The sequence below is a fragment of the Taudactylus pleione genome, unplaced genomic scaffold, assembly GCF_031769625.1.
Source record: "Taudactylus pleione unplaced genomic scaffold, aTauple2 ptg000333l, whole genome shotgun sequence".
NCBI classification, from domain to species: Eukaryota; Metazoa; Chordata; class Amphibia; order Anura; family Myobatrachidae; genus Taudactylus; species Taudactylus pleione.
The window spans coordinates 7,549,231-7,693,409 of record NW_028284734.1 but is presented as its reverse complement, the minus strand read 5'-3'; the positions used below and the strand labels follow the sequence as shown (position 1 = coordinate 7,693,409).

Here is a 144,179-nt window from a genome sequence, read left to right as displayed (position 1 = left end):
TATATTAAGATGCTTTGGCAACATTCGCATATGCACCTGGTTTACGACAGACACATCTCACAAACACTGATTTTCCACTTGTGTCCATGTTTTTAAACATTTGTTTTATTTTGGTACTGTCCTAACCTCACTGTATGAAAAAAGTTATGCTTAAACTCTCACACAAATTCATAAGGGATATGACCTACCAATGACGAGTCATCAATCAGTGGCAGCTGAGCATTGGGAAGCAGCCAATAATCACAAGTGGTTGGATAGCGCTGGAAACTGCCATCATCATTTTTATTTATTTATACAGTACACACATTTTACGCAGCACTTTACAGAGAATATTTGGCCATTCACATCAGTCCCTGCCCCAGTGGAGCTTACAATCTATGTTCTACCACATGCACACACTAGGGTTCATTTTTGTTGGGAGTCAATTAACAGTATTAGTTTGGTGTGGGAGGAAATGGTCTTGGGAGTACCCGGAGGAAACCCACGCAAGCACAGGGAGAATATACAAACTGTACACATTTAGGGTCATAGTGGGAACCAAACCCACAACCTCAGTGCTGTGAGGCAGTAATGCTAACCATTACACCATCTGTGCTGCCCATCATCATTATTCACTATTTGCACCTGATTCTCTGGGTGGCAAATAATATGACTCTCTCAGACGTACTATATACTGTATATACATATTCCTTATGCATCTTTTTCACAGTCTGCAGGTGTAACAATTTCTTGAACCAGCACTTACTGTACTGTACTCAACATTACGTCATCTACGCCCTGTCCCTACTCACTTATCCAGGTGTGCACCCACTTTTCTGGGCCCGTGCAGAGCAATGCCATGCAATTTACGCTACACAATCTAGAGTCATTTTGTGGTACCTGCTCTGCATCCTGTATTTACAACTCTCAAATATGTATAGTCCATAGACAGAACTGGTAATAGTCTGTTCACGCTGCCATGTGGTGTGGCTGAGGCAGGACTCGGAGCAGCACAAATACATCATGAGGTGAATATTCTCATGGACAGTTTTGTACATTTGCTCATCTGTATTATTGTGTGAGAATTCAGTCTCCCCTTCCTTTAATCAATTGTTTTCCATTTGCTGCAGGGTAGTAGGAATCCCTATAGGTTAACGTGAAAAATAATGATATAATATACGCCTTTATATGAAGAAAATAGTGGTTTAAGGGCATATATATCAATGCTTGATGTGAGATAAAATTGTGAAATATATATAGCCAATCAATCAGCTCCAAACTAACATTTTGCAGGCTGTGTTTAAGAAATTAAAGTTAGAAGCTTATTGATTGGTGATATATATCTCACAATTTTATCTCACATCAAGCTTTGATACCCTAAGGGGCCTATTCATCAACACTAAAATAACGTTTTTAAGGACATTTTCCTTAAATAACGTTATTTTGGTATTCATGAACAGACTTAACACAGGAGATATCACAGATATCTCCTTGCTAAGTCCCCCTGCGTTAATTTCCACACTCCCCATACATTAGTATGGGGATGTGGAAATTATGGTATTCATCAAATTCCGAAAATTATAAATTTTCGGAATTTGATGCAGTTACTATTCGCCACTGTGAGGTGGCGAATAGCAGAATCCACTAACCAGTATCAGCGTGTGCAGGTCCCCCGACGAGTCCCTCCGGCGCTCTGCTCCGTCCTCAGGCTCCGGAGGCTGGTCTGTCATGTGTGCTCCCCAGCAGAGCACAAGAAAGTTTAGAAAAAGAAAAAAAAAAAATTATTTTTTTTTCTAATCTGTCATGTGGTCTGCTGGGAAACCACATGACAGACCAGCAGGACGGAGCCGGAGGCTGCTGCGCGGACAAGTAAGTCGGGGGGGGGGGAAGGTGAGCGGAGGGGGGAGGGGGGTGGGGGGTCGGGGGGGGGTACGAAACTTACCGCATCTGTAGGCAGTGCTGCGCATGCGCTGGTTTTACAGATGTAACAGCGCATGCGCAGCACTGTTTCCAGATGCGATAAGGTAGAGTAGAGAGGGAAAAGTATCTATTTCCCGAAAAGCTGTCATCGCAAACATGACAGCTTTTCGGAATAGATACTTATGGAGAGGTGGAATGATGAATTCCACCTATAATTAGCTAGAACTCCATGAGAGTTCTAAAGCTAATTATCTCCATTGAATTTTTACATTTAATGAATAGGCCCCTAAGTCAATGAACAGTCAATGCACTTTACATTAATCATTTTCATTTGTATGTGTTACTGTTGGTAACTATACTGTACTTAAGCACTCAGCAAAATTGTATGCAAGTAATATATTTGGTTTAAACATGTTTCATCAGCGAGGGTCTCCGGCTGGCAGCTGGCATCCTTATCTCATGCTTGCGATTGCCCTTACCTCTCTACAATGGCTCCGGCTTCCTCTGTTTGCCTGGCAGCCTTTGTCTTTATTTGGGTGGCTAGAAAAGGAATTTCAATGTGGACTGCTGGGTGATAATTAGATCATTGTACAATGTCAGTTTTAAATTGCAAAGAGCTTATGTGGTAAATAAACAATCTGCAGCCATGTTAATGAACTATTTCCCATCTATAATATGTGTACGTCTGTGTCAGTCGCTCATACTGCTAATGCATGCATTTTATATATAGGTACTAGTGGGAATATACATCATATCCATGCATAAATTCACAGCACTACAATAGTGATAACATCATCATGACACAATATGTTCTGGAAATATAAAGATGCAGGGATACTATATAAACAATGGTATAGTTTTATTTACACTTTCTCTGATCCTTCATTTGCATCCAGCTTGACAGTATTGTGCAATTCACAGGATTGCCATCTGGACTCTAATCACCCAGATATGCCAAGTTTCAAAGCCTGATTAGTTCTCATGGTTATCCGTCAGGTGGCAATTATGCCAGCCCCATAGTTCTGCAGCCTCCTTGGGTCTATTATGATAACAGTGCTTACAAACATACTGCAGGTAAGATGTGTCTGTTTCTCATCATCTACATCTCTCAACAAATCAAAAATGTACTATGGAAATGTATTTATTCAATGACATATGAAGGGGGCGCCATGTATCAAGGAGGACTGCTCCCAGTCATCTCTAGCAATCAATCTTTTGTCTTAGGGCCTGATTCTGATCCGGATGCAAATGCCATTGCAGCTGCGATCTCTCATGGATCGTAACTGCCAAAATATGCACATGCGCAGAAGAGATGTCCCCTGGAAAGTAGGCACGGGCGCCATTTTCCCGGAGACCCGCGCATGCGCTGTAGATTCTAGTATGAAGTCAGAATCTACAGCGCTCAGTGCCACGCTGAGCCGTCGAGAGAGAGGAGGGTGCCCAAACGGAGGCTGCACACGGGCCCCCTCCTCTCTTAAAACGCCCCTGTGCAGAGGGCTCTCTTTGCTGAATGCTGTGGCTAATTTATTGGCACCCAGGAAACGGTGTTTAAACAATCAGACACGCCCGCATTTTTTCTAACCACACCCTGTTACCTCCCCCTGTTACCTCCCCCAAATGCTGACTACCTATCTGCGTAAATATTGGCATTTGTATCCGGTTCCCACTTGGGGGCTTATGTAAGCTTGTGTCTTTGCAGGAATTCATGCGAGTGCTCCCATAATTTTAAAGCGGCAATAATTTTTAAAGGCAAAACCAAGCTGATTTTGCCGTTAAAAATGATTGCTGCTTTAAAAATACGGGAACTCTTGCATGAATTCCCACAGCAGCACAAGCTCGCATCCTATTACTGTACATAAGACCCCTGGTCTGATTAGTTACAAAAGTCCAGGTTGACAAACTGGAAACCGTTTACAAATGTTTTTATTATTATAAATATTTTTTTAATCAAGAATATTTATTGAAAACATTTTCAAATTACACATTTACAATAAACAAGAAAACATACAAATACTAAAAAGCAGAAGATGAGCACACAAGAAGGAGGCAGAACTATACATATTACACAAAGTCATATGAAGAACTATATGACATCAAAATGACACCACACAAGTAAATATGACATAATTCCAAGGAGGATTGGTTATAAAAGACAATCCTTCCTTATGACCATGTAGAAGAGTATAGAGCAGCGAGGTGGCAGGAGAACAAAGTAAGTTTAGGAACCAGAGACTCCAGGTCTAGGGCATATCTCGGAGAACACCAAAGATACTAGACTGTCAAATTTTAAGGGGTACTTACACATCGTCTACAGGAACCTCTCGTGGGATACAGTAGAATTAACCATTTATATCAAGAAGGAAAGAGTGGGGGCCTGTGGGGCTATCTGGTATCTAGCAATACACACCTTAGCCAGGGTAAGAAAAATTGTAACATAATCTTGTAGGTAATAGTTGTGCGTCTACAAGACCCAATCCAAAAATACAAGGCCTTGGTGACGACAATGAACCCAATACACAGGTCCAAAAGGAGGAAACCACAGGGCAAGACCAAAGTAAATGCTATAAGCCAGCGTCTTATTCACCACATTTAGGAATAGAGGTTGATACCAGCCTCCCAAGTTACCCCAAACTAACTGGTGTCCAATAAACTCTATGAAGGTCATAAACTTGAATTAGTTGGAATCGAGCATACGCCATGGCCATCCGAGGAGATCCCAAAGCAAGCTCCAGTCCTCGTCAGACAAAAAAAAAAGAAAAAAAGGTTTCCCCCCCCAGCACACTGCAAAAAAACAGCATTGGGAGGGTAGGCTGGTACCTGTATTGCTATTTGGAGGTTTCTGGGGTACCACCTAGGTGAGTTGGCTCTCAGCTTATATATATTTCTGTATGTGCTGTTATCCTGTAGCACAACAGTATGCAATTATATGACCCAGAGTGGGTGCTATTGTCATTTAGTGTTAGGGATGGATCCCGGGTGCCCCGTGACTGCGCAGTACGGGACACCCCAACACCAGGTCTAGTTGCAGCCCTTCAGGATATGCCTTTACACAGTGCTATACTTTTGGTTATTGAGCCGCACAGGAAACTGTGCTCGATGCGGTAGTCAGGATTTATCCTTTCACTGCCACTGTGTCTTTTTCTCCTACTATCTTTCAGATCATACTGACGTAAAGCTGGATGAATAGGATTTTTTTCAGGGTTCCTTATACATGCCTTGTGTCACACTATGATGTATTTATACCTTTTGTAGGGTTTTAGCCTTTCATTACTATAGTGTTTATATAGATATGGCATTAACCACACGACTGCTAGCACACTATATAGCCTGCCAGTTATTTATACATATACCAATGGGTTTTTTTTTATACATGCCTATTACATCATGAAAATGTATCAGATTGTGTATGTTATTTAAACCTTTTATGGCTATAATGTCTGTTATTTTCTTGGATACATCTGTTATGACATTAACCCTATGACCGATAACATATTGTATTGATTGTCATGTGTTAACCCCTTCCTTTCTGGCATCTCATGCCACAGGCATAACACTATCCTTTATGCTTGGTTGTATATGTTACCATAAATTTCTCATTTTTCCGTTTGAAGAAGAACGTATGTAGGACACTCTACTTATATAACTATTATTAGGTATCAATATGACCAATTATCTGAACTGCAGGAGATGGTGTCGATATTACTATGTTCTCTCTATGTCACAATATTTTCAAATATGTGGTCCCACATGATGAATATAGATATTGCATAGATCAATGATAGTAACTATTAAGTAATATTTATCTCTATATCTCTAGCAGCTTTATATCAACCTGATTCTCTCATTGGTTGTCCAAGGCCCTGTGGTATGAAAACCAACAGCAGAAATTGGGGTTGAATATTCAAACTGCTCTCAACTATATTTTCATGGGACTATCTTACTAGCAGATCTCTCACTCTTTCTCCTCTACATAAGTGTATGAGATTGAGCAGCAGAGCCTAGTAGTGGAATCTTTAGTACCTGCTTATCTCATTCATGCTCTGGTATTAACTATTGTGGCGTTATATTTCATATAAAACATCTGAGTAATTTATTGTCTATTTGATACTGACATTACGCCTTATACTTTTTCTGTCTTTTCCCAGTGGCTCCCATACCAACCTAATAATTCACTCATTTGTTGCCCTATGCCATTTGGTAAGACAACCAATAGCAGTAATTAGGGCTGATGACGTGAGCCACTGCTGACTAGGTAATTTTTCCTTAGAGGTTACCATACTAGCAGATCTCTCACTCCACTTCCTCCACTTTTTAGTGTGAAAGGAGCAGCAGAGCCTAGTTTGGATCTTATACCCATTTTTTCTACTATAATAGGATAGAAGCTTACTATATGGCATTTTTCCATTAGATGAAATTTCCTAACATCTCCTGACCTGGTGTTTTTTAGTATTGTCATACATGTTATATGTTGTATTTTCTAATTTGTTTCTTTTATATTTCGCCTACTCTATTATGGTTTATATAACCGAGTTAATAGAATCATTTTCGTTAGATTCTATGGTATCTATGTTAGTCTTTTTTATACGTGGGTCATTATCACCCCAGCAGCCTTACCACCAGAGAAAGATTTAATGGCATCCACATACAATAAAGAACATTTGCAATCATAATTATAAAACAAAAGTAAGAAAATTAACAAAATGAAAAACAATAACATGAAAAACAAAAACAACAATATTCCAAAGCCCCCAACCCAGCATACAACCCCAATGAAGTATGCATAGCCCCTAAACACCAACTATAAACTTTAAGGGGTACATTTACTAAGAATCGAGTTTTGGTGAGTTTGTGTGAGTTTGCAAACTCGTGAGTTTAGGCATGTTTTTCAACTCGCAAATTTACTAGACAAACTCGAGTGAGTTTGGAAGTGAGTTTTGTCTTTTCATTGTTGAAACTCATGTGAGATTGCAAACTCGAAAAAACTCACCATCGGCCAAAATAGGAAGTACTTTACATGAAAAAGAAGCAACTCGCAAATTTACTAAGAATCGAGTTTCCACTCTCGTGTGAGATTGTAGCAAACTCACTGTGAAATAGAAGTTTCAAATAGACCACCTCCTGAGCTGCGAGTTTGGCAGAAACATACATAGATCAGTGTGATACGGGGGACCTCACGCCATTTTTTTTCACAGTATATTTAAAACCAGTTCTGGCCCTGCTGCCTGGTGCTGGTTCTTAAATTACGGTGGAACCCTATTCATTTTGTTCCTCATAATTTTAGGAACCAGGACTGGCTGGCAAGTCTGGGGCTGGTTATGCTTTTAGGGGGGGACCCTATGTAATTTTTGAACTAACATTTAACAAATATTTTACAGATTCAATACACAAGCAGCCTTCACATTGTCACAGCCGTCCAGAGAGACCTCATGATCAGACCCCGTCACTTACCTCTGCAGGCGCTGACCCGCGGCGCCTTCTGTCTCCCAAGCTGTGCTGTGGCGGCTCCGACAGGTCCCGCCGGTCTTCTCTCCTCACGCCGGTGCCTGTGCTCTCCCTGCTGTAGCAGGGCCGGCGTTCCACTAAACTCCGGCAGCCACTCTCCGGGGAGGATGGGGACGGCCATCTTGGATTTGCCCATGTGATGATGCCTCCTCCAATGAGGCAGCTCCTACACGTTTTCAGCCAATCAGCTTCCTGCAGCCTCGGTAAAGGAATTCCTGCTGCAGTAACAGGTTGCCAGTGCAACAGGACTCTTAGCCTAGTCTAAGTGGACTTTCATACTGCTTCATTTGCATTCCAGCTGATTCTACTGTGCTACACCGCTGTGTGCGTCCAGCCGTCCTCCATTATACTTGGAGTCCAGTTACCCTCCGGTCCAGCCCGGAGTTCCAGCCGTCCCCCATTATACTTGGAGTCCAGCTACCTCCCGGTCCTAACTGGAATACAGCTGTTTCTCAGTAACCACTCACATTAGTTCCTTCATGCGCAGGAACTTCATCAAACCCAGTCTTCTCCAGAGAGCATTAGAGTCTAACAAGACAGATTCAAGACCCAGGGCCTGATTCCGACCCGCTCGCGAGCGCTGAGCGCTCGCAAGCAGGTCGATGGTGCCCTAATGCGCATGCGCACAACGGAGGGAGCTCCGTCATGCGCATGCGTGAGACCCGCATAGCGACAGCCAAGATGTCGCTATAGGTCTCGCACCAAAGGGGGCGTGCTGTCGATGGTGAGGACAGCACGCCCCCTTTGGTGGGCGTGCCGGGGGCGTTGCTGCCCAGACGGAAGCGTTCCCATGAGAACGCCTACCGTCTGGGTCTGGCCCCACTGACATCACTAGTGATGTCAGTGGGAGTGCTTTTGGCTCTGATAGAGCCAAAAGCACTCCTGGGCTTGCGGCAGCGAGACCCTACCGCAGGGTCTCGTCGCAAGCCCGATGGTCGCGATGGTCTTGACCATCGCGACCATCTTTTTGGGCGCTCGCATAAGCTGTAGGTGGTCACCCACAGCTATGTGAGCGGCCAGGAGGCCGCTCCATTTTTAGGTAGGAGGGCCCTGATTCAGAGCGAGCGCTCTGTCAGAGCGTCCGGCTCTGAATCAGGCCCCCAGCCCGGGAACACAGCCTCTGATTCCTTCTCCTGTGACACACATATTACACTGATATGTGCAGGCTGCTTGCCCAGGTGAGTTTTGCAGGGAGAAAACACTGCAATCTCGAGTAAGTAATCTCATCTAAACTCTCATCTAAACTCTCCTCTAAACTTTCCTCTAAACTCGCAATTTGGGGGGAAAAAAACTCGGTTTGCTTCACCATCAAAAAACTCACTTTCAGCTAAACTCACTACTTAGTAAGTTTGCGAGTTTTAAAAGGGAAAACTCTCCCGAGTTTTGGTGAAGTAAAGTGAGTTTAAAAACTAAAAACTCGACTAAACTCGATTCTTAGTAAATTTACCACTAAGACTCACTAACTAGCTAAAAATAATGAATAAAAATGGGAGACAGCCACTGTAGTGTGCCCTAAGCAGGTGAGCCAAGAGCCACGCCGGGCCCGGGTAATAATTAGTACCCGCTGTCCCCCTCTCTTGGCGCCAATGGCCTTAAGTGACGCCAGCCCAGGAGTAACAGAGCAACCCTTTTCTAAGAAGAAAAACAAACAAAAACAACACATACAACAAAACAAACAACCCAGCATAGTAGGTTAAAATTAATTTGCATACGTTCTCAGATCCGCAGCGACCGAAGAAGACTCGACCTAGACTGCATCCACCTCTAAACCAGGCCCTGTCTCCCATCAATTCGAACAGAAATCAAGACGCACATGATTTCACATCTTATATATAAAATTAATTAGTCTGTTTGTTTGTCCAGTTATAAATTCAGACACCCCTGCACAGATTGGGAGGAAGCCAACGTGAGGTGGTCCAGTTGGATCCTGGTCAGGTATTAGGGGGGTTAGGGTCCCAGTCGGACCTCTCATTAGTGTACGCAGGGCAGAATTTTGACCCGTGGAGCCTGTTCTGGGCCTTCCACTGGATGGATTTGGATGAGAACTTCACAAAGTGGTAACATTGGATCTTAGAAAACATACTAGGGGATTGAGGTCCCGTTCAGACCTCCCGCTGGTGTACGCTGGGCAGAACTTTGACCCGGGGACGCTGGGAAGAATTTTGATCCAGGGAACCTGCTCTGGGCCTTCCACAGCATATGTTTGGATGAAAACTTCACAGAGGGGTGGCAATTGGTCTGGGATGCCTAATGGAGTGGTTGGGGTTCCAGTTGGACCTCACGAAGGAGTGCGCCAAGCAGAACTTTGACTCAGGGAGCCTGTTCTTAGCCTTCCACTGGATGGATTTGGACGACATCACATAATTTGGACGAAAACTTCACAGAGTTGTAACATTGGATCCCAGAAGGCATACTATGGGGTTGAGGTCCCGGTCGGACCTCCATTTGGTGTACACTGGGTAGAACTTTGACAGGGACCCTGTTCTGGGCCTTCCACTGAATGGATTTGGACAAAAACTTCACAGAGTGATAACATTGGATTCCTAGAAGACATACCAGGGGGTTGAGGTCCTGGTCTCCCGTTGGTATACGCTGGGCAGAACTTTGACCCGGGGATGCTGGGCAGAACTTTGTCCTGGGCAGCCAGTTCTGGGCCTTGCACTAGATGAAAACTTCACAGAGGGGAGGCAATTGGTCTGGGATGCCTAATGTAGTGGTTGGGGTCCCGGCAGGACCTCACGGCGGAGTGCACTGAGCAGAACTTTGACCCAGGAAACCTGTTCTGGGCCTTCCACTGGATGGATTTGGATGACATCACATAATAAAACTTAATAACTTGAAGATTTAAACCCACTTATTTCAGCTAGTTGTCTATAAATAAAACCCACCCTATGATTATATTTGGGTGGCTGGAATTGTAAGGCATTTACAGAAAGAAAAGTGAACAGTCCTGAAAAATTTGAAACACTTGGGGTCCTAGAATACACAAAACATTCTTTGCATGTGAGCATTACACCTAGAAAATCTATTCTTATCTTGTGGACAAACAATTAAAATATTTTCTGAAGTGCTGCCAAAAAAATACATGTGCCAATGCAAATTATTCATGTTCCCAAAACTGATATTGCTTTTCCTGGTCCATGAATGATACTTTGTATTTATGTAGGAATGAGCTTACCATATCCATTATATATGCATTTCTTTTGTAACATTGTACCTGGGGAGGAGGCAGCTTTATGCTTATTGGAGAATATTTTCAAATACTTGATATGAATTTTGTTCTGAGCTACAGAGTTGGAACAGTTGGGGGCTGACTTTGTTCCAACATGAAATAATACCACAGTGATTGTTATTTATACCAGCAGATGGCCAGATCCAAGGGGGCCTGAAACACTCTGCTAGTTACTAAGGTAATCTCACCTAGATATCACATGGGAATATTTATTTATTCTATATTATGTACAGTAATATACAAGTAGTAGCTGCATTAGTGTATATATAAACTGCTGTTCGGCTCTATAGAGTCATTGGTCACATCTTATTATAATCCATGAGTTCTGAAATCATCACTTAAAAGTTTAATAAGAAAACTTGCATAAGAAATAATACAACCCTGACTGTAATTTATTATGAATATCACAAATTACCTTGGATTTTTTGGCCCTGTAGAAAACCATAAGGTTATAGACCTTCTGTTTTTACCTGGGTCAAAGGACACCTTGGTAATTTCTCATTCAAATATAATTTGCATTAGGGGGTGTATACATTATCCCATATATTAATCTTAGCGCAGAAGTAGAACACCTGATCATTCAGCTAAGTGCTCTCTTTCTTTGGTGCGTATGATTTATTCTATTTTAATCTTTTCCTATGTAATTTAGTCATTTCTAACACAGGTTGTTTTTCTCTTCAGAGCCCAGCATAATTTGTCAGTGTTCTATTTAATTACATAATTACCACATTTGTATCTAGCGACCTAGCAGTATTCAATATGCTGATGCTAGTACTACATGTGAGAGGTTATGGAATGTTTAAAAACATGTGCTGGGTGGTTCATTACTGAGAGGTAATACAGTATAATATCGCTACCTATTTTCTATCTTAGAAGGTAGATAATACAGGAGCTAATTATAATCTTCTAACTTGTGTTGCCCTCTTATACCCACTGTGCTTTACTGAATAATAAATATACCACCTTACAGTATATACAAAGTCAATACTGTATTGTAACAACATATACTGTCCTCTAATGTCCCAAATTGTAGTATTGTAGTAATGTCTAGTCTAAGGGGTAAATTTACTAAGAATCGAGAAGGGTCGAGTTTAGTTTTTTTTTTTTATCTCGATTTGCATCACCGACTTTCCCGTTTTTCATCTCGCAAATTTACTAAGAAGTGAGTTTAGCTGAAAGTGAGTTGGTCGATGGTGAAGCAGGTCGAAATATCGCAGCCCATTGCTAGCAGTGTGTGAAGGACAGTTCAGAACAAACACAGCAACACTGCTGGCCATGATGATGGCATCAGACATACAGCTGGGGTTACTTGGCCACGTGCACACCCTATCTCTAACTCTCGTTAGGGGTGCCTAACCCGATCCTCCTATCCTAGTGCCTAACCCTAAACTCCCCCCAGGGGTGCCTAAACCTAAGCCACCCCCCCCCCACCCTCGCACACTAAACCTAACCTTCCAGGGTGGGTGCCTAAGCCTAACTTCCCCCTGGGGTGCCTGACCCTAACCCCCCCCTACCCCTAGCCTAACCCTAAGCCCCCCCGTTAGACCCTAAACCTAACCATCCCTACCCCCGATGGCTATCCGCTCCCGACGACCACCTCATCTACAATCGGTATGCCGGGCGTCGGGATTTCGTTATGGAGCTAATGATAGGCGTCAGTATTTAGACACCTATCATTAGTCCCATGCCGGTATTTCACTGTCAGGAAGCCAGCGGACGGCATTTCAACCGCTGGCTTCCTGACTACATCCTGTACCCATCCAATGACCATTTCTATGGCAAATGAAAATAATTATAACAAATAGAAATTCACACTACTCCCTGCTTTTCTGAAACATGAAATATTATATTAGCGGGTTACCAGGTGTTGTCTATTTGTTTCATAGCAGGAACAATGTAGAAATACGTTTCATGCCATGCCAGTGAACTGTGTCACTACAGCCTGAAGGATGGTGTCCTCAGAGGACTACAAGGCCACTAGACTCACAGCTCTGACTTCAATCATATATTTTTTATTAATGCAGAAAGCAATTAGCAGGCGTGGTGTGCTTTCATCCCAGGGACATGTCATGGATGGGATTTTCTTATCCTTCTCAAATCAATAATGTAATCATTTAAGAAGATGGTAGAAAATATTAATTTTTAACTTATTCATTGTATAAGTGCCCTCCTTATTATGAGACCAACACCGGCGAGCAGCAAGTGCTTTGATGTGAATAAGCTATTAGTTATAATTGCCCAATAGTGCATAATTGCCAGCTCTCCCTGATTGTCAGGGAGACTCCCTGAAATAGTAGCAATCTCCCTGACTCCCTGAAGAGTCTACTAATCTCCCTGATTGCACCCTACCCCCATTATGTAGCTGTTATAGAAAAGAAAAAACAGAGAAATATACATTCAATGGGATAGTTCGAATCATTTCCCTGCATTGGTTGTAAGGCATAATGATCCCTATGGCTACATGCATTTTCTGAGAAGTATCAGTGTGTTTTCATCAACAAATAGATCTTACTAACTGCTTTGGGGCTCATTTACATTTGTATGCAATTCATTTTTTATGACACGCCTCTCAGATGTAGCAGTACACGCCCACTTTACCACCACGCTCATAGGTGTTGCTTCACAATCTCCATTAAATGATTTTTTAAAAGTAGGTAAGTATGCAATAGTGTAATAAAGAATCCGGTGATGTACTAATCCTTGGAGAGTGATAAAGCAGAGAGAGATAACAGTCTATACATTGACAGGAACTGATTGGTTGGTACTTTGGACCTCATTCAGAGTCGGTCGTTGCGGCCGCACGGTTGTAAGGGAAAAGGGGCCGGATATGCAAATGATGCACTCGCAAGTTGCATCCTTAAGATCGGATCGTTAGCTGGCCGACCAAGGGGAGGATGCGGCCGCAAGACAAAAAATACGCCCCCTTCTCGTACGCATTACACGTCATCTCCGGCCATATAAGGATTAATCGAGACCATCGGTAACCATCGGAACTGGTCGTAGAGCTTAAGGTTGACCATACCCTCTCTTAAGCACTACGATCAGGTCAGTGTACAAACCACCCATGTCACGTGTGCCATGACACTACTCTGCTAATTATGCACTCCCATAAAACGCCGTTCGCATAATTAGGCACGCCTGCGTTCGGATCTCCACTCACCCGTTTTCAAGCACCTTCCCCTGTTACCACCCACAAACGCCTCATTCTGTCACTCAAACTACCGACCTGGCTGTGTTCAAGGAGAGAGAAATTTCTGATCGTAGCAGCCAGTTTTCGCACGCGCATTGCGAACTTTACACATGCGCAGTTTAGCGAACATCGGTGGCGTACGACCGTGCGGCCGCAACGACCGACTCTGAATGAGGTCCCTTATCTCTCTCCATTTCATCACTCTGAAAGGCTTAGTACATCTACCCCACAAGGAGACTGCAGACACATACATCCTCTAAGTACAGACACATAAATCTGCTAAATTCAATTAGGGAAGTATTTTGTTTACTAAATCTGACCCTACCCAGCATTGTGCTACAGCCTAATTCCTGCCTTACCCAAGTACAACTGGCATAAGCTATAGATCTGAGTCCTGACAGAGATGAGTTTGACTCCGCTAATTGTAGTGATGTAGAAACCATCTCACAGGGTAATTTGTACTAGTGGAAACATACTTTGTGCCTGATTCAGAGTCCATGCAAGTCGTCTGCATCAGTGCTGGCATTGCGTGCTCAGAAATAATTATATCCACCTGTATTCAGATTTGGCCACACCACCCTTAAACAGTACCTCAGCCCTGTTTGGGGAAAGCGATCCTTGTGCTTACCTCTGACCAGCCTGCAATTATGTTTACACACCCACAGTATACTTACAAATACGGGCTAACTCGCCGGGGTCACACCTGTGCCTGCAACTTGCAGGCTAATAAAAAAGAGCATAAATGTTCGAAAATTCCATCACAAATACCATATTCTGTGCTTCCACCCAGATCAGACAAACACTTATGATGGAAGATTGTTCTTCAGGCAATAGGGGTTACTGGTGAGGAGCCCTGCCTGTCTCACCTGTTACCCCACATACTGTAATAATACAATTATTATCGGGGCAGAAGGCAATCCAAGGCATTTATTGAATATGCATATATACAAAATACTGTGTGATATTAAAACAAATATATTTAATGGCTGTAAACCCGTTATCATGAATGTAATGACCAGGGTATCATGGGCAGGGCTGCCATTAGAAATTGTGGGGTCCGGGCTGACAAATAGGCAGGGCCCCTGCCCCCCCCCCCCCTCCTCCTTCTGCCGCTAAGTCTCATGAGTCATGACTTATCTTACGTCGCACGCGCTGACTCCAAAGGAAAAAAATATTTTATTGAACAAGTGCAGGGGCAAATGCAGGATAAACACACATATATATATAATATGTACAGCTTATAGCAAACATGTATACATTATATATAACACACATATATACACATTAACACACATATACATATATACACACTAACACATACATATACACACACTAATACATATATACACACTAACGCATACACATACACACTAACACATACAGACACATGCTAAAACACATACATACTTATGACTTACATTTAGATGCAACAGGAGTTGCATGCAAGATCATTGTGCAGATGGAACTTGTGATTTTTATCGCTGCGCCTGCTCTGGAGCCAAGCGTATGAATCTACAGTAACTGCAAGTCACACACATCTCATTTGAGTGTTTGCAGGTAGGCAGTTTAGGTAAGGCATGTAATACCTGTAGTCAGAATAGCAAGTTATACTGAGCTGTGCATAAGTGATGAACAGTGGCATATCTATAATGGGTGTAGAGTATGCTGTGCACATGGGGCTGGGTACATAGGGGCTCCCACTGCACACCCTGCACCCATATTTTAAATACTTACCCCTCTGGATTCCATCAGCGGCGGCAGCAGCGCTGTACAAATCGCTTAGAAAAAGATTGCCACGGCCATTATCCCAGTGTTTTGCGCATGCACAGTAGGAAAATCGCTGCCGTGCCATTTCCCCGGTGACCTGTGCATGTTCAGGAAATCCAGGTCTGTGCCAGAGTCTATTGCTGCACTCAGTGTGCTGCTAGCTGCCGGGCAGAGAAGAGGGGACCCCTGACGGAAACTGCACACACTATACACCCCTGGTGAAGATGCATCCGCTTTCAGATGGATCGCTTGCGCTAGGTGTAGGGCTGGTGCAAGTCCGCACTGATAATGATGTTGGATACTTGAACAAACATATGGATTTGGGTGATGCGGCCATACAGATGCGTACAACTCAGCATATTGGCAAATATCCACTTTTAGATCCTTACACACAGTGTATATTCACCCATATGCTGATTTCTATTCATCACTGTGGCAGAACCATATGCTAGGTTTCACCGCTATTATCATTATCAGCCCCTACCTTCATGCATCAGGCCCTACCTTCATGCATCAGGCCCTACCTTCATGCATCAGGCCCTACCTTCATGCATCAGGCCCTACCTTCATGCACAAGATGTGTTGGAAAACAGGAATATATATGGGGAGAGTGAAATTGTATAGCCCACAACTCCGCCGACACGCCCTCACTGATCATAGGCTACAGGAGAACACCCCATTACAGCACAGGCAGAAGTGGGGATGTGACTGAAATGTGCACAACATTGCTTGTACGTGAGTACACTTGCAGTATGAAAAACCACAACCTAATAAACATGAAAATGTGTTAAGATGGGGCCTGATTCAGAGTGTACGTGAATGCTGCTGCTGCTGCATCTCTGTACACAGCTGCTATACGAAAATAGGCAAATGTCACAGACGCCGGTAGAAATATTAAGACGCCCACCTGCGGCTTTGCAAATCCAAGCATCTGCATATAGATAGGCATCATCTGCGTACAAAGTGGCAGCATCGGTCGCAGATCATTCGATTATCACAGTCCTGAGTAAGCCTATGATAAGTCCTCACATTATGTGTTACTATCTATAGTAACCACCCCATAAGATGTTTGGGGGATGGAATAAATAATATATGTGAATCATTTATTTATTATAATATGTATCACATGAATGGGGAACTAATAAATAATGGAACCAAATAATAATCGATAGACGCTCTGCCACCAATAGACAGGCGGACACACAATTGAAATTTTACTGATGATCTAGACTATTATGTGAATGCTTAACTAACCAATGAATTATTAAACTACTCGCACAAAAGACTAAGGGGCCTATTCATCAACACTAAAATAACGTTTTTAAGGACATTTTCCTTAAATAACGTTATTTTGGTATTCATGAACAGACTTAACACAGGAGATATCACAGATATCTCCTTGCTAAGTTCCCCTGCGTTAATTTCCACACTCCCTATACATTAGTATGGGGATGTGGAAATTGTGGTATTCATCAAATTCCGAAAATTATCAATTTTCGGAATTTGATGCAGTTACTATTCGCCACTGAGGTGGCGAATAGCAGACTCCACTTACCTGTTACAGCGTGTGCAGGTCCCCCGACGAGTCCCTCCGGTGCTCTGCTCCGTCCTCAGGCTCCGGAGGCTGGTCTGTCATGTGTGCTCCCCAGCAGAGCACAAGAAAGTTTAGAAAAAGAAATTTTTTTTTTTTATAATCTGTCATGTGGTCTGCTGGGAAACCACATGACAGACCAGCAGGACGGAGCCGGAGGCTGCTGCGCGGACAGGTAAGTCGGGGGGGGGGGAAGGTGAGCGGAGGGGGGAGGGGGTATGAAACTTAACGCATCTGTAGGCAGTGCTGCGCATGCGCTGGTTTTACAGATGTAACAGCGCATGCGCAGCACTGTTTCCAGATGCGATAAGGTAGTGTAGGCAGGGAAAAGTATCTATTTCCCGAAAAGCTGTCATCGCAAAAATGACAGCTTTTCGGAATAGATACTTATGGAGAGGTGGAATGATGAATTCCACCTATAATTAGCTAGAACTCCATGAGAGTTCTAAAGCTAATTATCTCCAGAGAATTTTAATGTTTAATGAATAGGCCCCTAGGTGTATTATATCAAGGGGAACAAGACCATTTATGGTCAATTTAATTAAATTACAATCTCTGAGAGACTGCGCAGTGGAACCCTGTTATTATGGGTGATATTATTGGATAGAAGGGTACCCCCGTCATCCAATAGGGCTCTCACATTGATATAGGAGCACATCCTCTGTTGTATGTGGATACAGTCTCCCTCACAATTTTCTTTCTCCCCCTTTTTCCTCTGGTTGTCACTCAAGAGTCTCAATCAATAATATTGTGATTATAAGAGTGGAATATCATTGTATATTGTGTATTACGTTAAAAGGTACAATACAATAATAAAAGGAGACATGGCGGGTTCATTTTTATTATTTTTTTTTTCAATATAAATATAAATATTTTCACAGACACTTTTCACAATTGTCACAATATATCACTTTCTTTTTATTGATATTTCGCTGATCTTGGTGCTATTTGCACCAATTTTTAATGTATACCTAATAAAGATTTATCTTTTATGTCAATTTAATGTTCTATGTGCGCCATATATTTAGACAAACACTTTTTTCTTTCTCCTTTAACTCAGTATCATATTTGTCTGATGGCAGCCCCCCCAACAGGAATATTAATCTATAAATATGGGGTTTTCTTATAGATAGATACATATGTGTGCAGATGTATTTTTCCTTTAGTTGTTTGCTCTAAGCCTATGGTCTCGCAGAATGATCATGGGACCTGAGACGCCGGAGTCATATTTGTTGCATGCAGGATCAGAAGACGCAGCATGTGACACTCCCCCAAAATGGTCACGACTTGTCTACGTTATTTGCCATCACTCCCCATTACCTCCCTCAAATGCTCTCTGACTGTCAATCACACTGTGAATAAAAAGTTGCTGCTAGAGACTATGGTAATGTACCTAGATGTGTAATACCCCGCTATGCAAGGTATAATGGTGCATATACACAGTCAGATCTGTCAGATGAACGATGACCGATTTTACCAACGATTTGAACTATTTTACCAATGATTTGAAAGATTTAACGATTTCAGACAGTATTAAAATGAATGGAATTGTCCAAATCTGACTGCAAACACATCAGATGTCAGATATCATTATCTGACATGCGGGAACGCACATCGTTCATCGTTGCAGGCTGACTTTCAGATATGTACGATTGAACGATTTTTTAAATCGTTATCGTTCAGATCTGACACAAAATCTGACTGTGTGTATGCACAATTATGCCTAATGCATACACACGGTCAGATGATCAATTGAACGATTTGACCAACGATTTGAATGATTGAACGATTTTAGACTGTAAAAAAAATGAATGGAATCGTCCAAATCTGACTGCAAACACAATCAGATATCATTATCTGACAAGCGGGAACAAGCATCGTTCATGGTTGCAGGCTCACATGTCAGATTTTCTTTCAGATACGAACGATTGAATGCTTTTTAAAATCGTTATCGTTCAGATCTGACAGAAAATCTGACCGTATGTATGCACCATAACACTGTGCAGACAATCCCAGCAGTCACTGCAGGTGCTCAGGAGGTTAGGAGCAGGTGACATGACCAGTGTTGGGCAGGTGTCAGTTGGAAGGGAGCAGCAGTTGGAAGTTGCAGTCCGGTGAGGTAGTGGGTTGAAGGGAAACCCCCACTGCCTTGTTCTCTCCTGAAGTACCTTGTTCTCTCCCGGGTAGTGACCGGAGTACCGGAAAGCAGGGTTGCAGTGACAGCGGAGGCAGGGTACTCTGATCAGACTGCCTGCTCGACCCAGCCAAGTGTTTCATTGGAGGAACAGCAGTCGGAGGGGCGGCCGAGGAGAAGCGATTCACAGACGTCACCTCCAGTGATCGGGGAAGAGGTCTCTCCACAGGGGGCTGTGCAGATGCCTGGAGGTGAGGCAGTAATAAAGCAGAGAGATGGTGATTTGAAAGAGACCACGTCAATCCCTCTAGTGAGCTCCCCATAGCAGGCTCCCTGTCTTCAGACAGACTCACATTTTAAAGCCAGTTCCCTTGCTCATAGGATATTGCACTCCCAAAAACTTATACTCTGCATCTGACAGCCAGGATAGGTTGATTACCAAGGAGCATCTCCCTGCTATCTAGACTGTATCACTCTTATCTCTCCCCATGCAGTTATAGACTACGCTTGGGAAGCACAAGGTTAAGGGTCCACTGTAAATGGATAAAGAGATCTGGGTAGTGAGAATAGCCCACCAGCTCCAGCTGCTCTTATCTATCCTACACCTTTTTACATTTCTCCTTTCCTTATTGGAGTGATGCCCTGGGGTGTCTCAGCTGGGCTGGTTTGGGGGTGTCCTGCGCTCTGGATTTCAACCCCAGTATGTTAGGGACCTACCCTCAGAGGTTACCTGGGTGCGGTGGGTAGGCCCATAACCATGACCATGATTATGCCAAAACCTCTTTTATTATTTGCAAAATTCTATTGCAAAATGTATTATTATATATAATGAGTAATGTTGGAGTTGTGCATCTGTAATTCTTTTTTGTATGTTATTACTGTTTTAGGGCAAGATTCAGTAAGGATTGCAACTGCAATAGCGATTATGCATGCAGTCTCACTGCGGTCATATGCTAATCCATTGCGATCACTATGCCACACAACATAAGGTGCCAGGTCCGCAAACAACAATAAATCTCCATCCACTTCTTGAAAAAACAAGATATAACCAGCACAACATTTAAATTGCAAAAAGATATTTAATGTCATAATCCAAATATGGGGTAAAAAGCCATCTCATAAAACACTGATAGGAAACAAATATCCAATACTTAGAGTTATAAAGTCCAATACATTCTCTGGGAAGTCGTGCTCTAAACCCAGGGCCTGATGCAGACCTGTTCACTAAGCTGCATACGCACGCTATGGGCGATTATCGCACATTTGCGCATGCGTATGTGGCAATATGCGCATGCGCGAGTCACTCATTGCGGTCGGGAATTGAGTGCTTGTAGGACACAGACTGGATGCTACTTTGAGTGACAGCGCCGTTTGTGGGTGGTAACATGGGAAGGTGCTTGTGAACGTGGGAGTGGATGTGCGAACGCAGGCGTGTCTGGGCATCTAAACGGCATTTTAGGGGTGTGCATAGTTAGGAAAGAAGTGTCATTGTACACGTCACTTAGTTGTTTTCAGCCTGCAGTGATCGCAGTGCTTGCGGTGGGGTAGGGTCTACCTCAAAAACTGCGTGCAGCTCCGATGGCTCTCGATGTTACCGATTATTCACACACTTCCTGGAGATGACGTGTGCTAAGAAAGAAAGGTGGGCGGCTTTATACTCCGACGTGCGTTCGCTCTGCAGTCGCTCTCTAAGACATAGAGGACGTCCTTATACCACACAGTGCGATCGCTGCATTTGCATACCCGGCCCCCCTTTTAGCTGCGTGAGAGGGTCCTGCCTGTTAGAGCCTTCATACTTAGAAAGAAGGTGGTAACAGTTGAAGAGTGGACTCTGCAGAGTACACAATAGAGGGGTAGTGGAGAAAAGTTTTAAGTCATGAGGAGGGCTGGTATGCTTTAATAAAAAGGAACAATTTAAGGATGTGCTTGCAGCTGGCAAGACTGTTAGAGAGTTCAACAGGACCAGGGAGTGAGTTCCAGAGGATGGGGGCACTTCAAGCAATATCTTGGAGATGAGCATATGAAGAGGTGGCCATGATGCAGGTGAGGCATTCATTGTCAGAGGAGAGGAAGGGCTATGATAGAGTGTGGACACTCAGAGAGGAGGTTAGAGATGTAGGGAGTGGTTTAAGGATTCGCAAGTAAGGGTGAGGAGCTTGAATTGGATTCTGAGGGGGATAGGGAGACAGTGAAGCAGGTTACGGGGGGGGGCAGATGCCATATGGCAGAAGAGGAAATATATATGAGAAGCAGCATTAAGAATAGATAGAGAGCACAGAGCGGAGGTGAAAATGACACTGAGGCAGTGGACTTGGGGGACAGAGGAGCAGGTTATGTTGTCAAGCAGGTTATGTTGAAAGAAAGTGAGGGAGATCTTTTGTCTTGGCCATATTAGATTTCAGGAAGCACTGGCACAGTACGAGATGACAGACAACAGTTGAAGATGCATGAGAGTACGGATGGAGAATGGTCAGTGGAGGAGAGCTTGATTTGTGTGTCATTTGCATATAGATGGTATTGAAGGCCAAAGGAGCTGATGACAGTTCCAAGAGAGGGAGTGTACAGAGAGGGGTCAAAATCACGTCTTTGGGGGACATCTACAGTTACTGGGATTGAGAATGAAGTGAAGTCAGTTGTAGAGACAGAAAATTAGTGGGATGTAAGGTAGGAGATTAGCCAAGATAGAACATACTGTAGTTGTGGAGACTGATGGAGTAGACATTGTGGAGGAGAAAAGAAGAGGAGGGAGCGGACTTCGTCTCCTGTGGTGAGGAAGAAGAAAGAATGTGTGAAAGACATGTATGAGAGGGTAGCAGTGGGAGAAGGAGGCTGGAGGAGATATGGCTTTGATTTTGCTAGTAAAGTGGGTTGTGGAGCATAGAGGGAGGAGAATAATAAAGGCATGGATTCAGAGAAGGGACTTGAAGGCAGCAAAGAGGCAGCAATGGTTGAAGGTTTGGAGGAGATTCTAAATATGACTGGTTATCATGAGACAACATAGAGCAAAGCGAATGGTGGTAGTCTAATCGTGTTATTTCCTCCAGTACCATTCAGCTGTGTGGCAGCATTTCCAAAGGTAACAAGTATAGAGTGCCAGGGTTGGGGATCAGACTGTCGAAGCCTGAAAGTGACATCTGGGGCAGCAGAGTCAAGAGTGTTGGTTGAGTTGGAAAGTCAGGCAGCTTGTTTGGTTCTGAAGAGGGTGGAGATGGTAGAGAGGAGAGTGTCCAGTGAGGAGAAGAGGGCAGGCTCAAGAGCAGCAAGGTTGCATTTGGGGGAAAATATGTGTGTGTCTTATTCCTCTGGGGGACAATATGTCTGTTTTTTTCCCTGTGATGGCCAACGTGTATGTTTTGTAACAATACAAATAATAATAATAAAAGTATTAAGTATGGAAGGGATGCAGTTAAGATGCCCGACATTACTTGAGATGCCGACACTGGAATCCCAACAGGCAGCATCCTAAACGTAAGTATAGCGGGGCAGGTTAGGTTTAGGCACCACAGGGGGGGGGTGGATGGTTAGCCTTAGGCTGCGGGCAGGGGGGGTTAGGTTTAGGCACCAACAGGGGGGGTTAGGGTTAGACTTGTACTGAGACGCTCACCTGAGCCATCGCAGCTGTTCTCAAATGCGTACACATACACAGCATCGGAAGCAGATTAGGCAAACATCGACTCCTTGAATTAGTCTATGGTTGCACAGCATTGCCGCCGAATCTGAGAAGCTGGAGTCATGTTCTCTGTGTACGGGATCACAGATATCGGATTTTACACGCGCCCTAAATGGTCGAGACACACCCGCGTAATTTTCCGCCACTCCACGTTACCTTCCTTAAACACTCCCTGTCAATTACACTGCAAATAAATATGCGTAGTGTGCGACTACAGTAATGTACCTGCGATGAATGTGCAGTAACTAAAAAGGTTCCATTTGCGAAAACAGAAATTGCGCACTACCCTAAATCATGCCCACAGATGGATGAAGGGGGGCGGAGGTGTGCTCTCAAATTTCTCACACAGAGCATTAGTAGACCTGGGTCCGGCCCTGTCTTATACATTTAGCTATTTGCAATGTCACTTCTTGCTCATCTGAAGTGCAGTGCACTTTGCCAAAAAGGAACTAGAGAAGCAATAATATACGCCAGTCACTGTAAAGCAAATATCACATTTCTCTTCTAGTTTTTTTTTTTAAGTAATATTGTGTCTGCTAATAAAGGGCGAATTGTACTTTCCTATGTTATAAAAACAAGTTTGAATACCCATTATTGAATCTTTACGTTTTTAAATTCCAATTCTAATATATGTCACCAACCTTAGCCTCTTATTTTTGGCTACAGGACTTCCTGCTGTTCTTAGTATTCCTCTGTTTCTAGGTGAAACTTTTGCCCATCTTTTATGCAGAAGCCCTGTCTTGCCCACAATCACATTATATAGCTATTTCATACTGCAAGCATGAAAAGCAGTTCATACTTGAATGAAAAATCGGTCTGGCAGAGTGATATGTAGAGATTTATAATATCTAGTTTCCTAAAGTGTCTGTTATAAAGAAAGAAAAAATAATAATTGATTAGGATTGAAGCGCAAGATGAATAATTAGATTCAAAGCAACATTTTGTACAAACAAGTAATAGCAACACAAGTATATAAATAGATCTAATAAAATAATATACAAAATATGCATTTCACAGACCAGCTGATGCTTTCATTAGAGATGAATGAAGTATTAAGGGACTGGTATAACTATAAGAAACATTACTGGAACAGTGACCGATTCATTTGTAAGTAATCAAGATATTGTGGCAAAGTAAGGGACTTACCAGAGGTGTTTGGGGAAAGATCCTGCTGGCAGACTAGTGGGTTGGACTGCAGTTAGATGGATCAAACAGAACACTTGTGCTAGTCAGTCTTATATAGGAAAGGGGGGGGATCACAGTCTGAAGACATGGGTTTAACATCAGCCATTTACAATAACGCTGGGGCGAAGCTTAGGGTTTATAAAGCAGTTGTTTTCCTGTGGGTTGTGCAATCCATGGTGGACAAGTTAGTCAATATAAATGACAGATGATCTGTATTAGCTTAGCCCTAGGAATTGACAAGGTAATTTAGATGTGTATGTAAAGATTATTTGACATCCTGACAGTATATCACCAGGCTGTTTTACCTATAATAGATTGTGAGCATTGTCTTGGAGGTGTCAGTGTCCCAATATGATATGTATGAATTATATTGTTTTTTGCACTGTTTAGCACAAAGATGGTTTACTTTTTATGTCTTTCTTAATCTTTGTTTACATATAATGCATAAAAAATTCTGCAGAGCTGGACAGCTGGTATAACAAATTATACAAATAAAACAGACAAAATAACAAATCATGCTTAAGGTGCGTACACACAGAACGATATTTATCGGAGATACCTGCTGCGGTCCCTCTTTCATACATCCGGGGTGATAATATTAAAATTGAACCTCTATACACACCTTTCTATACCTTCTAATATCCTGCCTATACCTTCTAATATCCTGCCTATACCTTCTAAGGATGACGCTAATTTGCGTACGCAGTCATACAGTAAATAAAGACTTAGACCTGGAATCTGTGGTTCCAAAGCACAAGTATTATTCAAGTAAAAGTACAGTCAGTTACACGCTATTGATCCAGACACAATTTAGGCGCAAAGGAATTATACAGACCCAAGTACAGTATACATACGCAGCGCTTCCGGTACCAGATGTTAGGCATCAGCAAGAAACCCCTAAGTCAGCATTCAGCAAGAAGACTAAAGACCCAGTGTTGGAGCACACATATTTATACCCCCCCAGGAATAGGCAAAACAATAGAGACGTTTGTTGCTGATGCTATTGGTTCCCAAGGGGAATCCATCTGTTACGGAGCATTTAACAGGCTGGTTCAAATAGACTCACCCAGCCTCCAACAACTGGGGGTCTCTCCCTTCCCGCCCCCTGTAACATCCTAACAGTTAATACTAGGGGTGTGCACCGGCCACTTTTCGTGTTTTGTGTTTTGGTTTTGGATCTGGATCTTTCTTCGTGTTTTGGATCTGGATTGGTTTTGCCAAAACCACCCTTCCGTGTTTTGGGTTCTGGGTTTTGTGTTTTGGATCTGTATTTTTTGGAAAAAAAGCATAAAAACAGCTAAAATCACAGAATTTGTAGGTTTTTCTGCTCCTATGCTATTATTAACCTCAATAACCTTAATTTCCACTCATTTCCAGTCTATTCTGAACACCTCACAATAGTGTTTTTATGTCCAAAAGGTTGCACCGAGGTAGCTGGATGACTATGCTAAGCGACACGAGTGGGCGGCACAAACACGTGACCCATCTAGGCGTGAAACTGCAGTGGCAGACAGGATGGCAGTTTGAAAAACTAGGCCCCAAACTGTACATAATGCAAAGAAAAAAAAGAGGTGCAAGATGGAATTGTCCTTGGGCGAACGTACGTTAGGCGTACGTACAAAAATATTTAAATTCAAGGGCTCGCTCGTATTTTCGAACGCATCTAAAAATCCTCCCCAAACTCTGACGACCCCTCCTCTAACTAACGAGCGTGCGAAATAGCGAGCGTACATCCCCGAAATGGCTTGAAGGGAACGCACGCACAAGTATAAACCGGAAGTGGCCTTGTCAGATGTTTATTACCTGCTCCTTTATTCTGCCTACCTCCATCAATCGTATCATGCCAATCAATGTATCAATTAGTTTTTTTTTTGTTTTGTTTTCAACACAATGCAAGAAACTTTACTCTTGTCCGTGTTTGTGTTTTCCCGCAGAATACGTACGGCTTAAACATTCGCTTTTATTGCTCAAAAAACATGTTACCCACAATTAAACAATTGTTCTATTGCTTTGGATCCCCGCATATTTCGCGGGGTTCATTTCTTTATTTAAATTTGCTTACGCATGTCACTGCATCAAGCCTATCATAACTCTCAAGAGATTTCTGGCCCTGTCGAACACATGACTCATACACTAACAAATAGAATTGCTCCTGTTAATTTCCCAAATACATTAGCCAATCAGAAATTTTTTGGCCACTTTATCAAAAATGTTTAGGAAAAACACCATTGCCATCATGAGAGCCTCCGCAATCACCAAGCGCGAGCTGCTGGTGCTAACGGAGGTGATAGATAGGCGTATCACCAGCCAGCCTCCACCCATCACCGACCGGCAGAAGCGTTCCGCATATGCGGAGGCACGGGCCCGCCTGCGCTCCTTCGGCTCACGCCGCAACATCGGCCAGCTGGAGCGCAGGTGGTCGGACCTGCAACGGCGAACGCCCCGCTTGCTGGCATGCTTTCGCATGCAGATTTCAGAAAGTAAGTTTTATGTATTTTGTTTTTCATGTTTGTCTTTGTGGCCCAAACTGCGTGTGCATGTTTTCATGTCTGTCCTATTTATTCATTCTCCTCATATTTGCATGGCCATGTTTTCCCTCTATTTCATAATTATTCATTCTCCTCATATTTGCATGTTTTTTGTTGGTGGGGGGTGATTTTAAATTATTTTTTGGCCAGGATTTGTGCTGAAACTAACCACAATTTGTTTGACATCTTTTAGGGGGACAGCCAAGACTACGCCGTCACCGTCCGGCCAGACGGCGGTCACGCCCACTCTCCCCAACCCCCAGCCAACACTCCACCCCCAATAATTCCCCTATTCCCCACTCCTCCCCAGCCTTCCAAAGACCCTCTCCCGGAAATGTCGGGCCTCCTTCCCCTCCGTCCCACTTCCCCCTCTCCTCCAACCACCCCTCTTCCAATTACCCCCTCCCCGGAGTCCGTAATAACCCCCCGATCTTTGGGGAATGGAGGGTCCTCCGAGGAGGACGATGGTGGGACTTCTGGAGCTGCCATTTTGTCAACCGGTATGTTTTTCTTTCGCCTTTTTTTTAAGCACAAACTGTTTGTATGTAATCATGCGTCGTTCCTTTATTCGGGGTTTTTGGGTCGACTTTTGGTGATTTAGCAGATTGCCTTTACCTGTTCCTGCTGATTTCAACATACACATATCACACCTGGGGGAATTTGTACATAGGCCTTGTATTTTTTTTTTTTTGTGGGTTTTTTTTTTTTTGGAGTGATTTCGTTGTTTTTTTTAATTTTTAATGTGGTTTCCCTATTGTTGTATTAATCCACACACTTTTCTCACCCACAGAGGAACAGAGGCGTCGTCAAGAAGTACAAGACTGTGTGGCCCAGATGCGCCAACATATAATTGGGGTGCTCGTGGCCCTTGACCGTCTGTCTGGCATCCTTCGCCAATAGTTTTATTTTTGGTTTTTCTTTTTCAAAATAAATTGTATTTTTCAAACATACGTTCCGGCTAATTGGTTTTTCAAACCCAAAGATTGTTTACCCTGACATTAGTAGACTGTTCCTGCAAGGATTTCCATTTTTTTAAAGTAAGATTGTGTTTTGTATTTGTATGTAAAACAGCCACAAGAAACACATAACAGTCACAATGTCATTTCCCTTTTTGGGTGTAGTGTCAATTAGATATTTCTACATTTTACAGGTTCCTAGTTGGTGTGCAAGCTGCTTAGGCCAATCTTACAAAGCCAAATGATTGTACAGGCTTCCTTTTGGTGTGGGTTTTGAACCTGAAAACATATTTCATTTTAGCTCAACTGGCGACAGTACTGGATTACCCCTTAGTCAAATGTACCATGTGTGAACCTGGTTACACTTGCTGGTAACGTCCAAAAAAAGGAAGAACATTTCACTCTACAAACATTTATTCACAACATAACTGATAAATCAAAGTGGTCACTCACAAAAAAAACACACAGTGATAATCTCAAATACAACACATACCAAACAAAAACAAACCAAAAACAACAAATCAAGAACTGGTTGATGAAGGACCATGCCAACATGATTCCACAAACATGACGTTGCGATATGGGTTCCATAATATATTCCCAAAATGTCCAGATCCAGGTTTGGTAAGGGTAACAGGAAGTAGTGAGCTTTGGAGTGCCAAAGATTATGTGAACAAACAGAAGATGGTGAAAAAAACAACAAAAAATTAGAGGTTCGCAAACAAACCCAAACACATTAGGTATAAACACTGTTGTTTTGTAAAAACTTACCTAAAAAATCTGGCCACCACATTATCGCGTATGGCCCCCCCACATACTGACCTCCGACCAACCTCGGGGGGGCCATCCTCAGGTAAGGCATCCTCTGGCTGCATTGGGACACCACTCCTTATGGCGATGTTGTGAAATATCCCACACAGGACCACAATTTTCGACACCATATCCGGCAAATACATGAGCTCGCCACCAGAGCGGTGGAGGCATCGGAATCGGCCTTTTAAAAGGCTGATACAGCGCTCCACCACTTGCCTGGTGGCTGGAAGTGCGGAATTATACGCACTTTGTGGGCCTGGTGTGGGAGCCAAATAAGGAGTGAGCAGCCAGGACATGCAAGGATATCCACTGTCTCCTGTGAAAAAGAATAGACAACATCAGGAACACTGTGTATCAAGCTTAACATTGTTATGTACTAAAGGTCTCCACTTACCCAGAAGCCACGCATCACCAGCTTGTAGGTTGTTTAATTTGTGCCATATCCCTGATTGCCGGATGACGAAGGAGTCATGTGCACTTCCGGGTAATTTAGCATTCAGGGACAGGATCTGGAGGGAGGCATCACATACCACCATTACATTCAGGGAGTGATAGTGTTTCTTGTTTCGAAATATGGCCTCCAGCCGTGCTGGAGGCTGAAGTGGTATGTGAGTACCATCCACAACCCCTATGATGTGTGGGAAGCCAGCTATTTGGTAAAAATTGGCCTTGGCCACACTAAGGGCACCCATATCCAAAGGCATTTGAATAAAATGATGGAGGTGCTTGAAAAGTGCCTCCATCACTGCCCTCAGGATCCGGGAAAAGGAGGATTGGGAGATGCCCGCCACTATTCCCACCGTTGTTTGAAACGATCCTGAGGCACAGAAATGTAACACCGCCATAAATTGCGTAAGTGGTGGTATTGCTGTTGGACTGTCAATTTGCCGCTCAAGATCACTTTCTATTAATGAGAGAGTGTCTATGATGATTTTGGGAGGTAGACGGTAGCGTCTTAAAACCTCATCATCGGGCATTCCAAAAAGGGTGACACGTGTTCGAAATATCTGGGGCCTTGCATGCCTACGATGCCTACGCCTGGGACGAGATTGAGGTTGGTCGGCTTCCGGGAGCATGGCCAGAACAATCCGCCCCAGATCTACCTGAAATTCAAAGATTTCAATGTAAGGCTTTTGACCCACCCCAAAAGTAAATTAAAACAACTTAGCTTGATGATACCATCCATTGCTGCTTACATGCCGGGGTATTGTCGTGATACGTCCAAACTGAAATTAAACACAAAAATTATTTGACACATTTCACTCTGTGCATTTTTGTTTCTAAATTTTGTGCTAGACCAAACTTAAAATATGCGAAACACACATTTGGCAAAACAGCAAAACGACATTTCACACAGTACATCAAAATGGGTTGAAATGTTTGCACAAAAAGCGAAAGGGAAACCTCAAAAAAGTTAAAATGATTATTAAGCATTTTAAAATGCGCTAATTAGTTCGCAAATACAAGTCTCAAGAGTAAGTATTAAAAATGCGCTAATTAGTTCGCAAATACAAGTCACAAGAGTAAGTAGTAAAAATGCGCTAATTAGTTCGCAAATACAAGTCACAAGAGTAAGTAGTAAAAATGCGCTAATTAGTTTGCAAATACAAGTCACAAGAGTAAGTATTAAAAATGCGCTAATTAGTTCGCAAATGCAAGTCACAAGAGTAAGTAGTAAAAATGCGCTAATTAGTTCGCAAATACAAGATAAAAAATGGACTTACCAAGAGCAAATATATAAGAGTCCAAATCAAAAGGTCTTTTGGTTCGAAAATAATCAAAAACTAAAATAGAAGAAATTATGGATCCAAAATTTAAAAAAAAGAAGAAACACAATGAAACAACAATTGATCAAAAGTTAGACTTCACAAAACTTACCAAATCAAGAAATGAGGTCCAAAAAATATAAACCAACAAAGAGAACGGAAAATAAAAACGCAAATCTAACCAACAAAAGAATCTCCAACCGCCAACTCCTTTATACGCAATCAATAAACTCCAGCCAAGGTAACCTCCAACAATCCAAAAACGCCACCTCGACTCGAGACACACCAAGCCATAAATAGTGTTTCGTTTCCCGCACAAATTAAGGAGGGATCATAGGGACGCACAATCAATGATGCGGCCGCAAAATAAGGACGCATGTATAAATACGTCACGAAAACACATTAAAATTCTGGTGTATTTCTTGTTTGGACCTCAGACATGGCGACAGACCAGGGAAACAATGCCCAAGAGTCAAGCGGTAAGTCTTTCATGCATTTTGTATCAATGATTAATTTGAAACATAAGATTGGGCAAGTTGTGATTTTGTGAATTCTGAAAATTTACACAAATAGGTGAGGAGGATGACATGGAAGAGGCTGCTGGGCCGAGTATTCCGGCCAAAGCAGCCAAAAAAAAAAGGCAGCCACATTTCACAAGAAAGGAGATGGAGGTTTTGATACAGAAGTGTGTGGACATCCTGCCACAGGCAGACAGGAATATGAGTCTAAGCCAGAAGTGGAGAATGTGGGAAGAGGTAGCCGTTGCTGTCAATAGGGTGGGTGATTATGTCCGTCTAGCCCGGGATGTCAAACGGCGGTAAGTAAACCCTTGCCCCCCCTAAAAACAAACACCATTTTAAACAAAAGGATAATGGCTTCCATTTTTTCCCACAGATGGGGCGACTTCAAATATCGCCTAAAGCAAAAACTCGCGGACAGGGCTAGGCATGCAAGGGGGACAGGTGGGGGTCCCACCCCTGTGTCATTGGAGTTGACGGATTTAGAAGAGCTGGCACAGGGGTGTGTGCAGCCTGTGGAGGTGTTTGGCGTGTCCAACATGGATACGGACATGCCAGACTTTGCGGCTCCTCATGTTGTCCCAGGTAAATCTTTTGATGTCATCAACTCAGAAATGTTATTGTGCCAATATGTAGATTCTAATGTGAGGCTTTTCTCTTTTTTCCTAACAGAGACACAGGCGGATGAGTCTGCTCCAGAGGGGAGCCTTGGCCACCGAATTTCTGCTGGCTCGGCAGGGGAGGAACCAGTACATCCGGCTGAGGACCCTGCAGAAGCCAGTCCAGGGCAATTCCCCTCGCAGGCAGTGGCCCTCCTCACAGAACTCAATTTCAAATCGGATTTCCATACGGAGATTCTGCAGAGGATGGACGCCAGTCTGCTACGGGTGGCTGAGGCCCTGGAGCAAAATGCTGCGGCCAACGTGACCATTGGTCAGGCCCTGGCGGAAAATACCAGGGCCAACATCCGCATCGCCAATGCCCTGGAGCAGCTCGTTCGCCAGCACATGGTGGAGCCGACCTCCCTTCCTGCCGGAACATCAGGATCCTCCACCTCTGGCACAACATCAGCCAATCCTCCAAATGTGCCTAGCCCTGTGCCTAGTCCAGAGGCCACAACATCTGCCTCTGGACAGGCCAGCCCGATGACATCCCGGACCCGGTCTGGCGCCCTCCCTCCACCATCCAAACGGGTGAAAAAACGGTGACAGCAATGGTGACTTTTCCCACAATCCTTCTGTGCTTGGCTCATATTCCTTTCTGGTCAAAACTTCCCTCTCCTTTCTTGTGAAATGTTTTTTTGTTTTTGTTGTATGTTTATGTCAACAGTTATGTTGGGCCAATTTGTTTGATTTGGGAACATATCTTTGGCCAAAAAATATGTCCCCAATATTTTATTTGTTTTTTTATTTGTTTGAGCAATAAATTGAAACAAAAATTCTGACATTGGATTGTGAAATTATTGTACAAATGGGTTACATTTAATCCTGGCCCAAAAGGCAAAAACTGGCCAAAAAAAAAAAAAAGGGCTCTTTTAGGAACGTTTAAAAATTCATATAACGAGGCAAATTCAAGAGGCACAAATAAAATGGTGAGAAAATTAAAACATGATGACATTATTGTTACAATAGGCCCTAACCACCAAATTGAGGCCAAAATAAACCCCCACAAATGTACGCAAATTGATTGTGTCATCCTGACATTAGCAGCTCTGAGTTCCACCTGCGTACGGTTTTGTGCTATCCCAAAAAACTGCTTTCCAAACACATACCAAGCCGGTTTTCAATACAACACTAATTGCTTTTCTGCCCTCCCGCGATTAATCACAACAACATCGAGGAGTCCCGGGACGGAGGAGAAGGCCATCACCAATGTGGTCGAGTAATCCAGACCCTAAGCTGTGCGAGCATTTTGAAGTGAAAGAGGATCATCCAGTGACGTATGAGTCGGTCCGAACACATTTTACGCTCGCATCTGCTAATGTATGTACGCCCCAAAAACGCCTCACCACGCCTGCGTTTTTCCATCTCCACCCCCGTCAACACCCTAAAACGCCCTGTTCTGTCAATCACATTTGACATGTCACTTCCTGTACGCTATTATAGGAACGAGTCAAAAAAAGCTCGCAATCTGCCGTACGCACATGCGCAGTGTAACACCGACGCATGCGCGGTTAGTCAACATCGGAACGCAACGAGCGTACTGCTGTTAACGAGCGGCTCTGAATGAGGGCCTTGGATGCTGTCACCGATGTAATCCTTTAACAGACAGACGCACGCTTGTCGCTGCTGCTTTGAGGATGCACGTGCGGCTACAGCCCACACAATTCACAAAGACAGAAAAAAAAAGAACAATATTTTTATTGCTTGTGTAGCACACTTTGAGGGTGTCACCACCCTTTAACAGACAGACGCACGCTTGTCGCTGCTGCTTTAAGGATGCAGGTGCGGCTACAGCCCACACATTTCACAAAGACCGAAAAAAAAAGAACAATATTTTTATTGTTTGTGTAGCACACTTTGAGGGTGTCACCACCCTTTAACAGACAGACGCACGCTTGTCGCTGCTGCTTTGAGGATGCAGGTGGAATCTAGACGGGATTTGGAACCGGGGACACACTACCTCCATCAATTGTCTAAATCCCACTGCACTAATGGCGGATACCGGACGCACGTCTAACACCAACATAGCAGTCAAGGCCTCAGTTATACGTTTTGCTTCAGGATGACTGCTGTCGTACTTCATCCTCATCACTAGGGACTGTTGGAGGGTCAATTGTTTAGTAAAAGTAGTGATGTTCCTACTTCCTCTCTGGGATGATGAATAACTCCCAGCAGCAGCAACAGCACTAGGAGAAGTGGTTCTTGATCTTTCCCTATTTTATTTTTATCGGAGAAAGTTTGGTCCTCCATTTATGTTATATTGATATATACGTGCGGCTAAAGCGCACACAAACACAGAAAATATTTTTTTATTTTTGCTGGAGAGTAGTACACTTTGTGGGTTACACCACCCTTTAAGAAATGAGCCAGCCGGCTCTTTACTTATGGGACACAGGCGCACGCTTCGCGCTGTTCCTTTGCTGATGCACGTGCAGCCACAGTGCACACAAGTCACAAACACAGAAAATATATATTTTTTTGGTTTGGACTGGAGTGTACTTTGGGGGTTACAGCACCCTTTAACGGTCAAGCCAGCCGGCCCTTTTCTTATGACACAGGCGCACGCTTGGCACTACTTTGTTGATGCACGTGCGGCTACTGCGCACACAATTCACAAACACAGAAAATAATTTTTTTTTTGGTTTGGACTGGAGTGTACTTTGGGGGTTACAGCACCCTTTAATGTTCAAGCCAGCCGGCCCTTTACTTATGACACAGGCGCACGCTTGGCACTACTTTGTTGATGCACGTGCGGCTACTGCGCACACAATTCACAAACACAGAAAATATATATTTTTTTGGTTTGGACTGGAGTCTACTTTGGGGGTTACAGCACCCTTTAACGGTCAAGCCAGCCAGCCCTTTACTTATGACACAGGCGCACGCTTGGCACTACTTTGTTGATGCACGTGCGGCTACTGCGCACACAATTCACAAACACAGAAAATATATATTTTTTTGGTTTGGACTGGAGTGTACTTTGGGGGTTATAGCACCCTTTAACGGTCAAGCCAGCCGGCCCTTTACTTATGACACAGGCGCACGCTTGGCACTACTTTGTTGATGCACGTGCGGCTACAACCCACACAATTCACAAAGACAGAAAAAAAAAGAACAATATTTTTATTGCTTGTGTAGCACACTTTGAGGGTGTCACCACCCTTTAACAGACAGACGCACGCTTGTCGCTGCTGCTTTAAGGATGCAGGTGCGGCTACAGCCCACACATTTCACAAAGACCGAAAAAAAAAGAACAATATTTTTATTGTTTGTGTAGCACACTTTGAGGGTGTCACCACCCTTTAACAGACAGACGCACGCTTGTCGCTGCTGCTTTGAGGATGCAGGTGGAATCTAGACGGGATTTGGAACCGGGGACACACTACCTCCATCAATTGTCTAAATCCCACTGCACTAATGGCGGATACCGGACGCACGTCTATCACCAACATAGCAGTCAAGGCCTCAGTTATACGTTTTGCTTCAGGATGACTGCTGTCGTACTTCATCCTCATCACTAGGGACTGTTGGAGGGTCAATTGTTTAGTAAAAGTAGTGATGTTCCTACTTCCTCTCTGGGATGATGAATAACTCCCAGCAGCAGCAACAGCACTAGGAGAAGTGGTTCTTGATCTTTCCCTATTTTATTTTTATCGGAGAAAGTTTGGTCCTCCATTTATGTTATATTGATATATACGTGCGGCTAAAGCGCACACAAACACAGAAAATATTTTTTTATTTTTGCTGGAGAGTAGTACACTTTGTGGGTTACACCACCCTTTAAGAAATGAGCCAGCCGGCTCTTTACTTATGGGACACAGGCGCACGCTTCGCGCTGTTCCTTTGCTGATGCACGTGCAGCCACAGTGCACACAAGTCACAAACACAGAAAATATATATTTTTTGGTTTGGACTGGAGTGTACTTTGGGGGTTACAGCACCCTTTAACGGTCAAGCCAGCCGGCCCTTTTCTTATGACACAGGCGCACGCTTGGCACTACTTTGTTGATGCACGTGCGGCTACTGCGCACACAATTCACAAACACAGAAAATAATTTTTTTTTTGGTTTGGACTGGAGTGTACTTTGGGGGTTACAGCACCCTTTAATGGTCAAGCCAGCCGGCCCTTTACTTATGACACAGGCGCACGCTTGGCACTACTTTGTTGATGCACGTGCGGCTACTGCGCACACAATTCACAAACACAGAAAATATATATTTTTTTGGTTTGGACTGGAGTCTACTTTGGGGGTTACAGCACCCTTTAACGGTCAAGCCAGCCAGCCCTTTACTTATGACACAGGCGCACGCTTGGCACTACTTTGTTGATGCACGTGCGGCTACTGCGCACACAATTCACAAACACAGAAAATATATATTTTTTTGGTTTGGACTGGAGTGTACTTTGGGGGTTATAGCACCCTTTAATGGTCAAGCCAGCCGGCCCTTTACTTATGACACAGGCGCACGCTTGGCACTACTTTGTTGATGCACATGCGGCTACTGCGCAGACAATTCACAAACACAGAAAATAATTTTTTTTTTGGTTTGGACTGGAGTGTACTTTGGGGGTTACAGCACCCTTTAACGGTCAAGCCAGCCGGCCCTTTACTTATGACACAGGCGCACGCTTGGCACTACTTTGTTGATGCACGTGTGGCTACTGCGCACACAATTCACAAACACAGAAAATTATTTTTTTTTTGGTTTGGACTGGAGTGTACTTTGGGGGTTACAGCACCCTTTAACGGTCAAGCCAGCCGGCCCTTTACTTATGACACAGGCGCACGCTTGGCACTACTTTGTTGATGCACGTGTGGCTACTGCGCACACAATTCACAAACACAGAAAATATATTATTTTTTTAGCACTTGGGGGGAGCACCCCTGATGGACAGAGCACCTCCTGGACAACACTACAGCACCCCTTTAGGACTGGGACACTGCACAGGACTTTGGAGTGGACACAGCCCCTATGGAGAACTGACTGCACAACACAGTCCAGCCAGCCCCTATGGACTTTGAAGTAGTGGACACAGCCCCTATTAACAACAGCAGCACAGCACAACACAGCCAGCCGCTATGGACTTTGAAGTAGTGGACAACAGCAGCACTACACTACACTACACAGCCCAGCCAGCCCTAACTCCCACCCTCCCTCTTCACGGAAAAGTCGAGCCTGACTCGGATCGGACTCGGATCGGCGGGGCTCGGGGGGGTTCGGATTTCAGAAATCCGAACCCGCTCACCTCTAGTTAATACATTTTGTTGCTTGAAGTCTCTTCGGTCCATAACTCGAGAATGCATGATGCGATCTCCCCATCGATTACACCGGAATACTGTGGAAAGAGTACGCATCAGTACAAAACCAAACACGGCTTTCTTAGCATGTATAAAACCTTAGTTACCAAATATCTTTATTTCACAGCGTTTATATTAACTGAACAAACTTAAATCTTATACCTTAACGCTAATGGAACCTTGTAAGTGAATATGTAATGTGTGAGAGTACAGGGTTTAATATGAAGACGCTAGTTAACTGGGGACAGATGCGTGCGCATTTAGCTACTAAACGGTGTTTTCATTCGGTGTCTTAAGCATAATGTGTGTATGTGAAATGGTGAAAGATGCAATCGCATGATGCTAATAATTGTGCATTCGCTACTGGCCGTCATGTTAGCAGCTCAATTGTGCATAATGTGCGGTGTTTATGCATGAGATTCCATCTATGATGGACTTAACATATTTTTATATATATATATATATATATGTATATATATATATATATATATACGTGGTACCCCCAAGTTTGTTCCCAAATAGGGGTCCCCCAATATTTTTTTATGTATGTACACATAGATATACTGCAGTCCCATTCCACATAATAGGCAGGGATAGTGAACTTTGACTGACCTTGCTCCCTGAACCCCACTGAGCATGTGCAGACAGGGAGGTAGAAAGTGCCCCTTGGTCAGCGACCCATTTTGGAGGGAAAATCCTGCCCCATGGATTGGTAGCCTGGGTGTCCAGGCAGAGATCACTGTAGGCGGCCTGTTGCTGGGTCCCCTCTGTCCACTCATAGATGCCGGACCAACAGGGAGGAGAGTGAGGGAAAGTTTATATAATACCTTTCTCAGGGCTGTCAGTGCTGAGTCTGGGAGGAATTTCTGTAGAAAGAGTCTGGGGAGAATTTCTGTAAAAGGAGTCAGGGAGGATTTGTCTGTGGAGTGCCCCTGGACTTATAAAATAGGGGTACAGAAACCCCTCTACTTTAAACTGGATTATAAATACTGCACCTTCAAAAAAAAAAAAAAATCGGCCACTGAAGCAAACCGAACACACCTGAACCTGGTGCTAGTGGTGCAGCACCGTACAAACCAGTCAGTGCATCACATAAATTTTTGGCGTCGACGAACAGGATACGGAGATTCCACGCAAGCCTACCCTTAAAAGATACAATGGAGACCAAACAGTCATCTCCAAGCAGCAGTTCCCAGGAGGGGACCAGCCTTACTCCTATCACTATGCCTTACTACTTTGGGGCCCCATGGCTGCCATGTCATTCCGGTGAAGTGGGAGATAAAGGAACAGGGAGTCTGAAAGACTTCAAAGCAAAACTAAGGTCCATGTTCAGATTATACTCGCTGACTGAAGCACAGAAAGTGGAAGTCCTGATAGGACAATTAAAAGGGTCAGCTTTAAGAGAAGTCACCTCCTGGCCAAATCGTGAAAAGAACACAGTCGAACAGATATTCGAGATGCTAACAACAACCTTTGAAAAGAAAACTATGTCAGAGCTGAAGATGCGGTTCTATGCCAGGACACAGCAACATGGGGAATCACTCCGTGATTATGCCCTTAGTCTTCAGGAGGCGTTGAAGGCCATTCAGCAAGTGGATGAAGACGAAGTGAGAGACGCTGATAAAACCCTAATTGAACAGTTCACTGAAGGCGTGAGGGGAGAACCCATGAAAATACATCTACGATTATTGCAGCGGCAAGATCCAGAAGCAACCTTCTTGGACTTTAAAGAGACAGCCATCCTGGTGGTAGGTGAAAATACCGGATCAAGAAATGGGGAACGGGACCCAGTAATGGCATCAGCGTCCCAAAGCAGTCAGAAATTGAAAGAGGACCTGTTGGAATCCTTAAGTAAACAAGTTGCCGAACTTGCCAAGGAAATACAATCCTTAAAAGCCGACCAGCAGCAAGATTCGATCGGATCGAGAGCCGAGAGGAGACCATACAGAGAAAACTGCAGAAACCCAGTACGACGGCCCACGGATCAGTTCGACCAACAGGGGCGCCCTATCTGTTGGCGATGTCATCAAAGCGGACACATGGAACGAGAATGCCACGCGGAGGCGTTAAACTCCAAAGTCCTGAGGCCGAGAACCAACCCTCAGGAAGAACAGAGACAATAGGTCCACTCTTAGCAGAAGAGCAACCCAGAACTATGAATCCACGCAATACTACATCCACAAACATAAGAAGAATACTGGTGTGGTTTAACGTACAACGCGAATATGGTTTTATAAACCCAAATAACCTCACGTTGGATGTGTTTGTGCACTTCACGGCCATTAAAAAGAACAACCCCAGGAACTACTTGCGCAGAGTGGGAGATGGAGAGATGGTGGAGTTCGAAATTGCAATTGGAGAGAAAGGTGCTAAAGCCATAAATGTGACTGGTCCTGGAGATGTTCCCGTACAAGGCAGCCGATATGCAGCTCGTCGCAACAGGCGTAATCCTAATAACAGAGTGCATCGCAAACGGAGGTCATACAGAAGAAACCACAATGTCCCAACTCAGTCACTGGAACATCCACCACAAGTCCCCAGTGTTCCCACTCCAAGTGAAAGGAAGGAAGTTAAGAAGATAGACAAAGGAGTAGGAACAGACATTGTGTGGTCAGGGATAGAAGACGGTGAACAACCAAGATACCGAACTGTCTGCACACAAAGAGATGGTGCTTAACCCAGGAAAAAGGCAGCACCATGAGACAGAACGACTGCTTCCCTGTCAAGAGCCAAGGCATGAGAGCCAACTGAGGGTGAATGACAGAGATGCTGGTATGGCCTCATGCAAATAACCAGAGTTGCTGACCACAAACCAAGAAAGAGGTCCAGTTCGGGTAGCTGGCCCACTTGTGACAGAGAGGTCAAGTTTCCCTGCAGGCCCGACCATTAGCAATCCAATGGATGTGCTACTGCTCACAGACTTTCCAGTAACTTGGAAGAGTGTCGACACTCAGGTCCCCAAGGAGACAACTCTTGAAGCCGTCACAGGAGAAGAGGGACTCAGACATTCCGAGAGAAGCACAAAAGGGGTCTTACCTCTTAGATATAGAGACTGAATCTAGTGTTACATGAATATAAATTGTTACGTGGAAACTGCATTGTTACTTTGCAAAACAAACATCATTACTAGATGTAATATTGTGTAAGACACAAATTGCTACTGAATATTGTTTGAAATTGTGAAGGTCAATACGTGAGGACACGTATTATTTTAGGGGGGAAGTATGTGGTACCCCCAAGTTTGTTCCCAAATAGGGGTCCCCCAATATTTTTTTATGTATGTACACATAGATATACTGCAGTCCCATTCCACATAATAGGCAGAGATAGTGAACTTTGACTGACCTTGCTCTCCCTGAACCCCACTGAGCATGTGCAGACAGGGAGGTAGAAAGTGCCCCTTGGTCAGCGACCCATTTTGGAGGGAAAATCCTGCCCCATTGATTGGTAGCCTGGGTGTCCAGGCAGAGATCCCTGTAGGCGTCCTGTTGCTGGGTCCCCCCTGTCCACTCATAGATGCCGGACCGACAGGGAGGAGAGTGAGGGAAAGTTTATATAATACCTTTCTCAGGGCTGTCAGTGCTGAGTCTGGGAGGAATTTCTGTAGAAAGAGTCTGGGGAGAATTTCTGTAAAAGGAGTCAGGGAGGATTTGTCTGTGGAGTGCCCCTGGACTTATAAAATAAGGGTACAGAACCCCCTCTCCTTTAAACTGGATTACAAATACTGCACCTGCTATGCTGTCTGTAATGAGTTGCTGTGGAGTGTCCCTGGATCTGTACAAATAGAGGTGCAGTAACCACTCTCATTTAACCTGGATTACAAATACTGCACCTGGTGCTGTCTGTAAAGAGTTGCTGTGGAGTGTCCCTGGATCTGTACAAATAGAGGTGCAGTAACCCCTCTCTGTAATGAGTTGCTGTGGAGTGCCCTTGGAGCTGTAAAAATAAGGATGCTATAACTTTAATGTTGCCCTGGATTACAATTACCAGACCTCATATTAGCCCGGAAAGGCTACCTATCCAACTGGCAGGTGCATAACCCTGCTTGCAGCTAATTATTTTGCATAGACTATTTGTTGGTACAGCTGGTGCACTACAAGAACCTATCCAACCGGCAGGTGCATAACCCTGCTTGCAGCTAATTATTTTGCATAGACTATTTGTTGTTACAGCTGGTGCACTACAAGAACCTATCCAACCTACATGTGCATAACCCTGCTTGGAGCTAATTTTTTTGCATAGACTATTTGTTGTTACAGCTGGCGCACTACAAGAACCTATCCAACCTGCATGTGTTTCCCCACGTTATTCTCAGCAAAAAGGGGGCGTTAACCCAGACTGTATTTCACAGCTATAGACTGCCGGAGCACCATTGATTCAAGCTAAACCAGCAGGTTTCATATTTAGGTCTCTCATTTGTTTTTTTTTGGTAAAGTTCTGCAGGAATTGTGGTTCTTGTTGGTTTCACATTGCTTGCCAGCTGGGGTCACCGGTAGATGACGGGGAGGTAATAAATAAACACCTTGTCATTGAATAGTGTAATTTATTTCATTCCATATGTATATGGTAAATATCTCCTGTCGTTTGTTGTTAAATATTAACAAATAATAAAATTGCGTTGCACCTTCCCTCCTGACTGGTCATTGTGTCTGCAAAAGGGGAATTCAGGCTTGCCTCTCTAAACACGGGGAAATCGGCCAACGAAGCAATCTGAACACACCTGAACCTGGTGCTAGTGGTGCAGCACTGTACAAACCAGTCAGTACATCACATATATATATATATATATATATATATATATATACACATATACATACATACACACATACATATCATTCCTCACTCACAGTTTCAGACTGCAATGCAAATGTGTTACCTCCAGCTAGGGCCATTCTGTCTGGGTGTGAAACTAAAACCTGTTTAGGATTCAGACACATTCAATTGTGTAGATCAATGCCTGGATTATATTACAATTGCCACAACTATACTTGTCTGCATTCAGGGATTCCCAATTTGTATGTAAAACACTCACAGTTTCTGGTGCATTGTCTATTCTATTTACTTTTTCGCATGAGGCTGTTCTTCTAGTTGCCCTTGGTAGATTATCAAAAACATTGCCATCTGTTCTTAGCTCATGAGTTGTAACTTAAAGTGACGCTGGTCGCAAAATGGCGTCTTGCAGATTCTTGTTTCTAAAATGGAGTCTAGCTGCCATTCGCAAGATGGCGTCGCGCACGCTTCAATTTTAAACTGATCTTGTCTCAGCCAATTATCCAGCTTTGACAGGGGGATACTTAGTAATTGAGGTAAACCCCCGAAAATGTGTGTTTTCGGGGATTTTACCTGAAATATTGAATGATAAATGGGCCCCTATGACACCTGGAACCACTTACTACTTACAGTGGCATTTATAAATAATTGCGGAAATGTCAAGAGACATTACCCCGATTGTTGCAGTAACACTCAGGGCTGCTCTGTGGCAGCTTGCCGCCAGTACTAGGACCAAAGGACGCTCCAGGTGGCAGCTTAAAAGGCTACAGGGTGCAGTTCCAGGCATCCTGCATGGCAAATACAAGTGCCACGGGTCAGTGATGTTGCTGCCCCCTAGGCCCTTGGTGGCGGCACTGCTTGCACAATGCTAGTTACAGCCCAGACATGAATTAAAGGCAGGTAATGAGGATTATCAGGACCAGAAGGAACCTTCATATATGCAGAGCTACATTTAATTTACTGCAACCCACATTTTTAAATTCAGCAGCCAAAAGTGGGACCTATTTAGTGCCTGATTTGGGAAGTGTGTAGTAAATAATGGTGGCAAACAAACAAATATTATATTACATATGTACAATATATTACATATCTCCTATGATTGTTGGTAGAAATGAGGTAAAAGAGGCAGAATGGAGAAGAAACTCAGGGTAGAGATCAGAGAAGATACCTTGCTGTTGGCAGTCCGATAACGCCAGCAAAATCTGCAGCTAAATAAAGAAAAAATAAACATTTTGGAGCTTGATACATACATTACCTCACTTTCCCATAGAGGACATAGGAGTAGCCATATAATAACTTTCATATTGAGCTTGTTACACAATTGCAATTCTATTTTTTTTTGTATGTACAGTATGTATGTACAGTATGTATAGTTGAGTTTGTTTATTTTGAAGAAGAATCAAAGGGTTTGAACACAGCGCTGAGTGGAATCTACCATGTTGTTTGTTTGGTCAAATTCAGGTGTGTAAAGTGTCACTAGGATCATTTCAGGTAGCAGCAATGTTAGGGTGCACTGTTTTTCCTTTTTACTATATTGCCTTGTCCAAAAAAACAAAAATAAGCCTTGATAAAGGTATGCAGTCAGGAAGTCGACATTCACTGTGTCGACATTCCTAGGGGTACATTTACTAAAGTGAGAGTTTTAAAAGTGATGTTGCCTATAGCAACCAATCGGATTCTAGCTATTATCTTCTAGAAGGTGCTAGATAAATGTTAAAAAGAATCTGATTGGTTGCTATGGGCAACATCACTTTTCAAACTCGCTTCTAAAAACTCTCACTTTAGTAAATTTACCCCCTAATGTCAACAGTCAGAATGTTGAATGTTATCATGGTGACATGGTTGAAATGTCGAGTTCTAACATGTCAACATCTGCAAAATGTGACAAAGGGGTCTATTCATGTAGAACATGAACTGGCTACTATATATACCATCACATCGATGCTATATATAGTGATGTTTTGTAGCTTTTCATGCACACTTACCCGTGCTGCGTCTTCCTATGATATCTGGTCCCTCAGCGATCCGGGGAAGCTGTGAGAAGACAGACATACCAGGAGCCCGATATGTCTGCTTCCCACTGCGCATGAGACGGCATCTGAGAGCAGCAGGTCACGTCAGACCTGCTGCAAAGGACACTGGGCTAAAGGCGGTGGGCCAGCATCGGTGCCAGGCAGAGAGCAGGGAAGTATTCAACTTCACAGTATTCAACTTCCCTGCTATTTTCGTTTTGCAGCACAGATTACGCCATCCTGAGATGGCGAATCTGTACCCAGCAGAGGAACGGAAAGCTGAGCTTTCTGTTCTTTTATGAATCACACTCAACATCAGGGGTGTTTCTAGAGGGGAGCGGGCCCGGGTGCAGTCTCTGTCACAGGCCCCGTCCTCTCAGACCGACAGCGCACTGAGCGGTGCGCGGCCAGCGCCGCACTTATAGACTCTGGGCACTAGAGTGTGCCCAGAGTCTAAAGCGCATGAGCAGGTCACCGGGTAAATGGCCACGGTGGCCATTTTCCCTGTACTGCGTATGCGCAAAATGACTGGTAAATGGCCGCGGTGGCCATTTTCCAGCCGTTTTTACATCGCTGACACCGCTGCCAACATTGGACTCCAGAAAGGTAAGTATAATATGAGTACAGGGTGTGCGGTGGACCTAGGGGCCCATGTGCACCGCACACCCTGCACCCATTATAAATACGCCCCTGATCACCATACTAAAGTATGGTGATACGATTCATGCACGGAACTGGGGTGCCGCTGGAGAAATAATGAACTTCTCCACGGTAACCTGTTCTATGAATAGCACCAGATAAAAGCCACAAAACAGGGCTTTTCTCTGCTCCATGAATAGACCCCAAAAACAGTTAACATTAGTGTTAGGGTTGGGCCTAGCTTTAGGGTTAACACTGGCATTAGATGCCCCCATACATGGGGCGATAAAGCAGGTGATCCGACTGATTGGTGTGATTTGCCTGCTATATCGCACCGTGCATGGCCCTGATATCCGGCCGTGCGCGCTACCGTGAGGTCGTACATTGCACCCCCTGATCTTTCTGCAGGACCAATTGATCAGGGGATGCAATGTGCGATCCCATGGATTGCTATGCGGGTAAGGGAGGGGGGAGCCGGCATATCGGGTGGTCAGCCACCCGATCGCACTGTGTGTGCGGACCGCCTGATATGTTTGATAACAGATCCCCTGTCGTCTCGTACGGTGCCATCACACCGTGTATGGGGGCCTTAGTGTTATTTGAAAAATGGCTTGTTGACATTTCATCAGAGTTGAGATGCTCAATGTCAACATGCTGAACATGTCGGCATATCAGTCAATATTTTCACCATGTCAACATAGTCTACTTAATATACTGAACTGAATTCTTCATAAATATACCCCCAGGCCACATTTAACTGATTCGGAGCAATAGATTCAGCTCATTTGTGTGGCCAACTTCATATAATAGAAAGTTATTCATATGTGGCGAATGCATTGCCCACATGTGATCATGAAGGGGTGTATCACCTCTGGACATAAGGGCGGGGGGTATGAGAATGATATCATGGCCTCCTACAGAGAAAAGTACATAATGTAAGCTAATGTCTAACATGTATAACATGGTTACCCCTGATCATCACCAGTGTATTGTCTCAGCAGCAGTAGCAGCATCACCCCTTCTCCTGGCTTCTGCTTCCGGAGGCTATAATGTGATTTGCTGCAGATGACATCAGACGTGGATGCTGGAAAATAGACTGATCACTAACGCGATTCTCCTCCCAGGGTCCCAGCCCAGACTCTCCGTATAAAAGGCAGCCTGCCTCCCCTCCCCGGCTCACTCCCTGTCTGCTCTCCGCCACAGCAGCCTAACGGAGCGGGGGGAGGAGTACAATCACCCGGGGAGAGGCACTGCCACCACAGGGGGGCAACTTTTTTCAAGGATGGCAACTCTGGTGGAGCCAACAGCGGACGTGGACCCGGCACACGCCATCCAGAACCCTGCATCCACCTCCCCCAGCCTGTCTCACAGATTCCTAGACAGTAAATTTTACCTGCTGGTGGTGATTGGAGAAATTGTGACAGAGGAGCATTTGAAGTGTGCCATCGCCAATATAGAGAGAGGTAAGCCCTGGCAGTGCCACTCACCCTCACCACAGGTTGCACAGTACTCTGATACTTGCTGACCTCTTGGATATATCTGTGGCTGCTAGCTATAATCCCTAACCTGGAATATTGTTACTTATTACATGGCCAGATATTATAAGCATTGTTGGTTGCAGCAAGAACATAGAAATATTCATCTTTAAAGGGAACAAAGACAATCTGATGCAGCCACTCCCTTTTTCTGTAGAGAGAATGTGGTGGGCTGCAGATCTAACAGTTGGCAAGTAGGCAGCAGCCCCTCCCTCCCTCTGCTGTCTCAGTGACAGTGCTGCCATCAGGACCTGGGCTCTGGGAGGAATCCCTCATACAATAAGTGCCAATAGTTCATGCATTTACACTACTTATACATTGTATCTGCGCTGTGTTACATTGTGGTCTGTTGTACTTATACATTGTATCTGCGCTGTGTTACATTGTGGTCTGTTGTGAAGCACTGATTTACTGTGTGGTTCTGCCATCAGTGTGAGCTTTATATAATGAGATGTAAGTGAGACTATTGGCTGATATCTTCTTGATTTACAAAATACATGAGGCAGAGAAGGGAAAGTTGCTGCCTGAATACAGATCACAGCTGGTGGGGCACAGCCTGCTGCTGGGTGTATGCATGTACTGTATGTGCCAATGATGAGCTGCTGGAGACACATGGGCAATGCTAAGCCAGCAAGGGCACACGCTGCACCCCACCCAATGCCAGAAGCAGCTCTACTGCTGCTATCCTTTGTCACTAATGGTTTATTGGAATAATCCAGCAGCTGCTAAACCTCTCATTGATTTATCAGAGGTCATGTTGTCTGCAGTGGCTTCCACGCTGAAAGGTGGTGGCTTATATGGCTTGTGTCAACGCATTATTACTTCATGCCTATACACCTTCTGGACTGACTGACAATATTTTGCGGTGTAACGTGTATCTGCAGCACACATGCTGAGATGATCATTGTTCTTGTAGCTGCACTCTACAACCTTGTGCATGTCATTCATGCATACAATGCCCTATGCATCCATACAATGCACTATGAAGCCACTTGCCCTTGCAGCAGATCTCCATGGCGGGTGTAGGAATGACACTTGCTGGCAGCAGGCAGCAGGGAGAGATGCCGGCTGGTGGGCGTGGTGCAGTCCGCACTGCGGTCCCTACGGCAGCGTATGGCAGCACACAGTGGACAAAGAGTGTTCGTGCAGGCAGCATAGAGCAGAGAGCCTCTGCCCTGTGTGTGTGCTGCCTAATGCTGCTGTGTCACTCCTCCACCTTCACCTGTGACTCCCTCTCTACTCACACTACTAGCAATCACTGACCACGGAGCAATCAGCATGAGTTTGCAGTATTATATACAGTAATGCAAATTCTAGAAAGACTGCTAGTGAAAATATAGCTCAATATATGAGCATTTTAATGCCTGATATTTTGATGGAATATAATAATTGTGCTAGATCACTTAGCTTATATACGTAAAAACCAAGGTCCTGAAATATTGTTATGGGCATAGTCTTCAGCAAGGCAACCAGGTGAACGCCCATCTGTGCCATCATTTGGGGAAAGGAAATAACATAAATGTGATACAAGTAAAATACATAAAACATATGTTCGACTACTTTAACCAAGGGTTAAAATCAATTGCTCATCTTTGTCCAGTTTTCTCTATTGGACCAATGGTCACAATGTATTGCTAGTGTGCTCCTAGTAACACCACACCAGGAATTTATACTAATATCATTGCAGGCCTGCTTGCTTTACTTGTGTATGGTAATATATTTGTAAATAACAATTGACTGTTGTCATTTTTTTTTATGTGTCAAACTAGAGAGTCAGCTGAGCGACGCTAGTCACAGGCCGCACCTTTGTTGTGCTGTCATTAGGGGAGATGGGCAGCAAGGCTCAAGTGTAGAGACGCAATGAAGTAGCATATTGCTTATGTCTGAACTAAGGTAGCATATATCCACACAATACTGTATATTCTATAACAGTTTACAAGTATCCCTCGCTAAGACCCAGTTGACATTCAAATGTTAATGTATTCAGCACATATTCTATATTATTAATGCTAAGGTTCCTGGTAGATTTATGTTTCTCTCTTGCATGGTTTTCTATAGTAACTGTCCATAGATTGATATTAGTGGACTGCTGTGTCAGACTGACAATGTATTATTGCAGAGTATGGTGACTGGTGGTACTGGGAAGCAGATTAGGAGCCAGAAGGTGACAAGAACCTTTCTATGATGCCTGTAGATTTGTGTTGCCTGAGACAACATTCTCACCTCCCACCTTAGGAGGAACGCCCCTCGCCCCTGGATGGATGGAGAGAATTGGCAGTATGGAGAGAAGCCGCAGCTCCTAGGGCAGAGACTACACTAGGGCCATCTTTTGTGTTGAATCTGTGTGGCTCTTGGCCATGCTTTTATTCCTCTGTGTATGTCTGTGGCTGGAGATGTCTGACCTGAAAACTCTGAGGAAGGTAGAGAGACTGAAAGAAGATTTAACAGCTAAAACTGAGCTGAACATTCATAACAATATAATGCATTCATTGTAGGATGGGGTTTTTTTTTACCAGAATTTAGAAACATAACAATTTACACTTCATATATTGTTCAAGTATCTTCACCTACTTGTGAGTAAATAGTATTCACTGACACACTGCACCATTCTATTTAGACACATTTATGTAAGTCAGTTCATTAAAATAGCCATATTTTGTGCGTTTTACAAATCTCTCACAATTGGAAGATGCATGCAGGTCTGCACCTGTAGTACGTGTGCCAGGTTCACATTAGGCCTAAGTCGCATACACCCATGGGTTTAACCATTTGTTTTGCATACAAAGCAAGCATTTGCTATTGGCCTACAATTAAACGTAGTAGCTCTCTAATACAGCGGATAAAACCCTCCATATTGTGCATGAAAATACAATTGGTAAACCATGGACACAATAGCATATGCCCTTTATAGGCTTATATACATCTGTGTGCTGGTCTGTATCTGATTGCAATGACAGGAACAGGCTCTTACTGTACTCTGGCTACATTAGAACCTCCTTACGCCATTACAAACAGCTGAAGCTCCCCCCACATCTTATGTATTAATGGGATCTAAAATGTCAAAGGGCATACTAATTCAGTCATTAGAGCTACTGTGATTTCATTGTTCTCCATCCTGTGTATGAGTCAGCCATTCCCAACTGTGCATTTCTACAAAACAAGATTGCCAAGATGTCAGCTACCATATGCCTGCTCTGTTGGAGAACACCTCCCCCTACATGGCGACCTACTGCAGAATTTGTGAGACAGCATTTTTATTTAGTGATGCGTAAACACTTCAGTTATATCATGTATATTATTCAGAAAGTAATACACAACCTTTGATACAGGCTTTATTTGCTGTAATATAATAAAGAAATAAACAAGTTAAATGAACCCTACATATGCCGGGTCACTTCAGCCCGCTTCCTCTCTGCCCCATTTCACCCAAGCTCATCCCTTCCCCACTAAACGTACAGCTCTTCCTGTCCTCTCCTGCAAGGTGGCTGTCCAATCTGCGGCAGTGAGAGCCATGGAGGTGGTGGGGGGTGGGGTTTGTAAACAGCGCCCCCTGTCATGTCTGAGGCATGACAGGCTTCCTGCATTATATAAATATTGTGTAACTGTCATCACAAGGCAGCTTACAATTTAAATCCTCAAATATGGATAAACCTTTTTCACTGCTACATAACTATTAAATGTGAGTCTCTGATGATTGATTCTAATGTATAATGGTGACATTACCCTATGAGACACCTGGGAGTATATTTACTGCAGTGCAGGTTTTTATAAGTGGAGATGTTGCCCATAGCAACCAATCATATTCTACTTAATAGTTACCTAGCATCTTCTAGAAGATAATAGCAAGAATCTGATTGGTTGCTAAGAGTAACATCTCCACATCTAAAATCACACACTTTAGTAAATATACCCCCCTTTTGTTTGTCTAGTTGGTGTATGTATTAAGTTGTCCAGAGCTTTGGTCTGTGCTAAAATAAGAAATGGTTAGCAAATCTAAGTTGATTTGAATGAACATTATTATCACTATACATGACTGAACCTGTACAGCACTGGCTATATGACCATCACCATATACAGAACAAAGTATAAATCATATATCCAGTTAAAAGTAAATAGCAAAGTCACGCCTTCCTCATAGCTAGTACTGCTATATTCTGTGGTGGTAGTGAGATGACCTGGTGCAGCGCTGGCAAGGTACAGTTCTACTAAAATACAGGGATCACTGGCATGTGATGCCCACAGTTCTACTACTAGAGGAAGTAGTTGTAGTGAATGTAGTGTAACTTTCCTTGGTTATATAGGGCCTGATTCAGAGTTGTGAACAAGTCTGTGTGCGTACGGATCTAGTGATTATTAGAAAACTGCCCATGTGTCAGGCCCTGCATACGCTACCTAGAGCCTCCATGGGTAACTTGGGGGTCTATTTAATAAGCTCTGAATAGCCTGCAATTGCGTCAGCATGTCCACAATATGCTCGCTGCAAACTTATCTGACATCGGAACGCCCCATTGCACCCAGTCAGTGGCAGGTGGAGATACCCCTGAGATCCGTATGACTCCAAGGGGGTCTATTTACTAAGCTGTGTTAGGAGATAAAGTGAACAGTGATAAGGTACCAGCCAATCAGCTCCTAACTGCCATTTTTCAAACACAGCTAACAGTTAGGCGCTGATTGGCTGGTACTTTATTACCGTTCACTTTATCTCCTAACACAGCTTGGAGTCATATGGATCTCAGGTGTATCTCCACCTGCCACTGAGTGGGTGCAATGGGGCATTCCGATGTCAGATAAGTTTGCAGCGAGCATATTGTGGACATGCTGACGCAATTGCAGGCTATTCAGAGGTGAGCATATGCAGAGAGCTGTCCGACGTCAGACAGATCTCTTTACCAAGAATAGGGCTGGTGAAAATGCGGGCTGATGATGACGGGGGTTTTCACTAGCGTATGGCTTGGGGTGATGCAGTCGCATAGAGTCGGCCACCTTTGCGGAGATAGACATTTATTTCTGAACACCCAAGCGCCCATAATTAAGTGTAACTCTGAATTACACCCATAATTACTAGTTGTGCAAGTATTGAGCCATTACTAGTTTAAGATAAGAATCTTGGCCAGTGCCGTAACAGGGCAGCAGTGCGCACTGTGCATGCCCCACCCCCTGAGGACAAGACAAGGCGCCAAGGGGGCAGGGCCGCCAGTCCTATAATGCTCCAGGTGATTGTACAGGCTGCAGGGTGTGGAGTTCTGTCTGCAGGGTGCCTCCCCCTAGGCTCTGTGACCTGGGCGATGGCACTGCTCGCTCACACCTAGTTACAGCCCTGATCTTGATTGACTTAAAATAGTAGAGGAACTCCCATGTAATGAGAAGTAAATGTGCACGGCCAGCGCCGGAGTTATAGACTGGGCACTAGAGTGCGCCCAGAGTCTATAGAGTATGCGCTGGTCACCGGGAAATGTACTGCGCATGCGCAAACGACGGAAAAATGGCCGCGGTGGCCATTTTCCAGTCGTTTTTACAGCGCCGAACCCCCGCGCATACGTGGGACTCCGGAGAGGTAAGTAATACTATGGGTACAGGGTGTGCGGTGCAGGGCCCCCCTGGACCCAGGGGTCCATGTTCCCCGCACACCCTGCACCCATTATAGATACGCCCCTGTACACACCACAATAAGGAACCGCAGTATGTACCCAAAGACAGGCATCACGGATGCGATGCTTAGTAAATTCCACCCTTAATATGCTACTGTTTAGAGGACTTGCATAGGGGCTTATACTGTTTAAGACAGAGGTATGTCCTTGTTTGGGCAGTTATGCAAGTCGTTCAATAAAGCAGTTTCACTATCCAGTCATAGATTATCTGCTAGATATATGGTGCAAAGCCAGGTACACATCAAAACGATGCCAAAACGACGCAATGGTTGTTCCAGTTTCCCTTCATCCCAGAACAAATGATATTGACAGTACACACTGTGCAATCCTTCAAGCGACGGAACGATTTAACGTGTCATTTGATCATATACGATTTATCATTGCTCCTGTACACACTAGACCAACCATCATTAAGATCACTGGCAAGAGGTGACAACTTCAGAGGCCAAATCAGAATGACATATCACCTGGTCATTCGATTGGCCGTACACACGATACAATGTACCACATCGTTCACAATATCTTCTGACTGACCGTGCAGCACGGCCAACCAGAAGATGTCGTATATGACGCACAGGAGCACGCAATTGAGCATACACTTGGGAATATGATTCAGACTTGGGAATAGAGTGAGATATCTCTCTCAACTGTGAACCTGAACAAACCATATTGCAATGCAAGGGGTGTAAATACATAATTTTTTTTTACATGTGGGGTAAATACTGGCTGCTTTTGCATGTAGCCCACAAATACTGCTCAGCTTTATTATTACTCTATAATTTAGACGTCAGTTTGGAAACACTCCTCCCAAATCTAAATCTCTCTGCACATTTTAAATCTGCCCCCCCTGCAGTGCAGCATGGTTTCACCAAGATGATCAGTTGAGAGAGATTTCTCTCTCTGGGGTCTATTTACTAAGCAGTGTTAGGAGACAGAGTGAACAGTGATAAGAAAGTGATAAGGTGCCAGCCAATCAGCTCCCAACTGTGATTTTTCAAACACAGCCTGTGAGATGACAGTTGGGAGCTGATTTGCTGGCACCTTATCACTTTCTTATCACTTTTCACTCTGTCTCCTAACACTGCTTAGTAAATATACCCCTCTATTCCCAAGTCTGAATCAGGCCCACTGCGCGATCCGCAAGATATGTCATTCCAATTTGCCTCAAAACGACATATTGTACCGATATCGCTCTAGTATGTACCCTGCCTAAGTGCCGTGATATCACTGGCACTGTATCAAGGTTCATTTAATTAAGAGAAAACTTTGGGAAATAGACTAAATAGTTATTTAACGTTCATTATATTATGAGAATATTGTCTTTTTCTATCTGACACCACACAGATTTCCTCTCTACTTCTAAGTGAAATGTAGAAGATTTCCCTGTACCTTTAGGTTTATTTGCCAGCCACTGTAAAAGCATATTGTTGCCCATGAATATTTTATTCCTGTGAACCAATATCCAGAAGCTGCAGGTGGGAGGTGACCTAGTTATGAATTCACACACTGGGTAGTGGGATGCAGTATTCTTGAAAAGTGCAAGGCTTTGCAACTGGGGAAATCAGACCGATCAAACAGCAAATGTTGCTATATATAACTCCCCTGTCCTGTGAAGGGCAATGACTTGCACTTTGCAGGCTGCTCTGCTTTCCAGTGGACACAGTTGAGAACAAGATTTCTGCTATTCATATATATTTTTTTAATTCTGCTATTTCAATTATACAAACTTTGTTTTACTTGGTCTTATGTTAATGAGATATGTAAATATATGTAAATCTAAGTAATGGACTGTGGCCTCAAGAAAAGGCTGTCATTCAATATCCCCGGACACTAATCTGATGAGTGATGGGAGACGCCTTAGGACTAATAGTAACAAGTTCCTGAAATGAAGCCTTTGGGAGTGCAGTCATTGTGGGGTGGCAGGTGCCCTGTCCTTTCCAATAAAGAGACTCGTCATGAGCTCATTTGGCAGGAGTTATGACTTGATGTGATAATTAGGTTACATCGTGTAAATAGCACTATCATATAGTTTATTTAGATCTGAAGTGTTCCAAAGAATTATTGCATGTCAAAATCTATATTTGATATGCTAATGTGATTAAATGTGTGTGTGTGTATATATCTTCTGCTCTAAAGGATAAATAAATTCCCCAAAATATTTTACTTTTACTTTTTATTTCCAAATTCTAAGGGAAAAAGGAAAAAACTAATTTCTAAAACAAAATTATTTTTAATTTGATTGCATAATGAGTTTTCCCAAATGCCTAGTTTCAGATAACTGACAAGAATAATGTTCCTGAAAGAGTGAGTATCTTATTGCAATGTTTCCCACTCTGCTGGTATAGTGCATTGATTGTCAAACCCTGCTGAGCCACGGTTATGTGGTACATGGGGTTCATTGGTTGGGCAGAACAGTATTACTCCTAAGCACTCCACACCACCTAAGACCTAGTAATGAAAACTCACCTAGGGGGGAATTCAATTAGGAGTGGGGTTTGCTACTTGGGGAATAGCGTTGGGTTTCACCCCTGGAGCTATTCAATTAATCAGCATATTTCCCATGCGATAAACCATGGAATAACGCACGCTAAGCCATAGATTCCACACAAAGTCCTGGAATCTAAGGGGCATATTCAATTGACTGCAAGATTTTTGCCGCAAAACTTTTGATTATCTTGGCTATGCGTGCTCCTTATTCCTGCGCTATGCAATTTGAAAAAAATGCCCGCAATAATTTTTTCTGCAAAACCATGTGTTTTGGGGGTTTTTTTAAATGGGGAAATCAGCTTGTACCCTAAAAAAATTAAAATAAGTATTAGATAAAAGTAGGGATACCTATTGCTATCCCCCAAAAAAAATATTTAGCACTTTTAAAATGTTTCAAATGGCTGATTTGTGCAATTTTACTAGCATTGGAAAAATGGCAGAAAGCTCAGTCATTTGAAGCTACTTTAAAAACTTCTTTAAAAAACTCCTGTAACTCCCAAGTTCTTAATCAAAGCCTTCCAGCTCTCATCCTAACTCACTGCCGAATGCTCCTTGCTCACTATTTCTCCACTCTGTTTCACACCTAACTGTCTGCCCCCTCCCTTAGACTGTAAGCTCTCACGAGCAGGGCCCTCTTCCTTAATATGCTTTTCCTCCCCTTGCTTCCTCCCCACTGCCAATCATTGAGTGTATGAAAAGAGCAGTGGTCAGATACAGACATAGATTGATGGTAGAGAGATGTAACTAAATGGACATATAGCTAGAAATGAGCCACTGGGAACATGAAGACCAAACCTTGCTGTTTAAACCATGCAAAATATCGCAGCTATACGCAGACTATTCAAATATTTAGCGGAACAACTTTGAATATAATGTTCATTGCTACTCTCAGCTGTAATTGCAGCTACATTTACTTGTACAATGTATTTATTAACCATACCAATGTGTTTTCATACTTGGATCTGTGTGTTACATTGTGACAAGGTTTTGTTTAGTGCTGTTTGCTCCATTTCAGTGCATTCAGTACATGTTACTGCACTTTAAAAAGTCCATTGATCTCTATGGGAGCACATTGTATATTTACAGTACTCACAAGGACTTAACACAAAAATGGTTTTATCAGAGTTTTGCTATATTTGTCTCATTGACTCTATGGTGGCCATACACCTACGCGATTTCTGTCCGATTGTACGATTTTCGACGCGCCGTACGATCAATCCTGTAGAAATCGTGCATTTTTTTTCCCGTATACGATCCGATGCGCGCTCCCGCAGCTCCTAATTTGGATCATATGATCAGATGTGCAGGACATCTTGTCCGTCGCATTCGTATGCTGTTCGTGCCGTGTTTTTGAGCATGTGATGCATCGTGCGTCTGACCGGCCGTGCCCCGTCACTTGAGTGACAAGTTCCTGTTTACGCCCACTGCAGACAGCGCCCGAGCGGAGAGGATCAGCAACGTGAGCAGCAGACACAATTGTGCAGGTATTGTATAGTATTTGCAGGCCACTTGTTTCCCATATACAAAGCCCACTGAACACCAATGTTTAGCATATGCATAGTGGGCATTGGTTTGAGCTCTGCACACACTGACCACCTCTGTTTACCCAGCAATGCCCACCCCTTTTTGCCCAGCAATGTCCATCTATTCCCCAGCAATGGCTACCGTCTAGCTATTGTTAACCCCCAATGCCCACCCATTTTTGCCAAGCAATGGCCATCTATTCCCCAGTGAAGCCCAGCCCTCTATTTAAATTTGGGATCTATCGCATGATCGCATGTTTTTGGTGAGGCACACGATCAACCGTTTACACGATCCGTTGTATAGTGACGCGTGTTCGTACGACTGCTCTAAATAAAATCGTGTGTAAAAAAACACAAATTCATGTGGTCAGGACGGCCGGGGAATCGTAGTGAAATCGTATGATGAATCGGATCTTATGCTGGTCGTGTAGGTGTATGGCCAGCATTAGGCTTATTTATTTTAATAGATTCTTGCACTATATATTGTGGCAAAGTAAGGGACTTACCATAGTCTTTAGAAGAGATATAACTTTCACTGTGTCCATGTCACAAATGTAGAAATGTATTTGAAATGTGGGCTATAGAAATGAAAGGGACATATACATCAATGGAGCTGCACAGCACTGGCAATAGTTTTTTCTTTTCCCTACCATCAGTTAAGGTTCAGATAATCTCTATTGATGATTGATCAAAGGCGGGTCTTGGCCTTAATGCCAGCCAATCACACCATGGCTAGCGGGAGAAAATAGCTTGTGATTAACTCAGCAGCTAAGCGGAGTATCAGTCACTTGAAGCTTTTCTCATTCTACAGCTGAAGTCCGAGTGCAGGAAGAGCAGTTTGCAGCAGACTGACTGTGGGTTTCAATCTATATGCATGGATTACCCCACGCCTCCCAACTTTGGACATATCTAAATCAGGACACAGCTCTAAAAGTGGCATGACTGTGGTCTGTTAGGTGCCGTGGTCACAAGTCTCCTCGACTAAAATCACTGTTTAATGGCCACATGCACCAGAGACACCTGCCTCTGGTACGAATGGCAGTAACGTACCTCACCAATCCCTGTGGGACTGTCCCATGAAAACCGAGAGATATATTACCCTGTGGATGAAAATTAGATTTGCCTTTGGATTATGGCTTTGATTTCAATAAGAATATTCCTCTTTGGGCTACAACTCATTTCCCGTGTCTTAAAAGAATTGATGTCTTGGATTTTACTTTGAATGAAAAAAAAATGCAAGAATTGTATTGTATTAAAATTAAAACCAAGAATTCCTCTTGGTTTATGACAGTGTACTGAATGGTGAGCAAGTGTTTTTGGGACTGTTTTGTTTACTTAACTATTTATTTATTTACGTATTTTACAAATATGTATCAGTGATGTTTTTACTTTCTTGCATTATATTTTTATAAAGGGCAGGGACCTTAGGGAACTTATTCCCAGCCTATATCCCAGTTTTTTTTTTTAATTACCCCAATTCCCACAGCCATGGATGCCCAGAAGATCCCTAACCTTTATAAGTGTAGGGCTGCTAGTCTCTGTGTGTGGGGCTCACTGTAAAGTTACAATTTATATTTTACTTGTTACAGTTAGTTTTTCTACTTCAGGGTCCATAGGGTATCCACAGGATACCTTGGGGTATAGGTGATGACGTCAGGCATCGGGCACCCAGGATGCACAGGATGCACTAGGGTCCCCCTCCTATACCCCGCCCCCAAGCCAAGGCATTTCAGTTTTGTTGGTGCCCGGCTCGGAGTTGGATGCACCTGTTTAGAGGGGGGCTAAGGATAGCCCCTGAAGTTTTTCTACAAGGCAGCTGTGGCTGCACATCTGAGGGTACAGCATGGACAGTCATTCTTGACGTCCATGCTGTCTTCCCTACACCCCCGCCGGTACCAGAACGCTGGTACTGATCCGGGGATGCTGGTAGGCATCTGGGGTCACCGCTAGCTGTGACCCCAGATGTTAGGGACCATGGCCGGATTTAAGGGGGACAGCAGGTAAGCAGTGGGGTCCCGTGGTGGGTCACCGCTGGAACATGGTCCGGAGTCCCCAGGCAGGGGGCTCCCTGGGGACTGGCTGCAGCTTGGAGCCAGGTTTCGGACCTGCACTTCCACTACCCCCCTGGGACAGCGGACCGCAGCTGAGCGGTAGCGCTGCAGCGTCCCAGGGGTTAATTGCATGCCAGGGGAGCGCGCCTTCCCTGTACACAGCCGGCGCCTCCCCCGCTGCACACAGCCCTCTCTGTACCTGCCGATTGGCCCTGTGGCAGCGCTCCTCCCCCAGGCCGGCCTCCTCTCTGCTCCTCGGTGGCCATCTTTATGGAAGCATGGTGAACGCTGCTGGAAGCTGCTGATCGGTGGCATCGTGGTCTGGGTCCCCCAGCATACCTCTCCTCCGTTGGAACAGGTCTGTGTATGCAGCGCTGAGTCCTACCAGGCCTTGTGTCTGCGTAGTTGAGGATCAGCGCTGATAGTGCAGGGATTGATTTCTTTGCATAGTATGTGACTGCTGCTAGCGTCTGCTGCCTGTACTTTCACTTTCTACTGTCAGCCTTTTCACTGTCCCTGATCTTCTTCTGCTAAAGCCCTTGCGGTGCGGTGATTGCAGGGCGGTTCTCTCACTATACTAACAAGTATCAGTGAGAGGGGTCACATAAGTGATTTTCCTCTCCAGCTTCTGTGTACTACATGTAAGGTACCTATAGCGTGTTTTTTATTGACGCGGCCAATTACTGTCACGGCTTCGGTACAGGAACCGCCCTGGGCTTGTTTCGCTAAAGCGCTTACAACCCTAATGTGCCAATTAGCTCCGCAACCTGCGTTCCCTCAAATGGGATTGTCCCAGCAGTCAGTGGTGTTGTCACCCATGCAGGTGTTCCCGAGACAACTGATGGTACCCCACAGTCTCCCTATTTCCCCTCCTCAGGTCTCTCAAGAGCCTGCGTGGGTTAATTCTCTGACAAGTTCTGTGCAGCATTTGTCAGACGTGTTACAAGGGGAGTCTGTGTTGCGGCCTCACAAGCGGCCGGTGGCGTCTCTGTCCACTCCTTATGAGGATGACGAGGGGACGACCGATGATGGGGAGATTCTGGATCTGTCGGACCAAGAACTTCTCCGTACTAAAGAGTCGGAAGCTAAGTCTAAGGTTTATATTCCTGGCCTTATTCGTGCAGTCCGCACAGCTTTAGTTATTGAGGATGATGAACCTCCGGTATCAAAATCCAAATATGCCTTTTTCAAAGATGTTAAGGGTAACGCCACAGTGTTTCCTCTTTCGGGTCAATTGGTGGACCACTTGGAGGAAGCATGGAAACATCCTGGCAGACGGTATCAGCCTCAAAAACGTTTAGCTGTGGCTTATCCGTTTGCGGACAATTATTTTGCTAAGTGGGAATCCCCACCACAGGTGGATTCTCATGTGACACGCCTGGTCCGAAGTGCCACGTTGCCCATGCCCTCCATGTCCTCCTTAAAGGATGCCACGGACCGTAAGGTGGAAATCTGCCTGAAGTCCGTTTATTCCCTCGCGGGGGGGCAGCTAGGCCGGCTATGGCCATTTGTTGGGTAGCCAGAGATATGGAGCGCTGGGCTGATAGTTTGGAGGCGTCTTTCCATTCCGACTGTTCGGCTGAACAGACCGAGTTGATCGTCAATCTCCGGGATTCGGCCACTTACATTAATGAAGCGGCTTTAGATATCAGTACCCTAACTTCTCGGGTTTCTTCGGCAGCTGTGGCGGCTCGTCGCACCTTATGGTTGCGATCTTGGAAGGCGGACGCTGATTCCAAAAAGGGTTTGGAAGCTTTGCCTTTTAATGGAGAAGTCCTATTTGGTCCGGATCTGGACAAAATTGTAGCCACGCTGGCGGCAGCCAAATCGGCATGTCTCCCGTCTGCTGCAGTTCCTTCCAGTTCAGGTACGTCGTCCTTTCGGCCTTACAGGGCCCAGGGTAGGCCTAAAGCACAGTCCTTTCTCCGTCAGGCTGGCCCCAAAAAATCGGCCAAGCCCCGGAAGCAGGCCTGGAGTACCAGACGTCCGGCCCCTAAGTCCGATGACAAACCTATGGCCTGACAGTCTGGGCCTCCCTTTGGGGGATCCCAGAGTGGGAGGTCGCCTGCTACGGTTCGCCCAGTGTTGGTCGGTAACCACGACAGACAGTTGGGTTCACGAGGTGGTTTCTCACGGGTATGCCCTCTCCTTTCGGCACAGGCCCCCATCCCGATTCTTCACCACGGGTCCTCCATCAGACCGGAACAAAGCCTCGGAACTGCGGAAGGTTTTTCACACTATGCTCCAGGCTGGAGTTATAGTGCCTGTTCCTTTCTCCCAGAGGGGCCGGGGTTTCTATTCCAATCTGTTTTTAGTGCAGAAACCCAATAGGTCATACTGTCCGATCCTCAACCTCAAAGCACTCAACAAGTCCTTGCGGGTGCCGAGGTTTCGGATGGAGACCCTACGGTCCATCATTCTGGCACTGGAACCTGGGGATTCCATGGTGTCGTTGGACATACAGGACGCTTACCTGCATGTCCCTATTCTTTCGCGCCATCAACAGTTCCTCAGGTTTGCAACCGCAATGATCACTTCCAGTTCCGGGCGTTACCTTTTGGCCTGGCGACAGCACCACGTGTGTTCACCAAGGTTATGGCAGTCATGGCGGCGTCTCTGCGGCTGCAGGGAGTCCGCATGTTGCCGTACCTAGACGACCTTCTGTTGGTAGCAGGATCTCCGGAGCTCCTTCTACACCATCTGGATTGCAGTACTGCAACGGCACGGCTGGTTGATAAACTGGCAAAAGTCCACCCTGATCCCGTCTCAGAGGATTCTGCACCTCGGAGCCTTGTTGGACTCCAGTCAGCAGAGGATCTTTGTGACGGGGTAAAGATCTATGCCTTGCACAGTTGTCTGCAGAGTCGCCGTGTGTCTCTTCACTCGGCGATGAGGTTACTGGGCTCCATGGTGTCCGTATTCGACATGGTTTCACTCCAGACCTCTGCAGCAATTGATCCTGTCCAAATGGAATGGACTGCCTCAGAGTCTCAAATCCCTTGCCTGGTGGTTGCAGACGACCCATCTCAACAAGGGTCATCCGTTTTGGGTGGCGAACTGGGTCCTATTGACGACGGACGCCAGTCTTCGGGGCTGGGGAGCGGTCTCGGGTCCACACTTGTTCCAGGGCAGATGGACTCAGGCGGAAAAGGAGCTTCCGATAAACATCTTGGAACTCCACACCGTTTTCAATTCTCTCCAGCAGGCCCATCGGGTTCTCCAGGGTCATCCCGTGCAGGTCCAGTCGGACAACGCTACCGCCGTGCCTACATAAATCGGCAAGGCGGAACCCAAAGTCGGGCGGCACTCGTAGAGGTGTCCCGCATCCTGATCTGGGTGGAACGCAATCTCCCAGCCATATCAGCGGTATTCATCCCGGGAGTCCTCAACTGGGAGGCCGACTTTCTCAGTCGCCAGGATGTTCATCCGGGGGAATGGTCTCTGCACCAGGACGTCTTTCAACTTCTGGTGGACAGGTGGGGTCTTCCAGAGATCGACCTCATGGCGTTTCGCACAAGAGACGAAAAGGCGTCTCTGGTGGATGCTCTGTCCGTCCAGTGGACGTTCCGGTTTGCTTATCTCTTTCCTCCGTTTTCCCTTCTTCCACGAGTAATCCGGAAATTCAAACAGGAAGGAGGGACGCTCCTGTTGATAGCTCCCGCGTGACCCAGACGGCACTGGTTCTCAGACCTTCAGGGTCTGTCCATGGACATTCCTCTGCGGTTGCCGCTATGACTGGACCTACTGTCACAGGGTCCTTGTCTTCACCCGGACATGACTCGGCTGTCTTTGACAGCGTGGCTGTTGAGACGGCCATGTTAAGGTCCAGGGGGTTTTCCAGCTCTGTAGTACGCACTATGCTGAGAGCTCGGAAACAGTCTTCTGCAAGAATATACCATCGTGTGTGGCATACGTTCTTCCAATGGTATCGACCGAGAGGTTATGCAACTTGGGAGTTCCGTCTGTCTAGAGTGCTAGCCTTCCTACAGGCGGGACTAGACCATGGGCTTCGCCTTGCTTCTTTGAAGGTGCAGATATCTGCCCTGTCTGCTTGGTTCCATCGTAGGATTGCTGCAATCCCTGATGTGCGCACATTTATGCAAGGTGTTCTTCGAATTCAGCCGCCATTTGTTCCACCGGTGGCACCTTGGGATTTAGCTGTGGTCCGGAGGGCTCTCCAGGGACCGCCGTTTGAACCACTGGGCTCAGTGGATCTTAAATGGCTGACAGCTAAAACAATTTTCCTTCTGGCCATCGCTTCGGCCAGACGTGTTTCTGATTTAGGGGCTCTCTCTTGTAGATCCCCTTTCTTGATTTTTCATGGGAACAGGGCAGTGCTGCGCACTCGTCCTGATTTTCTTCCCAAAGATGTTTCCCGTTTTCATATCAACGAGGAAATCGTTGTGCCGGCTTTTAACTCACCTGACCTGTCAGTGGGTGAGGCCACTTTGGACGTTGTGCGGGCCTTAAGGATTTATATTGACCGCACTTCTTCGTTTAGGAAGTCGGACGCCTTGTTTGTCCTCTATGGCTTCCGTAAAAAGGGTTGGCCTGCTTCAAAGCAAACTTTGAAGGCTTGGATCCGTATGGCAATTTCAGAAGCTTATCTTCATGAAGGCCTGCCGGTTCCATCCTCTGTGAGGGCTCATTCCACTAGGTCTGTGGGTCCTTCGTGGGCAGCTCGACGTGGTGCCTCTGCAGTCCAGATCTGCAAGGCTGCCACGTGGTCCTCTGGGCCTGATTCAGGGCCGCATGCTATTTGCGCTCGCTCGGTCAGAAAAAGGGGCCGGCTATTTAAATTGAGCGCTCGCTCTTTGCGGTCTGTTGACGCCTCTATGTCTGAGCGAACGAAACATGCGCTCGCTATTTTGTAAAGACGCCCCCTGGCCGCTCGCATCCTACGTCATCTCCGCTATTTATTTGATTAATCGAGTACATCGAAAGGCATCTGAACTGCTTGCAGTGCTTGTGGTAGGTTTATCCTACCGCAATCATGCGAACAGTTCAGGCTAAGAAACAACCAAGTGACGTGGTCGATGACGCTGCTTTGTTAATTATGCACACCCTTAAAACGCCCGTTTTGACCGTTTGGCACGCCTGTGTTCGGATCTCCACTCCCCGTTTTCAAGCACCTGTTACCACCCACAAACGCCTCATCCTGTCACTCAAATTAGCAGGCACTCGCTATTTGTCGAGCGCTCGATTTCCGACCGCACTGACTGGTTGGCGCATGCACATTACGACCGATACGCATGCGCAGTTGTGCGAACATCGCTCGGAGCGAACGAGCGGAAGCTTACGAGCGGCTCTGAATCAGGCCCTCTGTCCATACCTTTGTGAGGTATTACACGTTTGACACCTTTGCCTCTCAGGATGCTTCCTTCGGGCGGCGGATTCTCCTTTCAGCACAGGAGCGTCCCCATCCTTGAAGGATACTGCTTTGGGACATCCCCAAGGTATCCTGTGGATACCCTATGGACCCTGAAGTAGAAAATATGAGATATGGTAAGAACTTACCTTTGTTATCTCTATTTCTACGAAGTCCATAGGGTTCAACAGGACTCCCGCCCTGTCGCACCTGTGCTGCAGATGGGCTTTGCTCTGGTCACCGGTTTTTCCGTCTCCCTCTGGTGAGAATGTGATTCTTGTGTGTGTCCAGATCTTTTTTCTCTCTCTTCCTTATCCTCCTCCGGCCTTTGGCTTGGTACGTAACTGAGATGCCTTGGCTCGGGGGCAGGGTATAGGAGGGGGACCCTAGTGCATCCTGGGAGGCTGAAAACTTAACTCTATGGTGCCCGATGCCTGACGTCATCACCTATACCCCAAGGTATCCTGTGGAACCCTATGGACTTCGTAGAAATAGAGATAACAAAGGTAAGTTCTTACCATATCTCATATTATTTTTTTCCTCAATTAAATACATACTTTTCAGCCATTCCCTCATTTCTCCCATTCACTGTGCCTTTTTTTAATTGTCTTATGTCCCTGTTACTAACATGATCCCCAACACTTGTTTGGATATACTCCTTTGGAATGTGCAGGATAACAGGCTGAGTGATACACAGAGAGGATGGCAGTGACTGCAGCTAGCCCAGCCCTCACATTGCTTACACTGGAGGGAGCAGTGCTCTTGCTTTCCATGTTCAGATCTGGGACTGTCTCCAGTTCTGATATACTAGTCACCTATGGACCAGCTACAAGGCATCTTTGTACCATTCCTGCAATGAATCATGGCATTGAGATCATTTTATGACAGTGCGAGCAGGCAAACCATTCAAACAGTACATTTGGTCTGAAATAGTTGTGCAGGAAATGTGGATCATGTACTGTATATAGAGCAGTATTTCTTGTATGTAATATCCCCTAGTATTTGTGCCTGGTACACACCACTGTTTAATAATCCATTGTCACTAGGTCAATGTGTATTTGTGGCAAACAAACCAGAACAGTAAGTAAGGAAAATCTAAATAAAAATTGCTGAAGACTTTCCCAAGAGCCGAGTTGTCCAGGTGCTTGGTGGTTTGTGTTCTTGGAACAATTTGAGGTTGGGACTTTTTGTGCTGTCTTTTTAGAGAGACGATGGATCAATACCATAGACTGCTAATGTTAAATTGCAAAATGTTCCTGGTATTTTATTTAACATTCAGTAGGTTTTCTTTAATTCACCCAGAGATAACTTATTATTTCCTGTTATTTCTTGTTTTTTGTATAGTTATTGATTTCCAAGAAAATTTCAAACAGCGAAATAAAAGGGGAACAAAAAGGCAGAATGGGAGGGTAAAGATCACAATCACATCAGTAACTTGTGAACTTAAACATACAATACATACTTGTCTTCTCTCCCAGAATCAGGGGGTCTCTCCAATATTTGGGGGGTCCCACAGACTCCTGTAAGAGTAGGTCACCCACCCGCATTTAGTCCACTTCCTTGTAAAATGGGCGGAGCAAAGGCGCGATGATCTGGGGCAACTGGACCGCCGCCCCCCCCCCCCCCCACACACACACACACAGCCATCAGCTGCAACTCCCCTCTGAGATCTCTCCCAGAGGAGAAGATTTAAATGTTGGTGAGTATGATACAATGGGATGTAGTCGGCATCCCGGCGTGTGAGATGTCGACGGTCTAAATACCGACAGGCACCAGTATCCCGACTGTCGGCGTCCCGAATGGTATTTGGGTGCACGGGGAGGGTAGCTTTAGGTAGAGGGGTTAGGTTTAGACATTAGGGGGAGGGTTAGGCACCGGGAGGGAGGGTTAGGATTAGGGTGCGGGGAGTGGGAGGTTAGGTTTAGGCACTAGGGGGGAGGTTAAGTTTAGGCACCGGGGAGGGGGTCTTAGGTTTATGGTGCAAGGAGGGGGAGGTTAGCTTTAGGCACTAGGAAGGGGGGGTTCGGTTTAGGCACCAGGGTGGGAGGGTTAGTGTTAGGGTAGAGAAAATACTTACCTTGCGTTCCAATGGGTGTCGGTATTCTGGCTGTCGGGAAGCTGCTGTCGGTATTCTGAACAGGGGCTTTCCGACAGCTGGGATATCATACACAACCCGTTGGTGTGGCTCCCTTATTTGAATTTTTGGACTGCGCTGCTTACTTGGGTGGTGAACAGTTGATCTTCACTTTGCGCATGCGTAAACAGCCTTGATGTTAATGGCGAATGCTTTTTTACACTTGCTATGACTTCTCATAGACCAAGTTATGTCTGTGTGAAATTTCACTAAATTACATAAATTTCTTTAAAAGTTATAAAGAAACACTTTGAGGCCAGTACTTAGTGAAACATCCTGTATAAAGAGCAATAATCCTAATAGAAATAAAATATTCATAACTTCAGTGAGCAATGTTATGAAGAGCAACTGTAGCCTTAATAACGCAAGGAACAAAAGTGTAAATGACGATGTGGTAATCTGAATCTGATATGAGGTCCCCTTCTCATAAATCTCAAATTATGTATGGATCCCATTGCCGGGCATCTTATACTTTATTATACATAAGTGTTGATTGATGCAGCACAAGTACATTGCCAGCTGCATGACAGTAATAGCTCTTTAGGCTCGTTGAATATCCCTTTAATGCTTTGCAGCCATATTTGATTTGATATTTGATTTAGATTGTAACTCTGACCAACCATTTGGAGATACTACACACGAGAGATCACGGGCTTGTTAGTAGAGTGTAAGACAATCTGGCAAACCAGCAATGAAAGGAGTTCCAGAAATGTGATTAATTTTTATTAATGGGCGCAGTAGGAAATTACATGTCATTTCTTGTACTAAATGGGCTTTCTTTCTGTTCTTGGATCTTTTGTTAAAGGAATTAACAAATTAATGCGACTTCAGGCTTTTGAAAAAATATGAAGGCTTTGTATCTTTATATCTGTAATACATTCCATAAAACGACTTTGCTTATTATCATATTTCATTAATAACTGTATAAAAAATGAGTATAAGCCAAGCTTACTGAGACTTGAAGCATGCTGAAGTTTTCCTGTGATGGACGCAGAAAGTCCAGCCAATTAGCGTTTCCACCTATTCCATGTATTGGCCATAATGGCAGCAACTATATATATGTATATATAATATATAAATAAATAAATATATATATATATATAATGTGTGTGTGTGTGTATACAGTCAGGTGCATAAATATTGGGATATTGACAGAATTTTCATATTTTGGCCTCTATTCACCACCACAATGGCTTTGAAATGAAAAAAACAAGATGTGCTTTAACTGCAGACTTTCAGATTTAATTTGAGGGTAATTACATCCAAATCAGGTGAACGGTGTAGGAATTACTTTTTAAGGGGCCAAAAGTAATGGGACAAACTAAACAATCCTAAATCTAACTTTCACTTTTTAATACTTTTAATTATAGCCTGAAGTCTGGAATGCATAGACATCACCAGACACTGGGTTTCATCCCTGGTGATGCTCTGCCAGGCCTCTACTGCAAATGTCTTTAGTTCCTGCTTGTTCTTGGGGTATTTTCCCTTCAGTTTTGTCTTCATCAAGTGAAATACATGCTCAATCAAATTCACGTCAGGTGATTGACTTGGCCATTGCATAACCTTCCACTTTTTAGCCTTAAAAAACTCTTTGGTTGCTTTTGCAGTATGCTTCAGGTCCATCTGCACTGTGAAGCGCCGTCCAATGAGTTCTGAAGCATTTGACTGAATATGAGCATATAATATTGCCCAAAACACTTCAGAATTCATTCTGCTGCTTTTGTCAGCAGTCACCATCATCAATAAATATAAGGGAACCAGTTCCATTGGCAGCCATACATGCCCACGCCATGACACTACCACCACCATGCTTCACTGATGAGGTGGTATGTTTTGGATCATGAGCAGTTCCTTTCATTCTCCATACTCTTCTCTTCCCATCACTCTGGTACAAGTTGATCTTTGTCTCATCTGTCCATAGGATGTTGTTCCAGAACTGTAATGGCTTTTTTAGATGTTGTTTGGCAAACTCTAATCTGGTCTTCCTGTTTTTGTGGCTCACCAATGGTTTACAACTTGTGGTGAACCCTCTATATTCACTCTTGTGAAGTCTTCTCTTGATTGTTGACTTTGACACATATACACCTACCTTCTGGAGAGTGTTCTTGATTTGGCCAACTATTGTGAAGGGGTTTTTCTTCACCAGGGAAATAAGTCTTCTGTCATCCACCACAGTTGTTTTCCGTGGTCTTCCGGGTCTTTTGGTGTTGCTGAGCTCTCCGGTGCGTTCTTTCTTTTTAAGAATATTCCAAACAGTTGATTTGGCCACACCTAATGTTTTGCTATCTCTCTGATGGGTTTGTTTTGATTTTAATGATGGCTTGCTTCACTGATAGTGACAGCTCTTTGGATCTCATATTGAGAGTCGACAGCAACTGATTCCAAATGCAAATGTCACACCTAGAATCAACTCCAGACCTTTTACCTGCTTAATTGATAATGAAATAACGAGGGAATAGCTGACACCTGTCCATGAAATAGCTTTTGAGTTGATAGTCCCATTACTTTTGGCCCCTTAAAAAGTGGGAGGCACATATAGAAACCGTTGTAATTCCTACGCCGTTTACCTGATTTGGATGTAATTACCCTCAAATTAATTCTGAAAGTCTGCAGTCAAAGCACATCTTGTTTGTTTCATTTCAAAGCCATTGTGGTGGTGAATAGAGGCCAAAATATGAAAATTCTGTCAATGTCCCAATACTTATGCACCTGACTGTGTGTGTATGTATATATATATATAAGGAGAGTGCTCATGTGTACAGACTTGTGTCTTGTTGTATGTGTTGTGGAAAAACACGTGACAAGTTTATGTAGCACCCCTGAATGACGGAGGAGATTGCGGGAGTGCTCATTTTACTATATATATATATATATATATATATATAATATATATATACATATATATATATAATTTTTTTTTTTCTTCACTTTATTTTAGCAAAGAATAATACTGATAAATAGGCCCCATGATGTGATGGGGTTAAAGGGAACCAGCGGGTACAATGCTAGATCCGGCATTCCACTACTTCTTAGTATGCCAACACTTTCTATGCTTTGTGGCAGTCTGGATCTGACCATACCACTGGAACCCTGAAAAAACCTGCACCAGGCTGCAATGCATTAAGGGCCGGATTCAGACCCGTTCGCTAAGCTGCGGATGCACACAGCTAAAAGGGGCCAGGTATGCAAATGCCGCGAACACACTGTCTGGTGGAAGGACGCCCTGCATGCCAGTGTAAAGACGCCCACCTATCTTTCTTAGCACACGTCATCTCCAGGAAGTGTGTGATTAATCGGATAAATCGAGAGCCATCGGAGCTGCACGCAGCGCTTGAGGTAGACCCTACCCCGCCGCAAGCACTGCGATCACTGCAGGCTGAAATACAACCAAGTGATGTGTACAATGATGCTTCCATGCTAATTATGCACACCCATAAAACTCAGTATTGACGCCCAGACACACCTGCGTTTGCAGCACCACTCCCCCGTTCACAAGCAACTTCCCCTGTTACCACCCACAAATGGCGCAGTCACTCAAAATAGCGTCCAGTCTGTGTACTAAGAGTGCACGATTCCCCGACGCAGTGACTGGTTCGCGCATGCATACTTTGACACATGTGCAAACGTGCGATAATTGCCCATAGCGTCTGTCCGCAGCTTAGCGGACGGGTCTGGATCGGGTCCTAAGTTCAGTACTCTGTATACCTTTTCTGCAATTCATTTTTTTCACCACCCATGTTTGTACATTGCAGCCCCGATCATCCAGCTAATAAAATGAGTCTGTTTACCAGAACAGTTCTCACCCTCCTTTGAGAATGAAGAGTTTAGGGACATATTCAGGAACAATGGTGGTGTAGAATCTCCACCATTCATCCATTCAGGTGGAAGTATTGATGCTTTGGTGTCCATAATGAGGCAGACACAGGACTAAATACAAGACGACCGTATTTACCCCCGCATTGTACGCGCAGGGAAGAATACGGATATTCACCTATGTACACAGATATGTGACTACATCGCCCTGGCCACCTATCCATCCATTTGTTTGAATAGACATCATCATCATCATCATCATCATCGCACTAGTATCAGCCCTATCCCTGGTGCTAGACACCCATCTGATAACAGACTTATCTTCTTGTATGCACGTTAGCATAGTACGCAATTCCATCAACATGACCCTGGCGCCATTGCTACACTTCACCTAACCGCAAGTGGAGATGTAAATGATTTGTGAATTAATCTGAATCACCATTACATGAGAGTGCGCGGTACATGCACAGTGCGAAAACACTCAAGATCTTTCCGTAAAAAGTGACGTGTTCAACTTATCACACGCCCTGTTTGATTGGTACTATAAAAGTGCCTAGAAACTTTACATGGCTCAATTAAACTAGGGGGTCTATTTACTAAGCAGTGTTAGGAGACAGAGTGAAAAGTGATAAGGTGCCAGCCAATCAGCTCCCAACTGTCATTTTTCAAACACAGCCTGTGAGATGGCAGTTAGGAGCTGATTGGCTGGTACCTTATCACTTTTCACTCTGTCTCCTAACACTGCTTAGTAGATAGACCCCATAAGCGGTTTAGGGCCTGATTCAAGCAAGGAACGCAGTTGCTAATACACACACAATTGGGCGATTGTCGTGTTCTGCGTATGCTTCGCAGGGCTTGTGCGTGAACCAGCCACTGCGACCAGGACTGCGATTTGCAGTGACTACGCAGACCTATCGCAGAGTGATTGACAGGAAGTGCCATTTCTGGGCAGTAGCGGGGGGAGGGGGGGTGGTCGGCCGAACGCAGGTGTGCCAGTGCGTTTCCACGCCGTTGCAGGGTTGTGCATAAATTATCCACTACGATGGCCTACGCAGCCTAAGGCCTGATAGCGTGCGTGGACGTTAGCAATTTCTGAGTAAGGTCAGGGCTTGTGCAAGTGTGCGCGAGGCTGCGATGGCACTCGATTGTACCGATGGCTTCGCAGTCTTGCTAAACATTTCAGATGTGTGTAAGGTAAAGTAGGCATCCGTGTGTAGTGCAGCGGCGGCATTGCAATCGCAATGAATTGGCATACTATCGTAGTTGAACTGCGTGCGTAATCGCTATTACATTTGCAGTTCCTTTCTAGGGAGGAGGGGGGGTTAAGCCACAGCCAGGGAAACCCCATCTCCCCAGGCCTAGGCTGATAGCCTGGGGCTATCCTCCGCACCCGTTGTTGGTGGGTGCCGGGTTGATAGTGTAAAAGTGTAATAAAAAATAAATGTAAACTGCAGGTCCCAGCAAGCCTCCCCCGCCTGCTGCTACTTGGAGAACCACAAGTACCAGCATGCATGGCATTAAGGGCGCGCTGGTACCTGTAGTTCACCTGTAAAGAAATGTTAAAAGAAAGAAAGACAAGACACACACACCGTGACAGTATACGTTTAATACTCACATACACACCTACAATATCTGGACCGGTCCTCTTCTACCTGTAGGCAAAATCAAACCTTTGTAAATATACCCCCAGAACTTCGGGTGACAAGTAGGCAAGACTCCCGGTAGCCTGTCGATGAACCGGTCGGCTTGATGCAAAGTGCATTGAATGACAACATCGACTATTTAGTACTTTGGTGCAGTTTGGTATTCTGAAATAAAACTGTAATTTATATGTCATATGATTAAGACTTAAGTTAGATTTTTTCTTAGTATTATATTTTTTCTGCTGAAGGGGCCTATTTATTATCCTTAAAAGTAGGTGAAATATTAATCCAATGTTGAATTGCTCCTGTGTTAGTGTCTGAGATGGATACTAAATTAGCACTGCCTCACTGCGGATGGTACTTAATGAATAGACCCCATAGTCATTAATTAATTAATTTATAGTACTCGGGCACCTTGATGGCTCTTTTTGAGCTCCACTTTTTGTATTATATAATGTATTATTTTCAGAAATTACTCTTGATATATTTAGGTGGTGGACATGTTTTTGTATATGTAATGTGCTATGTGCCTTTTGTTTATTGCATTGTACTAATGGTATACTGCAGGTGTACTGCATGTACTCCTTTAATTTTTCTGATGATGTGGGGTCAATCCAATTAGCTGCGATAATCTCGCGGGTGCGAGTGATCGCAGCAACAGCTGCACTTTACGGCAGGCTGAACTTGCAAAATTGTGTGAATTTGGGCTCAGAGCAGGTTGCGAGGGATGCAAGATGCGGGGCCTTTGCCTGCGCTCTAATGCCATGGCAACAAGAACTTGCACCCTTCGTGGTCAATTTGATTGATATGAGTGAAGATCTGTCTCTCCAGCTCTAACATAATCACTGGTTAGTTAGCGCATTTATTTTTATTTTCTGTTGAGGTAAGGAGGATGTAACACCATAAAATGTTATAGAAATATCTATTGTCCTTATACATAACAGACATGTATTACATTTTGCTTTGTATTTGTTGTTCTCCTGTAATTAGCCATACCTGTTGTGTCTATAAATACAATACCTTCATTTCTTAACACATTTGTGTTTTGGCGGGATGTACTAAAGTTGAAAATGCGGTAAAACCCTGAAAATTAAGTTTTTGGAGGTTTTACCGCATTCCCCCAAATGTACTAAGCACCGGAATGCATCTCGATGGGTAATGCCACCTTAAGGCCTATGAGCTTCTTATCGGGACGCTCCGCCTTGGGAGGGTTTCCGATCGGAGCCCTCCCATCACCCCAGATGTGCAGAAGGACGCCAGAGGGACTTCTTGGTGTTAAACCCGGGAGTCCCTCTGCCTGGAACCATCGCAAAGAACAGCTCTTATCGGGAAAGCTGTCCTTTGCGATCTTGGTACATACCACAGTAATGAAACGCGGTATGTACCTGAAGACAGGTGGGATGTTCCTCATCGTGGATGCGATGCTTAGTCCTGCCCAAGTGTTTTATTATCTGTGTTGTCCTTTGGTCATATATATTCAGCTGCAATGGGTATGTAATGCCAGCTGTCAGAATGCCTCCTGTCAGAATACAGACAGCAGCATCCCGATGGTTGGTACCCTGACAGGTGTCAGGTAAGTATACTTACCCTCCCCCTTCCCCCTCTAACTCTAACACTCCCTTTTTGTAGCCTAACTCTCCCCATCCCGCACCCTAACCCTCCCTGTTACTGCCTAAACCTGACCCTTCTCCCTTCGTGCCTAAACCTAACCCTCCCCCCTTAGTGCCTTACCCTTTCCCCCCCCTCCAGTGGTGCCTAAACCTAACCCTCCCCCCTAGGGGTGCCTATTCCTAACCCCCCCTCCAAAACCTAACCCTGCTATGCTCCCTAAACCTAACCCTCCCCCCCCCACGGGTAACGCTAAGGGCGCCCCGGACTTACCTCGTTCTGGCTGGCGTTCCAGCATCGGGATTAAGATAGTCGTCGTCATTTCGACACCTATCTTAAGTCCATTTTTGCTATTGCTGCACCCTACATCCCATTAAGCTTTACATGTAAATAATGCTGAAATATTGAGTATGTCAGGAGGGGGTGGGGCTAAAATGAAGTAAAGAGTCAGGCCCCGCCCCCAAAGCGGACAACTGCGTCTCCTCTCCAAAAGTAGACAAGTATGCTGTACTAGGTAGAAGTCATATGTGAGAACATATTCTTTAAAGCTCATTTCTCCCTAACGCAGGTTTCAGTATTTGTATCATTACAATACGCTGTCTTCCATCTTTCATGTACTTAAACATAAACACATCTTGGATTCCAGAGAAATATGACTTGAGTCACAAAAGCCAGAGCACCTGTGTCAGTAGTTGGAGTATTACCCATGAGGACATAGGCAGGTTCCTTAGTAACGTACTGGTGTCTTGTACTGAAATACTGTATTTCCCAGGAGTATTGCTGCTTGAACAACACTTAACAATACATACTTTGAATTCTGTTGGTTGCAACAACATTTCTATGTACAATAAACTATAGGTATGGAAATTCAGTGTTAACCAGTTGTGGATTTTACCTAGGAGCTGCAGCACCCTCAGTAAGATCCACCACCTCCAGTGAGCCAGTTGCAGTCTCAGAGCACTATCTGCTGATCACACACAAGACAGGCAGTCCTAGGGGGGCCCCTAACCCTCCCTTAGTGGTGCCTAACTCTAACCTCCTCCCCTAGTGCCTAACCCTAACCTCCCCCCAGGGGTGCCTAAACCTAACCCCCCCTCCCAGCACCCTCAACCTGACCATCCCGGAGGGGTGCCTAACCTCCCCCCAGTGGTGCCTAACCCTAAACCCCCCTTCCCCTAGCCTAGTCTCCCCGGGAGTCCCTAAACCCCCCCACACCCCACGGCTAAGAGCTCCCGACGCCCGACTTACCTGTGTTCGGTTTGCCAGGCGTCGGGATTTCGACGTGGGGCTAATGATAGGCGTCAGTATTTAAACGCCTATCTTCATTCCCATGCCGGGTTTTTACTTTCAGGCTTCCTGACTACATCCCCACTGAGAAGTACAGTATATTTACTAAAGTGCTGGTTTGTAGAAATGGAGTTGTTGCTCATAGCAACCAAACAGATTCCTTCTAGAAGGATGCTAGATGAATTATAAATACAATCTGATTGGTTACTATGAGCAACATCGCCACTTCTAAAAACCTGCACCTTAGTAAATATATCCCTGACAGTCTGAAATGCTGACCATCCTGATTGCAGCACAGCAGGCAGCCCTCCTCGTCAAGAAGGATAGGGACAACCACTGGTGTTAATTATTAGTTATGTTCATTTTAATTATCTATTAGGGCATGCGCAGAAGGACGTCGGAGGGGCTTCTGGGTCATAGACAGAGCGGTCCTTTGTGATGACCATCATGCATCCCGCCCACTATGCGAATTTAGGTGAAATGATCACACTATGGGCCTATTCAGCAGTGCATGCTAGTGCACTGCTGAACGCAGATTTGAGATGTTTGGGATTCTGCGCAGGCGCAAGACCCATTGTGCGAGTGTACAGAATGGGTCCTGCTAACTCGCTCGCAGACTGTTAGTGATTGACAGTCTGCTGACGTTTGTCCCCGCCGTTGCAAGGGAGGGAAGAAGCCAGGATCTCTGCCGGCTGATGGAGATTTCCTGGCCTCTTCCTCTAAACTGCAGCGGCCGGCTGGGGGACCCCATGGGTCACTGCAGCCGGCCGATGTTACTCAGTTTATATGATGCTGCATTGGACAACGCAGCTCGGAAAAGTAATGCACAAGGGGCGTGATGCCTCCTGCTACATACCATATCTGCAAGGATCGCAATTGCAAAGCTGCCTGCGAGCATACATCATATATCTATAGCCTGCGTGCATGCATCATATATTTATAGCCTGCGTGCATATATCATATATCTATAGCCTGCGTGCATACATCATATATCTATAGCCTGCGTGCATACATGATATATCTATAGCCTGCGTGCATGCATCATATATTTATAGCCTGCGTGCATATATCCTATATCTATAGCCTGCGTGCATATATCCTATATCTATAGCCTGCGTGCATGCATCATATATCTATAGCCTGCGTGCATACATCATATATCTATAGCCTGCGTGCATGCATCATATATCTATAGCCTGCGTGCATACATCATATATCTATAGCCTGCGTGCATGCATCATATATCTATAGCCTGCGTGCAGCTTTTCAGTTACGATCCTTGCAGAATCAGGCCCTATGATTTGCATTTGAAATGTGGATTGTAGTAAATAGGGGCCTAAGTGTTTGCATATAAAGATAGCATAAAGCCATAATATATGGGGTAAAGTACCCTCTACAGCACATTATACACATATAAACATCTACCATGCAGTTCCATGATTATATCAAAGCTTTGATACATATCATGGACCTATTTTCTAATATCTTTTTTTATTTTACTGAGTAAATTATTCCATATAATAAACATACACTGTAAAGCTACACAACCGTATGCTTTCCTGTACAAGGCCCAGGGGTGTGGGAGCTTCTCATATGCCCCAGCGCCATTCCTCTGATAGCTCTTGTTGTGTATAAGAAACACTGTTGAGGCCACTGAGGAGTCCACAGAAATTGAAGAAATCATCACAGCAAGAGGAGCATCAAGTTGTCAGTAGCAACAGTTACAATGCAGATATAAAGGGATGTAAACTGAATAACTTGTCAAAAAGTCAATAAGCAAACATCATAAAACATCAGTAATAAAACATTGTATAGTTTAGTAAATACATTAACAATGGTGCAATTTGTTTTACAGGTATCCGATCATGGGACACGGACCTCATCCAATGCAACTTAGATCAAGAACTGAAACTATTTGTATCCCGACACTCGGCTAGATTTTCTCCAGAAGTTAGAGGTGAGTGCTGGACCCAGAAGGGATAACGGTTTACAAAATAAAATTCCCACTTTGTTTTGTGATCAACTGTATCTACCTTTGTGTTGTTTTAAAGAGCTTTTAGGAAAAACAGTACAGTTTCCTTATTACATGCAATGTTAATAATTACTGACCATGGAGTTTATGTTTAAAGCAGTGAAAAGAGTGGAGAAGTGGACCGGTGGAGAAGTTGCCCATAGCAACCAACTAGTCTTTGAGGTAGCATTTATCAAGTACTTTCTATAAATTGCTAGGTACAAGCTGATAGGTTGCTGTGGGCAACTTCTCCACTCTTTTCACTACTTGATACACTGGGTTATGGTTCCGAAGGTCAACAGTATAAAGGTCGACATTCAGAAGGTCGACTGGTTCTGAATGTCGACAGTAAAAAGGCTGACATGGTCATTAGGTCGGCCATCATTCTGTCAACATGCATTTAGGTTGATAGGGTTAAAATGTCGACACGGTCAAAAAGTTTGACATGTCGACACTAATATGTTGTTTTTATATTTTAGCTTAAACCTAACCGTAAACCCTAAACTCAACCCTAAAAATCATAACAAAACCGTGTTGACATGTTAAATGTCAACAGTTTGAACGTGTCGATCATTTAACCCAGTCAACCCAATGACCATGTAGGCATTCAGAATGTGTCAACCATATCTATAACCCGTTGTACACATGCGCAGAACGGATCCTGCACATGTGTCCCACCATCTGAGATTTTCGCAAACCATCGGGTTTGTGTACATCTCTGATTGCGAGTATACATGGAGAAGCGAAAAAGCAGAGAAATCAGTGATTTCTCCACTGTATTCAGGCCAAGAAGTACTAAAGGAAAAATGCAGTAAAAACCCTGTCTTCGGGGTTTTTACCACATTTCCATATGTACTAAGCCCTGGCTGACCTTTTATCGGTGCAGAGGGTAACGCCACAAAAACCTGGCGTTACCCTATAGAAGCCTATGGGCTTCTTACCGCACCCCGCACCCGACGCTTCGCCGCCGCCCACCAGCAATGGCCCCCACTCACTTGACTATCCATGGTCGCTGGCCGTGCTCCTCCTGGGTCCTCCGCCTCCTCCTAATCTTCTTCCGGGTGTTGGGAGGAGGAGGAGGAGCCCGGGACTTCCTGCACAGGTTACCAGCAGGAAGTTCCCAGGGCTCGGAGGGGGCGGGGTCCCACGGAGACCCCCTCACCCGGCGTCTGCTGCTTCGCAAAGGGCAGCTCTTATCGCGAGAACTGTCCTTTGTAATACTAATCGCATATGTTAGTACATATGCGGTTAGTAAGGTTGCGGTGACTGGCGGTAAGTACACCGCAACCTTAGTACATCCCGGCCTAGTGTGTAAAGTAGACAGAAAAAAGTAATGATTTCTCCGCTAAAAAGCTGAAGAAAATTGATTGGTTAGTTTAATAACTAGATCCCCCCATCCACTTTCCATTTCTTGGACTTTTTGGATTATTGATAAATTATCACTTTCTATTGCAGTATGATTTGGGGGTCCACTCATGATGCTAATGCTGCTCGGCCCCCGATATTTAAGTACCGAACTCACTGCGAGTACCAGCACCGGAGCAATTTAACATTCAACATCCGTAGATCAGCTGTCTCTGCGATTTCTAACACTGCTGCTTCCCGCAGCCATGTAAGCTGGCACTGCCCAGTCTGACGTCAGTTCTACATGAGCGACCCACACATGAGTGACATATGGTGGAAGGAGCCAGATGGAGGCAGAGAGTTCCGAAAGGATCCCTCTTCGCAACCCGGGACTTTTTCCCATAGGAAGGAGCTGCGGTCGGGGAACAAACGCCATCTGAAGATGGTGTCAAAGTCCAAAAATATATTATTTTCGTAATTTGATGAATTTAGGTCCCCATACTAGTGTATGGGGACGGCAGGCCACACCGGGGCTGAAAGGTAAGCAGGAGAGACCTGTGATATCTCCTTCGTTACCTTTATAATGAATGGCCCTGGCACTTAAATTACACAAAAGTAGGTGTAAATGTTAATTGTCACCTGCTTTTGTAGAAATGAAGTGATGATGAATGGACCCTTGGTCACAAAGTAGGGATTACACTCAGACTGCATACAGAAGAGGGACAGTAGAGAGAAGCAGGCATTAGTATCTAGTCTTCACCATGTATAGCTATGAGAAGTAATATAGCCACACAATATATACTATGATGTTTGTTGTTATGTACATGCTATGTTTTAGATGTTCCAAATATTATATTTCCTGTGCGGTTAGTTACATACAGGCATCTGCTAAATTGCTGAATCCACATCTGATCATGTTACAGCGCAGTTACTGCATCTTATCTGAATGACTTCATTGCGTTCAGAGAGACGATAAGAATAGTTTTGACTTCAGTCTGTTCTTGAGCACACACATTTGCTGCCAGAGAGTAAGGGGTTTCCCAGCCAAAGAAAGACAACCTCCAGCTATAGTTTATAGTGTCACCAGCACCAGTATAACCAGTATGAGTTTCAGAGCTCCAGTGCTGAATGTATAGCTGGGCCCACTCTGTTGCTTGCACATTAACCAAGTGAGCAATGGCATAGATCCAGGGCCGTAACTATGGCTGTGTGAGGGGGTCAGCCGCCCAGTGTGCAAATCTGCCGGAAACAAATTATTTTGATTAATTCGCTTACAATTGGGAGGAATCCATTTTTCTTCCTGCATCAGATGGGAACATTTCTAGTGATGGCACTGGTTAGGTCTCAGGATCACCTGCAGTTTCATCAGTTGTCAAATGTCACCCAAACTTAGAGCCTTCTATTTTCTGAGGCTAGTAATGCTCCATAAATAACCACTAGTTTAGAGCTAAGCATGATCTATATATTGGTTCGTTTTCAGAGGCAGTGTAACGTGGTAAGTGTGTCAGTATAACGTGGTAAGTGTGTCAGTATAACATGGTAAGTGTGTCAGTATAACGTGGTAAGTGTGTCAGTATAACATGGTAAGTATGTCAGTATAACGTGGTAAGTGTGTCAGTATAACATGGTAAGTGTGTCAGTATAACGTGGTAAGTGTGTCAGTATAACATGGTAAGTGTGTCAGTATAACATGGTAAGTGTGTCAGTATAACGTGGTAAGTGTGTCAGTATAACGTGGTAAGTGTGTCAGTATAACATGGTAAGTATGTCAGTATAACGTGGTAAGTGTGTCATGCTGATAACAGGATCCAGGGGCGCCATACATATCTGCTGCACCAAAAATGGTGAAAGGATTTGGGCTTTCACTGTACATGTGGCAAATCTGCTCATGATTGGGAGAGCAGAGAGGGGCTTCAGAAGGGAGGACTGGCATTGTGGGGTCCTCTCACAAATTTTGCATGGTGTTGTCAAAGAAATCGAGCACTGACCCTGGTTGTTTCTAGCTAGGATTCATAAGTGCAATAGCAATACTGGGAAGTCTGGGAATTACTGGGATAGGTGTTATCTGTATGGCTTCCATCTCTCCTTATTCATAAAACCTCATCATTTACCTGATACCCAATCATTGCATGGAATGATTTTCACAAATACCCCTCCTATCAGTTAAGTGCTGGGTTGCATAGGTCCTTGCAGCTTCGGAACAAAGTAAAGGGGAGTGTAGGAGGAGAGGAGACAAGGGCAGCGCAGTAAATGGACACCCCAATGAGTCTGGGAATCTCTGCCTGGCAGAACCATCAGTTCTGATGCCTACCACAAGGCTAGCCATCGTGCATATAGGAAACCACACAGTCACTGACAGTGATATAAATAGGTTCATATGAAAATTATAATTGTGTTGATGCAAAGAAGTCAAAGCGCAGACCCCAGTGTGGTCTTACTGCAAATCTTAGACGCACGTGACATCTTTCTTCCACTTCTAACTAATGACCCCTTATCTTCTGTATAGTGTTTAGTACAAAGCGTCATACAGATGACTTAGGTCTCTGGGATGCTCAATGTATGTAGTATATATGTATGTAGTATGTATGTATGTGTATGTAGAGTAACTAAAATATCTACCTGGGTCTCTAAATGTAAACATCAGTGCTGGTGGTGATGGGGGAAGTGCTATGAGTGTAATAACTGGGGTGGCCAGACCCTTTCTTCAGGCCCTAGTTAGTGTCCCTAAGGGGCTGATTGATTAACATCAAAATATTGTGAAAATGAATGCAATATTTTTACAGTGATAACTATCATCACTTTCATCACTATTGATTAAGTGTTTAACACAATTTATATCACAGATATCAACGGCAAATCAGATAAAATGAATGGTAATTGTATATTATCACAATTTATCATGTTAAAAATCATGATAATTTTCGAAGATCCTTTAATGTGAACTAACGCCATCTATGGCTTGCGGTAGCAGCTTGTTTTAGCTGTCTTGTGGTGAGGGGTAAGAGGAACTTTTCAGCCCCCCTACAGTAGCTGCTGTCCCTGTGTGTGTGAAGGAAAGGAACTTGTGGCAGTATATGTTGTATACCGATAACATTGAGGCATACAATCCAAATAAGTACTTATATAAAAAATATAAATTTCTAGATATGTTAGAGAAATTATTGTACACATACAGATATACATACATTTATCCTCCCTACGCTACAAGTCACGCTACACATAACGCTTGAGTGCCGTGTGACTCGGTAGCGCCGGGTGTCTTTTTGTGCAACTTTACCTTCAAATGCATCTTATTTGCACAGTAGTGCGAATAGAACCCACAAGCAGCTTCTGCTGATTGAAATTATATACGGCATGTCTATGTTCTGTGTGCGACTGCGGGTGTATGTGCATGCAAAACGCTACATTACAGTGTCAGCGGCTGTGCGAATAAGACGCGTTTGAAGGTAAAAAGTGGCATTAAAAGACGCCCAGCGCTACCGAGTCACGGCATGGCGCAACTAGAAGGCTGTTTAACGCGCAAGGAGGCTAGATGTATGCGGACACATCTGTATGTGTACATGCTAATCTAATATGTCTAAAAAAAAAGAAATATACAGGTTGAGTCTCCCATATCCTCAATGCTTGGGACTTGGGGTATTTTGGGGTATTTTGGATAACGGAATATTCCGTATTTTGGAATATTTGAATATTATAATGAAATATCTTGGGAATGGGACCCCAATATACATACAGAATGCATTTATGTGTTATATACTGTACACCTTATACACACAGCCTGCAGGTCATTTTATACAATATTTTCATAATTTTGTGGCTCAAGCAAAGTTTGTGTACAGAAATGAAATTCATTATGTTTCATATGCACCTTATACACACAGCCTATAGGTCATTTTATACAATAATTTTTAATAATTTGTGCCTTAGACAAAGTTTGTGTACATTGAACCATCAAAAATCAAAGGTTTCATTATCTCAGTCATGCCAAAACTATTCCATATTTCGGAATATTTGGATATGGGAGACTCAACCTGTATGTATGCATGCATGTATGTATATATATATATATATATATATATATATATATATATATAATTACCTCACAACACCTACACTCCTAAATAGTCACTGCGATGACCTTGCCACTGTGCCTACCTTAAATAAATGCTTAATCATCCTGATGAAGGTGACACTTGAGGACTTGGTAAGTTTAGTAAAGGTACAACACGGTTACGGTTTCTATATATATACACTTTGTATACAGATTCAGACTCATTCGAATACAGACGTAAAAATGTTGCACATCACATTGATCAGTACAACCTAGTAGCGTAGTTTTGTTGCTTCCTGTAATTTGTGCAAATAAGATGTACATTTTGAGTGAGAAAGACATCGGGCGCCACCGAGTCGCCAGGGACCTGGCGCGCTGAGAGTGACTGTTTGCCGTGGCTTAGCAACAGTGTACGAGGCCACGTTTGTATATACCCCTCTCAGGATGGGTACAGGGTGTCGGCGCTCGGGATCCCGGAGGGCAGAATCCCGACACTGGCATCCCGACACGGTTAGAATACCGACACTTTTCCGTCACCGTCAGTATTATAACCCTCCCCCTCTCCCTCCCCTAACCCTCCCCAGTGCCTGACCCTTATCTCCCCCCTCTAGTGCCTAAACCTGACCTCCCCCTCCCCGCACCCTAAACCTAACTCTCCCCGATTAATGCCTAACCCTCCCCCTAGTGCCTAACCCCTAACCCTAACCCTCCCCCTAGTGCCTAACCCCTAATGCTAACCCTCCCCCCAACACTGATTCTTACCTTCGGGATGCTAGCACCAGCATTCTGAGAGCCGGAATCCATCCCACCCCTCACCTGTACATTAGACATATATAATCTGTACTGTAGAGGTCCAGCAGTGCTCCCCCTAGTGTTGGCTCTTCTAAAAAAATCAGCTTTGTTCGCTTTTGCCAGAAGCACTAGTTTAATATCTTTATAGTTAAAATGAGGATGACAATACTTAAATTTACTCTTCAGTTTGTAATAATAAATGATTTTTTCAGTACAATCATACTAGGGCGCTAATTCAGAGTGGCTTCTGCTTTACGTGTTTGGTAATAGACTTAGACGCATCGATGTGACGGCATCACCCCAATCCCTCCGCTTATGAAAGCAGCCATTATCATCAGCACACATTTGCACCAGCTGTATACTTGGTGCAGGAGATCTTTCTGAAGTCGGATGGACCCAACACATGCAGGGGGAAATGTATCAAATCTTGGAGAGAGATAAAGTGGAGAAGTTGCTCATAGCAACCAATCAGCTTCTCTCATTTTGCTAGCACAGCCCTGTGAAAGGACAGAAGCTGATTGGTTAGTATAGGAAACCTCCGCTTTATCACTCTCTGATAAATCTCACCCACAGTCTGCTAAAAATTGAGAGATCTGTATGCAGAAGGAATTGTGTGCACCTCTGATCAGGCCCTAGGTGTCTTTTTCTCCATGTAAATTGTTTGTAGTATTAGGACTCTACTTGGCGTTGTTTTCACACCTATCCTCCCCCTGATAAGGTCATCAACACATTTTGACATATACACAAAACCCTTCCCTTTCTTATACTTACAAAACAGATTATATACCTCCAAATTCAGCACCCAGTCATGTCAGTGCCCAGTCATGTCAGTGCCCAGTCATATCAGTGCCCAGTCATGTCTCTCATCCATCTCTGTTATACCCACTATATCCCAGGTCTTCCTTAACATCACTTAAACAAGGTCACCTATTTAGCTTAGAAGACTTCTAACTTTCAGTTTGCCCATCTCCTTATTACCTCTATTTATAACCCTCCCATACCCCACCCCATATCCCCCGACAAAGCCCTGATCTCTGCTTACATTGTCTTGCACTTTGCTTCCATCCCCCTCCAAGTTGCTAATTTAAGATCTCCTCCAGCAGCCAAACATCTTCTCCTCCAGCACAGCAGAATCAATATGAATCAATGAGTGGGATTGTATCCATGATCCTTTGTAAAGCTGAAAACTGCTCGTAAGATATAAATTCTCCTAATGCCTTTTTCGTCAGGATGTCCTGAAAGCAGTGAGTGATATATGAGATAAGTGCGATATACAATAGCGACTTCCTGTATATGAGGCGTTTCTCTATTTCATATGGTATTAGGGAAATGCAGCAGCCATATTGATCTGATCATCCGATCAGCCCAACTTACACAAATTACGGTATCTCAAGGGGAAACAAAAATCTCCCATTTGCTATTTGTCCCCAGCTGCTCTCATAACGCCACACAGATAAGTGTGTATTACACTTACACACAGAAGAACTCAGTGGAGGAGTAGGAACAAAGAATGTAACTCACAGACAAAACCCTGTCCAAGGGCCTGATCCTTATTCACTGAGAATGCAGAGAGTGGATATTTGCCTGTACACATCCGCAGCTGGGAAACATCTCCCAGATTTATTAAAATTGCTGTTTACTTTGTTAGTTTGTGTTGAGAGTGCAAGTCATTGTTAGTTATTGTTATTCTTGTGCTTGCCTAGTAATCTGTAATAATATAAATCAGGGTCTCAATTAGCTCTATTTTTCTCGGTTGCTACATATTTATTACAATGTTCTGCTACATAACAGTTTTATTCTGTTGCTACAGCATTACCAAAACATGGATGTAGAAGAAACACAATATTACATTTAAGGGTGTGCCAAAGATTTATTTAGGTACTTAGCCAAAGATATTTTTTTTTTATTTGCGAGATTTGGGATCAGTTAAAAGTCCTTAGGATCCATCCCAGGAGGATTAATGTGATCTACCAAGGACCAGTCCTCAGGGGTAAGCAGTACAGGCACCTTTTTTTGGTGGTGATGGTGGGGGGGGGTCTACATTTGGATTCATATAACTACTTCCATAAACAGGAAGAAATCGGTGAAAATAATAAATAAGCATCTGCACACCAGAGTGTGGAAACTTGGAACTTTATGGGGCAAATTTATTAATTATCGGGTTCTGGTAATTTTTTGAAAGTGTACCCCATAGGCTCCAGCAGCTAACGTGTGTTTTTGGGGGATATGCTGCAAATATTATAGCACTACCTTTTTTAATAGAAAAAAAGTACTGCCAACTACCCTAATGTTGATGGAGAAGATTATAGAGCTCCTCCTATGCTAAATGACTTGCTAATAATATGTCAGGTATTTTTATTATTATATAAATATTTTCAAAAACGTATTTCTGAAAAACTTACAACATACCGTTTTAGTGTAGGTTATGAATTAATGTCAACAATTATTATGGTATAATAGCCCATTTTCACTACCAAGAAATTAGGTTAAGAAAATATAAACGGGTTGTTAAAGAATAATGACGAGACCACTATTGCCACGTTTGGGGGGATGATTTGTGCCTTTGATAATGAAATACAAGTAGTATAGACCATCCTTATTCAGTGATAATGCATAATACGTGCCCAATACATCTGCTAGCACATTCCTTTATGAGCTCTTTCCCTAGATATTTTCTGACATAAATGACATAGACACATTTATTATTTATAGCCTGTTAAAAATGTAAATTCTGGTGAATAATTTATGCATTTTAGCTGTACACTAAGTGCCAAGGCTAAGTGTCTACTTCAGTGCCGATCGTCAGTGATCAAAGTAAGAACTTTCCTTTTATTTCTAGTTTCATATAAAGCTTTAGTATTTATTAAACAGGAATTTGCCGTCAGTTGTGATGTTACACCAGATTGTGTTCAATTGAGCACCGTGAATAATGCTGTGTAACATTATAATAAACTTTGATATGTTAGGTAAAAGGCTAATACATAAGATGTTGGCCATAGGAATGCTTTATAGATGGAAAAATAAATTTTACAGCCTGGCTGCAAAATTCAATATAGTACTGAGGAGATGCACCAAGTAAAATATGTTGGTCTTATACAAAAGGTTATGTTGTGTCATTTTGATATTGTGTGTACTGTGTTGGACTGGTCCAGTTACACAAGCAGACATAATGTAACCTGTATGAGTGTCCCATCAGACTGCATTGGAAAAAAAAACAGCTCCCTCATCCTTAGCACAAGCCCTAGATTGGCAGAAGGCATGTACAAAAAGCAGGACTAATTTGCTCTTAAAATGTGTCACAGCTTTAACTCCTGAGACAAAGATAGATCCAGCTTTGTCACCCTAAATGAAAATCTCTCCCCCACCTTGCCACACACACTGAAGAAGGACATTTTAACTCAAGGGTACTGCTTAATTAGATCCCTTTAAATCCAGATTGTGGAGAATGATTTAAATTTTATCCTTGTGGATTACAATCTGATGGAGACTATTAACAGTGAGACTGTGGCTGCAAGGTATGTTTGCACAAAAACATAGATCAGTCATCCCCTGCAGGCTTGTTCTGCTTAACTTCATCAGCACTGCTTAAAACAATTGATAATTAGCTGCATTTCCAGCTAACATGCTGATATGATCAATACCAGCTCTGGGCATCGGGAAGCTGTTGTACATTATGATTTGACTGAATTTAAAATATATTGTGTAACAGACTTGCTTATGTAATTGAGCTTAACTGGTGCATGGTAAGTTGCGTTCCAGTTATTATGCAATGTTATGTATGGGGTAAAAGGGAGACTACTGTATTGTTATGTGTTTTATTTTCTGTTAAATATTTTATTTTTAGATTTTTTTTTTTAACTTCACTATGCAGCTCCCCCACACCTGGCTGCACAATTATAGATCTTGCTGTGCGGCATTCAGTTCCTATAGGAACTGACCCCATGTAATGAATGTGGAAGACACGCTGTTGTGACATTATACTTTTCTGTTCTCTCCAGGCCATACTTTTGCTCAGAGCAAAAATGTAATGAAATTACCAAAAAAACATAATTAATGCACGATACAAAAAAGATTTTTGTATTCGATTCACACTGCATATATATTTAATAAATAAATGTTTGTTTACCATTTACAAAAATTTAAACAAACAAGAATTCTCCTTCAGGGATGATTTACTTTGTACATTTATTTTTCATAATTTACGTTTATTATTAATTATATTTTGTTTTGCATCATCTAATTAATTAATAAATGCAGAAATTAGGCTCACTGAGCAAAATTATTTTCCCAAAAATTTCAGCAAAACATTAACCATGCTTATGAACTGGGTATAGGCCCTTTTTCAATTAAATTGTTCTAAATGTAAATACTTATTTCAGAACAAAAATAAATGGAAAGAACCTTGGCGCTGCCATCAAGTATCAAGTGCGTTGGAAGTAACAGCACACAAATTAAATAAGTATATACTAGCAGATCTACCCGGTTTAATCGTTTCATCCAGGTAGACGTTAGAAATTTACTGTTTACATTTTCTTCTGGCCTCTCCAGTAACACATTAATCCTTCACCTCTATAGTAATGCATCACTGCTATAGTAAGACATTACCCTCCCTCACCTGTGTACTAATACATTCCACTCCCTCACCTCTGTAGTAAAACATTATCCTCGCTCACCTCTTTAGTGACACATTTCCCTCCCTTGCCCGTGTTGTAACACATTCAACATTCCCCTCCCTCACCTGTTCAGAAATAACAACCCCTCCCTCACACTTGTAGTAACACATTACCCTCAGTCACACCTGTAGTAACTTATTCCCCTCCCTCGCCCATGTAGTAAGACATTCCCTTCTGTCACCCCGGAGTAACACATTTGACATTCCCCTCCCTCACCTGTGTACACATTTTCCCCTCTCACCTCTGTAGTAACACAGTGTCCCTAAGACAACACTCCATACTGTACACTTATCCCCTAACCCTGAACCCACTACTATATGCTTACCCCCTAACACTGCACCCAATACTATGTCCTTATACCTCAACACTTAACCCAATACTGTACCCTTATCCACTAACTCTGCTAACCATAATGTACCCTTACCCCATAACCCTGCACACAATATTGTATCTTTACCCCCAACCCTTCCCTCACTATTCAAATAGGGAAACCACTCCAACTGCCAGGGATGTTTGGCAGCAATTGGGATGACAGTTGGTGCTTGAATATTGAACTGTGCTGTAGCCACAGTGAGGCAGTCAGTCAGGACATTGCACAGGGGGAGGAAACATTTTAGCCCTTTTCACCCTCTTAGGGGTCGAAATTAGAAAAGTCCCTTCTTATTGGGCACCTACTTCATGGAAGGCATATACTCCCCGATTTTCATGTTTCTAGGTCCAGGGCTTTGGCCTGGGCGTTGATGAGTCAGTCAGTCAAACAGTAACTCAGTCAGTCAGGACATCTGATTTTATATATGTAGATCAGTGGCGTAACTAGGGTATTTGGAGCCCAGGGCAAATTTGAAAAGGGAGCCCCCCCAACATCCCGATATGTGCGCGCGCCTTAGGCGCGCACGGGGAAAAATGGGCGTGGTCACTTAAAAATAGGGCGTGTCAACATGACACACCCCTTTATTTTCACGCTGAACATTCCTATCCATATGTACCTTAACCCCAGTACAGTACCCCCAGTATGCAGTTGTGGTCCCTCTTATGCAGGCCCATAGTAGTGCCCCTTATACAGTATCCCCAGTAGTGGTCCCCCTTATAGAGCCCCCAATTAGTTCCCCTTACTCAGTGCCCCCAGTAGTGGTCCCCCCAAATGCAGTGCCCTATGTAGTGTTCCCCCTTATGCAGTGCCCCCAGTAGTAGTCCCCACAATGCAGTGCACCCAGTAGTGGTATCCCCTTATGCAGTGCCCTTTATATAGTGCCCCCAGTAGTAGTCCCCCCCCTATGCAGTGCCCTTTATATAGTGCCCCCAGCAGTAGTCCCCCCCCATGCAGGTTTCCCAGTAGTGGTCCCCTTATGCAGGCACCCAGTAGTGATCCCCCCTATCTAGTGCCCCCTGTAGTGGTCCCCGCAGTGCCCCTAGCAGTAAGCCCCTTATATAGTGCCCCCAGCAGTAGTCCCGCCCCTCCCATGCAGTGCACCCAGTAGTGGTCCCCCTGATGCAGGCTCCCAGTAGTGACCCCCCCTATCCAGTGGTCCCTGTAGTGGTCCTTCCTGTTATTGCCCCCAGTTGTGGTCCCCCCAGTGCAGTGCCCCTAGTAGTAGGCCCCTTTTATAATGCCCCCAGTAGTAGTTCCCCCCCCCAAGTAGTGGTCCACCAGTTGAGGTTCCCCCTCCCGATTAAGTGCCCCCTGTAATAGCCCCCCCAGTAGAGGTCCTCCTAATAATGGTGCCCCCAGTAATAGCCCCCCCAGTAGAGGTCCTCCTAATAATGGTGCCCCCAGTAATACCCCCCCCCAGTAGAGGTCCTCCCAATAATGGTGCCCCCAGTAATAGCCCCCCCCAGTAGAGGTCCTCCTAATAATGGTGCCCCCAGTAATAGCCCCCCCCAGTAGAGGATCTCCTAATAATGGTGCCCCCAGTAGTAGCCACGCACGCTGCCCGACCCCCCCCTAGTTACGCCACTGATGTAGATATATATATTAAAATGAGTAATAACCTTAACAGTCAGATATGCAAATAGACGTGACAACACCCAGGGACTGCCAGTCTAAACTTGGATAGTCACCCGAAAAGATAACTATGTGATAGCTGAAGCCATCAGCAAAATAGGTTAGGCTCTACTGGACTTGGGGTACCCGAGATTCTCCCACTTCTAGATACTTCTGAGGTGACCAGAACATTTACTACATTGGGAATACTGCTGAATCTATTATGGACAGCAAACTACCATTCTATGGGCGGGCTGTACTAATGGCGCAAACGTGGTAAACCCCCTCGAAAATTCAGTTTTCGGGGGGTTTTCTGCATTCCCCAAATGTACTAAGCACTGTACTTCATCTTCATTCTGATGGGTAGCGGCGGCTGTGTGTTTGTTATAGCAGCCAATGAGAGTCAGACAGACTCTCATTGGCTGCTGCGTCCACGGAGGAAGCCGGCTGAAGCTCACTCATGAGCTCCGCCTTCTGGCTCCCCCCCGCAGCAGGTGATGGGAGAGATGTTATGACATCTCTCCCATAGTGCAGAGCGGGACAGCGCGGACAACGGCGGTTGCGGCAGGATCGGGGGATTCAAGTAAGTTGTGTATTTTTTTGTGTGTGAGTAAGGGGGACTGGCACAGCATAGGGGGGCGCTACTGGGGGCACTGTATAGGGGGGTGGCTGCTATTGGGGGCACTGTATAGGGGGGTGGCCGCTACTGGGGGCACTGTATAGGGGGGTGGCCGCTACTGGGGGCACTGTATAGGGGGGACTACTACTTGGGGCAATGCAGCATAGAAGGGATTACTACTGGAGGCAATGCAGCATAGAAGGGATTACTACTGGAGGCAATGCATAGGGGGGTTACTACTGGGGGCAATGCTTAGGGGGGACTACTACTAGAGGCACTGCATACGGGAAGTACTACTGGGGGCAATGCATAGGGGGGACTACTACTGGGGGCACTGTGTAGGGGGGACCACTTCTGGGGGCACTGTATAAGGGACACTACTGGGTACACTGCATAGGGGGACCACTACTGGAGGCACTGTACATGGGGCACTGCATAGGGGGGCCCAAAGCATATTCTTGCACCTGGGCCCACCACTCTCTATTTACACACTGCCACTATTTATCCACCTCTATACTTACCACATTTCTATTGATGGAGTTATTATAACTCAATAGGGGATCCTCAAGATATCCAGTATACTTATACATATTGTACTTATTGTACTTTTACATTTTTTCAGTACATGTATGTTTTTCTAAATCCTTTTATGTGTACTACAGTGCATCCGGAAAGTATTTTCAACGCTCCATTTTTTCCACATTTTGTTATGTTACAGCCTTATCCCAAAATGGAATAAATTCATTTTTGTCCTCAAAATTCTACACACAATACCCCATAATGACAACCCTGTGTCCGCCAGATGGTGAATGCAGCATCAGCGCTTGTTGAGAATTAGCAATGTTTTGATTACTTTGACACACACAAACCATACACTGTAGGTTTATGAAATGCAGGTAGAATTATGGATACAGCTTGTTGCCTCTTTGGTTCTTGTGCATAGTTACAACTCTTGTTGTAATAGTGATGAATACAGCAATATTTCTACAAGAGCTGCTGCTGGACATTTCTGAAAATAGCTGTGAGAAAGGACCTTTACGTGGCTGATACTGGGACCTATAACTGGACACTGCTGTCATCCTAAGGTGCAGGAATATTGGTCCTGAACGACGTGTGAACATATCATTTCCTTAGATTCTTATGATTAAAGTTATTATTAGAAGCTGTGGGTGTTGTTTTTTCCCCTTCTCTAGGTTACTGCATGGCCTACTATAATAACCACCATAGACTTGGCACTGAATGTTTAATAATTGCTTTCAGTGCTTTATGAAACGTCTCTGCTAAAAATAAGCACAGAGCAAATTACAAGAACTAAATATCAGGCTTTGTTTCCAGTTTAAATTGAAATAAGAAAATTCATGTGATCTAAATAAATAATAAATGAGAGAAATAAATGAGAGAAAGATCTAATGTATTGTAGCAAGTAGATGTTTGTTTATCTGATTCCTTTGTTAATAATGTCCATGCTTGTAACAGCCCTGATAAGTATGTCATTCAGACATTGCATATACTGTATACATAGATATATATATAATCTGCATGATATTTACACATTGCATATACAATCAGCCAGGGATGGACTGGTGCTGTATATCAGCCCTGGCAGTCTGCCTTAGGTGCACTCGCTCGCGAAGCGGGGGCGTGATTATTTCAAGAGGGTGTGCCACGAGTCACAGGGTCCTGGCCACGCGGCACGCCCCTGTCTCTTCCTGGCCCAGCACAGTGCACTGCCAGCCCATCAATGCCTTTGCCCCTTCCGTCTCCGTGAGATCATAGTGAATCCAGAGCCGTGGGGTGGAGGGCGGGGAACACTTCCTCCCTTCTCAAGCTGGTCCTAAGGTCATCGTACCTACTGGCATATGCCAGAAGTGCCCGATGGCAAGTCCGGTCCGGCATTCAGCAGTATCTAGACAGCCTGCTTTGCGGTAGTACCAGCACCAGGTTCACTACTGGCCTCTTTAGTTTCACTGCTGTCACGGGCTCTGAAACCTAACAAGGAATATAAAAAGGCATTATGGTATAGTCACTTTTGGTTGAGTATGGGATGCCGGCGCTCATATGGATGACTGGCTCACAGTGATTAAAGGCGTGTAGGGTTATTTGCTCATCCAGCCAATTAGATGACAGCAGTATAACAGTGGCGGTACCTATGCATGGGAAAGGGAATCTGTATCATAACAGGGATTCTGCACTCACCAAATGCACCATTTACATTATATTCATATATTATATATATCGTACCAACTTTTTCAACATAGACTTTAGCAGATACCAGAAGGGACATCCAGGTGGGAGGTACAGGGAAATGTGTTGCCGTGAATCATGTTATCACAGCATCTTTCCCCACTGTACAAAACAACAATTTTCAGTATTGGGCCGTGCCAGTGTGGGTGGGCCAAAATGACGCATTTCACAATAAATCGAGTCTTCAACCCTCCGGACCATTCACTTCACTGGGGATGTTGGAGTAATCCGGGAGGCTGTCTACTCCCGAAATTCAGGAGTCTCCCAGACAAGACAGATTGATTTACTGGACTCTTCAACCTATTTGTTCTATTGTATTCAACCTCGATGATTTACTAGACCTATGCTTGTCCTATACAGCATTATACAGGAAGTGTGTGCTGCATGTTTGTAAGATGTACAGTGCATATTGTACAGGGAGGCCACGGTGCAACAAGACAGAGGCAATACTCACCACTTGATTACCTGGGTGTAGGCTGGTTGTCAGGTCCAGTCCAAGTTTTGCAGTGTGCTGGGGTTCCCAACCAAGCAATCAGCACTACCTGTGAGCTGGGCTTAAGGCTTTGCTAAAAGCAGAAGTGCTCCTTTCGCTGGATAAGCTGGCCAGGCGATAGGCTGGGGGTGCCAGGACCTGGAAGGTCCACAGATCTTGTGCATGCTGTCTGTAAGCCAGAGTGGCAAACCTGGTATTGTTACTGCTTCATTTTGTATGATGTTTGTGACCTGCGGTAATACCAGACTTGATGTTTGTTGTGCAGTGGCTGCTAAGTTGAAGTGAATAAACAAACCACTGTTTTACCGCACTGCTGGATGTGATTCTTCCCGCCTTGTGACAATGGACCTTATTCAGACCCGGTCGCAAGCGCTGAGCGCTCGCAACCAGGTTGATGTTTGCCTACTTGGCATGCGCACGTCGGAGCCGTCTCCGAGGTGCGCATGCGCGAGACCCGGCTAGCGACGGGCGCTCCGTCGCTACGGGTCTCGCACCAAAGGGGGAGAGCTGTCGATGGTGATTGACAGCTCGCCCCGTTTGGGAGACGGGCGGGCCCGTTTGGGAGGCGATCAGAGCAGGAAGCTCCCTGGGGCTTGCGCTTGCCGAGACCCAACCTTAGGGTCTCGTCGCAAGTCGCGATGGTCTTGACCATTGCGACCATAACCCTGGTCGGCCGCTAAGCTGTGGGTGGTCACCCACAGCTCAGCTAGCGACCAGGAGGCCGCACTAAAAAAAAGAAGCGGCCGCCCTCATTCAGAGAGAGCGATCGCTTCTTGCGACCGCCTCTGAATGAGGGCCAATATTTTATTGACATATTTGACAAGATTCTGCAGAATTCATTCAATGGTGACCTTGAGACTTGATTAAGGTTTGTAAGCAAATTGGTGCCATGATTATCAATACACATAAAAATAAATAATTTTACCGACTGGAGAGAGTTATGGGTACTGTACAATCTCCCTTCAGTGTGTGATGTTACTGACAGCATTTTTGTGACTGTGTTATTCTAATGGAATAGATTTGCAATGAAAACTTTTTCAGAATTGTTTAGTGTGTGCATGTGCATAGGAGAAAGACATGAATATGGGGTAAGATATCCTAATATACAATGAGATATACTGTTGTCTGTTGTCACATGTACGTGTTCTATGATACAATGGTTAACAGTCACTAAAGGAAAATTACCTGGATAGGAGGGTCCACTGATATAAGCAATTTGTTTTCTTTCAAATTGTAATGTATGCATTAAAATAAATAATCCATCCCTTCTGTAAAATAAAGCATATCAGAAGAGAACTCAGAGATCTGTCTACATTTTGGGTGGTCAAAAATGTATCACTAAATCTGTGGCAAGTGACAAGAAAGTGGTCAAATATGCAAAAGTTTAGATGACATAGGAGTAGGCACAATGCAGCACAAACATTCACGGAAAAGTTGACGGAAATAAACTTTCCCTACGATCATCACAAAGTCTATGGGGGTATATTTACTAAAGTGAGAGTTTTTAGAAATGGAGATGTTGCCCATAGCAATCAATCAGATTTTACTTAGCATTTAACTAGCACCTTCTAGAAGGTAATAGCTAGAATCTGATTGGTTGCTATGGGCAACATCTCCACTTCTAACAACTCTCAGAATACTCTAATACTCAGAAAAAAGATGTCAGTACTCATCTAAGGCTACAAGTTGATACAAGAGCTTCCAGACTCAGATGCTTATCTTAAGTCTTCAGACACTTACTCTATTTACTACCAGATATTTATATAGCACGCAGACATATTCTGCAGCACTTTACAGATAGTGTTTAGCCATTCACATAAGTCCCTGCCCTCAGGAGCTTACAATCTATATTGCCTACCACATGTACATGCACACACATACACACTAGGTTTAATTGTTTTGTCGGGAGCCAATTAACATACCAGTATATTTTTGGAGTGTGGGAGGAAACAGGAGCACCTAGAGGAAACCCACGTAAGCACGAGGAGAATATACAAACTCCACACAATTAGGGCCGTGCAGGGCATCAAACTTAGGACATTGGTGCTGTGAGGGAGTAATGATAACCATCACACCATCTGTTCTACTCAATTTAATCATATTTGATTAATTTCTGAAATGATATCACTGAGTTATTCCTGCTTCTAGAACAACTTATAAGAATTTAAAGTTTTACCAAAAAAACAGGTGTCGATGCTGAGTAATGTGTTGAGTACCTTCAGAAAAAAATGCACTGGTCTGAAATACAGTATGTAAAATAATACTTAAGGTGCGTACACACTAGACGATGTGCTCCCGATGCAATATCGTGATCTATTTCCCTTGAACTCTCCCCTGCAGCTCCCCGGCACTCCAGGACACGATATGGTGCTAAAAAGTGTCCAATCTGACTTAAGATCTATCGTGCACAAAATCTATCGGCACAAAATTGTGTATGAGATTGGCAAATCTTGACTGCAGTAGACAAGATCTGAAGATGCAATGTATGACCAGCGGGTACACGCATCGGCATCTTGATCGTGACACTCATGATTTGGACATATTTTACACGATTTGTCGTTCCGATGCGTTCAAATCGAGCGAATCGTGTAAAATATCGTCTAGTGTGTACGCACCTTAAGTCTAGCTAGAAATGTGTTAGAACAAAGTGCTACGGACTGAGGTAATAAGAATGAAACTAGATACATATGGAGAAAGCAGATTAAGTAAATTAAGAAAATCTATTATGGATCTGTTCTGCATTTGGAGTTACATGACTACCAAGGGAATGCATACGAAATAGTGTCCCATATGCAGGGACCCCTAAAGTAGTGTCCCATATGTAGGGCCCCCTAAAGTAGTGCCCATTATGCAGTCCCCATATGCAGGGTCCCCTAAAGTAGTGCCCATTATGCAGTCCCCATATGCAGGTCCCCCTAAAGTAGTGCCACTTATGCAGAGCCCCCTGTAATTTTGAACCATATGCAGGGACCCCTAAAGTAGTGCCCCATATGCAGGGACCCCTACAGTAGTGCCCATTATGCAGTCCCCATATGCAAGGCCCCCTAAAGTAGTGCACCTTATGCAGTGTCCCCTAAAGTAGTGCCCATTATGAAGTCCCCATATGCAGGGCCCCCTAAAGTAGTGCACGTTATGCAGTCCCCATATGCAGGTCCCCCTAAAGTAGTGCCCCTTATGCAGAGCCCCCTGTAATTTTGAACCATATGCAGGGACCCCTAAAGTAGTGTCCCATATGCAGGGACCCCTACAGTAGTGCCCATTATGCAGTCCCCATATGCAGGGCTCCCTAAAGTAGTGCACGTTATGCAGTGCCAACCACATTGCGCCCAGTACTTACCTCACCACGCTGCTCCCACTCCAGCTGGCTCCCGCTGCCTCTGCCTGACTGGATCTGTCTAGATCTAGCAGGCTCCTCACATCGCTTGTGACGTCATGACGTCACCCGCGCAGTGCATCACGGGGAACTCTGGCCTCTGAAGCGATTTCAGGCTTTTTTAGCCTCCGATTGCTTCAGAGGCCGGTGTTCGCAGTGCAGGGAGCCTGCATTATAAAGCAGAGGTCGGAGACAGAGCGCTGTCTCCGTCTCAAAAAATTTTTTGGGGATCATCTCCCCCTGTGCGCGCGGGTGGATATAGGTGGATGCGGTGTGCAATGGAGGTTAGTCTACATGGTAGATAACCTGCCTGGTAATAGATTTATTAACCAGGCAGATCAGGTTTACAGGATGACACAGGGTCAGTGCAGCAGGTATGTATTTCAGGTACACAGCGCTGTATATAATGTATGTAATAGAAAACAGCCAGGAAAATATAGGGGAAAAGTGGTATGTGACAGTTGGGCGTCTACTCCTGTGTCTGTACATGCATTGGTGGCAGTGGAGTATGCATGCTGGTTCTGTATATGCAGTAGTATAGCGATGAGGTGGAACTATCTCTGGGTTCTCTGGCCTCTGTAATGCCGTATCTATGTAAGTATTGATGGATACTCTCAGTGGAATGTCCTTCTAGCATGGAGGATGGAGCTGAAAACGCGCAGAACTGCCACGCATGCGCAGTAGTGCACACAGCCTCGCCTCTGGCAGTCCGGGGTCCTAGTGCTGAATGGAGAGACGGCATAGGATGCTCTCTCCTAACACCTGACAGTGCATGTTTTACAGATCTCCTCACTATCACAAGTGAAATAATTAGCACCACCTGTGGAGCTTTAAAAATGTGTCAGTGAATAAGGACTACAAATGTGGACCAACTAGGAGATCTGTAAAACATGCACTGTTAAGGGTCCCCGAGGACTGAAGTTGGGAAACACTGGGGTAGAACATATTTAACTAAATATAAATAAACTCTAAATGCTAATGATCTAGAGTAAGTGAAGTTAATAAAACAATATATTAGATACTCCATTAAGACAATGGTCCAAAATCAACAATTACGTACTTCCAGCAACTAAAGTTTACGTTTTTAGAAATACCATCCTCAGACAAATGTTACTGAAAATTCCTGGGAGAACTCAAACATACATTGTAGGCAAGAAGACTGCACTAAATGACAGGATATTATATATGATTACTGTACCATGACATTCTTGACAAAGTTTGTGGATTTATGAAAACTGTTGAAGCTGAAAAGTTACTATTGCACTTAGCAACCAATTGTTTTTGTAGTGCAGTTTAAGAATGTAAAAGTAACATGTGAGCGGTTGCTAGGGATAATTCCACCATTTACCCCCTCCTCCCGCTTACAGTAATTTTCCCACATGTCATTTCCAGTACAGGCCATTTGCCTGGTCACATGACCACATCTGGTGTAAACACAGTGCAGCATCTTAAAATCCAGTTGATGATCCCACTTCCTTTCCTTAATGTACATGACAAAGAAAATCAATACAGTACATTCTCATACCTATAACTACAGGAGAGATAGCCAGTGACACAGTATGAAGACTCAAGGGGAAAACAAAAGCATTTTCAGTAGCACTCTTATAGTTCTGTTACATACGCAGCCAGATGGTACCATATGTAACATACACAGCCAGATGGTACCATATGTAACATACGCAGCCAGATGGTACCATATGTAACATACGCAGCCAGATGGTATCATATGTAACATACTCAGCCAGATGGTACCATATGTAACATTCGCAGCCAGATGATACCATATGTAACATACACAGCCAGATGGTATCATATGTAACGTACACAGCCAGATGGTACCATATGTAACATACACAGCCAGATGGTATCATATGTAACATACGCAGCCAGATGGTATCATATGTAACATACACAGCCAGATGGTATCATATGTAACATACACAGCCAGATGGTACCATATGTAACATACGCAGCCAGATGGTATCATATGTAACATACTCAGCCAGATGGTATCATATGTAACATACTCAGCCAGATGGTATCATATGTAACATACTCAGCCAGATGGTATCATATGTAACATACTCAGCCAGATGGTAACATATGTAACCTTCCCTGCTCCTAGATTGTAATTGCATTGGCTTCTATGGCTGTAGTTAAAAGGGAACCCAAGCCAAATATACTACCGAATGGGAGTTATGAATCTAAGAAAAGTGTGTTACCTCCTAAAATAGGTGCTAATAAGAATCTGTTAGGCAATTGGGTTTGTATATATAAGCAGTTGTTTGAATGTATACATAACCATTTGTTTGCACACTATGGGCCTGATTCAGAGCCGAACGCTCTGACCAGAGCGCTCGCTCTGAATCAGGGCCCTCCTCCATGAAAATGGAGCGTCCTCCTGGACGCTCGCATAGCTGTGGGTGACCACCCACAGCTTACGCGAGCGTCCATGATGATGGTCGCAATGGTCAAGACCATCGCGACCATCGGGCTTGCGACGGAGACCCTGCGGTAGGGTCTCGGTGGCGCAAGCCCTGGAGTGATTTTGGCTCTATCAGAGCCAAAAACACTCCCACTGACATCACTAGTGATGTCAGTGGGGCCGGCTTCAGACGGTAAGTGTTCCCATGGGAACGCCTCCGTCTTGCAGCCACGCCCTCGGCACGCCCACCAAAGGGGGCGTGCTGCCAATCAACATCGACAGCACGCCCCCTTTGGTGCGAGACCCGGAGCGACGGAGAGCCCGTCGCTATCCGGGTCTCGCGCATGCGCACGACGGAGCTCCCTCTATCGTACGCATGTGCAGTGGGGCAACATCGACCCGCTTGTGAGCGTCCTGCGCTCGCGAGCGGGTCTGAATGACCCCCTATGAACACTATGAACCGGATTCAATTAGGTGCCATAAGAGCCGTTTTCACAGTAAATTATTGCACCCATGATAATCGAATAGCAAGAAACAGGCGAAAAGTTTTCACCATCTTAGACCAGGTGAAAAAAACATCCAAAATCCCAATTTTGCTTAAAAATGCGGGGATTTATTTCAGAACCCTTTGGACAACCCTCCTAATGATCAATTGTCCCAAACGTTTTTCGTAAGTTGCGGCGTAATTTGGCGAAAAACAACCAGTCAAACTTTGGGTAAAAACAAAAAATGGATAAAAATGGGTTTTACTATTGGGTCTGGTATTTCGGGGGACTATATGGATGCGTCAAGTGTTTTAAACATTGCACGTGGTTGCAGCAGCGTTTTTTTTTTTTTAAATTAAAAGTGCTCTTTTACAACACATAAATATACTTGCACCCATTTTTTTACTCATCCAATGTACATGGAACAGTAATTTCCTGGAAAAAAAATCTTTCTCTAATTTTTTAAAAATTTTTTCAAATACGTAAATTATCGCAACTGACGCAATTTAAGTACCCTAAATACTTATATTATGGCTAATAATACACTTTTAAATTAATTTCCAATGTACATCAGCCATTTTTTGGGGAGTGCGCATGCGAAAATTGCCCGATTTTGCAGCTAATTGAATCCTCCTCCATTTAATCAAGTTGGCCTTGTCTGGTCTCATAACATTGGTATAAATTAATTTCTGTGGGATAAACATCATGTGTCCAATTCAGTTACCAGCGATGTGCTGCGGAGTGGTGTGAGAAGGGCCTCCCCGGCCAACATCTCCGCTCATTTTTTCTTACTCATCTTAAGTGTGCACCGGAAAATGAGCACAATCTGGCTACCATATTAAATGGTAATGTGCGCAGCCGGATATCACGGTTCTGTCAGGGTGAACATCGCTAGTAATTGAATCAAGCACTCCCATGTTTTTTATTTCTGGAACCCGAAACAGCTTCTTGGAGCTGTAACAAGGTTATATGCTTAGCATTTGTTTTCTTAAGATGCTATCAAGTTATGGCAGATGCTTGTTTTATTATGATAATGTTAATGATTAATGTTTTCTTCCAGGAATACCAACTAGTTCCTTTCTTTAACTAATTCATTTGAAGAGAGCTTAGTTTGTGATTATAAATAGATACATGTAAATCATTTGCATGGCTGTAAAGGGAGATGCAGAGGTTTTTGGGCTTTTTGTGCACTATTACTACAGTGAGGACACATTAATTAACAGCTGTATAGTATAATATTGTTGTTATCATTGTACACTTATAACTGCGCAGAGGAAGAGATTAATTATCACCCGTGAGCAATTCATTTAATGAGCACTGTGCAGTGGTAACAATGGCCCTCATTCAGAGCCGTACGCTCTGAGCAGAGCGCACGCTCTGAATGAGGGCCGGGCTCCATTTTCATGGAGCGTCCTCCTGGACGCTCGTATAGCTGTGGGTCACCACCCACAGGCTATACGAGCGTGCATTGTGATGGCCGCGATGGTTGAGACCATCGCGACCATCGAAATTGCGAGCCAGAGCCTGCGGTTGAGGTTTTCAACCGCAAGCTCCGGAGTGATTTTGGCTCTATCAGAGCCAAAATCACTCCCACTGACATCACTAGTGATGTCAGTGGGCCGGCTTCTGACGGGAGGCGTTCCCGTGGGAACGCCCCCGTCAGGGAGGCACGCCCCCGGCACGCCCACCAAAGGGGGCATGCTGTCAATCAACATTGACAGCACGCCCCCTTTGATCGGACACAACGAGCGAAGGACTTTCCTTCACTCGTCGCGTCTGGCGCATGCGCACGACGGAGCTCCCTCCATCGTGCGCATGCTCAGTCCATAACATCGACCCACTTGCGAGTGGACAGCCGCTCGCGAGTGGGTCTGAATCAGGCCCAATATGGGTTAATGCTTTTGTGTTGGCAAGTTACAATGTGCTGTTTCATTGCTATTTTAGATTCAGCTTATTATTTGATTATGTTTTGAGGAATTCAGGAAATGATGGCATGTCAAGTGCCCAATGTCTGTGAATCTAAATGTCTACTACATGGTGACGTTATGGCCATATAAGTTATGGCTTTAAAAAACAATGTCATTTTAAAAAAAATTAAATATATATATATATATATATATATATTTTTTTTGTTTGTTTGTTTGTTTTATTGTGAGTTTACTTTTGCAGTACTCCACTTTTAGGAATACCTCCTTATGCTGGGCATACACTAAATCAGCGGATTGGCCAGATAACTGTTAGTGTATGTAGCCGACCAATCTGAGAATATGGATCGGCCAGGCATGCCAGATCATCCAGCATGTCTGTCTGATGCAATATTTTTAAATGTAAATGTTGGTTGCATCGGGCAGTGTATGCCCAGCCGCGGCCAACCGACATTTCATAGGAACGGGGAAGGAGCGCAGATATCGGGGACCAATACACTGTGAGATATCTCACAGTGTATGCCCACAATATCTGCTGGGGGTCAGGCTGCCAGATAAAATATTTGTCGGTCTGACAGGCATTTTATCTGGCAATGTATGCCCAGCATTAGTAATATCTGCCAATTGCAAATAAGGGCCCTCATTCAGAGCCGTACGCTCTGAGCAGAGCGCACGCTCTGAATGAGGGCCGGGCTCCATTTTCATGGAGCGTCCTCCTGGACGCTCGTATAGCTGTGGGTCACCACCCACAGGCTATACGAGCGTGCATTGTGATGGTCGCGATGGTCGAGACCATCGCGACCATCGAATTTGCGAGCCGGAGCCTGCGGTTGAGGTTTTCAACCGCAAGCTCCGGAGTGATTTTGGCTCTATCAGAGCCAAAATCACTCCCACTGACATCACTAGTGATGTCAGTGGGCCGGCTTCTGACGGGAGGCGTTCCCATGGGAACGCCCCCGTCAGGGAGGCACGCCCCCAGCACGCCCACCAAAGGGGGCGTGCTGTCAATCAACATTGACAGCACGCCCCCTTTGATCGGACACAACGAGCGAAGGACTTTCCTTCGCTTGTCGCGTCTGGCGCATGCGCACGACGGAGCTCCCTCCGTCGTGCGCATGCTCAGTCCATAACATCGACTCACTTGCGAGCGGACAGCCGCTCGCGAGTGGGTCTGAATCAGGCCCAATGTTTTTTAAAAATCATAAAATAAAAATGTATTACATATGCCCATTGTTTCAGCAATTACAATATAAACTACCTAAACATAATGAAATTAACTAAAAGCCTCAGTGCCAAAAAAAATAGCTCCTCAGAACATTCTACATATTTATCATTAAAGAGGCACATTTTTATTTCTCATCTTTTGTTAGTTGGGCAATGATTACAATTTATTTCACTGAAAGACTTGGGTGGGGGGCTTCTCAGTGCATCCAAAAGATACACAAATAATGCCCAGAAATAATAAGTGTAGATTAATAGCAAAATAAATAGAAAAAACTTTCTCAAAGCAACCAATCAGCTTCTGTCATTTATCTAGCACAGTCTATGAAATGACAGTTAGAAGCTGATTGGTTGTTAATAGGTTTGCTACATCTTTATATCTGGATAAACTATTTATGGCCTGTCCTAATTATCATATTGTTTCCTGAATGCATTTTCATATTAAAACATTCCATTTACATCAAAAGAAACATCTAATTTTGTACTGACTGGCAGATCGCTCTATCAAGCAACATCAAATACACATAGAACATGTTACATTCCTTATTGTGCTGCATTGAGTGCGTCCAAAACTAGTCACTGTACACCCCATGGCCACAGCTCTGTATCATATGGTAATATACCATATCTGTCTACATTTAGGACCCCCTCTGTGCGGCTTGGTGACACAATTGATGCCATCATGGCTCTGCCCTTTGCCAGGGGCGGATCCAGGGTAAGCGATCAATGTGGATCCAAGGGGAGTAATCAATCCAGATCCAGGGGGAGCGATCAATGTGATCCCTCCCGTAACACTTCTCACCTGCCCACTATTGTATACACTTCTCTCCCTGGACCCTACCCAGACCAGCAGCAGTCTCCTTTCTCTCCCTGCATGCTGTGCCGCTGCTGTAATAGTGCACTGATCACCCCCCTCCTGGATCCGCAACTGCCCATCACTGCAATTTGTAGCCATGATGATGTGACTTCACTGGGAAAGGGGACGGGATTTGGGAGAGTAATATATTCTCTCGGGAGGGCAGCAGAACATGAAATTTTCTGGACTTCTAGGACAGGAGGCCCCTATGTCATACAGTCCTGCTCCGGAGTAGTCTACAAATCACACTGACCTGTAAAGAGGAGTCGGTGCTGTAATACAAAATGCCAATATTTCTTTATAATGTAATGAGGGTGAGATGATGATTCTAGACATCCGCAGCGCCCTCCACTTACACCGCCAATACATTATTGCGGCTCTACTCAGGCACTGACATTGGAATTTCATTATAAAACTGCCAATTTGTGTCACTTTGTGTTTATCAAAAGAAAATATGTTCTATTCACTGCATACATCATTCTCTTTCTACAGAAAAGGTGTCAGGAAAGCATTTATTCCCATGGATCACTCATTATGTAATAAGAAAATGCATCTTTCTAAATCAGATACTGGGCAGAAATTTATATAGCAATTATCTCACTGTAACACTGTTTTTGTGTTTAAATACAATATAAAATAAATATACCCATTTATCACTGTGTGTTAGCTCTTCCAGGCTGTTGTATAATAAAATATCCACAGACAATGATAGAACACATACTACCAGGAACTTTGTAGAAAGCATAGAGTTTAAAGCTACGACACACATGTAACCTAAAGTTTATTAAGGTCATAAAATCAATCAATCAAGTTTGTATTAATTACTAAATAAGATCAATGAATTTTAGAACTTTTCCCTATATACAGTATGCTGTTAATGTGGGCGTACCATTGGTCTGATGCGAAATAGTGTTCATTCTAGCACCCTGTACCTGTCACAACCTGTGCAGTTCCTCTTTCCTGCCTGAGGTGTTTTTCTCTGGTGTAAACACTCTGCTCTGTAGCTAAGCAGTTTGTTGCATCAGCTGAGTGTGCTAGAAGCACCAGAGCAGGGAGTGCTGTTGCAGGTGCAGGTTCAAGGTGCTAGAATAAACACTACGAAAATTATAATTTTGAGTTAAAGATTTCTAGAATTAAAAAGGGGGGACTGTCTTGGAAGAATAACTGGGCTGCTTTTGCCCGTATATTAGCTAATTTGCAGTGCACATGTCCTCACACATTATTTATCCTACACATACGACCGTGTGCAGAATTAGCATCTGACATTTGTGCCTCATTATGAGTAGAGAGGCAAACACCAACATACAGTCAGGGTGTGTTGTGGCAAAGATATACCTGGCAGTAGCCGTATCCTTTCTGGGATGTCGAGGGCTGGGCAAAGATCAGAAGGTGATTCTGTTTTTGACATCTGAATGGATGAGAGATGAAATGGTATGTACAGTAGAGTGAAGATCAGTTTTCCCTACGGAGAGAGGTCACTGAAGTGCATACAGATGTAGGCAGGTTCAGAGCTGTAACTAGACTTTTTGGTGCCCTGTGCCAGAAAGGGGATTGGCGCCCCCCCCCATTTTTCAAATAGGGACATAAAATAGTACACCCAAAAAAGGGCCATGGGCTCATGGGGAAGGGCCAGGGAAGAGATAGGGGAGGCCAGGAGATGCTGGGGATAAAAGAAGAGGAAGCTACAAGTGAGAATGATAATAAACAGAAAAATTGACAATCCCGAACAGTGCGCCTTGCCCTGCAACCCCTGTGCTATGGCACAGGTCGCACCACCCTAGTTACGGCCCTGGGCAGGTTGGCACATGATGCTGGAGAGGATTAACATGACCTATGTTCCTTCATCCCTGCTCTGTTATCTTCTTCAGAAGGACACCCCTTGTGCAATGCACCAGCTACCCTGCAAAGAGATCACTGATCCCTATTTGAGTAACTGTATTGGCACCATACTTCAGACTTTAAGGGGGAGATTTATCAAAGCTTGGAGAGATAAATTGGAGAGAAATAAAGTACCAACCATTCAGCTTCTGTCATGTTACAGGCTGTGTTTGAAAAATGACAGTTAGGAGCTGATTGGTTAGTACTTTATTTCTCTCCACTTTATCTCTTTCCAAGCTTTGATAAATCTCCACCTTACAGAGACATCAGTGACTTCTGTGTGTGAATCTGCCAGTCAGTACATACTATTTCTGCTAAATTACTAACCCAGTCTACAGCAGAGTAATGCACAATGGAGAACTTCCGCCTTTTAAAGATTGTAACTTCCAGCAAAGGCTCAGACAGATTGTGTGGAGAATAGATTTAGCTAGTTCTGAAATGTATTTACTGCAGTGATACACCGGCTTTGTTACACATAAAGTCAATTAGTAAATACGAAAACCAATAGATTTAGATTTTTTTTTTCAATTGTCACCTGCAAACTCTTTGCTTGAAGTCATTTGGCCCATCTACCGCTTCCCCCCCCCCATCATACAGAGTGGATGCTGACATAGCACTTAGTCATCCAATTTCTAATAACAGTTCAGTTCATGCTTCTCTTGTTCTAGGTCTTTATTACAATAGAGTGGAAAAAGTCTCACACTGAACAATCACTTGGGTGTGACTGAATGGATTTTATTCTATCACATAATTTTATCTCCCACTTAGTCACGGAGAAAATTAAAACATCTGTAATGTCTATAAAAGTACAGTTAGAACAATGTGTGTATTTGTAGAATTAAGTGGAAATATGTATAGTACATTATATTCAATATTTTTAAATATTACCTACCATCTAGGGCAGACAATTATTATTTACTGTAACTAAACTCTGACTTGCAATTTGAGCAGTCACCCCAACTGTACAGATTTGGCTCTGTTCTTTAGGTTATTAGGCCAGAGACGGCAATTATCAGTGTGATTTTTCTGTGGGTATATTTACTAAAGTGAGAGTTTTTAGAAATGGAGATGTTGACCATAACAACCAATCAGATTCTACTTAACATTTAACTAGCACCTTCTAGAAGATAATAGTTTGAGTCTGGTTGCTATGGGAAACATCTACACTTCTAAAAACTCTCACTTTAGTAAATTTACCCCCTGGTATCAGTGTGCCATGTTTCTGGGTCCAGGTGTCAATGTGGTATTTTTTTGGGTGGGGGGTGTTTGCAGGTGTTGGCCAGCTCCGTGAGACTTGCCTACTGTTCCAGGCGGCCGACAGCGCCATACGATTTTTGGGAACCGCCCAGTTGTTCTGGGGATGTGGGCAAGTATGAAGTAAGTATTGGTGGATTTTCACCAGGGTTTGTGTAAAAAGTATTACTTCCCATCTAACACCATATGAATATATATGCATGATCCTAGTAAGGCTTTCAGTCTGCATTTATTTTCACAAAATACAGAAATCATAGGTTTGTTTGTCTGACTATGCTTACCAATGTTATTACATGTGTATTTTTATTCATGTTCCTATTTATTTTTGTTTCTTGCAGGTCAAAAAATTCTTCACCATAGGAGTGATGTCTTAGAAACAGTTGTGTTAATTAACCCTTCAGATGAAGCCGTCAGTACAGAAGTAAGTTATTTATAGCACCTTAAATAAACATTGCACATTTACGGGCATATGTATCAAAGTTTGATGTGAAATAAAATTGTGAGATATATATCACCAACCAATCAGCTCCAAACTATCATTTTAAGCTTAAACACAGCATGCAAAATGTAAGTTAGAAGCTGATTGGTCGGTGATATATATATATATATATATATATATATATATCACAATTTTATCTCACAACAAGCTTTGATACATATGCCCCTTAAGTTTCAGATGTATGGATGTACAAAAGATTTCTGAGATGTCTATCATTGTGTAACTTTAGTACACAATGTAACCATGGAGTGGCCACAACAGCTTGTGAACCATTGTGTTTAGGAAAGTTTAGAGATGAGAGAAATTCTCAAAAGTGTCTTGCAAAATATTTACCTTATTATCATATGGCTGCAAAATATTGTGAGTCCCATTTAATAACGATACACTCACTAAAGGGGTTATGTCATCTTTTCAATATTTAACTTTAGATTACCGCTGATTACCGCTGTTTGGCAATGTATCATTCTTGCCATCTTTAGATGGCGAGGGCGATGCGGTCCCAATTGCGAACCCCTCCAGGCACTACTGTCGGGTTAAACAGTCATGCACATGCACCTTCGCTGCAGGCAATAAGCGATAGGACCCCCTGCCGAGGAGGACGTTGCTGAACCTTGTCGGCAAGGTAAGTAATGATGAATACCACTGGCATATTCATTTTTGTATCATTGCGATACTAAATGAAATATGTCGCTGGTATTTAGGTGTGTTAGTAAATGGAGCCCTGTGTGTATTGCCTTGTTATCATATGTCTGCAGAATATTGTGTGTCTTGTGCTGAATTCCAAATTTGTTTTATTCCACTCCAACCTCTTGCTGATTGGAGCAAATTGCACACTAACTGATTCGCTATCATCAACCCCTCCCTACTATCTATATATTTATGTTCATCCAACTGTAAGCAAATTCAATCGCCCCTTTTTGTTTTAGCTTCCCTTTACATCATTGTTATCATTATTTTCAGAATCAGAACCTTGCGTTAGTGCTGCAGAACTGTGGAATTGGATACTTTCAGCTGCCAAAACTGTTGACTTTTATTAACTAGTAAGAAATGCGTTTGGTCTACTCCAGGGACACCAGTGCTCTAAATGCTGATTTTGTTGGTGTAAGAGTTTGTGTCAACATCAACAGGGATTTTACATGAGGGCATTTCATCCTGTTGATGCTCCTGCTAAGGAAGGAGGGGGGTTATCTAATCTTTTATTGTCGTTGTCGTGCAAGTGATCTTGCTCCACAGAACTTGTATGGCTCATTTCATTATGACTTTTTTCCTCCTCATTTAACTCAACATTTATTTCTGTTATGACTGGCCAAAGTACCAGTACAGCAGGTGACCCATTGCATTTGATTGCTTACATTATAGTCAGTGCCTTCTCTTTGCATCCATTTTTGGATATGCGTTTTTAGTAGAGATGTGCGGGTTCGGTTTTACTCAGATTTACTCTGTTCTTTTCGCCAAAATTATCGCAAGTTCGGATTAGTTCGGATTTATATTATTGGCTAGCCAAAACACGTGATAGCCAATAGCCAATAAAATGCCGTTTTTGATATCCGAACATATCCGAGTCGAGTAAAACCGAACATCTCTAGTTTTTAGTAGTTTTCAGGATGAATCGGACGAAGGTGGAACAATCACTGTCTAATATCAGAAATTTAACAAAACAGTGCTCATTTTGAATCTTACAAAACAGGGATAGAATCATTCTCATAGTGATCGATAGGTGTGTTATGTTGCATACACCGGTACGATAAAAATGCACGATATGAATGATAACGATATCGACCATATCGTTATCTTTCAGATCATTAATTTTTTGGTGCCCAACGACCAGCGATGCGCGGGCGCGTAGGGTTGATAACGATATCGACCAGCATCTGTGCATGCAGGCCAACCTGGTCACTATCGACCAGGTTACATAGGGACCCACCATCGCGGATCGCAGGTTGCAATCCGCGTCGTTGGTGGTGTGCTGGATGAACGACAACAATCATCCAGCACACCGCGAAAGTGCAGGACGATCAGTCAGCGATATTGTTATCGCTGACTGATTGTACCGTGTGTACGCACCATTAGCCCATGTGGAGTAAGCAAAAATTATGACTCTCAGCTGCAGTACTGTGTGTGCACTGTGTGCTACAGTATGCTGCATGAGTAATTATACTGTCTGACAGCTGTAATATGCAGTATGCTGCATGAGTACTTATGCTGTCTGACAGCTGTAATATGCAGTATGCTGCATGAGTAATTATACTGTCTGACAGCTGTAATATACAGTATGCTGCATGAGTAATTATACTGTCTGACAGCTGTAATATACAGTATGCTGCATGAATACTTATACTGTCTGACAGCTGTAATATGCAGTATGCTGCATGAGTAATTATACTGTCTGACAGCTGTAATATACAGTATGCTGCATGAGTAATTATACTGTCTGACAGCTGTAATATACAGTATGCTGCATGAGTACTTATACTGTCTGACAGCTGTAATATGCAGTTTGCTGCATCAGTACTTATACTGTCTGACAGCTGTAATGTACAGTATGCTGCATCATGAGTTATACTGTCTGACAGCTGTAATGTACAGTATGCTGCATGAGTACTTATACTGTCTGACAGCTGTAATATGCAGTATGCTGCATCAGTACTTATACTGTCTGACAGCTGTAATATACAGTTTGCTGCATCAGTACTTATGCTGTCTGACAGCTGTAATATACAGTATGCTGCATCAGTACTTATGCTGTCTGGCAGCTGTAATATGCAGTATGCTGCATGAGTACTTATACTGTCTGACAGCTGTAATATACAGTATGCTACATGAGTACTTATACTGTCTGACAGCTGTAATATACAGTATGCTGCATGAGTACTTATACTGTGTGACAGCTGTAATATGCAGTATGCTGCATCAGTACTTATGCTGTCTGACAGCTGTAATATACAGTTTGCTGCATCAGTACTTATGCTGTCTGACAGCTGTAATATACAGTATGCTGCATCAGTACTTATGCTGTCTGACAGCTGTAATATGCAGTATGCTGCATGAGTAATTATACTGTCTGACAGCTGTAATATGCAGTATGCTGCATGAGTACTTATACTGTCTGACAGCTGTAATATGCAGTATGCTGCATGAGTACTCATACTGTCCGACAGCTGTAATATGCAGTATGCTGCATGAGTACTTATAATGTCTGACAGCTGTAATATGCAGTATGCTGCATGAGTAATTATACTGTCTGACAGCTGTAATATGCAGTATGCTGCATCAGTAGTTATACTGTCTGACAGCTGTAATATGCAGTATGCTGCATCAGTAGTTAAACTGTCTGACAGCTGTAATATGCAGTATGCTGCATCAGTACTGACGATATTAAAATTGAACCTCTATATACCCCTGCCTGTACCTTCTAAAATCCTATCTATAAACCTCTAAGGATGATGCCAATTTGCGTACGCAGTCATACAGTAAATAAAAGACTCCAGACTTGGAATGTGTGGTTCCGAAGCACAAAGTATTATTCAAGTAAAAAGTACAGTCAGTTACACGCTATTGATCCATACACAATTAGACGCAAAGGAATTATACAGACCCCAAGTACAGTATACATATGCATGCGCTCTGGATCAGATCCCGGCATTCAGAAAGAAAACCTCCGTCAATCAGCATTCAGCAAGAAGACTAAAGACCCAGTGTTTGAGCACACATGTTTATACCCCCCCAGAATAGACAGGACAATAGAGAAGTTTCTTGCTTATGTCATTGGTTCCCATGGGGGAACCATCTGTTACAGAGCATTTAACAGGCTGGTTCAAATAGACTCAACCCAGCCTCCAACAACTGGGGGTCTCTGCCCACCCGCCCCCTAACAGTCATCCTAACAGTTGTTCATAAAATATACATTTTGTTGCTTGTAGTCTCTGCGGTACATAATTTGAGAATGCATGATGCGATCTCCACACCGACAGTACCGGAATTCTGTTGAAAGAATACGCAACAGTACGAAACCAAGCACGGCTTTCTTAGCATGTATAAAACCTTAGTTATCAAATATCTTTATTTCACAGTATTTATACTAACTGAACCAACTTAAATCTTATACTTTAAAGCTTATTAAACCTTATGTGTGAATATGTAATGTGTGAGTATGCGGGGTTTGATATAAGGACGCTAGTTAACTTGGGGCAGATGCGTGCGCATAAAGCTAATAAAACAGCGGTTTCATACAAAGTCCTATGCATTCGCTAATATGCGACTAGTTAAAAGCGCAATTGTGCGTATTAATGTGTGTATGAGGAATGATGCACTTAAATCTCGCTAAGTGAACATCTAGCAGTGTGACATGCTGAGCCTGTTAGTTCCACATGCCCTCTCTGTCAGCAGCCCCCACCTGTCCCAGGCTTCAAAAGAAAAAACTCTTTATTCTCCCAGTCTCTTGTGTGAATGCAAATAGCCCAGCTACAAGAGACAGACTTAAGATAACACTCTAGTCTTTGAAGTCATTTCATTGCAGGAAGCTTGCTAATGTAAGGTGTGTATTCGAGCCAGGCCACCTGTAGTGAGAGCGGACACTGTCCAGGAAGCTTATCTACACAAGCTAGTTGTCACGTGGCCATTTGCTCTATTCATCTAATGCAATCCAATTTTGACATACTGTAAAGCCATTTCTGAAATATATCCTCTATAATACGTAAGTCATGAAATAGGCTTTTGGTGAATCGCCGCAACTTATGGCGATGGTCACAGATGCATTCGCATGATGCTAATAGTATTATTGCCACATGTACTAAAGTGTGAGATTATCTAAAATGGCGCTTAGGCGGCCATTTCGCAAAATGGCGTCGCTGCGATTCAATTTTAAACTGATCTTGTCTCAGCCAATAATCCAGTTTCGACAGTCCACCCTTTGATAGCGAACAACATGCTATCACAATCTGCTATTAGAATTTAATTTAGGCTTACAGTTACATATTATTTAGTGTTATTATGGGATGGCACAAGGAAGGTGGTTCTTAATCCATCAATAATGTGTCTCTGAGTGGGGACATAAAACTACTATTATACGCACACCGCGGATGTTGGAAGATCATGTGAAAGGGGATGCACCTGTCTTATAAAAGCAGTCTTGAAGGGGAGTTTAGACTTTACATTATCCGAGGTGTTTTAAAAATAACATTTCAATAGTACATTTTTATGCATGACTAAATATAATACATTAAATGATGGTGTTTCCTAGCTCAGGGTTGTAATGCAGTATGCTGTATTTACCTCGGTATTCCTTACTGGCCACCATCATGATTTCATTCTTTCGTTTTACTCTATTTTTACATTTTCCACACTTCAACACAATAGAAACACACCGGACACATAAGCCAATTATTATGATGACAATCAGTATAAGGATTAAGAATTTACCTATGCTGGCGATTACTTCCTGGACCCATTCTCCTAGACCTGAGAACCATTTCACTGGGTTCAGCCATGAAACCCATCCTTCTATCTAATCCCCTACTTCAGCCACTGAAGCGTTATGGTTCTTACGAAATTCCCACTTTAGCTGCAGAATTTCATCCATCTTCCGGTCTATCACCTCCTTGGGGTCTGGTATCATTGGTGACATAGGTGCAATATTTTACTCCAAATTGGGTGGCTAACATTACGCAATACCCTCCAGTAACAGCAGTTAAATAATTCAACACTAGCCTGTGTTGCACCAGTTCTTGTACGCTTGCAATTCTCTCCCTGTATACCTGAATGTGTCATCGTACATCTTGGTGATATTATCTATCAATTTAGCAAGTTCCTGAATATATGTAAAATTTAATGTACCCCGAGCAATTCTGGTGGGATCCAGTGCAACTAAAACCTGAAAGCCAGTTGTCTCACTAATTAACTGAGCGGCTTTATGCACATCACCAGGTATCATATTTCTCTTGCCTCTGTGTTCATATTGCGTGTGAAGATATGGTGAGGGTGTGTTTTTATGTATACCAAGCATTTCAACATGTGTGAGGGTCATAACTTCTGGAAGTATTCTTCCCAAATAACGTAACAATTACAGTACTAAAATTGGTCAGACACTCCCCTGATTGGCATTGCACTCCTCCTGACTCCACTCCATCAGCACTGCCATCAGCTCCCATTTCCTCAATCGGTCCACCATCACAGACACTGAATATCCCCAAACAGATCATCACGACAAAAACTCTGGAAAAAAAAAGGACTAGGATGACCACAGCAGACCATTCCATTGCTGGAAGCACTGATCTACACATTTCTTTAGCTCAGATATCTCACCGTCACCTTTTTAATCCTTCCGGCACAAGCTCGCAATCAACAGGTCCACGTTATCGGCCTTGTCTCCGCCTTGTATCTCCACCGGTTGGTTAACCTCCCTATAGTGAGTGGAATGGACCCACGTATCTTCCTCGGCCACCCTTTGAGAATGTTGTTTCGTCAGATACGGACCTTTCCACCGATCAGTCAAACAACCTGAGCTAAAAAATTTTAGATCATAACAAATTCTCCAGATTTGACATCATGACAGTTTGCATTAGACATGTTAGTTAATAACACTTTCAATTTCGGTTATTCTCATTCATCTTCGTGAGACCCTGCACAGTAACCTCATTATCATATTTTCACATGAGGCTGCCTGTTTGAACAGTATCTCAAAGGGGGGCAAATAATGGAAAAGACAGTCTGGGATAATCTTAGTGTTGTTACCCATCACCTTACACATGTTCTTGGAAACGTCACCTGTAAAATAAGTCCCCCTATCATTTTTAATAATTCCAGGGATATAGTATCTGCATAGAGGTTCCTGCAATTAAATCTTGTTATTAATAGCTACTGCTCTAAATAATGTCTGGGCCACTGGGTTGGGTAGTATTCCGAGTAGTCGACCTCATCCTGGCATGGCTGCTGTTTATCCTTAGCAACCTTGTGTCCTATGAGTGGTAGATAAAGCACAACAGTTTAATATCATTTAAACATGACCTAAAATACAACAATAAATCGTCCACATTTTACATTAGAACAGATCCATTGGCAGATTGAAAACATTGTAAACAGTCATATAAAGCCTGGGAGAAGATACTGGGGTTACCTATGAACCCATGGGAAACCCGTGTTCAGGTGTGGTGTTCTTTACTTTGCAGTACTTATGTGTCCCGCTTGGTTGCAGTTAAAACATGTTTTTGAGCGGGCTGGATGAAAAGATTGTTGTGGGATTTGAGCAAGAGGGAAAGGTGGTGGGTATGGGTAAGGATATGGAGGATAAGGGTATGGTGGGAGGTATGAAGTTTGTGGGTCGCATGAGACCTGTGGTTGTGTATGATATGTGCGGTAAGGATGTGTTTGCTGTGGTTTGGGATTGGTGAGGACGTGTAATTGTTCAGGTGCAGGTGTGTGGGTGCAGGTGTGTCGGTTGGCTGTGATGTTATTGTCATTCCTTCCAGAGCTTGGATACTGACAGCCATTAGTTTTTCACTCTGGGTCTCTCTCTTCTTTGTGATATTTTTATCATGTTCTATGGCAGACTCTATGAGGTTATCTATTGTGAGCCCCCTTCAGCCAGGCTGTGAGGTCTGAACCCGAGTCTTTAAATTGTCTTTCAGACCATCCATGAGTACCGTGACTATCATTCCCCTGTGGTGAGTGCTATCTTTAATATCTTCTATCCCAGTGTACTGGGTGATAGCCTGCAGAGCCCGGTCGCAATAGTCTTCTGCAGTTTCACTCTCCTTTTGCTTGATTATGAAAATTTTGTTCCAGTTAACTACTACTGGAAAATATATACCCAATTGAGTTACAATGCGGGAAATGTTACCTTGGTTTACTTGATCTGTTAAGGGAACGTCGCCATCCAATACACAATCCGTGATAAATTTTGTCACGTCGGTATTGCGTGGCAGACAGGCCCTTAACACCACACGCCAATCTTTATTAGTTGGCTCATGAGAACAACCCAAATTCCTCAAAAATCTTTGACATTTGGCTTGTTCCTTTTTGGGATCGGGGAAATCATTTATGATGGAATTTAGTTCTGCTCTTGTCCAAGGACAATGCATTACCACTTCCCTCGTGGGCACTACACCGTTCGCATCTGCATTTCCATTCGGAACAGTTATCGTCCATTCGGAACAGTTATCGTCCGAATGGGATGCAGACCGGCAGCGCTGCTACCTTTGACCTGGCTACCTGGCTGGGGGTTTAATCTGCTGCTGCTATGTATGGTATGAACAACTTCCTCTACGGGTGCAGAGGGTGTTAACACTTCCCTTGCTGTTACCGATGGAGATGGCGGCACCACCGTGATTGTGGTGATGCAGCATCTATCATTTGCACAGCATGGGAAATGGCAGACATTACAATAGGCTCATCATCCACATCATAAACATTTTCCTTATGGTTGCTTAAGAGAGGGTACAAATTGCTTGTTACATTTTTATGGGTATTTTTGGTAACTGTACTTGCACCTCCATCCACATAAGGTGGGGGAGCTGAGCATGAACCTCTATATACCCCTGCCTGTACCTTCTAAAATCCTACCTATAAACCTCTAAGGATGACGCCAATTTGCGTACGCAGTCATACAGTAAATAAAAGACTCCAGACTTGGAACGTGTGGTTCCGAAGCACAAAGTATTATTCAAGTAGAAAGTACAGTCAGTTACACGCTATTGATCCATACACAATTAGACGCAAAGGAATTATACAGACCCCAAGTACAGTATACATATGCATGCGCTCTGGACCAGATCCCGGCATTCAGAAAGAAAACCTCCATCAATCAGCATTCAGCAAGAAGACTAAAGACCCAGTGTTTGAGCACACATGTTTATACCCCCCCAGAATAGACAGGACAATAGAGAAGTTTCTTGCTTATGTCATTGGTTCCCATGGGGGAACCATCTGTTACAGAGGGTTTAACAGGCTGGTTCAAATAGACTCAACCCAGCCTCCAACAACTGGGGGTCTCTGCCCACCCGCCCCCTAACAGTCATCCTAACAGTTGTTCATAAAATATACATTTTGTTGCTTGTAGTCTCTGCGGTACATAAGTTGAGAATGCATGATGCGATCTCCACACCGATAGTACCGGAATTCTGTTGAAAGAGTACGCATCAGTACGAAACCAAACATGGCTTTCTTAGCATGTATAAAACCTTAGTTATCAAATATCTTTATTTCACAGCATTTATACTAACTGAACCAACTTAAATCTTATACTTTAAAGCTTATTAAACCTTATGTGTGAATATGTAATGTGTGAGTATGCGGGGTTTGATATAAGTCCTATGCATTCATTAAAATATGCGACTAGTTAACAGCGCAATTGTGCGTATTAATGTGTGTATGAGGAATGATGCACTTAAATCTTGCTAAGTGAACATCTAGCAGTGTGACATGCTGAGCCTGATAGTTCCACATGCCCTCTCTGTCAGCAGCCCCCACCTGTCCCAGGCTTCAAAAGAAAAAACTCTTTATTCTCCCAGTCTCTTGTGTGAATGCAAATAGCCCAGCTACAAGAGACAGACTTAAGATAACACTCTAGTCTTTGAAGTCATTTCATTGCAGGAAGCTTGCTAATGTAAGGTGTGTATTCGAGCCAGGCCACCTGTAGTGAGAGCAGACACTGTCCAGGAAGCTTATCTACACAAGCTAGTTGTCACGTGGCCATTTGCTCTATTCATCTAATGCAATCCAATTTTGACATACTGTAAAGCCATTTCTGAAATATATCCTTTATAATACGTAAAGTCATGAAATAGGCTTTTGGTGAATCGCTGTAACTTATGGCGATGGTCACAGATGCATTCGCATGATGCTAATACTATTATCGCCACATGTACTAAAGTGTGAGTTTATCTAAAATGGCGCTTAGGCGGTCATTTCGCAAAATGGCGTCGCTGCAATTCAATTTTAAACTGATCTTGTCTCAGCCAATAATCCAGTTTCGACAGTACTTATACTGTCTGACAGCTGTAATGTAAAGTATGCTGCTTGAGTACTTATACTGTCTGACAGCTGTAATATACAGTATGCTGCATGAGTACTTATACTGTCTGACAGCTGTAATATACAGTATGCTGCATGAGTACTTATACTGTGTGACAGCTGTAATATGCAGTATGCTGCATCAGTACTTATACTGTCTGACAGCTCTAATATACAGTATGCTGCATCAGTACTTATGCTGTCTGGCAGCTGTAATATACAGTATGCTGCATCAGTACTTATGCTGTCTGACAGCTGTAATATGCAGTATGCTGCATGAGTAATTATACTGTCTGACAGCTGTAATATGCAGTGTGCTGCATGAGTACTTATACTGTCTGACAGCTGTAATATACAGTATGCTGCATGAGTACTTATACTGTCTGACAGCTGTAATATACAGTATGCTGCATCAGTAGTTATACTGTCTGACAGCTGTAATATGCAGTATGCTGCATCAGTACTTATACTGTCTGACAGCTGTAATGTACAGTATGCTGCATCAGTAGTTATACTGTCTGACAGCTGTAATATGCAGTATGCTGCATGAGTACTTATACTGTCTGACAGCTGTAATATACAGTATGCTGCATGAGTACTTATACTGTCTGACAGCTGTAATATGCAGTATGCTGCATCAGTACTTATACTGTCTGACAGCTGTAATATACAGTTTGCTGCATGAGTACTTATGCTGTCTGACAGCTGTAATATACAGTATGCTGCATCAGTACTTATGCTGTCTGGCAGCTGTAATATGCAGTATGCTGCATGAGTACTTATACTGTCTGACAGCTGAAATATACAGTATGCTGCATGAGTACTTATTCTGTCTGACAGCTGTAATATACAGTATGCTGCATGAGTACTTATACTGTGTGACAGCTGTAATATGCAGTATGCTGCATCAGTACTTATGCTGTCTGACAGCTGTAATATACAGTATGCTGCATCAGTACTTATGCTGTCTGGCAGCTGTAATGTGCAGTATGCTGCATCAGTACTTATGCTGTCTGACAGCTGTAATATGCAGTATGCTGCATGAGTAATTATACTGTCTGACAGCTGTAATATGCAGTATGCTGCATGAGTACTTATACTGTCTGACAGCTGTAATATTCAGTATGCTGCATCACTAGTTATACTGTCTGACAGCTGTAATATGCAGTATGCTGCATCAGTACTTATACTGTCTGACAGTTGTAATATGCAGTATGCTGTGCACATAGGGCCTGATTCAGAGCCGGACGCTATTTGCGCTCGCTCGTTCAGAAAAAAAGGGTGGCTATTCAAATGAACCGTTCGCTCTTTGCGGTCTGTTCACGCCTCTATGTCTGAACGAGCGAACAAAACTTGCGGTCGTTTTTTGGGAAACTACGCCCCCTGGCCGCTCGCATCCTACGTCATGTCTGCTGTTTATTAGATTAATCGAGTACATCGACCAGCATATGATCTGCTCGCTATTCTTGTGGTCAGTTTTTCCTACCGCAATCTTGCGAGCAGTTCTGACTATAAAATAACCCAGTGACGTGGTCAATGACGCTGCTGTATTAATTATGCACACCCATAAAACGCCCGTTTTGACCTTTAAGCGCGCCTGCGTTCGGATCTCCACTGCCCGTTTTCAAGCACCTTCCCCTGTTACCACCCACATACGCCTCCTCCTGTCACTCAATATAGCAGGCATTCACTATTTAGCGAACAAACGATTTTCGGCCGCACTGACTGGTTCGCGCATGCGTCTTACGATCCGTACGCATGCGCAGTTGTGCAAACATCGCTCGAAACAAGCGAGCGGCCGCTTACGAGCGGCTCTGAATCAGGCCCATAGGACCTCAATCAATAAGGAACGCTATTGCGAATTTGCACAGAACGCAGCTGCGAAAAAATGCTAATGCTTGCAAAAGTACCGCCGGCATAAAGAAGCCCACTGCTGCTTTCTCACATCCGTCCACTGTCGCTCTTCTGTGTAAATATCGGTACCATTGACGCACATCGACCACTCACGCAGTATTTATACCAGGTGTGACCTGCGCAGGCACTACAAATCTCTGCGCACGCAGTGGGCTCTAAAGCTGCGTATGCAATCGCAGTGGCGAAATTATGCACGCCCAAGGCGTTCAAACAGACAGGCACGCCTGTGTTTTTGCTACCACTCCCCCGTCACCACACCCAGTCTGTCACTCATTTTGTGATGGATTCCTCTGTGCGTATGTAATCGCAGTGCAATGGCAGCGCAAGTGCAGTGCAGCATATATGCATGAGCAATGGCTAACAATCGCTCCATCTGCGTACATAGTTGCATATGTGTACATGGCTGAATCAGGCCCATATTCTGAGATAGTAAATCTGATCACCAATAATGTTTTATAAGCTTGATAATTACGTAATCCAACAGACTAAGCAATTTTCATACAGTGATCCATACAGTAGGTGTGTTAATGACTATCAGTCAGTTGGCAAAAAACAACAACATATAATTGCTGCTAGTAATATTATTTCTGGCACATCAAATCAAGAGTAAATTGCATGAATTTTAGCTGCAGTATTTGTAAATGTTGCAATTCTTTGCTGTAGGAGTCCTATCTCTGCGGCACACAGAGGATCCATTCGCAAAGTGAGTGACAGGTTGTCAGTATTTGGGGAAGGTAATGAGGGGTGATCAATAAGACGCGAGCGCGTCTGACCGCTTAAATGCTGTTACATGGGCGTGCATAAATTAGCCCTTGCGATCTCCTACGCAGCATGAGAGCTCTCTGCGTGTCAGGAGAACTACCAAGTATGCCGTCATATTAAAGCGCACTTCAGGATGCGCTCGCTGCAGCCACGTGTGCCGCGGTCCTCATAAATATGCGTTGCGACGGGACCCGTTGCCGCTGCATCACACTGCCGGGAGCCGGGGCTGCTGAAGCAGCCTCAGTCCCTGGCGCAGCCATCACTAGCGGTGGCCCGTGCCGCGGGCCACGTGACTGCCAGCTGCTCGGGTCTCAGCAGGCCCCACTGCCACAGCAGGAAGCGGTTAGGAGTAGGACTAGACTATACAGCGCAGATGGACCTGTGACGTCACACCCACGTGACCCGGCCTGAAAGGGGGAGGGGCGGGGATGCTAACGAGGGACCAAAAGTGTCCCCTCGCGGGCTCGCTGCGCTCGCCGCGCTTCGAGCACGGTGGCTCGCTGCGCTCGCCACAAATATTTATTCCCCCTCTGTGCCGTAGTGGATGGTAACGCAGGAGCGGTCCAGCCTCCTGCAGCAGTCACGTGGTGGATACGTCACAAAGGTCCTTTCTCCAACTAGGAAATAGCAGCAACCCAGCAGAAACCGAGCGGGGAGCATGTGGAATCGGACAGCGGGGCATTGTAAGAGGAACCGAGGAGGGAGAAGGCAGAACAGCGCAACTGGGGGTGGGAGGGAAATAACCAGAAAACACAGGGAATGAGACAAGAGAAGACAAGTATAAGTTACAGTTATAAGAAAAGCAAAGAGATAATAAAAGAAAATACTGGGAGACAAGAAAAGAAAGAAGTGAGATGACAAAGGTTAGAAAAAGAAATAAGAAAGAAAGAGAAAGAAAACAGACTATACACAAATTATACAATTAATTGCACAGAGCACTTCCCTGACTCCTGGCTGGAAATTTTTAGAAACAAAGAGGAAGAGTCTTTGGCTAACAGACCTAATATACCAGCAAGGCCAAACCCCCAAAGATCCCTATAGGCTAACACTAAGGACTGACACTTAACAAAAGTCTTTACAGGTATACTGCTCCCACAACCACAGGGTTTAATCTGGCTCAGTCAGATTGCACTTGCCTTACGCTGTCCTTCCAATCCATTTTGACCACCTCACAATATTATTTTTTTTCATCTAGTTAAGGCCAAAAGGTTGCATCCAGCTAGCTGGCTGACTAAGCTAAGTCACACAGTGGGCGGCACTAACATGTGGCAGTTCAGCTTCCAATTTCCAACACAGATACAGTGTGTTGTACAGTGTGGGTTGGATACACCAATAGTGCACTTACTGTGACAGCAATGTCGGCAGAGCAGGGTTGCTGACGGTGTCCTCAGTACATGGAATGGCGGTGCTGACAGTGTCCTCAGTGAAGGGTACCGGCGATGTCGGCAGTGCGGGGGTGCCAGCGGTCTCCTCAGTGCAGGTTTGCTGACCGTGTCAGCAGTGCAAGGGTGTTCTTAATGCAGGGTGTCGGCAGAGCGGGGGTACCAGCAGTGTCCTCAGTGCATGTGTGCTGACAGTGTCGGCAGTGCAGGGGTGCTGGTGGTGTCCTCAGTGTGGGAGTGTCGGCAGTGTGGGGGTCGCTAACGGTGTCCTCAGTACGTGGGGCAGGATTGCAGGGGTGCCGGCAGTGTTGGCGGTGTCGGCAGCGTGGGGTGCCGGCTGTGTCAGGCAGCGAGGGATGGCGGGCGCCATCTTCTTTTGCTTTCTGTGTGCATATTAAATGGGCTTAACGCTGATTGGCTGAGAGCCGTGACAGACGGCTCTCTCAGGCAATCAGCGTTAAGCCCGCTCAATACAAAACCTCGCGACTCGACAGCGGTGTCGCAAGGTTTTGCCTCGGGTGAGGGATCCGAGGCTTGGCTCGGATCGCCCCAGATGCCCGAATCGAATCTGAGAATCGAACCCGCTCATCCCTAATAAATTCATACAACATTTAAAACGTACTGTAAACTCCACGCGAGAGCCATAGTAAATGATGTTCAGAGACTTAGATTATATGCTACACAATAAAATTCCATAATTCTTTAGTATGTAGCAAAATGCATGTTATAAAATCAAATTATGAAATGAAACAAAAATAAAATTTTTATATTTTTATTATTGACTTGCAGATGGCCCAAGAAGAATGGTGTCCAAATCTGCATCTAATAATAAACCAAACAGGACAATGCTTTTATTCTTCTTAGGTGTTTTAGGTGTAGAACCATGAGAGATCTTGGCTTGTAAACTGTGGGCTAAGGGCATGATTCAGAGGCACTCGCTATTTGCGAGCGCTCGCTCTGAAGCAGGGCGGATTTTAAAAAAAGAAAAAATCCGCCTCCAGGCCGCTCGCATAGCTGTGGGTGACCACCCACAGTTTTTGCGTGTGGCCTGGCGATGGTCGTGATTATCGCGACCATCGGGCTTGCGACGAGACCCTTGTGCTAGGGTCTCGGTTCCCGCAAGCCAGAGTGAACTTCCTGCTTTAATAGAGCAGGAGGTTCACTACTGACATCACGAATGATGTCAGTAGGGCCGCCCACAAATGGCAGGCATTCCTTCGGGAATGCCTCTGTTTGTCCAGCCACCCCCCCTGCACGCCTACAAAACGGGGCGAGCTGTCGATCAACATCGAGAGCCACCCCGTCTTGTAGGGTGCCCCGGAGCGAGTGAAGTTCTCACTCGCTCTGGGGCTCGCGCATTGCGCACAATGCATGTGCGCACTGGCCCAACTATAGACCCGCTTGCGAGCGCTATGCGCTCGCGAGAGGATCTGAATCAGGCCCTAAATCCTTTTCTTTTTTAAAACATATTTTTATTGTAAGACTGCAATGAGCAAGACAACATATTGGTCAAAAAGTAACAATACATCAATAGGATTACAGCATTAAGATATAATATGATCCATCCATGAGGAACGTAGCATTACAGGACCTAAAATGGGAGTCTACCCGAGGACAAGGTTTCTTCATTATACCAGGCTGTAAGTTGGACTGCAGCACGGAGCCTGTCTTTAACCTGAGGTGTTAATGTGTGAACATACGGAAGCCAAATGTTAAAGAACTTCTCTGCCTCTTTGTCTTTATTAAGGGATAGTTCTAGCCAATCCATGTTAAATAGGTACGCAATTCTAAGAGATTGAGTGCTAAAGTGTCAACAGAAATCCATTGGGATAATATGGTTTTCTTTGCAGCTGCTGCAATGTTTGCTAGTAGTAAACGGGCACCTCCAGGGGGACAGGATCACCCAGATGATGGTATAATATTCCTCATGGCCCACTTAGGTGTTAATTCGAAACCAATTCCCAACGTGGTGTATATATATGTGTGTACTAGGGACCAGAACCTCTGTACCTCCGCACAGTGCCACATACAATGCATTAGATCCGCATCGGGTTGTCCACACTTTAAACAATTTGAGTCTGTAGAAGTACCTGTAATGAATCTTAATTTGGGGGTGAAATAGGCGTGATGTAGTAATTTATATTGCATTTCAGCATAGGAAGCCGAGATTAATTGCTTATTGAGTCTAACAAAAGATTTTAAAATGGTGGATAAGGGTATGTTAGGGAATGTAGAATGCCATTTGGCAACTCCTGTTGTCTCCACCTCCATATTTATTTCTCGGTGTATATAAGTGTATAACACAGAAGTGGAAAATGACATAGAAGGGCAGTGAGACAGCACATCATCCAAACCGCTGTTCGCAGATATAATGGGAATTTTAGGGAGTAGAGTATTGACATAACTGCGTATTTGGAGGTACACGAATAGTGGGATTTGGATCCAGGGGAATTTTTCCTGCATTTGGTTGTGAGAGTAAATAGTCATGGTGGATAGGTCTCCAAAATCCTTTTCTAATTCTTTATCTGATCTGTAGAGGGCGAATGCTATAAAATTGTGTTTTTTAATTAATTAAAAATTAACAGTAATTAATTTCGATTTAACATTTTTTTAGTTCCCTTCGCCGTGTTTTAATACGCTCATATGTAACATTTCACGATCTTGGCTTGTAAACTGTGGATTTGTATAGAAAGACAGACAGAAGGACAAATTTTCACTTTTACATAGTAGAAAGATATCATGTGATCTTCTGTAACACAGTACTCCTTTTTAGCCCTCATAATAATGAAATTATTATTTCCCTGATTATATATCAGATATTGTTGCTTGAAGCTTCGCAGATCCTCGCATTAGACCTACGGAAAATCCGTATTGGCATATGGTAGTAAATCAGGCTTCTGCGGCATCATGTAACATAGCCACTTTGCATCGGACTCAGGGCCTGATTCAGCAGAGCTGACCGCAGCTTCCCGATGTATGGGAATCTGCGCAGGCACAGGACTCATTCTGCGAGTGTGCAGAATGGGTCCTACTAACTCGCTCGCAGGAGGGGCTGTGATGCTCTCCGTTTCCCGAAACTGAGGCATGTCACCGCCATTGCGGGGGAGGGAAGAAGCCAGGATCTCCGTCGGCTGATGGAGATTTCCTGGCCTCTTCCTCTAAACTGCGGCGGACAACGCAGCTCGGATAAGTAATGCACAGGAGGCGTGATGGCTTCTTCTACATTACCATATCTGCAAAGATCGCAATTGCAAAGCTGCCTGCGTGCATACATCATATATCTATAGCCTGCGTGCAGCTTTACTATTACGATCCTTACAGAATCAGGCCCTCAGTATCAGCCTCAGGAGTAGATGTATCAAGGCTTGGAGAGAGATAAAATAGAGAGAGATAAAGTACCAACCAAACAGCTCCTACCTGTCATTTTTCAAATACAGCCTGTAAAATGACAGGAGCTGATTGGTTGCTACTTTATATCTCTCCATTTTATCTCTTTCCACGGTTTGATACATCGCACCCTCATTATGATGTCTTGATAGCTAGAACCATGTCTAAGAGAAACCAAACTGCCACACATCGCATGCAGATGGAGGTTATAGCCTAAAAGTTATTGTCTCTGAAAATCGCTTCTTAGTTAATCTCTTCTTTGACTGATGCACAGAATTAAATTCTGATCTGTTTGCAGTAACTCCTGAAAATAATTATTTTAGACCTTTGTTTACAGTCATTCAAAGGATAAAGCGTACTTAATCATGCTGCACTATGCAAATGCCTATGGTCTTCCAGTGTTCAATGAACTGTGCATGCTTGTGCTTTCACCATAGGTACGCTTGATGATCACAGATGCCGCAAGACACAAACTTTTAGTGTTGACTGGACAATGCTTTGAAAACACAGGAGAACTTATTCTTCAGTCTGGATCTTTCTCTTTCCAAAATTTCATTGAAATCTTCACAGATCAGGAGGTACGAGACACATGACATGAGATGGGCAACATCCTGAATGTCTGTTCCTGCATTTTCTCTGGCGCTTTGTTGCTTTGTCTATTGTCTTTATAGTAAAAGTTATAAAACAATGCTTATTTTAAGACTAAACGATGGAGGCACTCTCCTGATTTAGGTGGAACGGTCCCGAATTGAGGGGATAGTGCCGCTTGCACATGGGTCAGGACTTTTGTCTCAGTTCCAGGACAGTTGGGAGATGTGCCCTTCTAATGGGCGCCGCATTAAGAATGTGCACGCCCGCATCAGGCATGCACAACATTGAAGGGGTTGGGTATGGGATACTGGCGCTCGGGATCCTGGCAGTCAGAATCCAGACGCTGTCATCCCGACAGGGTTAGGATACTGACACCAGTCGGTAAGTATCCTAACCCTACCCCTAAACCTAACTGTCCATGCTCGCAGCCTAAACCTCCCCCTACCCCCCCTGCTGCCTAAACCTAACCTCTCCCCCTGCAGCCTATACCTAACTCTCCCTCCCTAGTGCCTAACCCTCCCTCTAATACCTAACCCCCCCCTAACCCCACTGCTTACCTTCTGGATGCTGACGCCGGAAATCTGACTGTCAGGATTCCAACAGCCGGGATTTCAACTACATCCCCATTGAAGGCATGTTTGTAGATGAGGGAAATATGACTGGGTAACATTTCCAAGTTGCACAAGACTAAGATTTGTAAAAAGTTTTTACATTCATGCAAAAGCTTTAAGTACTGACTTGTGTCCGATCAGCAATCTAATCTTGATGCTGGTAGGAAGCAGGCATGTCAGCCTACATCAAAGTGGAATGTAGAATGCTGTGAATTCAGAGAGAAAAGGAAATTCTATACTAACATAGGATATGTGTTTTTTTCTGTTTCAAACTCTAGATTGGTGAATTGTTGAGCAATACCCACCCTGCAAATAAGGCAAGCCTTACATTGTTTTGTCCTGAAGAAGGGCACTGGAAGAACTCTAATCTCGAGAGACACAACCTTCAAGATTTCATAAATATCAAACTCAATTCCTCTTCAATTTTGCCTGAAATGGAAGGACTTTCTGAATTTACAGAATACTTGTCTGAATCTGTAGAAATACCTTCCCCTTTTGACATCTTGGAGCCACCAACATCGGGAGGCTTCCTGAAGCTTTCAAAGCCGTGTTGCTATATTTTCCCAGGAGGAAGGGGAGATTCTGCTTTGTTTGCAGTAAATGGATTTAATATGCTCATTAATGGTGGATCGGAGAGGAAATCTTGCTTCTGGAAGCTCATTAGACACTTAGACCGGGTGGATTCTATATTGCTAACCCATATTGGAGATGACAATCTGCCAGGTATTAATAGCATGCTTCAGAGGAAAATGGCTGAGCTGGAAGAGGAACAGTCTCAAGGGTCAACTGCCAACAGTGACTGGATGAAAAACCTTATCTCTCCAGACCTTGGAGTTGTGTTTCTCAATGTTCCCGACAATCTCAAAAACCCAGAACCAAACTTTAAAGTAAGGAGGAGCATAGAAGAAGCTTGTTTTACACTTCAGTACTTAAATAAATTGTCCATGAAGCCCGAACCTTTATTCAGAAATGTAGGAAATTCAATTGAACCCATTATTTTGTTTCAAAAAATGGGTGTAGGAAAACTTGAGATGTATGTGTTGAATCCAGTAAAAGGAAGCAAAGAGACCCAGTATTTCATGCAGCAGTGGTCAGGCAGCAGTAAAGAGAAAGCTGGCCTAGTGCTTCCTAATGGTCAGGAAGTGGAAGTTCCTGTTAATTATCTAACTTCCATTTCTTCTCTTATTGTATGGCATCCATCAAACCCTTCAGAGAAAATAGTAAGAGCTCTGTTTCCGGGAAACACAACACAATACCAAATTTTGGAAGGCCTTGAAAAGCTTAAGCATCTAGACTTTCTGAAGCAGCCTGTGATAACTCAAAAGGACCTGAGTGACAATATTTCAACCCCTGCAGTAAAACAAGCAAAGATGAAACAGAGAGCAGAAAGCAAAGAGAGCCTAAAAATGTCCACAAAAACAACATCCAGCAAAACAGTTAAGAAAGAATCTAAGGAAGAGCCATCTGAGACCGTAAAAAGTGTCCAAATTCAACAAGCTGAAAAAGTGGAGAACAAGGAAAAAGTTTCTGTGAAAAGGTCTCAGAAAAACGAGGCCAAACCTTCACCAGAGAAAAATTTATTGATCAAAGATGAACCGATTATTAAATCAGAAGTTGTTGAGAAGCAGAAAACCGATGTGAAACCTAAGGTTGCTAAAGAAAAAGCAGTGAAGAAGGAAGTAAAAACAAAATCTGAGGATGTAAAAGAGGATAAGGAGAAAGTAAAAAAGGATACACTGAAAAAGGAAGATAAAACACCAGTTAAAAAAGAAGATAAACCTAAAAAAGAGACTAAGGAAGATAAACCTAAAAAAGAGGTTAAGGAAGATAAACTAAAAAAAGAAATAAAAAAAGAAATAAAAAAGGAAGAGAAAAAAGACTTGAAGAAAGATGTTAAAATAGAAACACCTCAGAAACAAGTGAAGAAAGAAACACTTCTAAAAGAAGTAAAAAAAGAAGTTAAGAAAGAAGATAAAGAAAAGAAGGATGAAAAGGACTCAAAAAAAGAAGTTAAGAAACATGCTAAAGAGGCAAAGAAATCATCAGCAACTCCTTCTGACTCTAAAAAGTCTGCAGTTAAAGGAAAGGTGCAAAAGAAAGATGAGCCAGCCAAAAAGGAATCAGCAACTACAGGCAAAACAAAGGAAAAGTCAAAGGTAACTAAAAAAGTTACTGAGAAAAAGCCGTTGGCAGCTGTAGGAGCAGTAGCTGCCACTGCAGCTGTTGCTGTAGCAGCTTCTGTTGCAGCTTTAACTGCAGCTACTGGAAATGTAGCAGATTTAATGGCAGAAAGATCTCTCATGTCATCTCCAGAAGACTTAACAAAAGACTTTGAAGATCTAAGAGATGAAGACACTATATTAAATGAGGAAATTAAACCTCAACTACAGGCACTTTCACCAAGAGATGAAGTGGTTATGTTACATACCGAATCTTATGTTATAAAGAAAGACAACACAAGCAGTGAAGAACCTTCAGATTCACCAGATGAAGGTATAACTACCACAGAAGGTGAATGTGAACAAACCCCAGAAGAATTGGAAATCATTGAAAAACACAGGGTGGATGAAAATGATAAATTTGAAGATGAAGGGACAGGCTTTGAAGAATCATCTGAAGCTGGTGACTATGAAGAAAAAGCAGAAACAGAAGATGTTGAGGAACAAGTGGACTATATGGAAGAAAGAGCCTCACTGGGAGAGCACCCAGAAGACGCATTAGCTGAAACTGAAGAAGAGGTCGATATACATGCACTTCAACATTTCAAAGGTAAACATGACAGCCATGAAGACATTGCTGATTCGGAGGCAGCAGATGAACAAGCTGAGGACGATATTGATGAAAGTGTTGAAAAGGGAGAAGCTGAAGAAACAGAGGAAGAGGTAGATGAAGACAAAACAGATGATGCAAAGGATGATGATCAGGAATCAGAAAAGATGGAAGCAGAAGAACATTATATTAGTGGTACAAAAGACAAGTCTGAGATTATTAGTGACACTGAAGATAAATATATATTGTCTTCTACACCATCTAAGACCTCAGAACCTCAGTCACCAGCTGTAGAGCCAGGTGCTTCTATTCATGATGAAACCTTACCTGGTGGCTCTGAAAGTGAAGCAACTGTATCTGATGAAGAAAATAGAGAAGATCAGCCTGAAGAATTTACTGCTAATTCTGGATTTACTCAGTCTACTATTGAAATATCTAGTGAACCCACACCAATGGATGAGATGTCAACACCTAGAGATATAATGAGTGATGAGACAAACAATGAGGAAAGTGAGTCACCATCTCAGGAATATGTCAATATTACTAAATATGAAGCTAGTTTGTACTCCCAGGAATATGATAAAACTAGAAAATCTCCACTGTCTGATGCTCTGAATGGGTTGTCTGATGTTTCAAAAACAGATGCAACTGATGGCAAAGAATATAATGCTTCAGCTTCCACAATTTCACCACCATCATCTCTAGAGGAAGACAAATTCAGCAAATCGGCATTACGGGAAGCATATGTGCGTGGAAACATTGATATAAAAGGTTCTTCAAACCTAGAAATACAGGATGATTATGAGCCTCAAGAAACACTAAGCCCAAGTAAGAGCCCTGTGCCTCCTTCACCAATATCTAAAACACCTTTAAGTGAACGAAGTGTTAATTTTGATCTTACACCTAATGAAATTAAGACATCTGAGCTTGGTGTCTTACCACCATTGCATGATGAAGTGCAAGAAATAATGGAACAGTGTCCGAGCCCAGATGATAAAACTTTGGAAGTAGCATCTCCTTCTCAATCTGCAGCTGGAAGTGCAGGTCACACTCCTTACCACCAGTCACCAATTGATGAAAAAGCTGCAAGTCTAGCTACAAGGTCCTTAGAAAAGACACATGTCGCTGTTGTGTTTGAATTTTCTGAAGACAAAGAAAACAGTGGAAGCCCTAGGATAAGTCCTATGGATGAGCCAGTGCCAGATTCAGAATCCCCAATAGAGAAAGTTTTATCCCCATTACGCAGCCCACCATTGATAGGATCAGAGACATCCTATGACATGTTTTTGTCTACTAATCTTAAATCATCATCTGGACATGGTAGTATAGTTGATGAAGAACATTCTCCTTCTCAGACTAGTCCAGTATCTGAAATGTTGTCTCATGCTACTGCCCAAGAACATGATAAAAAGAGTGAGCATTTATCAAGCAAAGCATTTGGTGCAGAAACAAGTCATTTTGAAACTAAGAGTGGATCATCTCGCGTATTGGAAGGAGGAAAGCTTGCAGGGGAATTTTCACCAACTCAAATGAACACTAACCCATTTATCTTGTTTAAGGAGGATACAAAGATGTCAATTTCTGAAGGCACTGCATCTGATAAATCTGCCACTCCTGTAGATGAAGCCGTAGCAGAAGACACATATTCTCACATAGAAGGTGTTGCCTCAGTTTCCACAGCATCTGTTGCCACGAGTTCATTCCCCGAACCAACCACCGATGATGTTTCTCCTTCTCTTCATGCTGAAGTTGGTTCACCCCATTCCACTGAAGTAGATGATTCTCTCTCAGTTTCTGTTGTTCAGACACCCACCATATTTCAAGAAACAGAAATATCACCATCAAAGGAAGAATGTCCCCGTCCGATGTCTATTTCTCCACCAGATTTCTCTCCCAGAACAGGAAAATCCACATCATCACTGCAAGAGCAGAGGTCACCTGAGCAGTCCACAATGGAGTTCAGTCAGGAATCACCAGAACAATCTTTTGCAATGGATTTTAGTAGACAATCTCCAGAGCACCCTGTGGTAGCCTCCAGTATGCTGCATATATCAGAAAATGGACCGACTGAAGTTGAATACAGTCCCTCTGACCCACATGACTCTTATTTTGGCAATAAGGTTTCAGTTGACAATGGGTACTTTTCTGTAGACAAAGGTAAAGAACTAGCAGCTGTTGAATCTCAGGCAGAGGCTTCTCCATCTACATCTTCTGCACACACACCTTCACAAGTGTCTTCCCCTTTAAAAGAGGAAGATTCTTTGAAAGATGTGGTTGAAAACTCAGACTTGCCACTTTACTCTCCACCAATACTTGAGCAAGAGTATTTCATGGAAGGAAAGCTTTCTCCTGAAACAGATGGTTCTCCATCAACTCCAACACCATCTTCACTGCGGCAGTCACCTGGTTTAGTATGTCCTCCAGGTATAACCAAGGGACCTTCAACTGATTATAGCCCAGCAGCCACATCTCTTCCAGCTTCCTCAGATGAACCATATAGCTTTCAGACTAGGGTCCTAAATTCAGTAGTGAATGAACCCGCAATACTTCATAACACAAACCCATTTGCTTATGCAGCAGACCTAGATGATAGGGATAACATATGTGATGCTTATTGCTATTCTAGGGAAACATATGATAGATTTTCTGTCTCTGACAAGTCACCCTTTGCTGAAAACCGGCAAGAAGTGGACCTATGCCTTGTTTCTGCATGTGAATATAAGCACCCAAAAACTGAACTGTCACCTTCTTTCATTAACCCAAATCCACTGGAATGGTTTGCAAGCGAGGAACAATCTCAGGAACAAGAAAAGCCATTAACCCAATTTGGAGGAGAGCAACCGCCTTCTGGAGGAAGACAGAAAGCCCGCCAGTGTGATGAAACTCCCCCAACCTCGGTTAGCGAGTCTGCCCCATCTCAGACAGATTCCGATGTTCCACCAGAGACTGAGGAATGTCCTTCTATAACAGCAGATGCAAACATAGATTCTGAAGATGAATCTGAAACCATCCCTACTGATAAAACAGTAACTTACAAACACATGGACCCTCCTCCAATTCCCATGCAGGATCCAAGCCCATCTCCTAGGCACCCTGATGTCTCAATGATGGACCCAGAAACAATTCCTGTAGATCACAGCTTAGGCAAGCCTATGAAAAAGGACATTAAAGAAAAAGGAAAAACAAAGAAAGTTGGAAGCAAGACCAAATCATCTTCACCAGCTAGGAAAAGTGACAGTAAATCAAAACTTTCAGCTGCTTCACCAAAACCTGGACCCATCAAAGAAACATTAGAAAAGAGTTTAAAGACGGTTGCCCCCAAAAAGAAGGATTCCGTAGAGAAGGGTCCTAAGAGTAGTTCAAATCCAGATCACAAACCTTCAAAGTTAGAAGAGAAAGATAAAGAGACCAAGAATGTTACTAATACAAATACAACAACATCATCTAAAACTGGTATTACAGGTAAGCAAATACACTTATCAGTGTTATGTACAACTCACTTGTTTAGTGCATAAGGACAATTATTACAATAATATTAAAAGTTAAAGCAGTTCATTATCTGACAAGAAGCAGACACAGCTGCAGCCAAATATAATTGAGTCTGTAAGGCGTTGGAGATATTTACATTCTCAGCGATAAAGTTTTACCTTATGAATGCTATGTATAGTCGTATACAGAGAATATTGATGCTGGTGTGCTACAGTATGTATGTAAATCATCCTTAATTATAGAGAACACAGTCGATAAGAAGAGAGTGTTTTTTTTTTTCCAAGGTGCAAACCTGTACTTTCTAGCTCGATTTACAAAGCAGGTGACCACAGTTTTAGTAAGGTATTTAAAGAAGAAGACGAAATAGCATACTGAAAATATTCAGTATACAGATGTGTACTCATTCGTCTTTGCTGCAGTCACACCAAAACAGCCCCTCTCAGTGTTCCTGGTGGCCCACGCACGCCATTCATGTCGCGATGCGTGGCATATTAAGCAAGAGGAGCAAAGATGCATCTATATCTGTTTAACCACTTAACTGTCAATTTTTTCCGGCCAAACCGGTCAGAAATTACCGGGTCCGCAGGAGAGTCCGGGGAGTCAGAGAAGATCCGTTCTACGCATATGCAGAACAAATTTACTCTTCAAAAACACAGCAGAGGTAGCGCGGTCACACCATGTCAGCTGAAGCACAGTTGGCTGCGTTCACATCCCATGTCACCACGTCAGTTAAGTGGTTAATAGGTGATAAAATTCAGGTGAAGCTTGTGTGCCAGCAACCTACAGACCATTTCTACCCCCAGCTTAGTGACACCCTATGTGTGTATCCCCTTCCCTCTAGGGTGTAATCACTGATGAGCAGGGCCCATTTTCCATTTGCTTTCCTGCCCTGTGCCACATTGTGAGCACTGGCCTACCTCATGCGGGTCCATCTTATCACTGATGTCAATAGTTGTATCTCCAGTTATATTGATTGGTCATTGTGTAATTTTGTATTACTATGTATTACTAGTATTTTGGACTCCTCATTTGCCAGGTCACTAGCTATTGTGCCTGCCATATAGCCTTACTCCCTTTTGTCTTCAACCCTATTCCTCAATGGACTGCAGCCCTGTGTCTCTCTAGCCTCAAGCCCCCCACCCCGTTTCTTCAACCTAATTACCCCACTTTGTTTCTTCAGCCACATCCCTCAATTTAATATCCAGCCTCAAGCTTCCCTCTGCCACCCACTGTATCTTTCTAGTCTTAAGACCCCCACTCTATCCAGCCTCATGCCACCCCCTGTGTCTCACCAATCTCATGCCCCACCTGTGTCTCTTCAGCATCATGCCACCCCAGTGTGTCACGCCAGCAACCAATGGGCTGCACTAATGTATGCAGCTGTGACATGTGCATGCACCACTATGTGCTCACGTGTGCATGCTTTACTGTCTGCGGTGCACATGGAAACAATGGTGGCCATGACAAGGCCATAGCAGCTGCTCAGGTAGATGAGTGTGCTGAATGTGGGTTGCTGCAGTGAGAGCTGAGGGGAAGGAGAAGTTGTGCGTTTCCATTAAGCTTTCACTGTTCACACAGAGGGCCTGATTCAGAGGTGTATGATATTGCATCCCCAATAGCGGCTTTCTGCCGAGTCGCAACTGCGATAATGTGCAAATGCTAGTTTCAGCCTATCCCTTGTGTACTAGTGTGCTGTGCAAGCCCTTGGACACCAACTTCCAAAGAATGTGGACGGTGCAACTCTGACAACACCACCACGCGTGCTATGGCTTGCACCATAGACCCTTGTAACAGCCTATGGCAGACACAATGTCTCCTTCTGAAATTCATGAACATGGCCCCTGAGACTGCCTTTTTTGCATTAACTTCAGGCCGCCTCCCAAATCAGGGCCAGAGTGGCTGGTAGCAAGAGTGTATGTGTGGGATAGGGACAAACTGCATGTCAATCTTAGCAGCCAGTAAAAGCCCTGGGGGGAGTGGGGCCTCCCCTCACCTCTAGTGCACAACTGCTAGACTGATATTAGGCTGGTGATATAATAGATTTGTGCATTTTACTGTTTAATGTGATCATCCTTATGTATGGTGCTGCAGACCATTAGTGACGCCTTACAAATGAAAGATAATTATAAAAGTACCACGCGCACGCTTCTCAGACCTTGAGCCTGAAGTTCTGTATTACTACTCAGGTGCACACTGAAAAATAAGCAAACTATAGAAGCATAAAGCAGTCTGAGTAACCCACCCATGTGAAGTTATTCTCGCGTCTACTGATAGTTGACTGATTGATAGAAATGGAAAACGCAGCCCCAATGGATCTACTGGGGTCATCCAGTGTGAATCGCTGATAATGTGTCATTAATTCTGTTGATCAATCATTGTTATATATATATATGACATTCAGTACTTCTGCGCGTACATACATATGTATATAAGAATTGCTCCAGGTGATCAATCTTTTGTTTGCAGTAGTGACATTACGGTATTTGTGGGACAAAAGCACCATATGTTTGTGTAACAGCAGATTGAAAGACTTATTTTGAACTTTTATGTAATGATTATTTTCAGGAGGTGGAACTACCAAGACATCGAAATCCACTGCTGTGCCTCCAGGACCCCCAGTGTACTTGGACCTGGTGTATATACCCAACCACAGCAGCAGCAAGAATGCAGATGTAGAGTTTTTCAAACGAGTCCGATCCTCATACTACGTAGTGAGTGGAAATGACGCAGCCGCCGGAGAGCCCAGCCGGGCCATTCTGGATGCTCTTCTGGAAGGCAAAGCTCAGTGGGGAAGCAATATGCAGGTATACTATACTGTAATGACTGCCAACTATGCGCAACTTCTTAATGTTTTTACTATGATTCCGCTTTTCGCTGGTCATAATCATGATCAAATATAAAATATAATCTTTAAAACATAAATTGAATGGAAAACACCAAGAGCGGGATGTAATAGAGTTCGAGTTTTTAGATTTGTGAGTTTCCCGGAAAACTCGCACATTTTGTAATCTCGACCGACGTAATAGCATGCGCGATCCTGCAAACTCGCATTTTTCCAAATACACATTTTTCAAACTCGCATCCAGATGTTTCCCCAGGTTGTACATACAACTCGTGCAATGTAATAGGTTGCGAGTTCGAAACTCGCACATAAAACAGTACCATAATCGCGCCTAAAAATAGACCAAAGTGACAATGGAGAGGTGTATGTTAAAAATTAAAAAAAAATTCAAAAAGGTTACAAAGGAATCTTTCAATCTGTAAAGATATATAAATATAAGTGTAGAATCACCTTTTTAAGGATGTAAATACTCATATTTCTTAATTGTTTTAAAAGTGTCTAAATCGAACCCATATTCGATTAGGAGCCAAAATTCTTACCTTTTTTTCAAACCCTATTGTGTGCTGACAAATGATCCCTGTTTTTTTGCATAGACTTGGGGATAAGTTTTCGCCATGGCGAAAAGTCACAATCGGTGTTTTATTTCCCGGAAACCAACTTTTTTGTGGATATTTAAATACAAACATCTGTTCCATTAAAATATAGTTCAAAATAAACTAAACAATCTAAGTATAGTTTATAAAAAAAGACAGACACAAATTTAATTCAACTTAGTTTACTAAGCTAGTAAGGTATCAGGAAAAAAACCCACAAATTATAAAAGCAACAACAATTACTGTGAGGCAGATGAGCCTCTACACCTCCATGGCCCTGTAGTTGCATCCCCCCCCCCCGTGTACGGGCACTTCGCCTCGGGGGACTCATTGGTGAGGCCGTTTGGGGACTGGTGGCTTGTGAGCTGGGTGTAGATGCTGATGGCACTTCCCTAAGGGCCCTTTGTGCCACCAGCTCCGTTTGTAATGCCACAAAGGCCTGTGTTTGCTCCCGCATGGCAGCATTTTGGTCTCTGGCGGCCTGTGTTAGCTCCACCAGATGCCTACTGAAGTCACTAGCCATACGGGTGCGGGTCCCCTGGGCTACTGCGGAGGTCCTATTTAGCTTCCTGAGCTGCTGTGTGATGCTGTCCATTTGAATTTTTTGCATCTCCATGTACTGTATCTGGTGTTGACGGAAGGTGTGCAGGGACTGAGCCAGCTCATCTGCACTGGGGGTGGGTGGCTGTGCTGTTTGCTGTGTTGGTGGCTGTTGGTGCTGTGCAGCTGGATTTTGCCTTGTTGCCTCCACAGGACTAATAGGAATTGTTGCCTCAGCCTCCTCCTCAGACGTGTAGGCCACCAAGCCAAAATGACTTCCTGGGACCCTAGACACTGGTGGTGTGGTCCGCGGTGGAGGCACAGAAACTCCTGATGGTCCTGAAAAATTAAAATATAATGTAGTAGAACTAAAATGTTTAAAAGTGTGTTAGGATTAATTTTGGAGTTTGAGTTTCACATATTTTTAAAAAAAAACAGGTACATTCTGTAGTGACTGCAATAAATTGACACAACGGGTGTATCTGCATGATAAATGCTACGTTACAGTGGCATGCAGATACACCCGCTGTCTGTCCAAAAATATAGGTATGCCGCATATCATTGGAATCAGCAGAAGCTGCTTGTGTATTCTTTTTCCATTGATGTGCAAATAAAACATATTGGCCCTGATTCTGAGTCGGATGCTCTGACCAGAGCGCTCGCTCTGAATCAGGGCCCACCTCCATAATTATGGAGCGTCCTCCTGGACGCTCGTATAGCTGTGGGTCACCACCCACAGCATATACGAGCGTGCAGGATGATGGTCGCGATGGTCTTGACCATCGTGACCATCGCCACTGCGAGTCGAAGCCTGCGGTTGAGTTTCTCAACCGCAAGGCCCGGAGTGATTTTGGCTCTATCAGAGCCAAAATCACTCCCACTGACATCACTAGTGATCTCAGTGGGGCCGGCTTCTGACGGTAGGCGTTCCCTTGGGAACGCCCCCGTCTGGGAGGCACGCCCCCGGCACGCCCACCAAAGGGGGCGTGCTGTCAATCAACATCTACAGCACGCCCCCTTTGATCAGACACAACGAGCGAAGTAAAGTCCTTCGCTCGTTGCGTCTCGCGCATGCGCACGACGGAGCTCCCTCCGTCGTGCGCATGCGCAGTGCACACCATCGACCCACTTGCAAGTGGACAGCCGCTCGCGAGTGGGTCTGAATCAGGCCCATTGTTACAATTAAAATGTATATAATATAATAAAAAAAGACATAAAAATTAAAAGGCCTGTTTAACATGCAAGGAGGCTATGTATGTGTACACATCTCTATCATTACCTTTTAATTCATATTTTAAAATAAATAATATGTGTAGAAAATAATTTCAACATTTTTATTGTTGTAGACTTTAATGTCACAATGCTAAGGTTAATTAAGTAATGTGACATTTTTTATAATTTAAAAAAAAAAACTGGGTAAGTGGGTTTTTCAAACGTTGGCTTAACTCACCTGCTGCTCCATTGACCTTTCCATGTGAGGTCTTTTAGGAGTTCTTGACCTCCTTGGTGCAGCAGCTGTGTTTTAATAAAATAAATAAAAAATTGAGATTAGACAAAGACAAATCAATTTGAAACAATGGAAAGGATGCAAAAAGGGCACCCGCCAAAACAGGTGAAAAATCCTGTCAGATTGGTGTAAAACAGCCTGACACCCACCCAAAAGATGCACTGACATCGGGGATCACTATGAGCTGTATTCAATTTGATTCGCACCTGCAATACTTTTCCGCCTGAAAAACAGGCAAAGTAGGAGGAAAGTCCAGGAGGCGGAAAAGTATCGCGGGTGCGAATCAAATTCGAATACGAGCCCAAATTGAATATGGCCTAATTATGGGAGTGCCTACAGGTGAGTACACACTACACTATTTAAAAAAAAAAAAAAAAAAAAATGGGATCTACAATACTATTAAAAAAAGACAGTGAAAAGTAGTAACATTTGTTTGCATACTCACCACAACGCCTAAGGGGTGCTGGCCGGTCAGTGTCTACAATATGTGGACCTGGAAAAACCTCAGGAGCAAAAACCGGCCTCAGCTCCTGTTCATATGGAGTGAAGTGAACTCTCACTGCTCGTCCTCCTCCTGTCATGCGTCGCTGCCTGTGCTCATCAGCCATTTTCTCTTTTGCCGTGCTGCAGACTTCCGGTGTGACTGTGCCCCAAGTAGGTGTGAAAAAATAGGTACGGACCAGGGCGCTATTTTCATCATAATTGAAGCGTATATTACACCCAGTACGTGTTTTCCCAGGGGCTGGGGTGCTTCAGCCTCCTCATCCTCAACACTACCCTCAGCCTCAGTTCCAGCTCCTGCGCTTCCTGCTCCACACTCTCCTGCTCCTCCACCTCTTCACTGCTCACCTCCTCACTGCTCACCTCCTCACCAATATCAGTCAGGTTGCAGTACAACTTCATCCTCCTCCTCCACTGTCCTGGCCACCCTCCTTGCTTTTCTGGATGCCATGCTGCAGCACAATAACAAAACAATTGTAGGCTTTTTTTTATACTCTCTCTCACCACTCCTTCACAAAACTCCTCACTACCTTTCAAAGGACAAAATGGAGGATAGGGGTTTATATAGGGTGTGTGAGGTAGGCATCAGGAGACTTTGGAGGGCCAATGAGTGACTTTGTTTAAACTCGACAGAACGGTAAATGAAACTCGCATTCCGGTTGGTCCAAAAAACGCATACTTCCGGATCTGTATTCTCGCGAGAACACGCACGCGAAATCGCAAGCTGGCGAAAATATCGCTCCCCATTACATCGCACGAGTTGTATGGGAAACACGATCAAAACAAATGTGCGAGAATGCGTGAGTTTAGAAATGACTAAAAACTCGAACTCTATTACATCCCGCCCCAAAAGAGAATTTTTAACCCACATAAAAGCATTTTTAATGGGCCTTTTACTATATTTTTCCACAGGATATAGTTATTGACTCCATTTTTATAATCCATTTAATTAACTTTTCCCTTTTTTTTTTTACCTGAAATACTACTTAATAGTGCCTTATTATGTCTGTAACATCTCATGGCAATAAGGTGACAGCGGGTCTGTCTATATTTCAAATATACCACTTTATAGTTTCAGAAATTTACATTGTAGTTTTTTTTATACTAGTATATGTTAAATACAATCCACTGAAATTAGGGTTTGATTCAGACCCGCTCGCTAGATGCGTATGCAAATTTCGGCAAGGCAAGCGATCGCACACCAAGGCATTAGCATGCCCACTATGTCTTGGCGTGTGATCGCCAGGGGCGGATTATAGGAGGGCAAACGGGATGGTCGTCCAGGGGCCCCCACACTGCCACAAATATTGGCTGGAACATGGCCACTCGGGACTTTCCCTGGCCGGCTCCTCCTGGCAGCATCACTTACAGAGTCACAGCACAGCAGCACACTCTCCGACACACCATGGTTACAATGCTGACTGTGGAAGCTCCGCCCCCTCTCTCACATAATGCCACAATGATTGCATGCAGGTCCGACGGACGTTATCGTCAGCGGGGGCCATGCTGCCGAATGTAGCTTGTCTCCTGCCCTCACGCTGTCACTCCTGGGATCGGTAAGTGTGTATGCACTTGCCGATGCCAGGACCCTTCTTGGTCTCGCCGCCTGATAGATTGTCTGGGTACAGATCGTTAAGTGTGTACCCAGCTTAAGGGGCATATTAGTCGCTGCGTGAGGTTGTGGAAATGTAGTATATGGGGCCCCCACAACTTAGTTGCCCCGGGGCCCCCACCAGCCTTAATCCGGCCCTGGCGATCGCTCTGTGTATGCAGACACCCACCAGCCAGTCTTAAGATGCTCACTTGCGCACGTCATCTCCAGAATGTGTATGCAACCATCGGTACATCGAGTACCATCGGAAGCGAACGCAGCGCTTGTGGTTGAATGGCTGATCACAGGTGCCAGCTCTGAGCTCTGTTCTGGCTGTCACAGCAGAGCTGGAGTAGGGAGGGAAGCCATAATACCACTGTCTGAAGATAGTGTTATTATCACAGGGCTCCCTCCGATATTTGTTTACAATTTAATTTTACTAAATTTAGGCAGATCACATTTCCCATTACAAGTATGGAAAATACAATATGCTTATTAAAAAAAAATGCAAATTTAGGGCTTGGAGGAGAATTTTTAGCAGAATATTCCTGTGCATCACTTTGGACCTGGAAGGAAAATCTATGATGTGTATGGCCACAAGTTGCGGTGAAAACGTTCCGCATGCCAACAACTTGATTAATTGCCCTCTAGGATTTTGTGTTCTTTCCTTTTTTTCTATTGGTCGACACTTGCTGGGTCCACTGTGAATTTACATAATTATTTTTGGCATGATCAGTATTAAATGTTTATTCGTGAATGTTTCACATCCATCACATACAGCAATAAATCAGATTTATTTCTATATTATTGTACTGTGATTAGTCTTCGTTTTCTCTAAATATTGTTTCGATTCAATGCAGGTAACATTAATTCCTACTCACGATTCAGAAGTGATGCGAGAATGGTACCAGGAGACACACGAGAAGCAGCAGGACCTCAATATAATGGTGCTAGCAAGTAGCAGCACAGTTGTTATGCAAGATGAATCCTTCCCAGCATGCAAGATTGAACTGTGAGGAGACCGCCACCCGTTCCTTCACCTCAACACAGCTGATTATTACTGGAAATATCCCTTACAGAATAAAAATGACTGCAGAACTATATTGACCAGTGCTAGCCTGTGCCATGCAGACACAGATGTCAGTAATATATCATCTTCATGGCAAACTACAATGTACACATCACTGCAAGCTCAGCTATCCAGGTTTAATATACAGGTTTGTAGGACATGCTCTTGTACACCTTCATTCACCGTAGTCCGGGATGGTTGGGGACTTTGCTCAAGGCGAAAGACAATGAGAGAGAAGATCACCGGATGCTGAATCCCTCATTGGGACGTTGTTGTGGCGTCACGTTATTAGAAATTAAAAGTAACAGGTTAATTTCTATAGCACATTGTGTTATACAATAAGATATTTTGCAGGTACACTCCTTGGCCGCTTGTGATTTGCAATATGGCACTCTGAAGGATTGAACAGGACAGTATATGGTTAATCCACTATTTGGCACCCTAATATCACGGTAACAAGGTTTGAGGCTTGCTATCCCTCCTTCCACGACAACATATGTTGGGAATCATTTCATAATGAAGTTAGTGAGAATAGTAAAAAGTAAAAGAGCCCTGTCACTTCCAAATCTGTGATAGGTTGCGTTGTGTGTTTAATTATTATACCTGCTGCAGATTAAGTCATGCCATTGATAAAAATATAGCTATACAGGGTGGAAATAGAAGCATCATGTCTAAGGCATACTCCCGCTAACTTCATCCTGCCAAATCTCAAAAATTTCGCACATCGTGGTTCACAGTCGGTACACAGAAGCATAATACCAAAGCATTCGGGAGTACATTCGGTAGAATATGCCTTAGAAAGAGACTTGAATGTACAAAGATACTTAATGCACTTATTTTTTAACATAAAAAAGTGTACAAAAAAAAGTATGCAGGGTTTGATATTACAGACACATGTGCGTGCTTGTGAGGTGACAAGAGCTGATGGAACACACCGAGATGGGAATTCTTTTACTGAAACTGCATTGATGCGTATTGAGTGCCTGATTGCTTTGCCAGGCAAGTTGATTGTTGAGTGTCATTTTTTTTTTCAAATGTTCTAGACTAGACTAGACCCTCCTGTTTTTCCATTTTTTTTTTTAAGATTTGCTAACAGATGTACAGACCCTTTTTATCATATGTAAAAAAAACCCTTTCATTTTAGATTTTTTATTTCGCTAGCAAATGTTATTGCTGCAAAATAATTTATTTTATATGTACGATGATTAATGAATGTTCCTTGTTTTAAATGAGGAGTAGGAATCGGATACATTTAGATTTTAAGAGTGAGACATTTTTACTTTTTTTTTTTTTTTTTACAGTTATTTATTTAAGCCAACAATTATTGCCAGCATTTAATGGCAATAATCATCAGTTGATGGCACAGTGAGAGCATGTAATTCATCAAGGTATCACACATTCTGATTAAACATTTTGATTATACAAATTAAATTGGATCGAGTTGCAGTATAAAATATACTTTTTGCCTAGCACTATTCGGCCAATCAATTTATGAGGAACTAGTGACATCACAATGTGCCTCAATAGATCTCAATGAAACGATAGGTAAAAACTCACTGAATGGCTGTCTTCACTGAAACGTTGTTGCTTATTCATATGCCAATATTGCTAAATTGAGAGTGATGGGATTAAATACAAATATTTTTTGGTTTATATGAAATACAAAATTTGCCATGACACTAAGTTAATGTATAGATTTTTTTTTTTTTTAATCGTATATTTATTTTGAGAGGTAACACTATTTTGTTATTATTTGCACTGTTATTGTTTATGAATTCTGGTACTGTTTTGGGCTTGTTCGGTCCTTTTAATGCTGTGAATTAGGAGAAACTATTTTTTTTAATAAGCAATGATATTTATTGCTTTGCTATTTATGTAAGTTTATAGTGTTTTATGTCATGTTGTTATGCAGATTGTGCAGAAAGTGTTATTTTTTTCTTTAGTTTTCTTTTTTTTTATTGCCAGATATATACTTACTATAGCTAGCCTCATGCACAAGGGTGTTAATTTCATATGATCAATGCACCTTTTGAGACAAGATGGGATCAGACACACAGTAAAGTGCAATTATTGAAGAGCGCTGCGCTTTCTGTAAATGTAGACTGTAGTCATTTTTGCATTGAATGGCATGTTCCGATAATCATAACTTAAATTGAATGCACTGGAACGCAACCAGGACACATGTAACTACATTCCGTATCTGTTCTGGTGTGTTCAACTTTATTGCCCATGTGTGCATTTGCTGAAGGGTGTATAGAGGGTAAACACAAAAATCTTTGGACATATTTAATTACCTTTCCCAGTCTCCTAATTTATTGCATTTTGCCTACCTGTATTTCAAGAATTAGTCTCATTAATCTACTAATATTAAAAATTAGATTTTTTTTTTTTTTTAACAATATTAGGTTCATTTTAATACAAAATGATCAACACATCTGAATGGCAAGCGCTAAGTAAACCAACTTATATTTTCTATCAAAGTAGAAAAAATCCAATTATTTTTTTTGTGTGCAAAGTAAGAGAAAGTTCCGTGTTCAGTACCATGGGCTCCAAAGTGCTTTGCCGACTGATTGCCTTGAATGATTAGTAACTCTGAACCCTGTTAAAACATTTTTTTTTTCACAGTCCGGATTTATCATCTTAAACCTGACTAATCTAATAAAACATAATTCATGAACAGAGGTAACCGGATGTATCAGGGAATCTATTCAACCATAATGTAATTATATGCCACGGTATTGACGCATGGGAGCTCCGATCCATGGCTTCACCTCCCATCCGTATATATACGGAATTCCTATTTCCCATGCATGCTGAATTAAAGGGGAGATTCGTTCACTTTAAGATAAAAAAAAATATGACCAGAGATTTCCATTTGTTCCCTTAGTGGTGATCCAGGACTTTATTCAGACTTTTCGTAAATGTGCCACATAAACCTTAGCGTCCTCTAAAACATGTGTAAATGTAAATATTTCCTGTACTGGCCACAGTTATTTGAACCATGCACATGAAGAGGTTTTTTTTCTGACGCTGCTAAATGTATTTTATGTTTTGTAGGAATACAGAGTGATTGCAGGACAATAACGTATACTGAATATAGATAACGTCTCAGATAAAAAGAGTAGATTTATTCTTTGTACCTGTGCTGTGAAGGGGTGCAAAACTGCTAGTTAATGCTTTTCCTTGTAATCTTTACCTACATGAAATTTACACTTGACGTAACCTCACTATGGATGAGGACTGATGATGAATTGGCTGTAGCGCAGTGACGTGTTTGAAGTATGTCTGTCACCTACACACAGATAACGCAGCAGACATTGTGTGATCTGGTGTTTGTGACGATGCCCCGTATCAATTCCCTGGAAATGCCGCTGTGCTGATACTAACTTACCAATGGCACCGGGTCCTATAGAATTGATAGGTTGCATATTGACTGGCTCTATCCACCACGTCATGTGACATGTCCACTTTTAATCTCACAATGCTGTAGTAGGGGCCGGCGTTAAGTCACTATGGGCTGTATGTACTAATGTGCTGTGGAGCAAAATCACATCAATATCTGGAGAGTTGGCTATCCCAAATGGCCACTTACATTCCCGAAGTGATCTGATTGGGACTATGACTCCCATACAGCTAAGGCTGGACATGCATGCTGGGCATTGTAGTTGAACAGCAGTTGTAGAACTCTTTGCAGCCAACTGTCAGGATCAAAGCTGCTTATTTTGGATTGGGTCACAGGATCATATACTTTGGGTCCTTTAAGGGCTTCCAAACAAACAGCCATTGCCTAGAGCTGCCATGAACTTTGATTTATGAGTCAGTGATCTTCACATGGATTTTGTATGACTCTGCTTTGTAGCACATCAGTACACGCCAAGTGTGTACCTACCATAGGTACAAGGGGTGCAGATGCTATGGGGCCCAGAGCTAAGGGGGGCTCATCTTCCTTGTAAAAGTTACATGTGTTATATACATATTTCACCATTAGGTGGTACATAGGGACCCTTACAAACTTTAATGATGGGATCTTCAAATACCGAGTTACACCCCGGTATACGCAGCTCAATGTCAAGAGGGAATCTCCAGTTGTATTCCTAACCTACCCTGCACTGTACTGGATTTTCTTCTTGCTTTTTTTTATTATTTGTAATATATGTAGACATACCCTGTAATTATTTTCAGGTCTATGACACTGCCCTTTACCTTTAAGGGTCACTGAATCATTGGGATGAATTTCTCACATTTCTATGGATGATGCCAGGTACAAATCAACACAAATGTAAATTTCCTTGCAGTGAACAAAATAATAATAATAATAATAATAATAAATAATAAAAAAATATATATATATGCTCTAATTTTGGAGTACAGTAAGCAATGGTTGATAGGCTCTGTTCATAATTTTGAATTAACAATTCAGAGAAAATGGATTCTAGAACACAAGTGAATGAAAATGATTCCCACAAGCTTCTCTGCACTACTATAGCTTCAGGCTCCAGATGCTCAGGGGCCGCAAGTAACATTCCCTGAAGACTGGGCTGTAATAACAAGAATACAATGGCAGCAATGAACTATGCTTTAACACATATGCATGCCGCGGTCTTTCTTCCAACTGTTGGACAGGAACAGTCTTGTGGTTGGCTGGGAAGGTCCTCACACTCTCTCGTTATGAATGGTGTTTGTGTCAGTCTGCAGCTGTGTATGGTATTGTCTTATAATCCCGCATCACCTCTATTCTACCAGTTCATATCTAATGTAGAACATTAGTTTACAGTGAAGTAATATGTAGTGCTTTTATGATATTTGTGTGCAATACTCCACTTTCACTGAGGATATTTGATGTAAAGGAAACAAACTTGGTTCCACAATAAAATACAAATGTAGTAGTATGTACTTAATGTGTTTTTTATTTCATTGACTTTTTTCTTCTTCATATCAGCAGTGCAATCATTACTGGTACACTGAGGCATCCCAAGCTCACCTCACCTCAGGTAAAAAATAAAGATTTTATAATGAAGGAAAAAAAAAAATACATCATGGAGTGTGTACGTCCCATGAGGCTGATGAATAAAACAAACCCCAACCCGCTACTCTGTTTTCAATACAACAATAAATGGGCACACTCCAAGTCGGGGACCTGACCCCCGAAATAGGAAAGAAAATATAGAGAGAGCACTGATGTGTGACAAGATATATATATATATATATATATATATATATTATATAATTATCATTCATTTATATGACACCACAAGGGTTCCGCAGCACCTA

At 43.6% G+C, this 144,179-nt stretch overlaps 1 protein-coding gene across 1 annotated transcript; it reads left to right on the top strand.

Moving 5' to 3' along the window:
* Positions 1-45,416: 45,416 nt before the first annotated feature.
* On the top strand, positions 45,417-143,801 carry MAP1B (microtubule associated protein 1B). The gene is made up of 7 exons (XM_088443764.1): positions 45,417-45,597; positions 75,087-75,188; positions 105,195-105,277; positions 123,243-123,383; positions 124,286-130,238; positions 132,831-133,069; positions 138,700-143,801. Exons 1-7 carry the CDS (start codon positions 45,417-45,419, stop codon positions 138,853-138,855), a joined length of 6,855 nt encoding a protein of 2,284 aa, XP_088299890.1. The 3' UTR covers positions 138,856-143,801.
* Positions 143,802-144,179: the final 378 nt, after the last annotated feature.

Coding starts and splice junctions, on each gene's coding strand:
- MAP1B (XM_088443764.1), top strand. CDS start 45,417: ATGGCAACTCTGGTGGAGCCAACAGCGGACGTGGACCCGGCACACGCC. Junction 45,598..75,086: donor CATCGCCAATATAGAGAGAG/GTAAGCCCTGGC, acceptor TTTGTTTTACAG/GTATCCGATCATGGGACACG. Junction 130,239..132,830: donor ATCTAAAACTGGTATTACAG/GTAAGCAAATAC, acceptor GATTATTTTCAG/GAGGTGGAACTACCAAGACA.